The 144179-nt window shown below is 39.8% G+C and overlaps 3 protein-coding genes and 1 long non-coding RNA gene across 8 annotated transcripts; 3 read left to right on the top strand and 1 right to left on the bottom strand.

Annotated features, from left to right (window-relative positions):
- The first annotated feature begins 27204 nt into the window (after positions 1-27204).
- DAB2 (DAB adaptor protein 2) lies at positions 27205-53682 on the top strand. 3 transcript variants are annotated; one of them, XM_080372168.1, is made up of 13 exons: positions 27205-27900; positions 40490-40612; positions 41770-41909; positions 42636-42734; positions 43056-43187; positions 45420-45503; positions 46247-46309; positions 48170-48463; positions 49639-49777; positions 50376-50894; positions 51443-51534; positions 52347-52411; positions 53100-53682. In XM_080372168.1, the coding sequence occupies exons 2-12, from the start codon at positions 40519-40521 to the stop codon at positions 52404-52406; spliced, it is 1716 nt and encodes a 571-aa protein (XP_080228294.1). In that variant the 5' UTR covers positions 27205-27900; positions 40490-40518; the 3' UTR covers positions 52407-52411; positions 53100-53682. The 3 variants fall into 3 exon arrangements, with proteins under 3 accessions (XP_080228294.1, XP_080228292.1, XP_080228293.1); XM_080372166.1 differs by having other exon boundaries at positions 27206-27900; positions 48170-48805; XM_080372167.1 differs by having other exon boundaries at positions 27207-27900; positions 48170-48805; positions 52356-52411.
- Positions 53683-53820: 138 nt separating this feature from the next.
- Positions 53821-76736, top strand: C9 (complement C9). The gene is made up of 11 exons (XM_080372170.1): positions 53821-57175; positions 62276-62393; positions 63083-63230; positions 64573-64720; positions 66344-66482; positions 67681-67899; positions 70329-70569; positions 71931-72059; positions 74039-74217; positions 74420-74648; positions 75509-76736. Exons 1-11 carry the CDS (start codon positions 57090-57092, stop codon positions 75667-75669), a joined length of 1797 nt encoding a protein of 598 aa, XP_080228296.1. The 5' UTR covers positions 53821-57089; the 3' UTR covers positions 75670-76736.
- Positions 76737-91450: 14714 nt separating this feature from the next.
- LOC308056573 lies at positions 91451-94895 on the bottom strand. Of its 2 annotated transcripts, none has more exons than XR_013924879.1 (2): positions 93915-94895; positions 91451-92212 (listed from the first exon to the last, which is right to left on the bottom strand). It is a non-coding gene; the product is annotated as an uncharacterized lncRNA (long non-coding RNA). The 2 variants fall into 2 exon arrangements; XR_013924880.1 differs by lacking the exon at positions 93915-94895 and adding an exon at positions 93224-93437.
- On the top strand, positions 93624-143400 carry FYB1 (FYN binding protein 1). Of its 2 annotated transcripts, XM_080372164.1 has the most exons (19): positions 93624-93792; positions 99349-100495; positions 116263-116443; positions 118131-118183; positions 119233-119252; positions 120566-120612; positions 122070-122184; positions 124408-124564; positions 126730-126868; positions 129721-129749; positions 130903-130972; positions 131522-131662; positions 132345-132376; positions 133435-133504; positions 134907-135012; positions 135324-135486; positions 139658-139691; positions 140827-140858; positions 140974-143400. In XM_080372164.1, exons 2-19 carry the CDS (start codon positions 99376-99378, stop codon positions 140994-140996), a joined length of 2532 nt encoding a protein of 843 aa, XP_080228290.1. In that variant the 5' UTR covers positions 93624-93792; positions 99349-99375; the 3' UTR covers positions 140997-143400. The 2 variants fall into 2 exon arrangements, with proteins under 2 accessions (XP_080228290.1, XP_080228291.1); XM_080372165.1 differs by lacking the exon at positions 131522-131662 and having other exon boundaries at positions 93625-93792.
- Positions 143401-144179: the final 779 nt, after the last annotated feature.

Genomic DNA, 144179 nt, shown 5'->3' with positions numbered 1-144179 from the left:
CCTTAGCAAATGGCCCTCCAGCCACCACCTGGAGCTGTCAGACCTGGCCATCCCTACACCACAGCAGGAGTCCTCTGAACAGATCTTTACATCACACTCCACCAATTCTAGAAAAATAAAGCTGGCAGAGAATAATAATAATATTACTAATTAAGCCTACTTGTTAAGCTGTAGCACACACATGGAGCGCACTTGTAAATAAGCTCTCCAAATATTTATTAACATGGCAGAAAGACAGTTCGTCACAGCATTGCAATAAAAAGGAGATCTTATTCTTGGCAGTAATGATATGTCATATGAGATACTAAACAGACATTGACTTTAACAGAAGTGATTAAACATCAAGGTTTATTGATTTACAAAGCAAATATTGGTGCAGGATGAAGGCAAGGTTAATAATTGCCTCAAGGGACAATGAATTTTGGTGACTGACAAAACTTCAAGTCAGCCAAGGCCTCCAGCACCCTCCAGGTTACAGTGGTGTAAACCCAGAACAGGCCTATTAAAGTAAACAGCATTGCAGTTTGAAAAGAAGACTGGGCTTAGTCTTAATGTAATTCCTCTTTTTCCTCAAAGCAATAGCATGATATCACAGGCACAATTTTGAAAGAATGTTAAAAACTTTAGTTCTGTAGCAGTTACCATTAAATAGAAAGAGAAAACATGGAATTAGAACCATTATAGTGTGATATGACTGAAGAATCAATGCAAGGAAATTATTTTTAATTTCTGAGATCACAGCCAAATAATTAAATAATTTGTAACACAAATTAAATAAACAGCTAAATATTTTGAACAGGCATTAGTTGTAACAGTCACAGTTTTAGAAATCAGTAGTTAGCTCCTAAAGAGATTAAAACCAAGAAAATTTGCATTGAATTCTGAACCTCTCAGTCTGCCTTGAGAATAATCCCACCAAACTCACGTACAACACTGTTGAATTCTGATTTTAACAAGTTTCCTACCTGGCCTTTTCTGTCTCATCAACAGTGATAATTTTACTTGCATATAAATAAATCTAGACCTCTTACAATTACCCAGTCTGATTAGCTATTTTGTTAGTTCAATGTCATACGGATGATTTCAACAGAATTCAAGAGCAAAACAATGGAAAAATGCCATGACAAATGAGGCAATCTCATGCCTTTTCTGAAGCCTGCCTTTTCTGCCAGAGATGTTCCACAGGTCATATGACCTAAACTCTAATTTCACCAAAAAAACACCCCAACCCAAACACTTTAAATGTCCTTTCAAGACTTTCTCAGAAGCAAGAATTTCCCATCATCAATAATACATCAGGTTCTTGTGCAAAGGGCAGCCACGGAGGATTCTTGCAACATCAAAAACAAATCCATCCTTGGGGGATCTTTAAGGCATTTCAAAATATGTTCTAACCAAAACAAGCAGCACATACATGGCAGACACACTTTATTGTCACTTCTCAGCCATCAGTCACTTCAGTGTGTAAATGTTTTCTCATGCTGTTATTGTAGTACCTGAATGTTATGGTGTTCTCCTAAGTTCCTGAAAAGACCAAAAAAAGAGTTTATTATGTCCCTTTCTTTACATGTAAGACTGATAACTTGATAAAGGTTTTGCAATCATTTTTCCAAGGACAAACAAGGAAGAAAAAACATCCAAATTCATATCACCAACGTGTATGGAGGACTTTGATACCAAACTGATTTGCCCGATGTAACCTCAAAAAGCACAGAGTAAGAATAAGAAAAAAAAGGCTCTGAAAGTATATGATGTTGGTGTTGGCAATGAGTATTGCTGAACTGCAGAGAAATACAGGATGCTTCTGCTGTTTCCTTTTTGCAGAATAAATTTACTTTTGGAAGGGTTCTTTTAAGATATTTTCTGCAAATATAAACTGATGTAAATGGGTTGTTTGCTAGTCTGATCAATTGTTACAAATTTATTTTTGCTGAATTAGGAATAATTGTCTCTGACAAAGGCAGATTTAAAGTTGCAAGCAATAATAAAGAGGCTGTGTGTTTTTTACATTGCAAAACTCGAGGTAGTTTGGATTGTACATAGAGATTCAGGCAGTTTGGCACATGCAGCCATGAAACCCTAAATTAATGTTTATTTATGCTAACAGACAATTGAGCAGAAATATTCCAACTTGAATTCAGAATTCATGCTTTTACTTTCAGGAGGAATTTGTTTATTCCAAACCCACAGAATTGATCCCAAAGTCATTAATCATGTTTTTCTAATAACAACTCTAATTGGAAGGAAGGAGCTGCATCATACTATGTTCTAATTCTTGGGAGCTTTTAGTAGTAAAAGTCTAGTAGCCAGTCTTAAAATATCTCAGTATTCTATTTCTCCATGGAATACCTTGAATGGGAAATGGTGTGGAACTGCACTGAAGTGAACTCAAGCCTCGCCAAAGAGAAGATTATTAGTTCACGACAACTGCAAACATTTGTAGCTTTGTAGCACTTTTGTTCCAAAGTGAACTTAAATTGCCTTAATTATCTCTGCAGCTGGCGGACTGATAGGCAGAATTTGCAGATTATTTATGTTTGCCTCAGCTGTCTGACATGTAAGACCTGAACACATGCACATGGCTTGTGCAGATCAACTAGGCTGCAAACAAGCAGCACATTTGACATCTGAGCTTCCTCTCACTCATGAGCAATTTCCCTGCATACAAGCATGTCTTCCAGGAGGTACCAGACCTTCTGTGTACTCACCAGACCACTGACCCAAATGCAAGAACAGCAGTAAGAGAAGTTTGGCAGGAATCAGTCAAACCTGCCAACAACTCTAAAAAGCCACTTCCTCTTCTTTTTTCGGTGGCTTTGCAAGTGTCTTCATAAAAGGTGGGACTAGCTATGCACATTCTGCTGTGCCCATGAAGAGTGACCTGTTTGGGAAACCCCAGACAGACCATGGCTGCCCTGTATAATAAGTCTGAGGCAGCTTACAATGTGCCAGCTGTCTGGCATTAACTAATGTGCAAGAAAACTGCTTTACATTACCTCCTCTGCAGAGGGAAGCTCTAGCGCCAAAACTGGTTTCCTCAAAATCCATACTTAGTTGCTGCCAAATAAAGAACAACCTAAAGTCTAATTGATCTAGTGTTTCACACTGATGCACTCCAGGAAATTAAAGTTCTGCTTTTCAGCATGTCTATAAGCATTTATCTCAACCAGTCTGAGTCATTCAGCACTTATCTTCCCTTTGAACATAGATTTCTTTCATGCACCGACCCTAACCTAGGCACGATTTGGACACAGCAGAAGATTAAACCTGATCTCTCCCTCTCTCTCTACTAAACAACCCCTTATCCTCTACTCAAAACACGTTTCTGCAACAGTAAGAGAGATGACACTGGTGCCTGTCAATCAGAGGAGCCTGTCAATCACCTGGATGCCTAGCACCTGGGTGAAAGTCCTGTCTAGTTACAGGGGAAATGGCTGGTATTACCTCCTGTTCTGGAGGTGTTTTTCTAAGAGGGAAAAAAAAACAAAAGAAGAAAAAAAAAGAAAAGAAAAGCTATGTTCCTTTTCTGAAAAAAGACTGTAGGCATTTAATCTGGGGGATGGGAATCCCAAGGCGATTCCAAGTGAAGGGAGGCTCTTTGCTGCAACACAGCACGAGTTAACTGAACTGTTGCCCTGAACAAAAGTGGCATTCAGTTCTCCTAGAGGATTTTAGGTCCAAGTCACTTGAAAAATCACCTCACATGTTTCAACTGTATTAGAGATATTCAGGCTACTGCCAGGGGAAGAAGCAAGTTTACACAGAAGACCACTGGAGAGACAGATTCATCAGGAACAGTGAAGGAAACCAGAAGCATCAAAGCTTTCAGACCAATTCACCTTGCCTGAATGTCACCCTGGGACTGCTATTCTATCCCTGGTTGAGGACAGCTGTTTCTTAGGAACCTCTGCACTGTCCTGTATTACAGGTGTATGTGCCCTAATTCAGACAATGCATCTTTTGCACAAGATGAATCACAACCCCAAATTTTACTTCTGTTTTACCCACCACACCTGTGTCAATGGAGATATGAGACCAATTTCATTTGGTCTTTTACTTTCTAAGTCTGAAACATCTCTAGACAAAGGCATAGACTACACACAGAAATTGAACATTTCAAACAGCTTCAATTTAGTGAAATGAAAACTACAGGACAAACCAGAAGTAAATTATTTTAAACTGATTAATTGTTCTTCAGTTTATCAGCCCAGTGTTTTATCTCCACACAAAACTGTTGTAATAAACTGCTTTAGAAATTATTTTAGAAATTACTGCATGTGATGCCTGTATGTAGACTTCACATAAGACCTTTTGTGAATCATACAGTCTGTAAAATAAAAATAAGCAATTTTTCATTTTCATAACATAAATTTACTTTTTAAAGTTCTAAATCTGTATTGCTATAAAAAAGTCTGGCCAGAATCTATATCTTTTTTTTTTGTATTTAACAAAAGGAAAAGTATACATATTTTTGGAAAAAAGTAATAATTTAGAACACCTCTTATGCCAAAGCATAGTCAAAGTGAAAAAGAAAGGCTTTGACTTTGCTTTGTTCTTTGTTATAGAGTTTTCTCACAAAAGTTTGTAAAAATAATACCCATGTTCTCTGAACATGATGAATGAAAATTAAGAGACAATGTCCACAGGATTTACCACTATTTATTATAATAGACTCCTTTTGCAGTGTAAATGGGACTGGGTAAAGCTGAGGCATTTATGGAAAATAAATATTGAGACAAAGATGATGATTCTATTTCTAATGCTGGAGATGCTTTCCTTTTCTATACATTATATTATTTGTTATATAATACATGTGATATAGCTCTTTAAAATTTTATGTTATCCAGGTTGGCCCTGTAGACTAAGAACATACTATTTCCACTCCCATAAAGCCCTTTGTAAGTCAGTCTTGTATGCATAAGCAGTTCTTTTAGAAATAATAAAACATTTCTCCATATACAGACTAGCCCAGTGAGTAACAGTGTAACATCAATTTCCTGGGAGCAGGTTGTGCCTTCGAGATGCAGGTTTGCATTGCTGCAGTAAGGACATGCTTGATCCATCCCAGAGATCTCTGAAAGTGATTCTGTATCAAAGAGACCACAAACATATCCGGACAGATAGATTTATGCCATGTATTCTAACTGGAAGGAAACTGCTGTGCCGCAACCAATCAGGGACAATAGTGTCCATAAATAAACAATTATCTTAAGTGAGCTTTTTTAGCTTTTGTAATTTAAGTTATATTCAATTCTATGAGCACATTCTTGAACTCTAATTGGATACTGGAACTAAAAGCAGGAGCATAGATTTTCAGAACAATAGGAACTTGGGACAACAGTTACCACAAGCTGGTCATTTACCCACTAATTACAGAATGGTTGGGGTTGGAAGGGACCTCTGGAGATCTAGTCCAACCCTCTGCTAAAGCAGGTTCACCTAGAGCAGGTTGCACAGAACTGCATCCAGGAGGGTTTTGAATGTCTCCGGAGAAGGAGACCCCACAGCCTCTCAGGGCAGCCTGCTCCAGGGCTCTGTCACCCTCAAGGTAAAGAAGTTCCTCCTCAGATTCAGACAGAACTTCCTGTGCTGCAGTTTGTGCCCATTGCCCCTTGTCCTGTCACAGGCACCTCTGCAAAGATCCTGGTCCCCTCCTCTTGACACTCGCCCTTAAGATATTTGTATGCATTGATCAGATCCCCTCTCAGTCTTCTCCAGGTTACACAGGCCCAGCTCTCCCAGCATTTCCTTCCCCACAGAGCTGCCCCCCAGCAGGTCAGCCCCAGCCCATGCTGGTGCACAGGGCTGTTCCTCCCTAGGGGCAGGACCTCACACCTGCCTTTGTGGAACTTCATTAGGGTTCTCTCTGCCCAACTCTCCTACCCTGGAGATTAATGACATGATGGCACAAACTGCTGTTTCTTCCTTGATCTTAACCAGAGAGGAGGTTTTTGGTATCTTGGGTAACTCTGGTGGATGGTCATTATTTTCACTAGCTGAAAATAAAGAGACTATGACATAATACAGAATTAGGAATTTGATTGTCTATGAAAATATTCATATATGTTGTGTATATGACCTGTTACATCACAGAAGAACATGTAATGAAACCCTGAAGTCTCCCCCTTCTTGTCTTACCATCCTCAAGTATTTCTGCCTGTCATTAACACTGATTTTTGTAAGAAGATACAGAGGCCTACACTGTTGGTCATCATTTAATGGTGAACCCAACTCAGCTGAAGAACAAAATCCTTACTACAGACCGATGGTGCTTTATGTGACTGTGTGTTTGGTAGCTTTTATTCCCATACTTCAGTATTCATCTAGTATACTGGCCAATCGCTTTGTGTTGTATGACTAGCTGTAATGTAGAGATCTAAGCTTCATGAAAAAGATAAGGCTTTAATATATATGTCAGAGGGTTTTGTTTCTGCAGTGAAACGTAACCTAGAAGTTTTGAAAAATATCTCTGGGAGAGCTAGGAAAGAAAAGGCCTACAAGAGATCTGCACCTATAAGTTGATTGGGAACTTTTCTATCTCAGCTGTAAGGGGAGATTTGGGAGCAGGAAGAGGAATCACAAAAAGCTTCGCTTATTTCTTTATTTCTCATTTCCACCTCTATCTGCATTTTGCAATCTGCTGTCCCTAGTGGCATGGTCATTTCTGGTCTGTCAGACCCTTGTGCCTAACATGGCTTAATCAGTAGTCTAAGTTACTCTTCTACTGTAGCAATGAAAGAAAAGCAAGTAGTTAACAAGTGACTAGGAGCCTTTATAGTTGCTGACCTTCAATAGTCTATATAATGTGACTTTAGGCCACTGAGTAATAAACAGACTAGTGTAATATTTACAGACATGTCTGGAATGCAGTGAGTTCCTCTGTTCTCTTTCACGAAGCCATTAACGGCTCCGTGAGAAATCAGGCTACTGCTGTTCATGTTCCCCCAAAACACTTTTATCTCTTGACAGTTTATGCTGACCTTTCTATTTTGTTTTGATTTGTTGTTCCCTGATCTATTTCCCAAATCCTGGGTTTTACAAACTTTTCTAAGGGGTTAAACAATTTCAGCATATTGTTCTGTGAACTCAGTCCTAACCATGGATTCCCCAGCCCAGTGATCAGAAAATCTCTTAGAGACAGTGTTTCTCAATCAGTTCCTTTCAGGTAGAAAGGACCATGTTATTTGTACGAACAGACATTTTCCTACTGAAAGTACACAACTCTCCCTCTTTCCCACTCCAGCAGCCAGTTTCCACTGCTTTGAAATTCTGAACTCTGAAGCAAATGGGGAAAATAGGAAATGTGTTTTGGAGAGCAGAAATGAAAACATATGGAGGAACATTTCTTGTTTTCCCTCTTTCTTTGCCTCTAAGACAAAATATGAATGTAACAGCAGCTTCTGAAAACCCCAGCCTTGCAGAAAGAAATGGTGGTCTTTGGCTCTGAGCTGTATCAGGTACAGAGGATTTACTTAGAAGAAAAGTGAAGAGATTATTTCCAAAGAATAAAAATCAGCACTTTTGAAGAAGCAGAGCAGATTCATAACATTGTAGAGTTCCATTAAAAAGTTTAGTAATTGTTTGCAGCTGCCCATTAAAGCTATTTCCTTTAAATCCCATGGTACTGAAGGCAGAAAGAAAGAGTCTTTATGCCAATTTTTATGCATCATAGTGTTGGATATATACTCCTCTACTGTGGTCCCCAAACCGTTTCTGGTTTGTTTCTGGTTTATTCCTAATACAGACAATACACACAGCCAGTTCATGTTCCAAACCAAAAATAAGTTCACGCAGAGTTAGAGTTACAGAAAATGGGTTAAAATCCTTACAAAACAATAGAGAAGTAGTGTTGGAAGTGCTGTGCACTGGACAGTCCATTAAACACTCAGTGTGTATCTGCATCAAGTCACTCCTACTTTACAAAGGTAGAGTTAAGCTTGGGTAGACTCCTTATTATATAATACCACAGTCTGAGTCAAATCTGTGATGCAGGATCCAAAGAAACTTTCATTCCAGCATGTTTTGATTTTATGTTATGTTGCACTATGACTCAGCAAAGAATTTGTTCCATGGGTATATTAAAGAAGTGAAGAAGTGTTGCCCTCAGCTAAGCTCATTTACTTTGTAATGTTTACATTATGGAGATAAATTTGTCTTTCATTAGAATACTTCTACCTTTCACATAACTATTCCATGACCTAATTACCCACATGGACCTCACTTCCTTGGAAAACAACAGCATTAATTAAGAGAAAGCCTAAGGCATTTTGAACACAGCCCAGAGATGTTGGATCCAAACAATATCTATTTTCCAAGCACTATGTAGAATGGAGAATGAATGGAAATTTTTTTGAAGGAATTTCTCTGTGAGGTCGGCATGCAGGCGATAATCACGCGGTTATTTTTGCACAATAGCAAATAAGGAAATGTGAGAAATCTGTCTTATGTTATCATATTCCTCTGATATTGGACAAGCTATTCTTGGATTAGTTCAGCAATTTCTTTCCCTTCCATTCCCGCCCCCTCCATTTTTGCACATGTGCAATAAACATCTGTGTTAATGCAATGACACATTTCTCAGTTTGGATCCATTCCTTTCCCTTTTTAGGGAGAGCTGCTCTCTAGAGGACTCAACAAGTGGACGCATGTTAATATTTATTTGCACATATTATAGAAAAGACAGTTTTTCAGCACTGTAATGTCACTGTTTCGATGACAGTGTGAGATACAGAAAGGACTCAGACTGCAATTAAAGGTCATTTCGATCCTGCCTAAATTCAATGCACTGCCAAATGTTTCTGTCCAACTGAACCACTGCAGATGATGCACAGTAAGGAGCAAAGAGCAAACAGATAGATCATAGGCAAAGACTTCTTCAGCAAAGGAAGGGAAATAGCTGGAATCTTCTCAAAACTAATGTATCATTTGTTGAGCTAGACAATGCACTTTGAGAAGATTTATCTGATGCAGTGATTGGGATGAAAAAAAGCATCAACAGTGGATACTCAGTTAAATACATTTTTCACAGCAAAAATTTGTCATTGTGTCCCGCAGAATAGTTGCAATACATCTCGTTTGGTGACTGCTTCCATACCAGTCATGCCAGGCAAATAGTAATTCTTCCATTTCAAGTTGGTTTGCTCTGTTTTGTGTATCCTCCTTTTAGGTGTATCACCTGCAGCAGTGCAAAGGCTTCCTTCTGGAGGTGAGTCGCTGGGACCTCATTCTGTTCACTTTCAAGTCTGACGATTGTTTTTGTGTCGTGACATGGCTTTGAATATTTTTCTTAAGCCATGGCTGCCTTTTAGTCTTTCTCTTTGAACTACAGCTAAGATTTGAACGCTAATGTTTTCTAGAAAACAGAAATGGACCTGAAATCAGGTGATGACTCTGACTTTAACTAGTCCAGACCTCTCATATCCTGTCAATTCCATTTTCAAATGACAAACTGGGATCATTTGAGATAAATTTAAGAAGACTGGCTTACAGAGTTTGTATTGTTTTAATGTTCACAGTGATGGCCTAGGAGTGTGTGTTTCTTTGTGTTCTCCCTTATTTCTTGCTTATATTTTTAAAATACTTGAAAACAAAAATTGGGTCTTTAGTTGGTTCTCCTAAATTTTCTGCCAATTCTCTCTTTCTGGAAAGGGTTTTTGAACACTGTCACTAAAATTCCTTCTTCTTTCATTTCTTTGACTTAGGAGACACAAAAGCTGCGCTGGTTCTGCAGTCTGCTAGACTATACTTGCAGAGACACCACTGCATTTTTCATATGCAAAAATCAAACAGCTTTCAAAACAACAAAAAAAAGTATCCTAAAGCTCCAGACCATCTTTATAAAACATGCAAAGATGCATTTTCCATCTGCCTTCTCAAAAAAACACTAAAAAAAAAAAAAAGAAACCCCTTCTTTCCTTCCAATGGTTTCAAAAATCAGAGTGCTTTACATTTACCTACATTTTACAAGTAGAGGAAAAATAATGATTCATTATAATTTTTATTTCTATTATACCATGCTTCAAATGACTTAACATACTCCCAGAATTATTTTACCATTATATTGACCACTCCACAAACCACTTACCCCATTATTGTCATTGTCAGAAGAAGAACCACAGTTCTGAATGAGCCCAAATGTCTTGCTAACCTGTCTGCAATAGTAGCCATAAGTGGATGGCTCAGGAAAAGTATAAAGGAAAGGCAAGTATACAATATTTCCCATTACTGCTTTCCTAGCTTCCCATACTTTTCACTTCATAATCTTCCTGAGCTGGATGTGGTTTCCACGTGCTTGGTAACTCTTACTGGATTATTCCACTGTGAAGTTGTCCAGTCATCACCTGAGCCCAGGTAAGCTCCTACCCACCATACCATCCTCTGGTAAGGATCTCTGCAGTGTAAACCTTCTTTTGTCTGAGCCTACTTCCTGCCAACCTCACTTGAAATTCTCTGGTTCTTTACTAAAGAAAGAAAGAGTGGGATTTTTCCACCCTCCTCATGCCTTTCATGATTTTATAGACCACTAGCATATCTCCCCAGCCGTGGCATTTCTGGATTACTAAGAAATTATCCTATTTTTATGACAAGAAATACACACATTTCAAATATTGAGTAGCCTACATGTCTGGAATGGATTTTGTCTCTGAATGTAAATGCTTCTCAGCTATCTGTGGAAGTTCATCACTTTCGCCCTCTGACTCCACCATATTTATATTCAACTTGCTTGACCCAATGTGTGTACTTAAGAGTTGGTCTATAAGCATCTATGTTTGCTTCTAAAACCTTACTGAATAATAAATATACCTACAGCTTTCTAGGAAGCAAACAGAAGCTCTGCTGTGTGGTTTCAGTGTGAATTCACTTCATTCACAATGAAGAGTTTAAGAATTAACAGGAAACAAACCCATCAAAAATTTCCAGGATGGCAGAGTATGGTGTCTCTCATGATCCACATAAATTCACAATAAGCAGTTTCTCATATGCACAGGCAGGTTAATGTAATGCAATACAGAAAACCAACACCCAAAAAGTTACATCCTTGCAGCCTCACAAATAACATTCGGACTGAGGCCAAAATTTCTGGCCTGTACAAGTGGTGGGTGTTCTGGCTGAAGTGGAGGAGAGCTATACTCAAATGTAGAAATGCTGAATATGAGTCTTGCTGCCTGCAAGGAGCAAACTGGACTTCACGCTACTCCTTCAGCTGCACTTGCCAACACCTCCTCAGGCAAAAAGCTTTTTAGCATCAGTAAGTACTGAATTGCAAAACTGAATGGTACTGTCTTTTAGTAAGCTAAGTAGTTGCATGTAGTAGTCTAACTAACCCAGATTCATGGCAAATGCAGAATTATTTCTTACATTTGTCATTATAACCTAAATTACACATTCTATCTAGCCACAGAGACACATAGCTGAAAGCTTTGGAATAATCCCAAGTATTATCTGATCCACCCAGCTGTATCTATCAGGATTTATTTCTACACTTCTCACACTTGTTCTCACCTACTTTTGAACGGCAATCAACTGATGACTGGGACCATTCTGGCTGCATGGCACTTGCAGATAAATCTTCGATACTACTTTAGAGATGCCCACAAGAAGAATGCTATATGATACCTGTCTCCTTATACAGTAGAAATAATAACAGTCTTAAAAACACTAATTACTGTCTTTTCCAACATAGCCCTGACATCAACAGAGGCATGTAGGATGGGGTGCAGCTGCAGGTACCCACCATGCTGCTGTTACATGAGAAGTTTTCTTACGTGTCATTGCCCACAGAGGGATGCTGCATGGGCAGTGACACTTATTACTGCAGAGCAGCTGCAGAGTTCCCTGCCACAGGGAGATTAAGCCTAAATGTTGTGAATTGAAACCCACGAGGCAGCAATATCCCTACAGCTGTGCTATCCAAGGCAGAGGCCCTTTACATTGTACCCACGAAGCCCCTCCTGCAAAAGCAGGAGGATTTGCTGCCATATATAGTCTAAGCAGCTGGATTTATCATTCTATACAGAGAGAAACAAGGAAATCTCCAAAAGGTCTCCAACCCACCAAAAAAACTCAAAGATTTGCAGCCATCCTATCATAGCAACATTTATTGCAAAGCTCCACAAGCTGTGCAGAAGGCTCTAGCAGCTCCCACAGGCACAGAGCCCCCAGAACTAGCCACAGGTAAGTAGGTGTCATGCTAATGCTGCCATATTGTGTTCCTGATGGCTACACTGGTCCCCCCTTCATCCCAGGAATGCAGCTCATTTAGGCACACCCTCCAGCCGAGTCAGACCTGCCTCAGAATGCAGTAGGTCTCCCTCTTCTTCCCAGGCTGCAGATGGCTTTAACCCTTTCTTTACCAATAATGTGCCAATTTTTCTTTGATCTTTAACTGGAACGGTTTTGCAGGGAGACATGTAAACAGTTAAACCCTATCCCTGAACAACAGAAGCCGTAGACACAGGACTCTGTAACAACTTGTGCTTAAATGTTGAGGGTCACCAACATGCTGGCAAAGAAGTGGAGATTTTTTTGCCCTGACAGCTACCATGGCTGGACACAAATGGATAACCACATCTGTTCAAACCCTACTCGGTTTTAACCTGTAGGGCTTTCTTCCTTTAGTGCCATAGCAGATACTGATTCATTTTTATGAGGTCCATTTATGTAGCTTTTGTATTGTTTTCCAATTACATCAGATTATAGCAGGATTTTCTCACAGAATGTAAATTACGTTTCTGTTTGTATTATTGAATGAATGCAGATTACGTCTGCTTTGTCATACAAATAAAAGATCACCTTGACAGATAGCACATAGGATGAATAACACAGTTAACAAATTAGTATTAAGTACGAAAACAAAAGTCGTAACTGCAGCTATGGATGCAATTAAATGAAACGCACTGATTATAATTTATCTTGGTTTATTACAAGAAAAGTTACTCTGCTTCATCTCATTAGTTATTGAGTTTCAGTCACATACATATACATTAGAAGATTAGCTTTCCTATTATGATATGCAAGTTTCCATTTGAGATCATTGTTTCTTATTTATTTAAATTCTACTGACTATCAAACACATCTTTATTGTGTGTCTATACTACTGGTCTTTATTATCAGTGTAGGTGCACTACAGCTCTCTACATACACATGAACACATGCATACCTGCACTAAATCACGTCACTTCAAGCAATATGAGTTTCCAACCATACAGTTACATTGCTTGGGTCCTTTTGCCTGTTAGAAATGCACCTTTTGAAAAACAGAAAAGCAGCAGGAACAGGAGTTGCAACACATTGAGAATAGCCAGTAGTCTGCAATCAATATTGTCTAAGTCAATTCTCCTTGAAGGAAAAGAAAGAAGGAAAAAAAAAATAAAAAAAGAAGAAAAAAAAAAAAGAGCCAGATAATTCAGACATTTGGAACATTCAGTTCCCCATATGCCAGAGCTGTAACACTGAACTGTGAATGAACAAATATTCCTGTTTCATGGTTACCTTACACAGTTTTCACTTCTCCATGAGCCAACTTTAGTCTCAGTCCTGGAAGTGGTGCATGAGTCACTCTGCACTTGCCAGGGCTAGTCGAATTCATACAACTGCACCTGTAAAAGTGGGATCTAACCACTTTAGACCAAATTCTGAGGTGTGTCATCACTGGGGCATGGAAACATTCAAGAGGGACCTTGAATGTGGCTGCTCTGCTCCAGCCATTTGGTGGGAAAGGTCTAGAAGGAGGTAATGCATCTCCATTACCTTATTGGGTAGAGGTCCTGTAGCTCCCCAACAGAGAAATTCTACCACACATGTACCATCTATGGGCCCCAGAAGAAGGGGTAGGACAAGGAGCAAGGAGGTGTGTTGAGGAGGTCTGGTGACAGAAGACAGGGGGCAGGGCCAGAAACCAGAGAAAGATCGCGGTGTTCCACAGAGCAAATTTTGGTCCCACAACAAAATCGGATGATTTGAGAACATGGAAATATTGTGGAATAAGTGAAATAATGAAAAAGAAACTTCCTTGCCCCTACCCACAGCCTCCCCTCACCCCAATTATAGCTAGTTAAATGGTTTCACAATACTTTGTGGTATAGCAATACTTTTGTGGTGTTGGTTTTGAAAAGAATTCAAGTATATCACTCATCACAATTACGTACTGATTTAGCAGAAAATCAGCATACAGAGTCTTACTTAACTTCAACTTCCCCAAGCAGACAAGCCATGGGGCCCCAGAGTTTGTCTTGTACCCTTAGTGGAATTAACTATTAGAGACTTGGACAGCAGTAGAGGAATGCAAATGCTTCTTTCAAGTCAGTAGGCTGGAAAGAAAAAGGTAAAGGTAGTAAATAGAGGGCCACTTTACTCCCCATTCCTCTTTTCCCTCTTCTTCTGACATAGGCTAGAGCAGCTGCAAAATCACCTGCTTCTTGTAGTGAAGGATCCACCCTGACACCCAAGCAGAATTGGGCAGGGGTGCAAGAGACGGGGTGCTTCTGAGCCAGTTTCAATGTAAAATTGGCACCTAGATAAATAACACACTTCCTCTCTTACTCTTTATACTTGTGGACTTTGTGATATATATATAAACGGAGAAGCCCTGTAAACTTCTGTTCCCAGTTCCCCATTTCAGTTGCAAGCTCCTGTTTTCAAAGGTTGGTAATTGGGTTACTCTTTGGAAACACAATACTTTGCTTGGATTTCATGCTTCTGTAAGTGCCAAGATGATAACAGCAAAGAGTGCATTACCTACAGAGCAGTGCATTCAGCTCCTTTAGCACAACCTGCAAGTGTACATCACCCCTCACCAGGGAGAGCTATGCTGTTATCATGGTTCTCCTGTGGCGTTGTCTTTTCTGGAACTACAGCTCACTATTACTAATTCTGATAGAAGTTTGGGGAGTATCAACTAGGAATTTGACTGACCAGTCACAGTATTTGACATATGGACACCACAGCTGACAGCAGAAATGGCAGCTTTCAAGAAGGACCTTTCACCAGCTGAGTCAGTGTGCTGGCCCAGCACACCTGCAGTGTAGATCAGGTTCGGTTTTCAGATTGCCCCAGCATCCTTGGCCACCACAAGCTTTCCAGATCGAGATATGCATGTAAGCTGCAACTTTTGCTGAATCGAATGTCAGGTGAATCCCACTTCAGGTCCGATTTGAGTTCATGGAGCTATTTATAACTCTTCAGTTTGCAGGGGTACCATTAGGTTATTGTAACACTTAACAGCAGCTCTGACAGCCCATGGATTGTATTGTCCCCTCTCATTGCATTCCCATGGCTTTTCAAATCTCATCATAATTCCTGTGCATTTTAGCCTTCTCTGTGCCCCCTACTTCTAATTTTCGCTCTGCTGTTGGCCTTATACTGACTGCAAGTTTTCTTCCTGTCTGAACAACATTCATGTAGCATTTTTGTGGTACATAATTTGTACCATGTATTCTGCCCGGTAGCGTGTTACTCAGTTTTGTGTACTGAGATGCTGGCAGTGTCTACTCTCAGATTTGTTCACACATTGCCGTACTGTTAGGGACCTGCTGTCAGGATACTGAGGTATTTTGCTGGTGATGGAAGGCAGCAAATGGGGCTTTTTTAAACATTTTATCCTACCTACAACAAGAGGTCCCCTTCTTTGCTCAACTCGCTCATTCCTGCCAAAATAAAACAGTAAGTAGGTAGCTAGGCAGTTGTGATGGGAGCTGTATTTTGAATTGTTAGTGAAACTAATGCCAAAAAAAAATAATGATCCACATATGCAAACCCAAGTATCATAACACTTTTACACATCTGTCTAGTTTTATCAGGGAGATACAGTAGCAGGGCTGCTGTGCAAGGGAGGGCGAGCAGGGAGCTGAGGGGCTGGCAAGGCAGGAGCGTGGCCTCACGGCAGGGGCCATTCCACAGGGCCCAAACAAGAGCAATGAGGCAGGTCCAGTGGCAGCAGCCAGGGTCAGCCACAGCCCACTGGCTGCTGGACATGTCCATGGAGATGAGGCAGGTCTAAGGCCAAGCCAGAAAATCAGACTGGCAAGGCAAGGTGAGGATCAGAAGAGCACGAGAGCCTGCCAGCACACCTGCAGTGTAGCTCAGGCAAGGTCCAAGAGCAAAGGGCCTGATCCTGACTGAACACGGCTGCCGAGCTAAGGGCCACACCAGACAAGACTTCAGACTATCAACCCTTCACAGCAGCTCGATCCATGGTTACACAGCTGTGCTGTATCAAAGCTGACTTTGAATACAGCTTCCTAGGACGGGAGAAAAAAATTACAGTGTGAATTCAGCAGTCTGGCTGGTTTCTGGCAGGTATTGCTGACAGTTTTGTTTTTTTCAGTGTTGGTCCCCACACTCTGCAGCTGGCCTGGACCATGCAGGGTGATATCAATGGGGATACAGGACTGGACCTTAGGGTCCTGCCCGGCTGCATTAGTTTTGCATTTGTTTGATGTCACAAAAGTTTGGAATTGCAACATCACCAGCATCAGTGCCTGTTACTGGTAAATAGGTAGAAATGTGAAAAGGTACAGAGGATATTTCCATGCAATGTCCCCACTGAATCCCAAACTATATACTAAATATGCTGAAAATCTACACAAAAATGTCTAACACACCAATGCAGAACTGCACTAGAGAGACCAGGTAACTTTTCACAGGTGTCTTTCAGAGAGTACTCCATTCCTAGAAGGGAGAAGATGCACAGATTCCCTATAATTTATATGCCTAGTTTACTACTTTCTGCCTACTTCTTTCCTATAAAAGCTACATTCATTTACCAGATAACAACAGGACAAGAGCTCTCAACCAACATAAAAAAAAATTAAAACCTAGCAACATTAAAAAATCTGTTTCAAAACATCTTTTTCTACTGGTGTTTTTTGTTAAGGACGATACACAAAGCCTGTGACGTTTATGACAGGGGTATGGAAGCAGACATGGAAGGTGTTTTCTAAGCTCAAAACACTATGTGGTCAGTCCAGCCTCTAAAGATTTAAGTAGCAAGTAGCTAGATAACATCTAAGAGTTAGTGCTGTCCTGTGTCCCGATTGCTTGAATGTAGTGTGAAACATTTAAAGGTATACTTAGCAAAAGTTGGAAAAACAAGACAAAAAAATGGGAGAGATGAAGACAGGGCGTTATGGTATACGGTTGCTGCCTCCTTCGGAGTGGTACACAACAAGGTGTGTAGGGGCAATGGAGAAAAATCTCCCTCCAGCACAGGCTGTATAGGTTCAAAATGGGGACTAATGGGATCAGCTGAAGACATAACTCAAATCAGCCAGGTAACAGCTATACCTACAGCAGCTTTTCTAATAACTACTAGGAACATTAAGGTGAGTTATCACCCCTATCCCAGCCTGCATACTTAAACAAGGTTCCTTACATGAGCTATATCAGTAGACTCTAAAGTGCCTTCCTGTGAGATTTCAAATTCTGATTATCAGGTTCCTCCAAATTAGGGACAAATACTATCCTTGCAGAAGATGGACATGCTTCAAAATGTCTGTTTGTCAGTAAAACAAGGTGTGTTCTGCATGGGACACTCTTGCAGCAAACTTCATCACCTCCCATGCTCTGATTCACAAGGCTATTGGCTTTGTGAGACCTTGAGAACAGGAATTATGGGGGTTTGTACTTGACTCAGATGGCCTGATGTCAGATGACAGCTCAAAGTAAGAAACAGGTAGAAGACAAACATTTACTTGTTGTTTTCAAAAATTTTATATTTGTTTACTTTTAGAATTTGAATTTTTAAATATTATGGGTTTGTCCCTGAGAAATGGTTAAAAAGTAGTTACTTAAAATCTGAAATTGTCCAATTTTTTAGTTCATAACCAAGGCTAAACGGTTTGTACCTTCCAGATCTGGGGCTTCTCAAAGGCTTAAGTGGCACAGCCCCTATGTGGGGTCTTGTGAAAAGGCAGTGGAACACCAGAAAAAGTCAGAAAATTAATGATTGCTGCATTTACAAGAGTCCACACATAGCAGCCTCAGCAGAGGAACACAATCCACCCTTGAGATCAACTCTGTTGCAAATTAAAACAAAGTTTCCAGAATCACAGTGCTGGAGAAGACCAGAAGTCCAGGATCCCACAGTCACAGACGACAACATAAAAGAGTTTGTTAGTCCAGAAGGGTACCCACAATCCACAAAATACTTCCCAACACGCTGTAACAAGCCTATGACCTATGGTGCAAAAGACCAAAATCCACAAAGACCCCAGTGTGCCACAGGAAGAGGGCAGGAATGATCCAACTCATCACCAATATCTTTTGCTTCTGCAGAAGCCATGCTCCTGGGAGATTAATATATTGTGAAGCTGCCTGCAGTTACGCCTTTTGATTTGACAATTATTAGTCAAATAAATTTACATTTGTGCTAGATACCTAAAACAAGCTGCAAAATAAACCCAAAATATTGTATTTCATTAGGAAAAGAAAATTAAATAGCCATGAGTCGCTAAACCTATTTGTGTTTTGTTTCAGCTTTGTTAACTACTACTCTTGCTTCCCAAAGCAGCTGTGCATTAGCGACTGTTAAAAACAGATACAGGTTTCTATACTGAAGTGTCCTTCCCTGTAAGTAGCGACTGAAGACAGCATTCTTCACCCTCTGTTACAAACTGTATTTTTGAAAATCAGAAAATGTGTTTGACACAATCTCCCATATTTCAAGTGAAGTCCAGATTTGGATTTTGCCCTCTCAAAATATCCTGTGAGCATCTGGTTGGGTTGGTGGTTGCGTTGTTTCTGTGCCTCCTACATGATAAATGATATCCATGGTCACATGTAACCTAACATGTATTTTTGTTGCATTTGCAAAGAAAGGCAACAACAACAATAGCAACAAAAGTTTGATTCCAGAGAGATGTAGAGCAAATTTGGACTTGGCAGGCAAATGTTGCTTTAAAAGTGGCCTGACAGACCTCCCAAAATATAATGAATGTGATGGCATCAGAATATGCTGAAATGGGAATTTTGGTTTGTTGCAAAATTAGAGTATATTATTTTCCCCTCATTGCAGTTTTGATGTCTAGTATATAGGCTATGTTCTGAATAAACTCTGAATCCTGCTGTTCTCAGTAGGAGTTGCATATTACAGCAGTGCTGTTGGAAATCTTACTTAGAATGACTGAAATGTTTTTGAAGGGTGTCAACTTCCACGTCATCATTAATGTTTACAGTCTCAATAGCAGCTTACATTGCCATAGTAACCCTTAAAGGAACATTCCTAACAGAAAACGAAAAGAAAAGGAAGCCACATTTTTACCAAGGATTTGAAACACAGGGAATGTTCCTGGGCTATTTCAGTAATTTATGTTTTAAACAAAGGCGGCCTAAAGAAAAAGAGGGCCTCTCATATTAGCAAATCAGTCTTATACACTGCTGCATGATGGGATGTGACAGAACTTGGATAGATGCCCCCTCTTAAAAAATATAACTTCTGTCAGCTCCGATTGAAGCACGTATGGGAAGGGGTTTAAGAAAAGTGAGGCTTCTTGCCAGCAAACTTTTCTGTGAGGAATTCTATGGCTATTAGTACAGAAATAAGTCTACCATGATCTTTCTATTTACCTCTAGACCAAGTACCGAAAACAGAGCTGTCTTCTAAGAAGTCAGTGCCATGCACTGTAACAAGAACATTGATATAGTAGTTTATGGTCTATGGCGTCACTTCCTCAGCATGAGCTACAGCACATGTGGTATTTTCACAAGCAGAAGCAAATTGTGTTAAACCTCATACATTTTTATAGTCAGATTTATGTAGATGAATTTGTTCCATGTTTCTCTAATAGTTTACAATGTTTATCAAAAATCCAAATTTATTTCATAAAGCAGTAGTCTAGTAACTTGCATTTACTAGGAAAATCCTGAATCCATTTTACAAAACATTTGTCTCCTAATAACAACAGTGTGTTCTTATATTCCAGCCTGCTGGGATGTTACAGCTGGGCAGAGGCAATCAAATCTGAATATGCTCACATTTGTCAAATCATCATAATTTTCTGACATTGTAAATGTCTTTTAACACTTATGACAAAGGGAAGCACAAAGTCTAAGTTGACTTGTAAAAATATCACATTCTGAAAAGCAGCAAGAGGAAGCTTTTCATGAAAAAAACCCTTAAGCAAACAGGAAGTTTAGAGGAATGAGCAAAGTCTGAGAAGTAACAGTCATATCCTGATGCTGATCTTAAGAGTACCCTACAAACTTTATTTAGCTTAAACTCAGAAAATGGCTTTGCCCCAACTTTCCTACCAGCTTGAGAAAAGCAAAGTCAAACTGACATGGTCAAAGCCACAGAGTGTCAAAGATCCAAGACCGCAGGTGCCTAAGATGAAAACATGTTCAGATGAAACAGGAATCATCTTAGGCTCTTAAAGCTCAGTAGCCCAAAGACAAGTCATAAAGGATCTATTCTTTTCAGACTTTGAACCTACAAAATGGGCAGGTGTCCTAGCAAAACGAGGCTGTGGAGCCTGTATATTTTTCAGCAGTCATATCGATCTGTTCTATTTCTCATCTTCTGTACCCAGTATTGTCAAACCTGGATCTTCAGTACCCAGATGGGCTCCATAAAATTAATATTATAGAATCATAGCATCATAGAATGGTTTGGGTTGGAAGGTACCTTAAAGATTGTCTAGTTCCAACCCCCCTGCCATGGACAGGGACACCTTCCACCAGCCCAGGTTGCTCAAAGCCCCATCCAGCCTGGCCTTGGACACTGCCAGGGATGGGGCATCCACAGCTGCTCTGGGCAGCCTGTTCCAGTGCCTCACCACCCTCACAGCCAAGAATTTCTTCCTAACATCTAATCTACATCTACCCTTTTTCAACTTACTACACATCCTTGTAAAAAGTTTCTCTCCAGCTTTCCTGTAGGCCCCCTTTAGGTACTGGAAGTCTGCTGTCAGGTCTCTCTGGAGCCTTCTGTTCTCCAGGCAGAACAATCCCAACTCACCCAGCCTGTCCTTATAGGAGAGGTGCTCCAGCCAGACTGATAATTTTTGTGGCCCTCTTCTGGGCTTGCCTGTCCTAACTAATACCAACTAAAAGAACAGCAAAGATCAGTTTCTCCCTCATAGGCAAAGCATTACAAAGCTGAGCCTCCGTTTTCTGGTATGGGTCAGGAACATGTAACAGGAATTTGCATAATGTCAATTTCTGCAAACTAAAACCAAAGACATAACTTTGAGTGAAATATAAAAATCTTTAGATAGCAGTAAGGATGGGTCAACTTGAAAAAAATATTATTAGCCAAATTTTGTTTATATTAGAATAAACAAAATTACTCATACGTGAGAAGATATGGGTCAGTGCCGATGGTTTCCAAATACATACCTGTCAGTGATGTGGAGATGCGTCTGCTTATTAAGGCTGGTACAAAACTCATATTTGATAAGCTGATGCTAGAGACTGACAAACTGAAGAAGAATAAAAAAAAAGGAAGAAGCAACAATTTCACTGCATTCCTCATGATGTGCTGTTTACAATGCAGAAAAGGAAGATGCAAAAATAAGAGTTGTCATTTAGGCAACAAGGCTACCAAGAAGGCAAGGAACTCCTACAAGAGGAAGCTGTTCCAGAAAATCTTGACGAAGGACAATTCTAGCAGAAGGGGTAGTTCCAGAGAATTGGGGAAGAGAACCAGAAAACAAGCAAAGGTAGTACACACTGTCTCATGCGAAAAGAGCAGGAATAAATCTAAGAAATGCTGAAAAAAAAAACCCCAAAGTGAGAAGAAAAGCATAAAGGTAAAAGGCACAAAGAATCTTGGTTCTTCTCATATCACATGACCAACATCTAAATATCATAAATGTATTATTAATTTTCTACAAGTTATCACCTCTATAACCTCAAACATGTAAATGAGATTAAGAGTATGAAAGAACACAATTTATCCAGGACATTGTTGGCAAACAAATGAAAGCCTTTACTCAAGCAGATTAATTGCAGTATTTGCACAGGAGACCTGACCTCTAAGCCCACTTTGAATGTGAAGTTACCCTGTAGTGTAAAATATGCCTCTGAACCCCACTCTTAAGTTCAGGCAATAAAAGCAGTTTGTTTATGAAGGGCCCTGTAGATATAAAATACAAATTTTATGTTCTATGTTCAGATGGATTTGGAGCTACGTTAGGTGTTTCTGACTTGGAGGAACAAGGCACATGGGCTAATATAATGAAGATGTGCAGATAAACAAAACTGCTTAAATTGAAACTCTCCACAGGAATGCATTGCATATTTTCATTAAAAAAATGTTTTTTGAAAGTACTTATACCATCTTTTGAGTATTGTTACATAAATACACCAGGGCTGGTGTTTCAGAGCAGTATGCTGCCCTAGGATGCACTAACTGAATCACAATAACTTAACCTACATAGTAAACACCACCTAAGAAAGATTTCTGAACGTGCATGAACACAGAAAGGCTGTAAGCAGAGTAGCTTCTTTACAGACAGCAGAAGAAAGAACCATGTGTGTTTCTTCTTCTGGATGACTGATCCCAAAAGCGTTGTTTCCTGGCTTTGACTATTTCTGAGCTAAACTCAAACCTGATGTCACAATCTCACATAGATATAGGTGACACCTTTTGGGCACTGGTTTATACTTGTTTGGGCTCCTTAGTTATGTACTTATGTATCTGGCCAAATTCAAAGGTGAGGCTTAATCCTTAGACTTTCAGATAGTTATATTATCTCAGATTCCCTTCTGCTTGGTCTATTTGCTTTATAACTACAGACACAATTTTAAAAAATGCCATAGAACCCAAATGGGCAAGGATGTCTACACCTGATCATGTTACATCACATCAAATTCTGTGGGCTCTAATACATTCTTCCGGATTCACTTACATCTAAGTTGTGTACAATGTGTAATTTACGCAACTTCACATTACATATTGCAAGGGTTAAGGACAAGCTTTCACATTGACACATAAAGACTGGGATTTGTGCAGCACACCAAAGACAGGTTTCAATTAACTGAAAGGCATAAGACTAGGTTTTTAAAACTATTTACATGTCTAAAAATCCAAGTATTTTAGCAGCATTTGCAAAGACAACTAAGCAGGGCAGATGGCAAACTCCAGTTAACAATCTGTACAGGTTAGGAATTACGGGACAGACCCCAGAAGAGGCTCACATGTTTGGATGCTAAATATTATGAAGCCCAAAAGTCAGGCGCCAGCTGCAGAGTCAAAAACCAGAGCCAGAATATTTAACACACACAAACAGAAGGAGCTACAGCCAGCCAATGTGAAACACTGCCAAGAGGGATACATCTGAAATTTTCCCTCTTCTGGACATAATACCCCTCCAGGGAAGAAGCACACAGTGGCCAAAATCCTTTCCTGTATACAGGAATGTATGTGCACATGCACTGTCATCTGCGTCACAGGTTCTGGCCACTCTTTCTTCAAGACAGAAAGTGGTCACCTCCTGCTGCTTACAGAGCAGTCTCACAGTCAGAGAACATGGCTTAGGTGTTGGCTTTTCCTCATCTTGACAGCTGCCAAACAAAATACTGTGTTTATTTATTTAACATGGGTGTGGGTGGTATACTTTTTCAAATGAGATAATATTGCTTACCAGCATATTTTTTGATCAGACAAATTCATGGTTGACCATGCTAGGAACCAAGTCCTGGGTTTCAATAATGGAAACATCACTTCTGCTTCAACTAAAATCTGCTGGTCATTGAACCAAGCACAGCTCTGTTAGGAACAAAGGCACTATGTAAGGTGCACACCATGACCATGCTGTGTGACACAAAGGCATGCCTACCCACCATGCCAGCACACACTCACAGATGGGCCTGAGGCAAACTATGGCTGCAGATGACAGGAGATCCAAAAAACTGCTGAATGACTCCACAATGTGTCGCTTGTTTTGGAAGCCTGCATTGTGCTGGTGACGGCGTTGCATGGGTAGAATCTCAGGACTGGAGAGCTGTAGCACTGTAATGGCAAGGCATGAGCATCCAGTCTTAAAATTCACCATCTCCTCCTGAAGTATCCCTGCCTGAAGCATGTCAGAGGATGAAGTACTATGGGAAGTCATCTTTTGTCAGCCATATATTAACAGTCATCAGCTGAGAGAGAGGCTAGCTTTAACTGCTAGCAAATACCATTGAAGGCAATCTAAAATAATTGGGTTTACCTTGTGTTGCACCTGGTTAAGGCACAGACTGACAGAGCTGTTGTACCTCAGCTGAGGGGCAATAGCTCTTCCACTTCTCCTACTCAATCACTTCTAAATGACTGAACATATTACCAATTTAAATCCCTGTGGCAGAGCCTGAGATGCCCAAACTTCGGCCTCAACAAACAAGCCTTTGATTAAATAATTATTCAAGTCTGTTCTTGATTCCAGGAGAAACTATTTCCAGCACAAGTTTGAGGTTTGTTGATGATCCAGCATTTGGGCACCAAGGCTGTTAACATGTGCCCTGCATTTCCCAGAGATATGCCCAGAGCTTCACTAAACTGAACTACAAATTGTAATTAAAGATTTTAAAAAAGCAAAGGATGCTTTTGCTTCAGATATCCTGTGGACTTTATCTTTAACTGAATTTATAAAAAGAAGTGGTCAGCAAGTCCAAGTCACATGAGAAACTTGGCTGAGAAGTTCAAAGGCTGAAGTACAAATTCTTCCTTCATGTTTCCTTTGACATACTACACCTTCTCCAGTTGACAGCAGTGAAGCTTCACTGAAAATGTACTTCATAGGACAGTTTTCCATTTGATTTTTACTCTGATATATTCCAAAGTAAGAATTCTCTAGGGACAACCAGAGCATCTGAACAACTACTTCATTCCTGTCAGCCTTTTTTTAACACAAGGACACAAGCTTGGAAGTCCTCTTGCATTCAGTCACTCACTGTGCGTCTGCAACATCTGTAGCAGTGCAGGGAAGTGTACAAGAGCAGACAGTTTACCTTATGGCAAATTCCAAAGCCGTACTTAAAGTTCAAATGAAATTCCAGCATTCAAAGTGAGAGGTTTGAGGAAAAAAAAGTCTTGATTCTGTCAGTGAAAAGTTTAACTATAGAGAAGATGACACACACATAGTAAAGCCCACAAAGGCAGCAACACACTGTGGAAGCACATTCTAATAAAATCTTAAAAGATTTCTTTAATAATAAACTATGCATTCCTGAGCAGGCTATCACAAGATTAGTCACCATATTGCTTTGCTGCAAGCACACTTTTCACAAACAGTTATTGATACCACTGTCAAGGCATTCATGTGAGCTGATTTCTTCCGAAGGTCTCTGCACATTGGTGTTTTTATTTCACACTGCTTCCCCAGTTTCCACCCAGACTGGAATCCCAGTGATCCTAATAACAGACTGTGGTTTGAGCAGAGTTAACATCCAGAAAAATGATAGAAAAACTAAGGAGAAAGTTTTCAGCTGCAACTTCAAGACAATTTTAGACCTGCTGAAAAATGGCATGTGTTTGAAAAGTGCTTAGGCTGACACTGTTCTGTACAATAAGCAGTTAAAACAAAACAAACAAACAAACAAAAAACCCCACCCTAAAACCAGTGGGAAGGGCTCAAACCTACCCTGGCAATGGTAAGATCAGATACAAAAACTCTGAGAAAAATAGTCATCAGCCTGGAAACCATAACACTGCCTCTCTACTATAATATTTTAATAGTCATACTTAAAGTTGTAACAGCCATTGTGCATTTGATTCTGTTTTTACTGTAAAGAAATAAAAATCCTTTTACTTTTTACAAAGTGTAAAGCATGCCCTTTAAGTCCCACAGCACTGTAGAAGTGAAATAACTGAATTCCTGTGAGCCCTTCTGCCTGGATTCCTCCTACATTCAGAAAGCAATCCTATTACATATAACTAATGTAACGGTTATGAATTTTAGCATTTAGCTCAACAATGTGGGACATCAGGAGAGCTGTTCTAAGTTGAATTAGAAAATAGTGCAGTCCTTCAAAGCTTGAGAAATTTTTATTCTCTAAGAAATTTGTAAATTTTTCAAGCTGGTTATTAAACTTTTATCAGAAAAAAAAATTTCCCTGAGATTATTAATGATGTCCAAGTGCTGGTAGATAGTGAAGACCTTTTGCTGTCTCTGTTAGTAGATGCATTTCCTTGCACCTCAAAAAGGGTTTTTGAACTGCTCTCTTTGGCAAATGAAAAGCATATTCATATCTTCCAAATTCAACTACAAATAGTATAAATCATATTTGTAACCATTAGTGCAACTAGTCAAGGTAGTTCAGTCAAATGTGCCTGGGTTTTGGGTTGGGTAAAGCACAAATGGTAATTCTGCTTATGCCAGCACCAATATGGGCCGCTTTATAGAAGTTGCTTTGTTACTGCACCATGTTTAAACTAGGCACAATGTCATCCTTCACGTTTAGCAGACTGTAACTCCCAGAAAGCACACTGAGCAAAGTATTATTCTTTAAAATACATACTGCCCCAGGACCAAGAAGCTCCAGTCCTGCTGGTAGGTGTTTAGCACAACATGTTCAAAACAACGTACCGTGCAGCGCAAGCTGTACAAAACCAACATTGTTAAACATGAATACAAATGTCCCAAGGAATTCAGACCTAATCCTGCAAACACCATGTGCGTGGCCAGCAACTTAACTGTAGCAAATACCTCCTTACTTAAGTGGCATGCACTTCCTTCCATGAGCACTAAGCTACTGTATAAAAATACATCACTCGTGTCCTTTTTGGTTAAAATTAGAACTTCTTAAATGAAAGGCAGATACAGGCAAGTGAGATGCAATTATCAGCTTTTAGTCACCTGAGCCACAGGGCTCCTACCACTTTTGGTATTCATAAAAAAAGAAAAAGTGTACAACAGCACATAAGGGAAAGTACAGTAGCATCTGGTATCTCTGGATGTCGATGGTGACCAAACGCATCCACCAGTTCAGTTTTGAACCCTGAACTCCCCGGTGGCAAAATCATTTTGTATTAAATATTTTCTTCTTCCAGAACACTTAGAAATGTCTATGAAATCTATTAAAACTGCAGGAAAATTCTTGCTCTTTTTTTTTTTTTTTCTCTTTTTAAATTGGTTATTATTTCAGAGGGCAATATCACTGTTTTGAACAGAAAAATTTAGCACTGTTTTGAGAAAGTCAAAGCGAAGCATACAGCCTTGAGAAAAAGTTAAGTTCCGCTACGAAGGACAAAAGTGTGATTTTTATTTATCAGAGCAACTTGTAAAACAGCTGTACTGTGCTGGGAAACACAACATGGATAGGCGTTTGAAAAAAGATGAGTGGGAAGTACAAAGGTCAGATCTGGATGTGACCCAGAAACTGAACTGCACTGACACAGTATTTTGGTTCAGCTACCCACAGATTTGGGGCGAGGGGCGAGGGTAGTATTTTGGTTTTGGTCGCTTTTGGGGTGGCGGGTGGGGAGGGGAAGTGGTTGTTTTGGACTTGGATTTTTGACCAGCATCACCGCACCCACGTTTATGCAGACGGGGTGTGGGGACCCGTTTTCTAGCAGCGCGTTCCGGGCCCGTTGCTGCCTCGGGAGCTGTAATACCCGCGCCCCGCAGACCGCGGCCCCTCCCGGGGTGCCCTCCGGGGGCCCCCACCCCCTGCAGAGAGGGGCTGCCCGCGCCCCTGCCCCCCGCCCCCGCCGCGGGGGCTCAAGCGGCGGCTCGCAAGGGGTTAAAGCTTGTAAGCAACAACACGTTGAGGAGGAGTAGCCAAGGCCAAGCAGCAAAAACATCACAGCGCATTCCTGGGTAGCTCTCATCTGCCAGCATCTGATTAAAACCGTATCTCTCGCTGTGAGTGGCTAACTAATCCGAAGGCGAGAGTACAACCGAGTATTTAAGCGGGCCCCCGGCTCCAGCTAGGCCGTGGTTCCAGCAGATCATGCACAGGGCTCTACGGCTCTTGTCTGTAAGTAGCTTTGCCCGCGGGGCTCGGCCGCGGCGAAGCCCCCGGGGGGACAGCGGGCGTTACCGGGCCATGGGGGAGCTCTTCTGCCGGGGCGGCGGCAGCCGGTGCCAGTGGTGGGGGCGACAAAGGTGGGGCGCTGTGGGAGGGGTCCCCCCCGGCCGGGCCGCGGCTCGGCTGGACTCGGCCGCTGCCGTGCCCCGCGGGCGAGCGGCGCTGGCGGGGCCGCGCTTGGCCGCCGGAGGCCGGACGGGTCGCGGCGCTGCCCGGGGGCGGCTGGGGCGGCCCCGGCCCCACAGAGGGGGTCTCGGCCTTGCCGCGGGGGCGGCGGGGCGCCGTGTCCCGGCTGCGGCGGTGTGGGAGCCGCCGGCACCCAGGGGAGGCTCGAGTGCAAAGCACAATAAATGCTCGTTTTCGGGTTTGTCGTTGGGGGTAGGGATTTAAGGAAAAAAAAACATGTAATGGCCAAACTTCACCGAAATAACCGATATGAAAGAATATCTCTGGTAGCTGAGAGGACGGAAAGGCTTAGGCTCCTGTGAAGCAGGGTTGGGGGTTGTTTTGGTTTTAGATGGAGCATCCTTGCTGGGCACCCCTCTCTGCTGGTGAATGTCTCGATGCTGCTTCTCTCTGTGGGAGATGGCTGTAGTTAGAGATGTCCAGGACTAACTGGAATGAGTCTTCTACTTTGTCAGAGAAACCTGACTTCTGAGCTGGTGAGACTCAGTCTAATGATCACCATATCCTGACACTTACGACTGTGCTAGTGCCTTGCTCTGAGCAGTACGATAGGTGCAGGTGTTGCTGATACAGCTGGACTTCTCTGTTGCAGGGCTTTTGCTCCTCAGATATGCTGAGGGTGGTTTCTTGAGCACTTAGCAGGGAAGCATGCAAATCCACTGGTAAGGTAGAACTAACCTGATCTTTTAATGAAGGTAGTGTGCCTTAAAAGGCCACATTGTTGCCTAAGAAGTCTTCTGTAACTCCCATAAACAATGCTGCCCAAAATGGAGCAACTCTGAGAGCATATAGGCTTAGATTTGCCTATTGTATGCTAAGAAATGGGCATAGATATGATTAGGGATGGGAACATCTGTGCAGATTGGCAAAATAGAGATGCAGATTCAATTAAAGAAAAGTAATTATGAAACTATGTATTCTAGCTGGCTTTGAAGAAATACCAGGCACTGGTAAATTGAAAATATGTCCTTGTGTCTGATAGTGACCTGTTAGCTATAATGCTAGCAGTCTCCAGATCACCTTCCAGTAGGTGGGTGAGGCAGTAGGTGGCTAGTTGGAGAGGCAAATCAGAACCCAAAGAAAATCTTCTCAGCTGAGAAGGGGATTGCCTGAGGGAGACACCAAAGAATCACTGCAGTTGCATCCAACACAATGGTTCCCGAGGCATAATTTGGTTTCCAAAATTCCCTGAATGGTCTGAGGATGTGGTCAAGTCTAAAGTAGAAATTTCCATTAATAGTAACTCACTAGAGTTTGCATTTGGAGAGGAACCAAGTGGTAGAAATGTTTAGGAGGTGAGTGCTAAATACGTGTCAGGTGAATCCTCAGAACAGAGGCTTAACTAGCAAACCCCATAACTTGGAGTATAGGAAGGCTCAGGGTAAAGTGCCATGAATGCCAGGTTCTCCAGTTCCTAAATTAAAAGAGCTGGCTCTGCTGAGGGGAAATCTCACAGCATCCTGCATGCTTCTCACTGTAGACAAGAGACTAGGAGAATAGCAAAGCACTATGCTGATAGTCCTGAGACTTAATATTTCTCATCTCTTGTGCTCTTACTTCACAAAAAGCTATTGACTGAGCACCCTCGTGTGGAAGGATGGGCCAAATGCCAAAACTCTAGCATCAGTTTCCTTTTGTGGAGGGGTTATCCATCTTAACATGTGCCCTCTGCTACATTTAGAAGTATCTGTACGTCTGCAGCACGTAAGCCACTGTCTCACTCAGAAGGGTATTACTTGTTAAAGTACTTGCATAACCCTATTACCAGACACTGCAGACCAGTAGCTGCTGTGGACACCTTGCTTAAGGCCTTTACTTCATAAGCAGGTACAGAAAGAAGCACTCTAAAATAGATGAATATAATGTATGCAAAGGTTGGCAAAAACAGCTCGTAGATTTTTGTCTCTGTGGGAAGGCAAATGTGTTTAGTATCAAGGGCTTTTGTCTGGACAGGATGTTTAGGATAAAAAACATAGCTTGAGATATGAAGTGAATGAAAGTGTGTATTATGCAGTAATTGAGCATTGCTTCCAAGCCTGCAGGTTTTTCTTTCCTATTGATGTTCTTCTCTCCTGGTGAACTTTACAATGCTAGGACATTTGTGTGAGCTGCTAGGTTAACCCAGTTCTTGGGAATGTTTGTGGACTTCATTCAGCAAGGCTAGCAATATGTGAGCACTACAGAAACACTAATTTGCTTGGACAATGAAGCAATAAATTCCACATCCTGAGAAAGCCAGCTTATTCTGGAAACTACTGATGGTGCAGATCCTGCTTGTTGGCTGAATTCTGTCAAAACAAATATGACAACTCGTAATGGGTTTAAACTGAAAGAAGGTAAACTTAGACTGATATTAGGAAGAAATTCTTGACTGTGAGTGGTGAGGCACTGGCACAGGTTGCCCAGAGAAGCTGTGGATGCCCCATCCCTGGCAGTGTTCAAGGCCAGGTTGGATGGGGCTTTGGGCAACCTGGTCTAGTGGAAGGTGTCCCTGCCTGTGGCAGGGGAGTTGGAACTAGATGATCTTTAAGGTCTCTTCCAACCCAAACCAATCTATGAAATGATGAAGAGATAGTATGAAGGTAAACTGTAATCTGCAAGGATTTTGGAGAAAAACCTAGATCGTGCATGTAGACTAAGAGATTATCAGTAGAATTAAGACTGTACCTCCTGGGGAGGGGTAGTGCTAAGATGTCTTGACCAGCTTCTGCTGTGAAACACAACCAAGCATAAGCCACTACTCCTTTATTTCAGCATGGACTCCACAGAAATACAACTTGGGGTTGTGTTAGAAGGCTCAAATAGAATAAGTTGTCTGAGTACCATAACTGACAAAACAAACTGACTTTAAAAAACTGATTTTGAGGCTGTATCTCAGTTCAAGGGTCTTGGGTTATAAAGAAGCTGGATGAAGCGTAGTGGCAGGCTTAGTCAATAAACAAGAGGTACTAGTTTCAACAGGATTAGCTTGTTTATACAAGCTGGGCAGCTGAGTGCTGAACAAAGCCCCTTCTCCTGTTCAGTTCTTGTCAGCCCTTGTTAATGGGGGCATAGAGCATTCCAGTTTCCCCTTTTCTGAAAGGATGTGCTTTGCATATGCTTTGAGGATGAAGTATCTCAGTTGAACTGCCTCCAGATATTTTTTACTCCTAGCTCTCTGGGATTTTTTTAATAATTTTTCCTAAGAGCTTCTAATAAAGCTTCATAGCTGGTGCATGTAACCTTAAACCTCAAAGCTCAGGCTTTATGGGGCCAGTCAAGGACAGACTGTTGGCCTTGGAGCTGAATTTCCTGCTGCTTTGTCAGTTCATGTTGCATCCTTAAGCAATAAGATGAGCAGTGAAATACTTGATGGGGGTTATCACTTGAACAGAACAAGTTGGTCTGGGATAACAGACCTTTACCTTGACTGTCAGGTGGCTTCATGACAATGTCAGCTAGGAACTAGCTCCTCCAGCAAGGTGTACTCAACTCTAAATGAAGATGTGTTGCAAAACAGCAAGTCTCCTCTTATGAGAACTCTCATACACCTGCCCTGTGGCTAAAATGTATATGGACGAGACTTCCTTCCTAGGATGGGACAAGACAAATGGGGAACACAAAGTATGTAGTGTTAGTATTGTTAACGTGTGTTTCTACCTTACAGACGTTTTCAGTGTTTTCTCAGAACAGGGTTATCTTTGCTTTAAGAGAGGGCACAAAGGTCACCACATGAGTGAGAACTAGTTTTCTAGTAGCTTGAGTAGCAGATCTATCTGCAAAGAGTTGCTAGCCTGGATGATGGAAGTTAAACTCCAGAGCAGGATGGAAGGCTGTCACATGTTCATCAAAAACATGCAAGGATGGGGGCATCCCCATAATATGATAACAAGACTGTCAAAGAGATGGAAAATTGGGGAGAGTCTGGTCATGTTTACTTTAGAGTCTGGATTTAGGAGCAATAATGTAGCCTTCCTTTAATGTACATCACAAATCTGTGTAACTGCAATTACCAACAAGGCAACTGCAGAATAGTCATCTGTGAAACTTGACTAGCTGTTTAGTAGGATAGCTGCTGAAGGAGTTGCAGTGGAGCTCTGAAAATCCCGGTTAATCTTTTTTTTTTTTTTCCTCATATATAGATCTTTTTGTACCACCTCTTTAGAATTGTCTTGTTTAGTTTTCATTGCCTTTCTCACTACATATACAAGGGAGAGCTGGGGCCTTTGGTAATGACTAATAGAGTAACCCTTGTATTAGCATTGTGCTTCATAATACCTGAGGACTGAAACTGCTGTAGAAGTCTGCCCTCCTAAGGTGCAAATCAAATTTTCATCAGTCTTCTAATAGCACATGATGAACATAACTTGCATCTGTTACAAGAGTGCAGAGTGACTCTGACAATAACTGCTATAACAGTGTATGTGTTGAGAGGCACAGTGGTAGGGAGCTACGTGGAGGGTTCTTGAAATACTGATGAAATTAATGTTTAAGGGTGGGGTTTTAGCTGCCTGTGGGATCATCAGTAAGCAAACTGCAGTACTTGACACTTTGGCTCTGACTACATGGTTTTAGGTTGATGTACTTGCTGCTGCATTCACTCAGAATCCCATTGCTCATATAGATACATTGGTGAACGGGTAGAGAACACCTACAGTTCAGCACAGACTATGCAGAACATACAGTCTCTCTTAGTACAGCTTGCACACACCCAAACTGTGTAAAAAAAAAAAAGTAACTGCCAGCACTGGACATTTAACAACATGCAGCTGAAATAACCTATGGTAACAGCTTCAGTATGCCTTAAGTTCCTGCTTTGAGGCACGGGGTGAGAAGCATGGCTGTTGGCAGGAGTCCTTTGATATAGTAACTAGCAAGAAGATAAGAAATAGTCCTTCTGAGCAGGAGTTCGTTAGGGATACAATTAGAAATGAAGTGTTTGGGCTGTTGTCTAGTTCAAACTAGTTTGCATCTGAATAAACATTAGCCACCTTGATTAACAACTGCTTTGCTTCCAAGTTGTTTGGTCTATCCAGTGAGCCTCAACAAGTAGTATTGACATAACATCAAGTGGTATGCACTGTGGGCGCATGGCCTGAAATTCCTCATCCTGTGAGTAGGCAGGTGATGCTTTCCTGAGCAACAGCTAGAACAGACAACTGAACTCTGGCTCAGGAGCCACTGATTTGAGGCTTCAGCACTGGAAACTGGAGAATAGTATAGAGGAGCAGCCCCTTATCGTGCTGCAAAGCATGCTGTCTTTCTGGAAGACATCCACAAGAAGTTGCTTCATCTAATTCAAGTATATAATCTAATAATAAGCCTGTGTTACCAACTGAATAGCTCTCTATCAAGAAAGAGCATACTGGAATACCAGTCTCTTCCTAGAAGAATCTGGAGTTCAGATGCTGGTGTTGCTGGTACTAAGGGTGAAGGGGGTTTCTTAATCTACAAAATGAGCTAATAGGTTGGAATACTAAACGCTGAAGAGACATCAGAAAGGCTGCTGCCAAAACTTGTTGCAAGACGCTGTGTTATTCATGAAACAAATCATAATTTGAGATGGACTAGCTCTGTGTCTGGACACTACCTTTGGACACTGAAGTTCCTAGCTGAAGAATAACAAAACAAAACTATGACAGTGTGAGTTCCCTTCAGTTTAAGATTAAATCTTCAGGGAGCCAGATAGCACTAGGCTCATGAAAAGAATTTCACTTTCTTTCTTTAAGCAGGGGGCAATACTTGCTGATTTATATAATTCCAAGTTGTTAGTCAGGTACAGCTTGTTTAAACTGGTCATGACTTCTCCTGAGCCCTCCGTTCTAATATTCCTCCAAAAGCTGGATATATTTCCATGACAAGTGGAAGAAAAATCCAACATAGAGCTACTGTGGTAGCTGTGCTGAGAAGTAACTAATTATCTCATCAGAAATTACGTGCTCAAAAGCATAGTACAATGGCAAAACATCCTGGTCCAGCTGCACCACTTGAACTGAGCAACCTGTTCAGTTCCAGCTGCTAACTTAGTGATGTTCACTTGGCTGTGATTTCAGTGATTCAAGTGTACAGAAAACACTTTAAGGAACTTAGCAAGAACATGGAAACACAAACTAAAACCTGAACAGCTCGGAGGAGACTGATGCACTGATATGATGAGAACAGACTGTTCTGTTCAACTGATGAAACAGCAGTTGGCAAATTGACTGAAATGTTAAGATGTCTACGTAGTTTCACAGGCATGATCCTGCACCGGCAACGGTACGTGCCAATGTCAGTAGCTGAGATGACTAGGGTACTAAGATCTTTATCTACCTTGCAGATGGTGCTGAGGGAAGAACCGGCATGAAGGAGGTATTCCCTGATGGGTCCATTACCACAATTCTATCCCACTAAGCAGATGAATGTTACCCTTCCCTGTTTCTCATTACTGGTTGTGTATGGTGAAGACACCTGGACTACGTGCTGTATCCTGCGGTGTCTAAGTACAGTTGTAGCTTATTCCAAAAGGGTATTCCTGTTGGCAGTAGAAGGCTATCTTAATACCTCGGCAAAGTATTGATCCATCTCATGGGTGGGAGGACAGAACATCGAATAGGGCTTAAAGCAAGTTGCATGAAAGAAGCTCCCTAAAGTAAAATACTGTTAATCTAAAAATATTCTGTCCAACAGGCCAAGTGCCTGGTTTAGCTGAGGCCATGAAACCAAGCAAATGATCTCTTCACCATAAATCATGTTTCTAACTACAGTCTAAACGGGACAGTTAAAGAGGCTTTTTGAACTTAAGCTGAGAATGCTGGTCTTTGTTTCCCTGCGATCAAGGAGTCACAGGGGAAACTGGTAGGGGCATTGCTAGTCTAGACCTTACTGACTGCATGAATGGCAGATACCTTCACTTGCCAGGTAAGGCAGGTCAGTATCCTTTTCAGTTATTTCTCTTACAAGACTAACAGAGGTCGTAGGCCTAGCAGTATAAGAGCCTGTATTTAGTCATCTTTCTGGCAAGTGATGCTGCTCTTGCGTTCCAGACATGGCATAAACTGGGGGGGAACAGTTCCCAAGCTGTCCATGAACTCTCTTCCACCGTAGTCTTCAGGCAGGTATGTAAGTGTGAACAATTCATATCAGGTATAACTTACTTTTAGGTAAGGCTAGTATCTTTCACATGTACTAGTTACTGGCTATGCTAGTTCCTAACAGACGCATTTGATTGTTTTAATAGAGGAAACAAACTAATGGTAATGCTTGCATCAGAACAAGCAGCTGGAATTTTCCATCTAAATTATAGTAATCTTATGCCACGTTACAGAAGGTTTATTCAACTTGAACTCTTAGACACTGTCAGATGCTAGAGCAATGGGTATTCTAGTAATGAAACAAAACATTTAAGATATTTTATTTGACTCCTCAGCATGAATGACCCTGTTTAAAAGGCAAAAGTCTGAATAGCACATCTGTGTTTCTGATTTATTAATGCATGCCTAGTGCTTCTCAAGACTACTTGGGGCACTACCACTGTAGCAGGAGCTAGGCAGAAAATGTTAATAGTTATGCACACAGAGATTTGTTAGATGCAAATGTAAGTCAGTCATACAGGGGCCCACACAAATGCATTATTATTCTTCTAATATGGGTAGAATGCTGCTAGTCAGGATAGTCCATTATTAGTAAAAGTATCTGGCTTTACAACTTTGACTCTTGCTGGTCACCGTATGTATTGCAGTTTAACCTTTAGTCCATTTCCTCAGCCTGCAAAACTGAAGTCTTGAGTTCACTCAGGTGGATAGCTTGTTTACCAGCCTTCTGAAAACAGCTCTTCTGTCAGGAACCTGATGGCTAGAGATATTTCAAAGAATAAATTGTGCAGGTCCTGATACAACCTTCTAACCAGAAGAACTGGACTAACTCTTCCAGAAGGCATGGGGAAGGAACAACCTGTCTTGGAAGCACGGTCAGCATTTGAAGCATTGCTGTGTTTCCGGTTACTACCTCATCCTTGGAGGCTATATTGCACTTGGCAGTAAAAGCTTCTCTTGTCCTCTCCTGGCCTCTCAGATTCTAATTTGAGGTTAATATTTACATGCAATAACTCTTTAAGCTGAATCATGTACTTGCAGTATCAAGGGACAAAGAGGGAGCACAGGCTGTGAAAAGGACAAAGTATTAGACTGCTGAGCAGATGTTTCATTTGTCTGCTTTTCCCCTGACTTTTTTCAGTGTCCCTAACCTCTCCTCAGACAAGCCGTCATCAACATTGAGGCAACTATTTGTCTGCTAAGGGGAAAAAGCATATCTGTTTCTTTAAATCCCCTGAAATACTGCAGTCATAATGACGATTCTCAACCCTCTATGCACATGACAAAAACATGATCACTAAGGGTAGCTGCTATGTTGCCACCCCTTGCTCAAGTACAGGATAGTTGCCAAAGCATCTCTTCAGGGAAGCTGGATGTTGCTCAAAAAATTCTTTGGCATGTGCTTAACATCTTGCTAAGAAACAGGCATTTCAAGGATGACTTGTCACCACCAATAGGTCTCCTTGGTGTCTTCTCTGAAGTCTCTGCAAGAGTACAGTATGCCCAGAGACTGACTTTCCCAGGGTAGATGTGTGGCAACTGAGTGCAAGGCTTGGATGGAGAGTTGCCTGACCTGAGGCAGTAGGTAACGAGTCATACTTCGAGGCCTATGCGTTGAGAGCCTGACATGGCCTTTCTGTGAAGAGTGGTCAGTACTCGCTCTTCACAGGATTGTCCCTATAGGAAAGGAGGAAAAATCTATCGGTGGTCTCTTAACAGGCCCTTTCTGAAGTAAATTGCAAAGTGGGTGAGCAAAATGTGGTGTATATGTGCCGATACAGGCAGGAGTCTGGGGCACTTTTCCCAGGGTGGCAACATCCATAAATCTGCCTGTAAGTCTACAAATAACAGTAAGTATAAGGCTTTTTTTTTTTAAATGGTGCATTTAGCATAGTAGTTAAAATGGGCCATACCCTTGCATAGTGAGTAAGCTGTGGTGATAGCAAGATTCAGAAGGCATCACTTAACAGTCTCTTGGCATAGCTGATGTGGAAGTGATCTTGTTCTTCACTATGTCAGTATAACTGAAGGCATGACTGTCCTTGCATAAAAGCACATGCATCTCTAACACTGCCATACTGCTGGCTGGCTCTTTTCAGGTGAACTCGGAGTGCAAATGTAATAGAACAGTCTAGTCTTTTGTTGCCTTACTCCTGCAGTTTAAGTAAGGAAATATTAAGGGACTGAGTACAGTGAAAGCTAGCCTCCATGCAAGGGCAAGAACTGTGAACAGAGGATTTTAACTTTTTTTTTTTTCAGTTGCATGTAGAGCACACTAGCACTTTCCATTAGGGTAAGCCAAACTTAAGTGTGAGAAAGACCTTGCACAGCTTTAATTCAGATTTAAAGCACAGAATCCAAATATATTACTCCTAGCTCAAGCTACACAATCTGGTCCCCATCCCGGTAAAATCTTAAGGTAAAGCCTAAGGCAAACTTGTGCTAGTCTTGTGGCTTAACTATGATGTCAAGAAGTAGTTATTAACATTATGAATGTGTATTAAGGCAGCCTTTGACTATCCTTGCATTCTAGTTTAAATAATTCTCCTGCTCCAGAGATATGATTCCCAAAGACAATGAATTCTTCAAAGGTGTGATAATGTACTGTGAACTCCTGCCAAGTGAGCTGAGCTGTACCAAGCCTCAGATAGGTGAGTTTGTCCTGTAAACTGGCCAGAACACCCTCACTAACCTTCTCCCAATTGCATTGCGAACACTGAGAATGGGGTTCTTCACAGTGAGATGGGGGGCATTTGCAAGGGTTCTACCAGATTTATATGTATCTCTGCCCATCTTCCTTCATCTTGGGATTTTGTGCTGTCTGGCCCTATGCTAATAAGTGGCCTGGCTTCTATAGGATGGAGGCAGATGGCAATAATGGAGGGACAACTAGAGTTTAAAGATGGCAACTGCACATCTGGATTTCTACCACTTTACAGTTGCCTGAGTGAGGTCTTACTTGTGCATATTTGGTCCTCCCTACATTAATTGCTTGTTATTGCCTCTTAGCTTTACTTCAGAGTGAGGTACTTACTGTGGCTGTATAACACCAGAGCTGGCTGTAGCTGTACCAATTAAATTGGGAGAGCAGGATCACTGACAGGCAGGGCTTGGTGCTTCAAAGTTGTTGTTTCTTCTTTCCAGCATGGAGCTGGGCAGAATGTCCTAAAGATGTGACTTGGCTCCTAAAGAGCATGTCTTAGGTCTGGTCTTCTCCAAGTCTTTCTTCTGTTTTCCAAACAGTAACGTTCCAGATGGGAGTGGGCGGTTAACTAATGATTCAACCTTAACTCTGTCTGTCTTCTGTTTTTGAAGGACTTGATAAATCTAGGGAGATGCTCATTACGCTTAAGTCTAAAGACTATTGCCATCCAAAACTATACCATCAGGCAAGCTAGTCTAATTTTGGAGTAGAATTCAGCTGGCTTCATTGAAAGCCACATATAAAGCTGGTAAAATGGGCACACTCCTTTTTACCACTGTTATAAGCATCCTGCAAAATCCCTGTTGGCTGCTGTAGTTTTTCCTTTGCTCCTTTGTCAGAATGGGCACACAAGCTACTCTTGCAGTGATAACATTTCCTAAATAATCATGGCTTGCTATATAAACTCGTCCTCTAACATCTTTTTCTACTCAGAACCACTTGAAGTTTTCACAGCAACACCTTTATTCCCTTGCATCAAATGTTTCCTAGCTGTGGCCAAATAAGTTCCTTACGGAGGAGAATAGGTATAGCTGCCAGAGATCTGTCCCATACGAGCACTTTTATCTCTGACTTATTTGAGCAAAGCTAAATGCAGTTCACAATCTGGTAAACAGCTAGACCTAACTTTGCTATATTAACAGCTAGTTCCCTAAAGGCCTCCTTCCTGGCTAAATGGAAATGGAGGTCTTTAGGGTAAAATTCTGTCTTAAGACCTGTGTTCTTCCTAGGCTTAAGAATCAGTTAAGTATTGACATCCATTGCGCTGTTAATGGCAAGCTGGATGAGTCAGTGTGTAGCTATTAACTTGGTAATGAATTGAGGAAAGAGAGGATGCCTGGAGTAAGAGCAAAACCCTGAATGCAACTTCAGGGTAATGGATAAACATTAGCTGTAACTAAGGCAAATGAGGAACAGGCTTTTGAGAATTAAAGCCTCTAATGCTAGAGGATATGCAATGCTTCAGCGCTCCTATTTGGGTACATAGTGTGTTTTAAATGGTGTGCTGGATAAAACGGGTGTCCTGGTCTGTGCCTGCCTTCCTGGATGTAGGGGAGCTTACTAGTAGAGGATAGCCCAGCAACTTCGTCATCTAAACAACCTCTTGGCTTCTTTTGTCATCCCAAAATTCAAGGGACTGACTGAAGCCACTGCAATACCCTAGACAGCAGATTCATCAACAGTTTCTGTAGCAGATGTGAATGTTTGGTTCTTTCTGGCTGGGTATACACCAAAACCAGGACAGTACAGATCATCTTCAGAACTCCATAAAGACAATGAGTGCCTCTTCGATAAGTGTGAATGAATGCTTCGGCTGTATAGGAATAAAACGTAGTGGTTGCAGATTATTATTTTTTTTGTATCTCAGAGGCAAAAGGGTCTCATGGCATACAGTTAAGTCATACTAGTCCATAGTTTCTGTGAACTTGCAGGGTTATCTTTTTTTAAATCTAAGGTTACTTGATTACTGTTAAGAGCAGAGTGTGGAGTTCTAGTTTTGGGTTTTGTTTTGGATTTTTACTGGAACTGTCTGCAGCCTAAGGAATTTATTTGCTTTTACCTGTTGGGTGGTATAACATTCTGTTAGTTACAGAAACATGAGTTATGATCTAGTGGCTTCTTTTGGGTGTTCTGGTGTCACCTTCATAGGTATTTGGAACAGATCCTAGCAAAAGTTTCCAGTTTCCTGCAGTATCTCCTATCCTCCTACAGAAATGAAGTGCTGAAGGACAATAGAGCAAAATATTGGAGGTTCTATAAATAGCTTTACAGAGTAAAAAGCTGAAGGTTGACAGATTAAAACAGGGTGATGCAAGTACAACCTGTGGATGTAGGCCATCATGATCTACTGATTAGGTATTACTGAGATGAGGGTTTATCACCTAGTGGACATAACTTCATGCTTTCTGTAGCCTGAGATAAATAGGCAGCAAGTCAGACTTTCTATGTGGTCATTACTAAAACTTCTAGACATTAGCGGGCTTCAGTGTTCAGCAGAACAAAACTAGACTAATAGGTCTAATCAGAGGATTTCTCCTTCAGGGTAAAATGTCTGCCTACTGATTTTTTTTTTTTTTTTCTTTTTTAAAAACCACAGCAATCATAGCTGACCATCATCTGATCACCATGGCTAGTGAAGCCGAAACTACTGCTATTAACAGCGAGCCCGAGGAACCAACTTCACCAAAAGCACAACCTTTGAAGAAAGAAAAAAAGAAAGGTAAGAAATGTTTACTTCTTGTAGACCTTCTCTAGTCAGTGTTCTTAATCTTTTGCACCTGTTTAAAACTAAGATCATTCACAACTTCGTTAAAATAACTCTGTGGTGTCAAGTTGACTGGAAGAGTGAATAAATAAGCTGGTAACAAACATAACTCTAACTGGAAGGTAGGCTTTTAGCTCGAAAGGTGGTTTTGTTTTTTCTAGCTTTAAGTTCTAAAGCTCTCACTTCCACTTGTTTAATGACTAATTTGCTGAGCCTGACAAGTTGCAAAATACCAGAGAATTGAAAGCCTCTGGAGGAGGTGACCAAACCCAGGACCATCCAGATAGCTGTCAGTCTGAACCTGAACTCTCTTCCTCCATCTCTTCAGAGAGTGGCATGCTGAACACAGATACAGATTCTAGTCCAGAGAAGCTAGAAAACTAATTTCGTGAGAATTATTCTAGATCAGATAACAGATTTATATGATGTATTTCTGTATGAGGTAGTTAGATTTTTGATAGATTACATACATCTGTACACACTTGAAGTACGTTGAACATGCAGAGAGGAAAAGCAAGCAGTTCTAAGAAGTGGGAACAGCAGAAATAGAAAATTAGCTACAGTACCAAGTGACTACAGGTGTGGGGCTACCAGGATTTATTGTAGAAATGATGGTGTTGATAGAAGGTCCTGGTACAGGAACTAGGAGGCTCTTACACACCGAAAGTAGATCTGACTACACCAGAACTAGGAGCTGACATCTGAAAGGCTTATCGAATATCTTGTGTGACCATGGGGAGTACCATTTCTGCCAGGTGTCTTTGCTTGGAACTTATATCTACTTGGCTGTTGCCTATAGATATTTCTTTATGCAGCAGGCAATTGTTCTGAAGTCCCCAGATATTAAGCACTGACTGAACTCCACTCTCTGAACTGAGGCCAGACTCTGCAAGAGCACTCTGACCTTAAAGGAATAACTCTCTTGCAATGCACATACTGGAAGGGCTAAAGGTTATTAGTTAGCTACACTCAAGGGACAGGTTTCATATGTACTTATATGGTGTGTATATACATGTCATTTTTTTCAAAAAGAAAAAGGCACAACATAATTGTTTCTGTCTTTATGAAAAAAAAAAATACACACACAAACCCCACCTTTTCTTTGTTTCCAGGGCTACAAAAGACAGATGAATCTCTCTTGGCCAGATTCAAAGGTGATGGTGTAAGATACAAAGCTAAACTGATTGGCTTTGATGATGTCCCAAAAGCAAGAGGAGACAAAATGAGTCAAGAATCAATGATGAAGCTGAAGGTAAGGGCTTGAGCTGGCATGTAAGGAACAACTTCTGGGTAGCCTTCAGAAAGCAAATCAGTCAATTTGGCACAACTTCAAATACAGCTTAATGGTAATATAGTAATAACAGCACCATCCTAAACAGATGTTACTTCTAAAGCTGCAACCTCTTGCTGAAAGGACAACGTTTCTCTAATAGCTTGGGAACACTTCTTTGGTCTTATTTAGGCATCCGGTATGGCTGCTAATGGTACAAACTTGATCATAAAAAGTGAGCTTGGGTTTTGGATGGCGGGGAACTCTGACCTCGTGAATTTAATACTGACCTCAAAGCACAAGTTGGCATCCTGTGGTAATAGTGACACCAAGAGATAAAAATAAGCCAAAGAGTAAATGAGACCCTGCAGCAACAAAGATGATTGCCTCTGGAATGCAGACCACATGCATAGCTTCAATCGGGTCAGGAAAGCTGTTAAAGGTGCTGCAAGAGTCTTGTGAGCTAAGATAGGAAGTTTTAAAGCTTTAGCACATATACAGAGGAAATACAACACAGTTCTGAGGTACCACTTCAAACTTAGTGAGGTGTATATTGCAGGAAGACGCTGCTCTTAACTGTACAGTTACACAGGAGTAACCAGATCAGCACTAGTACAGTCACAGCCATGGGCTCATGAGGAATGTAAGGAAACAAGTTAAAGATCAATCTAACAGAAGTCTCAATACTTTGATATTCATCCTCTTTAGGAAATGGCAGTGGCAGCCCGTTCCCAGGGTCAACACAAACAGAAGATATGGGTGAACATCTCCCTCTGTGGTATCAAGATAATAGATGAGAAAACTGGGGTAAGATACAACTTGTCCTCTTAATGTGATTCTTAAAGCAAGTGAGGCACTTGGAAGTTTGACCAATCTGAACTAAATTTCTTAATGGCATCACGTCCCCTACCCTTCCACATATAAAAACTGCCTTGTGAAATGGGTTGTAATGCTGAAGCCTCCTGCTACAAAGGTAGCTACATACTACTGTGGTTAGTCAAAGGCTGATAAATGTGAATCTGAAACCTTCAAACTGTCCCAATCATTCTAAATCAGAGAACAGCAGCTATTATGTCTTCAGCAATGTAAACCAATAGTTTGGTTTGTTTGCTTTTCCCCCAATTCTAGGTCATAGAACATGAGCATCCGGTAAACAAAATCTCCTTTATTGCTCGGGATGTAACAGACAATCGTGCCTTTGGCTATATATGTGGAGGAGAAGGCCAACACCAATTTTTTGCCATAAAAACAGCCCAACAGGTATGGATCAGACACCCTTTTCCACTTCCTATGAGTAATGCTATTGTGTAAACACTTGACGTGTGATAAGGATGTAGTGTTTTGCCTGTAGCCCTATGAGGTATAGGGGAATACCAGCACAGATAAACAGACTTTTCTCCTGGAGGAGAGCAGTAGAAATTCACTATATCACCCAAGGCTTTTGTCTTTTTCAGCTTCTCTGTAGTTCAGAATAAAACCACTCAAGTAGCCTTGCTTACTATGATTAACCTTGTTTAACATGTCCATGCACCATGGAAATCATTAGTGAGATGAACAGAGCTACTGACATGGGCTTTCCTGTGCAGTAGCCTGTTACTGTCAGTGAGAATGCTGATTCTTGAGTCAAATAGCCAGAGCCTTACTCAGAATTAACAAGAATGGTGTTAGAACTCCACTAATCTAGTTCTTCTGATGCTTTGTGTTGTGCAGCAGTGAAAACAGACTTACTAAATTGCAGTAGTGTGTTTTGGGCCAGAGAGTGGCAGGTCTGGTCCTCCTAGAGTTACTTCTGGGAAGGTTTCTGACCCTTGTGTGACAGGTTTTTCTCCCATGCAGAAATCCTGTGTGAAGGGTTTATCTCTCTGAAGAGAATCTGTACATAAGCAGTACTGCAAACAAGCTACTTGGAATTACTACTGTTACGCAGTTTCCTAAATGACTTGAACTTAAGTTAGATATTTATCATTAAGCTTGTTGTTAATGTCTTTATAGTCACTATAATGACTTGACAAGCCAGGACTTCAAAGTTACTAATTTCTTCATGCACATCCCTGCCTGTCCTCGGGGAGAACCTGTTGGCAACTTCAGACCCGCTATAGGTGGGACTGAGCGGCTCCTTGTTGGGGTATGTTACTTCAGTAACAGCTGTAACACCCTCCCCTAAGCCTGTTTTATTAAATAACCAGAGTCCTGTGTTGTATCTGCTTCACTGGAATGGTAGATTAAGTACAAAATCCCACTGTGTACTCTGGAGTTGTCTGTTCTCTCGGAGCTTTTTACCGTGGGGTGCTTCTTGACATCCTGTAAGTTTAGCCAAGCTGTAGACGGCTCTTGACTTGCAGCTAGTTGTTTTTAACACAGGCTTGTCTAGCTGAGAAGTAAGGACTTCTGCAGCTCTAGACTCTGCAGCTGTACTGTTTGCCTCAAAGTTTAACCCTTCAAATCGCTTTTCCTGCAGTTGCATGTCTAAACTCCTTAATTAGGAGAGAGTGATGCTCAGGTGTAAACAGTGAGATCAGTTCAACAGATTCTGTGCTCGAGCCAAAGATAGTGTCTGAATGGGGCTATTTGTCCTACTCTAGACACTGACACAGGTGCTATATGCCTCAAGTAAAAGTTCCAAATCGGTGTATCTGAACCTACAACCATCTTGGCAACCACTCAAACATTCTTCTTAATGGATGTGCATGAAATGCAGTATGTTTCTAATTCAGACTAAATTTTCATTCTAATACAGGTAACACTTAAAGCTGGTGTATGCTTGATGCTTTTGAGGTGGTGATAAACTTGCTTTTTGCTTGCCTCGCTGATTTATTATTTTCATCCAAGGAAGGTTTAGGTCGGGCATGAGGAGAAACTTCTTCACTGAAAGGTTTGTCAAGCATTGAAACCAGCTGCCCAGGGAGGTGGTGGAATTCCCATCCCCGGAGGTGTTTAAAAAAAAATGCATAGATGCAGTGCTGAGCAACGTGATTTATTGATGGACGTGGCAGTCCTGGATTAATGGTTGGACTTGGAAAAGACCTTAGAGATCATATCACCTGAATGATATTTATAATCCTGTTCAAAATAAACATAGTATTAGCTGTAGAAGCTTTCTTGAGGTTCAGTGTTGGAGTTGGTAGAGAACAGACGGATGCAAAATATTTTTCCTCTCATGAGACTACCAGAAAGCTTGGATAAACTGCCTTTTTGAGGACACATGATTAGGACTTGCCACATACTTGCTAAAAATCTTGTAGCATGATTTCAAAACCACAGCAGGCTTAGCACAAATACAGCCACTTCCCCTGCGGAGTTAACAACAGTTCTAAGCTGGCTGTGGCCCATTACCATTGGATTCTACATAAGCTGTCTTGTATGGAGGCAGTTCTTTAAACTCTTGCGTTTCCTGTTAACTCAACCTTACTGTTACATCATTTAGGAAAATCTGGCTTGCTCACAGCTTGCTTCAGTAGAAGTCCATGGCCTAAAATCTACATTCTTCTGCAGGCTGAGCCTCTAGTTGCGGATCTTAAGGACCTTTTCCAACTAATATATAATATGAAGAAGAAGGAAGATGAAAACAACCAAAAGGTGAGTAAAATTATAGAAATTGCATTAGTCTGCATAGAAATAAAGCTTGCTGCAGCTATGACTTGGCTTTTAGGCTCTAAGACTTTACATCGAAGTCTAAGTCTGGGATCACTTGAAGTTATTAGTTGGTAGTTGTATCAGCAGTTTAATTACCTCCTAGGTCTGGTAAGCTCTCCAAAGTGAGAGGCTTTGGATATGCTGCATGATGTCTAGGTACTAAAACCCTTCTTACCTTTAGAGTGAAGACTGAGGTAAGTCACTCAAACTCAGCCTCACTTCATCAGGTATGCTGTTGCAAACACAACTAGCTTTGACTTTCTTTACACATTACAGAGGCAATGTCAGATGCCCAGGTTCATTGAAATGGGGGTAAAAGGGTCCTACAGAACTAATACTGAGTAGTGATCTCCTGCACACTTCCTCTTTCCATCACTTGCTCTTTGAAGCCTGCAAGACCCTTGCTTAAGACAAACCTTGATATCCTAATTATTGCTGATGCTGTTATCAATCTGTTACAGAATGGTAGTAAACCACTACCAGCTGATCAAGCTGACAAAACAGAACTGGTAGGTTTAATTTTAGAACTGTAACCGGATGCCCTTAAGGAGTTTATAACTGACTGTCTCCACATGGTGTGGGAAATGCAGCATTTACAGAAGTGTTTACAGTAGATCTGCTGCATAATGCTTGATTTTTGCTCTTGCAATAGCTCTAACAGATACCAATTCTTTCAATATTTCAAGGGAGCTGACAAGATGAACTTGTTTGAGGATACGTCAACATCTCATGATGTGAGCAGTCTCACAGTAAGTAGAGTCTGTCTTGACTATCTTGGCTCTTGCTTTGACAACAACCTTATTCCTAGTAATGAGATCTGGGGGGTTTGTTAGTTCTGGTTTCATGGAGGATTCTGTCTAGTTATCATCACTGTACTAGTGTCTTAAGGCTATAATAGTACCTACTTACTAACTAGAGTAGCTAATGTCGTTCTTATCCAGCAGAGCTCACTTGAAACTGCGTGACAGATAGACTGTACTGTTAGTCATAGAATGATTTGGATTGGAAACAACCTTAAAGACCATCTAGTTCCAACCCCCCCGCCACGGGCAGGGACACCTTCCACCAGCCCAGGTTGCTCAAAGCCCCATCCAGCCTGGCCTTGGACACTGCCAGGGATGGGGCATCCACAGCTTCTCTGGGCAGCCTGTGCCAGTGTGTCACCACCCTCGCAGCCAAGAATTTCTTCCTAACATCTAATCTAAATCTACCCTTTTTCAACTTAAAGGCACTACTCCTTGTCCTGTCACTACATGCCCTTGTGAAAAGTCCCTTTCCAGCTTTCCTGTAGGCCCCCTTTAGGTATTGGAAGGCTGCTAGAGGGTCTCCCCCAAGCCTTCTCTTGTGCTAAACAACCTCAACACTCTCAGCCTGTCCTCATAGGGGAGGTGCTTCAGGCCTTTGATAGTGTTCATGGCCCTCTTCTGGACCTGCTCAGGCAGGTCCATGACCTTATGTTTAAGGCCCCAAAGCTGAACACAGTACTCTAGGTGGGGTCTCACCAGAGTGAATTAGAGAGAGAGAATCACCTTCCTCGACCTGCTGACCATGCTGCTTTTGGCACATCCCAGGATGAGATTGGCTTTTCTGGGCTGTGAGTGTATACTGCTGGCTCATATTCAGTTTTCCACCCACCAGTTCCCCCAAGTGCTTATCTGCAGGGCTGCTTTCAATTCACTCATCACCCAGTCTGTATCTGTGTTTGGGATTGTCCTGACCTAGGTGCAGGACTTTGTATTTGGCCTTATTGAACTTAATGAGGTTTGCATGGGCCCACCTCTCTAGTCAGATCTTAGAAGTATGTACTAGCAGTACATGCATCTGCTGGTATAAGAGCTATTGGAGAAACTCTGCTAAAGAACTTTAAAGCTGAATCTCATTTTGTGGACAAGTGAATCCTTAAGTAAGTCCCTCAATGTGGACTCCTGGCCATTCTAGATGAGTAGTGTAGCTTAAGGTGTGACCTAACTCCACGAAAGTGTGCATAAACCCTGTCATAGCTTGGTGTGCCTTCAGAAATCCTACTAGTTTATTCTGGCACTGTAAGCCACCATCAGCCATGATACAATTGGTGCTGTCAATCCAGTTAGTGACCAGGTCTTACCCTTATACTGTCTGCTTGGTGGAGAGATGGCATGTTAACATCTTCCACTGGCAAATAGCTCTCCAAGCTTACTCTGAAGCTGAGACTGCAGCTTGAAGTCACACTAAGGCCGTGTGATTTCGCAACTTGTCAAAACAAAGGAGTAGAACTCAAACAGGGGTTCTTGGCTCAAGTGAAAGCCTCAGTGTAATTAGTTCCTAATGACTCTACAGTCTCTGGGCTGTAGAACAAAAGTCTGATATTCATCTAAGGGATCTTAAAACAGGTGCTTTAAACATTGAGTTTCTAAAACTAAGTAGCTGTCACTTGACCACAGCCAGAAGTGTTTGCCTTAATGACTTGTAAGATGAAGCTTTAGTGCAATTTCACTGTTAACTTTGAATACTTACTAGTGCAATGTATTGGATGCTAGGATCTCTCCTTTTGCATCTGTTTTCCTTGAGCTTGTGGATTATGCAGCAAGTCCTACATAAAACTAATTTTATTTTTCTTTCTGAACAAATAGGAAGATAAAGAGATTCTGTTAGTGGATCTGAATTCTGAAATTGAGACCAAACAGATTTTTACAAAAGAGGATTCCTTCCTGAATGCCATCACAACTTCTCCTCCACAACGAAAGCCACAGTCAGTCCTCTTCTCTGAGAGTTCTTTATCTACCAGTCTCAGCTTCTTTCCCACACCTAGTTCAGACCCTTTCAGTGATGATCCTTTTGAACAATCAGACCTGTCTGCACAGCTTTCATCTGACACTCTAAAATCTGCTGATCAGATGGAGGAATCTCCGAATACCTGGACACCGGTGGGTAATAGTGCTTCAAATGGTGATATTGATTACTTTGGTAAACAGTTTGACCAGATTTCTAGTAGAACTGGCAAACAAGAAGCACTAATAAGCCAGTGGCCACTGGAGAGTAAGTTGAATGCAGCAAGAACTCTAAATGGGGTACCAGAGAGAGAACAGAATGGCTTCCTTAAAGCCCCATCAAACCTATCTGTGGAAGGTTCTTCCAAAGGAGTATCTCTGCAGAATGGAGTGAAGCTGGATTCTGAAAACAATATCCAGCTCGTATCACATGAGTCTATTACAATTAATCCACCACCACAAAGTATCAAGCCAGGAAGAGGAAGGAGGTCTGTCAAGGTGAACAACATTCAAGTAATTAATGGTGACACGCATGCTCTTATTTGGAGAGGCTGGGTGAAGGAAGCCCTTTCTTCATCCTGTGTAACTGGCTAAATAGCTTCACAACACATCTCTTCTGCCTGCAATGCTTACTCTAACATCTCTGTGGCCGTGGTATATTCTAACATTCATGAATGATACATAGTAGTTATGGTCACTAAATTATATGCTCTCTTCCTTAATGCTGCCATACTTCTGTAAAGGTCTGGTAAGTATGCTGCTATGTATATTGACACTTGATATAATGCCAGAAGCTGTTATGATAGCTGTATGCCCATTAACCTGTGGTTTCATAACAATGAGGTACTAGTACTAGCTTACAGAAACCTGTGTAGTTTCTCAGTGCCTGCCTACTGAGGGCAATCTCAGCAATTTGCCTGATTAGACACAGGGTGGGTCTGGGTTAGCTGCATTTGTCTTGGACTCTAATGATGCAAAACTACATTGCTGACCTTGCCACAAGGGTCACTGCAGACTGAAGAGGAATGTTTAGAGGGGTGTGGGGCAGAGGGAAGCTCGTTGTGATAGTAAATAATTCAGTCACTTCAAGACATTCTTCTGCTGTTGACTTGTGACTACTAATAATATGCCTGCTTAATGCTATGCTTCTCAATAAGCATGAACAAAATGGTGAAGTTTAAAACTCTTATGCTTGGTCTCTAAAGGGTATATGAAAACCCTCTGCTCTAGCTGAAATAAAAGCTTTTAGCTCTGGACTAGGGAGTATTGGTCATGATAATGTGTTCTGCTATGCCATCTCACAAAGCTTTTTTTTTTTTTTTTTTTTTTAGGTTGCACCAAAAGACTTGTTCAGCTCAGACACCTTTGGGCAGACTACAGAGAAATTTAGCTTTGCCTCAGTGGCACAAATAGGAGCTGTGCCAACTAGTCCAGTGAACCTCTTCACAACACCTTCAATGGCTGGTTTAGGTTAGTTCACAAAGTGGAGGTCTTGCTCCAGTCTAAGCTGCTAACAGCAAAAGAGGGGTTCTGGTTTTCCTTGATGTCACATGTAGTGCTATGCCCTTTAATCCTTGTGCTGTCTGCCCTAAACTATTAAGACCTGTGAACAGAGGCCTAAACTGTGCATCCTTAACTGGAACAGGGTTTTTTACCTGAACTTTGACAGCAGATTGCTGCTTCAGGTACACAAGGTGCAAGTGAGGCAGGCACAATTGGGAGGCTACAGTAACACTGCTGCAAAGTCAAAATTATCACTTACACAGGAGTAACTACATGGCAAATGCATCTGTCACTTCTGTGCTAGGACTAAGTATGTCCCTCCTTCTGTTACATCAACCACTATTCTGTTCTTCCAGGACTGAAATGGAGCAAAGTAAAAAATGTTATCCCCCTTCTCCTGCCCCCACCCTCAACCCAAAATGACTTGATTTTTAAGTGTAATTCAACAGATTTTTTGCAAACAGTACATGAAAAATGTTTTGGTGGTACCCTCAGTGGAATTGATGCACGCCTGCTTGAGGTCCTCAGATCACTGAAGTGCTGTATAATAACAATCTCCCCCCAGGTGGCTTGCCAGTAACTCCACGATGGATTGCACCTTCCTTCACTCAGGCTGCACCGGTCTTTCCTGGGTCTATGAAGTCTGCTCAGCCTACAGGAGTTACTCAGCCGCTTGCCTTTGGCACTCAAGCAGAGCCAAGCTGGAGCCAGCCTGCATCTTTTGGTCCAGCAGTACCTCAGCTGTCCAGTCTCTGGACACAGTCAGTGCAAGTTACATCTAGTTCATGGGAGCAGCCATCCAGTGCTGCAAAGCCTTTCCAGAGTAGCGTGTTCCCATCTTCAACACTACCTACTCAGATGTCATCTGTACTGCCCTCCACGTCAACAACAGTTAGCCTACCTCAGCCACCGCCTAGAACTGCACCTCAGAAGGAGTTATCCAAGAAAGAGAGTGATGTTTTTATTCATCTGGATCCACTTGGTGATAAAGAGACAAAGGATGTCATGGAAATATTCAAAGACCTCCAGCTGACAAAGCTGCCTGCAGTACCAGCAAGGAGAGGAGAGCAGCAAAGCCTTTCAGGTGCTTCTGGAGCTTTCAGCAATTATTTTTGTAATAAACTAGGTATTCCTCAAGATAGTACAGATCATAGTGACATGGAAGCTAGGAGGCTGTCTGCCAAAATGACTGGTAAAATTCCTTTTTTTTTTTTTTTTTTTTTTTTAATTCTGCCTGGATAGCTGCTCAGGGTTCACTATCTTCTTCTTCACTATAGTTCTTCTGACAGAACTAAAAATTCATCCGATCATTACTGAAACTGAGTTGAAGGACTGTCTCCCCTAATAACGTTACAGAATTGACCAGTGTCAGTGGCCAAACACTGACACCTGGTGCCTGAACTACTCGACTAGAATAAAGTAAACTAGGTCTGTACAGTGTTAGAAGTCCCACCTAGCTTAAGTGCAGTGAGGGACAAGCAAAAGATGAAACTGTGAGGTCACTCAAAGCAACTACTGGGGGGGCGGGGGGGGTTGTGTATCTAATTAGGTGGGCTTTGGCATTGCTATACAGGCAAAGCTGAGTACTTAATAAAGCTGTTGTGATTATAGCAGTATGCTTCTTTTCCTTAGAACTGCCAATGCCTGTTCCCCGATCCAGTGTGCTGCCAGGTCATGGTCAGCTTGAAGGTCAAGCTAAAATAAAGCCTGACAGTGCCTTCTCCGTAAGTAGAAAAAAAAAAAAAAAAAAAAAAAAAAACACCCAAACCCCCAAAACAAAACACTTTCTTTCTCCTTAGCAGGTGTGCTTGTGTTTGAGCACTGGCTTAGCTCTGGCTTCAGAGGCTGTGGAACAGAACTACTTGCATGTCTGAGGCTAATGTTTAATCTAACAGAGGACACTTGTTGCAGGAAGGCTAACAAAGTATGGTTCCATTTGGCTTGGGTCTGCAACCAGTTCCCTAAGCCGCAAGCCCTAGCAAGAAGTTCTTCAGTATTGAGAGCTTCTATAAGAGACTGTAAAAATAATGTAGCTGCAGAAGTCTTCCACTTACCTTCCTGTGGAGTAGACTGAGCACGTGGACTGTGCATCTCATGCTGAACAAATGGGACACTCCCATGTTCAGTACCTGCTGGGGAAGGAAGTGGCTTAACCACGTCAGTCCCTTTGGGACACAGTATTTGAAGCCCTTGGTGGAAACTCTGGCTTACTTCCAGAATGCTGACTTAAGATATCTAGCACTTGGCTAAGACAGATCTCATCATGACAACGCTGGCTCAGCTCCAAATGAATGTCCAGTAAGCACATATTGCTTTTCTGAAAGACCCTGGTCTGAAGCAAGGTATAACTATTCACATGGCTTTAGAGCCCTTTTCTCTTGTTAAAGCAGTACAGCTATTGTGTATTTAGGAAGGACTCTGCAGCATTCTTCCCACAAGATGTTTGGAAGAGGAGCTAGCTGATACAGCCACATAGAGTAAAGTTGGTGAAACCTGGATATTTCCTAAGAGCCTATGATCTCTCTTTTCTTAAAAGAAATCTCAGAAATCATCTTCTGGACCTTTTGATGATCCTTTTGGCCACCCATTTGTATAGGTCAGGTAAGTCTAATCAGACAACCTACTTCATTCTCTGAAACTGAATCAGAAAACCTTTGGTAAAGAGCTGGCTAAAAGCTATACTAGCTTAACTCTGATGCTCCTCTGAAGTATGGCAAACAGTTCCTAGAACTCTTCTGCTGGAGTACCCCTACTGAGCCTTGTACACAGCTGCATTCTGGCTAAGCCTAGCCAGCTTCACTTCCTTAGAAATATTTTAGTCTTCTGCAGACTCAAGGTCACAATAGAACTAGATTTCCTTTCCTTGAGGAAAGTTAATGAGTAAATATGTGCTGCAAAACTCAGGGGCTTGACTAAATTCCTTCTGACATCTCTTCTAGAGAGTGGCACGCAGTGCTCCATGCAGCTTTCTGAAGTTTAGTCTTCTCAATAATTGTGGGTTTGTACTCTGGGTGAATTGGAGTAAAAACAGATTAAGTGAGCTTTTGTTACTACAAACTAATATAACTCAAACTTTCATACAATTGACTAGACAACATGAACTGCCAAAGTAACAATTTTCATTCTCTGCCACAACTCTGAAGTCTTCTGCTGAAATACTGTCTGGCTTCTAACAGAAGACAAATGTGCTATTTATTGCTTTGGTTTTGTTCTCAGTGGCTTCAAGTTAATTTAAGCAATAAAACCTAACTTACAGCCATCCTAACCCTAGTACTTTTCATCATACTAGGCATAACGAGCAAAGGACGAATGGATTAACTGGACCTCTTCTCAACGTGATTTTTCTTCATGTTTCACTCTCCTGTCTGCCACTCCTGCTGCTGTTCCATGATGATAATCTAAAACATGTCCAAGTAGACTGAAACATAAACCCTTGGAGAACATGCTGTGAAGATGATAATTCAGGGCAAAGAAAATGGACAGTTGGACTCAGACTCATGCTGGAGACCCAAATTCAAATTGGTGGATGTTAACTTTACTTTAGTTCTTTGCAGGCTTCCACAGAAGTTTTGTCGTGTCTTACAAGCACCAAGTCATGTGTCTTGTTCACACAGTCCTCACAATTCCTCTTTCTGTAGCACTTACTGTCCTAAAATACAGGAACTGAATGTACCTGGGGAAGAAGTGTTTCTGTCACATAGGGGAACTGAACTAGTAGTAAAAGCTCCACAGCTTAAACAACTTGGTCAGTTGCCTGTTATCACAACAGCAGCCAGTTGTGAAGTTAAGTGGGCACTACTCAGTTCTAAGTAGTGACTGGACCTATGACTTGGTCTGTGAGCCACAAAGACAAATTCTGTGAGAGTGAGGGGGGGAAAAAATACCTGATACCTGTCTATTTAACTAATAGTAAAGTATCATTCTGCCATAAATGTGTAATAAGGGACTAACTGTGGGGTCTATAACAGAACTGCTGGAGTCCTGAGTACTAGAAGCCTACACCGTACTGTCAGATAAGCTGAAACACTTCTTGCAGAACATTGGGGTAGTAATGGACAAGTAACTGTTGTCTCGGTGTTAATATGATTTTTTTCAGAGAGGGAAATCTGCTAGCATCGCTTTTCTATTACGGTGGCTTGGCAGACAAATGGAACAAGCAGATAGGCTTCTTGCATATACTTCAGTGAATGTCCCTGATGTTTCCTGGTTTGAGTTGTCATATGGTGTAGGTGTGGCGTGTTTCCAGTATGTTAGAAAGCAAAAAGACAATCATGGCTTCACTCTCTGCCTGGATTCCTTGTGAACAAATGTACCACCTCTGTGCCGTTAATGTGAGGTAGTCCTCCATCTCTTGAAAACAATGCCTTTCTAAAGAACCTCTTTACGAACAGATCTTTAACTGACTGTAACACTTACGTTCTTGGCCAGTGATGGTGGCTAATGTGTCAGAGGTCTTTCTGTTAATGCTAAGTATAAACTTGAAATAGTATTGTTAAATCAAAAGCCGAAGCAGCTGCTGAACTGGAGAGCTAAGAAAGTCAACTTGGATACAGCCTTAGTAAAAATTCACCCAGTCATGCAATTAGTCTTGTATATAAACCTCTCTTGCACTTTCTGTAAGGCAAAAGAAGCCATGAATTTATGTGTCTCAAACTGGAAATGCAGAAACTTATGGACATTACACTGTTATATAAAACTGTAGTATCTCAAGTGGTGTTAACTAATGACACTAAATAAAAGCAACTTTTCATGGCAAGCAAACAGTGTGACTGTTGATTCTGTTCTCCATAACTTGATCTTGTGGCCTAGTTGACACTAGGAGCTTAGTTTAGAGCCTGATCAGTCTTCCTGTAGTTTCTGGCATCAGCCCTGTTCAACAAATCCTGTCCCACAGTAAAAACTAAAATTCCCAGCTGACTTAGTAAACTGTCACGTGAAGCTTGTCCCATTAGCTGCTCAGCCTGAGCATTTAGCTTATGTTCAGAAGAAATTTTACAAGTCCTTTAATGTAGATGGCTAAAAAGAATAAATCCATGAGAAAGTTATTGTTTGACTAGGCTTTAATACTGGAGACGGAGCTGTAACTGTCAGCTTAGTGTAAATATATATAGAATGGGTGCGTGCTTGCTTACCTTTAATACAGTTTGATTTGTATGGTTAAGGCATTGAAAATAACTCATCAAAAGGAAGTCGGTATCCAGCTTGAAATAAAAGTCTTACGGTGCTTTACAGAGAATCACTGACTTCTTTTTACTTATTTTGGCTGCATGGCAACATATAATGTAGCATTTGGATAACATTAGAACTAAAATAAACACCAATTGACTGTCTCAGTGCTTGAGTGAAGAATTGTGTTTACCATCATTTGAGTTAAGCATCTAAATGACTATTTGCTGGTCAAGCTAAATTTAACAGTCCTGCTGTGCTGGAGTTTTGAAATAGCTATCTGGATCATCACTAAGAGCTAGTTAGCAAGACCTCTTACACACTGGCCAAAGACACTTGCTGGTCTGCCAGCTTAGTTTGAATAGCCGTTTACTCTGATTTAGTCTCCGTTTTAAAGAGCCATGAGCTGTACTGGTGTGTATATAACATCAATTTAAATAGGTACGATGAAACAACACAATATTACAAGTGTCCATGTCTCACATTCTTGCTCAACAAATTAGATTAGTGCAACTGAACTCATCAAGATGGACTAAGGCTGTGTCAGATTTAAATTCCTCTAAATGAAGTTATTTCAAAATAAGGACTGAATAGGGGAAAAAATAGCCTGTCCTATTGTACACACTCCCCTTTCCCTGCCACAAAAAGTGAGGAACAGAAATAAAAGTAATTTTTTTACTTGCCCATGGTAACTTGGAATATCCTTATACTAGATGATTACTTTAAGCTTGCATCCAAATACTTAATTCTTAACAGTTAAACAGCAGGTTATTTATGAGTTAGTTCTGTCTTGTGACTGTGTCCAACACATGATGCCTTAAAACTGGATTACAGCAAACTGCTGAATAGGAATGCACAAATAAAGAGGTAGCCGTGGTTTGGGTTTTGGTGACAAAAGCTAGAAGAGTTTTAGTCTCCTTCAAAACAATAAAAAATTGTGTTGTTCTTTTATATGGGCTGGGGAAGAAAGAAAAAGGAATCTTGGGGCTTTATTATTCCAGTACCTCAAATGATTCCAAAAATGTTAGAAGCTGAACTTGCTCTTGTAAACAGCTCTGCTTTAGGAACCGTTTGCTCCTTACATGAGTCACTGCTGTGGCAGTGGAAAGCTGCCTGGCAGAAAAGGACCTGGGGGGGGCTGGTTGACACCCAGCTGAAGATTAGCCAGCTGTGTGTGCCCAGGTGGCCAAGGAGGCCAGCAGCATCCTGGCTGGTGCCGGGAACAGCGTGGCCAGCAGGGCCAGGGCAGTGCTGTCCCCCTGCACTGGGCACTGGCGAGGCCGCCCCTCGACTCCTGTGTTCAGGTTGGGCCCCTCACTGCCAGGGGGACGCAGAGGGGCTGCAGCGTGTCCAGAGACGGGCAGGGGGCTGGTGCCGGGGCTGGGGCACAAGGCTGGTGGGGAGCGGCTGGGGGAACTGGGGGGGTCAGCCTGGAGAGGAGGAGGCTCGGGGGCACCTTGTGGCTCCCTGCAGCTGCCTGACAGGAGGGTGTAGGCAGGGGGGTCGGTCTCTTCTCCCAGGTGACAAGTGACAGAACAAGAGGAACGGCATCAAGCTGCACAGGGTGGGGTTAGATTGGGTATAAAGAAAAATTTCTTCACTGAAGGGCTTGTCAAGCACTGGAACAGGCTGCCCAGGGAGGCCGTGAAATCCCCATCCCTGTTTAAAAAACGCGTAGATGCAGTGCACAGGGACATGGTTTAGTGGTGGACTTGGCAGTGCTGGGTTAACAGTTGGACTTGATGATCTCAGAGGTCTTTTCCAACCTAAATGATTCTATGATTCTGTGACAGCTTTTTACAAGGCAGTTAATTGTTCTCTAATTAAATAAAATCTTTCCCCTATTTAAAAGGTATTAGTAAACAAGAATAGCTTGGTTTTAATCTTGAAGCTAATTTACACTACGTCTCAGTCTCCACACAAGAAAAAGTGGAATTTTCTGAGAAGTGGACTTTAGAGCACTTACTGTAAGGCAGTTTTGGCCATTAACTGGCATTCTTCAGTAAGCACTGCTTTGTGTTTGTTCTCTTGGTAATAAATAACAGAATGATCAAATAAAGAAATGACAAATTCAGTCATGGCAATTCTTGTCTATTGAGCTACGAGCTACAAAATGAGAAGCATGCGTGTTACCTTGCAGCTTATATCCATACTGTGCAGTTTAGAGGTGGCTGCCTCACTTTTGGGGGAAGGCAGAAGGTAAGTGTCCGTGGTCTTCTGCAGATGTCTATACTGTTTTGTTTCTCCAACACAGAGCATAAACCTCCAGTGCAGGTAACTTCTAATGGTAGCTCACTCAGATATTCAATGAAAAAAGAAACGACTTCTTGCTAGTAAAGGAGTAAAGAAACTACAAGGAGTCAAATATGAATCTTTTATTCATTTGTTTTGGGTGTATGTGGTACAATAAAGGTGCCTGATAGCAGTTAAAGCCATGTTTTTGCAGTGAGGTGTAGCTCTGGACACTGTTTTCTTCTCACAATACTTCTATTCCTATTCAAAGTCTCCGAGACTGACTATTTCTAATTGTCTGGAAATAGCCTTTGTTTTTTCACTGTAAGTATCACTAGGAGGAGAACTAAAGACATCATCCCTACAAAAGTATCGTATGAAAACAACTGAAGAGCTACACTACCAGGAATAGAGCTGTCTTCGAAACTAGAAGGATTGCTGCTTCCCTCTCTCCTTAGGTTTTGACGGTTATTATTATTTTGGCATTCAGCTCCAATTAAAGCACAGGTTTGATATATTCCGTAGAAAACAGTCAAGCCAGATATGATTATTACAGAAAGTCCATAGCAGGCAACATGGGCCAGGCCAGCAGCTTGACTTCACATCATGCCAAAGATTATGCAGCTTCCTGATGGTGCTAGCAACTAAAGGTGGCAAAATTATGCCCCCATGTGTTGCTATCATGTCTCCAAATTCAAGAGCGCCATGCCTTTTGTCTTGGTCAGTGCTAATTGTCAAACCAAGGCTTTTTCTTGAGACATCAGTTTTGTAACTGATGAAATGAACAGCTCTGTATTTTGAAGAATGGATCAACAACAAACTATCAAAGCTGTATGGCCTGAGGGTGTACAGAGTATATCGCGCAATCCAGGTCAAAGTGCGAGCAATTTTGTGTGCTGATCATGAAATGGCTTTTCCTTTCCAAAGAGCATTCTTCTGTCCCTCAGACCTCCCCAATAATGGATAGCTGAGAAGATATCTTGATTTCCACACTTGTCTCTAAAGTTCTTACTCCCAACTGCCACCTTCAGTGACATTCTTCAGTAGCTGAACTGCTTTTACCTTCTCTCCTACTTAAATTGTGTGATTTAGTATCTCCTGTTTCAGCATGATTTTTTAGTAACCGTGTCTGCCCAGGTTTAATGTGGAGGTGACAAGCTTGCAAATTTCCCATTTATCTTTGTTTTTTCTACACAATGATGTTGAATAAAACACTCTTTCCATTTCCATTTCAATTTCCAGATCAGTCTGGACAGTAGATACATTGTTGGTGTTTCAGAGTTCATGAGACTCATTTGCAATGAACTTTTTCTGATTTTTTTTTTTCTTCTCTAATCCAAAACCCTAAAGCTGGGTCTGCAGCAAATCATGTAAACCTTGCACACTAACCTGGAGGGAGCCCAGGGTGATGTACACAAACAATGAATATTCTTGCAGATGTTGCTCCATTGGGATTATGTGAAAACCTGTGCCTCCTGGAAGTCAGCTCAAAGACTACCATCAGCTCTGGTTTGCAGACAGGTGGTGGCAAGACTACCATTTGCTTTGAAAAGTTCAACTCAGCCTTTCCTGCCTGGGATTTTTATTTTAGACTCAAAATAATGACTTACAGGAACCTTAGGATCTGTGCTAGCTTGAGTCTGATCACTGCTTTAGACGCTCCACCTAGACACTGCTCTTCACGGTTCATTCTTACTGCTGCAAGGGATTTTGGCTGCATTTTAAGGTAATAATTTAAAAGTTCAGAAACCTATTTAAATGTAAACATCTAAAGTACCTAAATACCTAATTATTGCTATGAATAAGATATCTATTTGCCTTTAGAAATCCTATTAGGTGCCTCAGTATGTCTAGCGTCCAAGGGTTCCCCACTGCTACTATCTTTAAGGACAACGTTCAGTCTTCAACCCAAGATGCCAGGATAGATGTTGTTACTCAGAGGTTTACAGTCCTACATCAGTAAGGAGATAGAAAGGTCATATATGCAGCCATCTTTGCAGATACAGGAAGGAACAAGTTGAATCTCATCCATTTACCAGACCAGTAGATTTTCATTTCTCCCCTCCATTGATGTTACTGTCATGCTGAGTGGTGGAAAAATATTTAACAGAATACCGTACGGCAACTTTTCAAAGCATTGCCTGCTTATGAAGTTACAGTAAATTGTAGTGTTGCTGAAGGTTTTGTAAGATGAGCTAATTACAGGCAAAGGAAAGAGCCTGGAGGGCTACATCAACCTTCAAATACATTACAACTTCCCAGAATTCCAAAGAACTGTAGAATACATTGGAAAGTCTAGATTGGAAGGGACCTCTGGAGATCTTGTACAATGTTCTGTTCAAAGTGGGGCCTTAGGTTAGATTATCCAGGGGTCCTGTCAAAGTCTTGAATATTTCTGGTGGGGGACATTCTACCATGTCCCAGGGCAACCTCTTCTGATGTTTAATTGTTCTCACAGTAAAGGTGTTAGTTTTCTACATTCAGATGGCATTTCTCCTGAAGCAACTTCTACATGGTGCCTCCATCTTCCATACAACCACCTTCTAGGACTTAGCCTTTTCTGTAGAAGTTTCTAAGAGATACTCTATACTTCAGGGGTCCTCAAACTTTTTAAACAGGGGCCGGCACACGGATGCAGTGGCAGGCAGCCATCTGCGGCTGCTTGGTTTCCCCCCCAACCCCCGGCGGGGGGGGGGATCTGTAAATACCGGGGGCCGGATTGAGGACCCTGGGGGGCTGTATCCGGACCGTGGGCTGTAGTTTGAGGACCCCTGCTATACTTCTTTCTTATTCTTTCTTATTTTTGAATTATAAGCCTTAATATAACATGGGGTAAGTGTGGCTGCAGCACAGCTCAGGTGGAACTATAACTGCAAAAATCTGTACCAGTTCCCAAGCTGAAATATTCTTCTGATGTGTGTAAGCATGCATGCTTAGTCAATATTTAAAATACACACCTTGCAGACTATTTTGCTGTAAACTTGAATAACACTGAAGAAAGCAAGCTGGCCCCTAAGTGTGCATATGCAAGTAGAAGAAAAGGCTCAGATTAAAAGTACCGTGATGAATGTAATCACGGTCTTTCTGGGTCAGAGAAAAAGAGACAGCCAACCCATTACCCTGTTCCTGATAGTGATCATTAAAGGATGTCAGGGAGAAGTCTAAGAACAGGACAGGTATTCGATGCCATCTCCAAGTTCCCAGTGCTTTCAGCTGCCAACCAGTGGGTTACTGATTTAGGTTCTCAGAGTCCACCAGAGAATTAGTGAAAGGAAATGCTGTGTAAAACAGACTTTTCACAAGGCTGGATCAGCATCCTCTCTCAGGTACCCCAATTCCTGGTGCCAGGCACACAGCAAAGCTTCACACTTCCCTACCAGCTAAGAGTCTGGGAGGTCCCTCTTGTGTGGAGAGACTCTTAAGTCTTCATCTCGTTTCTGCTGCCCACAGATATTGGGCATATTTTTGCTTTTTGCTATTTCCTTTTTGTCAAAATCCCACCTGTTGAAAGCAACATCCTCAGCCAAGAACCTGTTTACTGCAGTCCTTAGCTTGAGGCCAGGAAACTTTTAGGAAAGGAATTATTTAGGAGCAGCAGGCAAGACAGTGGGAGCGTGTGAGACACATACTACCAGCAGCAGCTGTGGTGCATGTTTACAGCAGGTGTGTGTCACAGCAGAAAGTCTGAAGCATCAGAGCCAGTCAGAGTCAGCTGAGAGTATAAAAGGTTGCATAACAGCCCTGTGATCCCTGAGCTGTTTAAAATTCAATATCTGGAAAGAGACATAGGTCAATATAGTGTCTCAATAACACTATGTATGTAACCTGAACATACAATAAATGGCACCAAAAAGCTGAACCAAGTGGTGTCCCTTCCTTGTCCAAACTGCAGATTGCTCAATCTTATGGAATCAGGTTATATTTGTTTGGAGTCCCGATGTACTTGTATGAGGGAAGGGGGTCAAAGAGTGGAGGACAAGGCCTTGCCTGCATCGAAAGCGCATACATCACATTTCAAGAGCTGCAGATGTGCCAGCTGGATGGGCTCAGCAAAGAGGGTCCCATTGTAGGGCAGAGGCACTAGCATTAACCTTGAGAGATGCAGAGAGAGAGTTGTTTCACAGTGGATGAATATTCAGCATGTGAGGCCAAACTGGAATAAATTACAGACAGTAAACTAGGTAGGTCGGACTTCAGAGCTCTTCCATTCCTCTGCTCTCCAGCAATGTTACCTGTAAAGATGAGGTCACCAGTAAACAATTGGCCTTGGTTTTTAAAATTAACAAGTCATCCTACAGTGCACCAGTTTCTAATGTCTAACTGTGGTTTCTTTAAAAAAAAAAATGCAATTTCTATAAAGTGATAGCCTTTCACTAACTGAATACCAGGAGTTTCATGGTATTTAAAACTGGGCACCAAAATGAAGAGTCACTCTTGAAAATACAGGCGTAACTGGCGAAGTATTCAACTTGGCAAGCTGAAGAATACTTTAGATAGCTAAACACTTGTCTAGCCTCTCCAACTATATAAGTTGTCCTGTTTATTTATTTATTTATGAGCCTTTTTTTTTAATTCAGGAAAGTGTTTAAACTTTTATCTAGGTTTAAGGGCAACTCCATTAAAGTTAATAGCTAAAACTCACAATGACATGTGTTGGAAGTGCTATGTCTATTTCAGATGCGCTGCTGTGCCTATGTCTTCAGCTTTAAGTACAGGGAGCACGACCACTGTCTGAACAGGGAAACTGCAGATGTTCCCTGTGTATTATTGTTTGATTCTCTTTAGCAACATGACCCACCAGAAGAGCATGAGTACATGAGTTCTGAAAAAGGGAAAAAGAGCTGGCTTATTAAGTCTTCAAAGCTTTTTTAATGAAATTTTAAACCACCAAAGAATTTAATAATAGGCAGCTGTTTATACATCTGAGTACTGAGCACTGCTATGAAAATGAAGCAGAGAACAGTTTGAAGATGCTTCCAAAATATTGGTCTATGGTTTAAATACAAACTCACATGTGAGTTCTTCAGTGTACTGCCCAGAACTGTACTGGAATGTTTTGTTTGACAGCTCTTCAGAAAAAGCTTTCCACAGGGGAACGAGAGAACTGAATGCTCCATCTCCGATAGACTGCAAGCTTAGCAGCTGGAGCACGTGGGGGCCCTGTGACCCATGCACTTATCAAAGGGTAAGCTGTAGTCGGAAGTCTTTGTTCCAGAGCCACAACCAAAGGGACAGTATCTGTCTGCCTTTTGGTTATAGGAAAATAGCACATTGCAACTCTTATATTGTATGTTCATGATTTGATGAAACCTATGATCATTTCTGTTCTGAAGCATTAAGAGTAAAAGACGACTTTTTACAGATTTACAAAACTGGTCAAGCATTCTCCTTTAAAATGTATTGGTGATAGTAGTTATCCATTTAGGCCATGTGGATGTTTCTGTTAAGAACATTACTTTTCAATATATCTTCCTTTTTAAAATAAAAAGTAGATTTTGTCAAAAGCAGATTTTTATTTTATTTCAGGAAGTTCTTATGAAACTTTAAAAAAATTAAAGATTGAAAGCATACAAAATATATATGATGCATTTCCTCCCTGCATTGAAAGTAACGAAAATAGTGAAATAAATTAAATAGTGAAAAATAAGCATCTGTACATACCTGCTAAGACATTAATTCAATGTTCCTTTAAGACATTAATTCAATGTTCCTTTACACCTTTTTTACACCATGAGCTGTGCCTATGGATTTTCAAACAAAAATTTCACTAAAGATGCTTCATTTTGAAAAGTTTAAGTTCAGCTGGAAATCCTTCAGTTCTGGTAGTTCTCGTTTCTCTTTAATCAATGTTAATAGTGTTATTTATCTTTCAAGTTTCGGTCTAGAAATATTGAAAGATTTGGACAGTTTGGTGGAATACCATGCCTGGAGACCTTAGGAGATACCCAAAGCTGTAAGACGAGCAAAGTCTGTCCTGAAGAACCAGAACCTAACTGTGGTACTGACTTTCAATGCAGTTCTGGTAGGTTTTGCTTTCATGCCATAGCAAGTTATGAAGTAACTCAGGAAACTATGTTTTACTTAGTTCTGTGAAATCAGTTTCCATTGAAGACAGAATACATCACAAGAAGTGATACATGCTTCAGTGCTTTTCTAGTTGTGGAAGATTTCCTGAAGAGGTGCCGGATTGCTAGGTTTTAATGACAATCCCTGGTGTGTAGACAGGTGGGTTGCAAAACCACAACGCCAAAACCACAGCATGAAGAATGCTTGAGAAGGGGTACATTGCATTTCATCAAGTTTAAATTCTTCTCCTGTAATTTCTACTCCATGGTTAAAAACTGACCATACTGTATGTCCTTTGTTGTAGCACAGCTTCTCCACCTGCTTCAGAAACACCGTTTTATGAAAAATCACTAGCAAAAACCTGGACTTAAGGAATTTTAACAAAATAGGTAGGGATAACTGAAGTGGTATGATAGATGGTAGCTGGAGACCAGAATGCCTCTAGATCCAAAGTAAGATGTAACTTTGTAGTGATATATGCACGGCATATGAATGAATGTAATGTTCAATATTCATCATAAACAAAATAATAGGAAAAGTTAATAGTAATAAAACTAGTAAAAAACAGAAAAGGAAAGATGGTAAGTGAATTTTGAGTCCCAAGCCATTCCATTGTCGGTATTGTCTTCATCTCAAAAACTGTGAACTGCAAGTAGAGAAAGAAACATTAGAAAGTATGTATTTAACTACTAGTCCACAGCCATTGTGTGGCACTTACAGGACAGGCAGCTGATATCAACAAACGTTTTATTATGCTAGGGCTAAATTTGCCCCAAATCTAAATCCAGTAGGAAAAAAGTCAGTCTTTGTAAAACCTGTGATGTGCAACCTCAGGAGATTTGTTTCTTCACTGTTGCTTTAGAACAAAAATAACTATAGTTTTGGACACCATGGTGTCCATATTATTCAAATAATATATTCCAAATAGCAACAATTTAAACAACTCAGAAATAATCCTTTGTTGATATTAATATTTTCCTGTAGTCTTTTAATATAAATTGAAAATATCACTAATAATAAAAATTAATACAGATACAATTACAGAAAGTAACAACTTTATGCAAATGACAGTAGTTCCCACCACTTAGTTTTCTTAGCAATCCTAGTAAACTCATAAGTAAATACAGTAATAAGGGTGGAGTTTTTTTCATTTGAAGGAGGCAGGGTGTAGGACTTTAATTCCTTGTGACAATAATAGGTATATATGACGAGGAAGATCTCAGTAAAAAGTAGCGGTATCATTCACAGTCCATCTTGGAAAAAAAATCCATTAATTCAATGTTTTATTCTTTTATTAGGTCGATGTATAAAGCAACGACTTGTGTGTAATGTAGATAATGACTGTGGAGACTTTTCCGATGAAGATAACTGCGAATCTGACCCACGATCACCATGCCGTAACCATGACATTGATGTGTCTGAAGTTGGTAGGACCGCAGGGCAAGGGTATGTAATGAAGGAAAAAGTAGTATTTGGACTTCTTAGTCTTCAACGCCAGCTGAAAACACGGGGCACGCTGATATTCCCACAAATGGAATCTGAATCATGTTCACATTTGTATTCAGAAATTTTATGTAGCTTTTGGAAGAACACCTAACTACTGGGGTTTTTTTGTGTACTTATGGAGCATAAAATATTTATACAGACAGTGTAAATCAATCATTACACTGATACCCAGAAACATATACAGATGTTACATGAATATAATACTTACTATTTAAATCTAAATTTTATAGAAAGAGATGTGTTTCAAGAGATATTTCATAATGAATCATTCCCAATTACTTTACTAACATGCAAGTCTAAAAGAGAGAAAATGTTTCTTGATTGTTTATACAATGGGATGCCTTACTGCAACAACACTCTGCCTGCAGCTTTTTTCCAGTGTTGCGCTCTGCATTTCCCAAATCTTCATTATTTACAGGAGTTTTCATCATTAATCTAGGTCAAAAGTTAATTTTTCTATTTTCAGGCCCTGCTGAACTTCTTTTGTTTCAAACAAGAAGAAAGTGTGACAAACTGTTTATCTACAAATAGAGTTAAAAGGCAGCTATCCAAATTGGAACAGATGAAAATAAAAATATACTACAGCGCCACCTTGTGTTTAAATGAGAAGGATACAACCTTTTAATTTGATTTTGATAATAGTATTATTGCACAAGAGCGAAAATGCTGCCCTTGTAGCACAGGGAAGTAAGCCAGGTACTTAGACATTTTTTTTAAAGTAGCTTCTTTATTATTTCTATTATAATCTGTTACTAAAATTTTCCACAAGAAATGTTATATACCCGTGCAGTAGTGACACTGGAGACTTCGATGAATTGATAACCACTGAAATACTGAAAAGATTCAAATCTATGAAACAGACATAGAATGGCAAAACAATGATACAGAATCCTCCAAAGAGCAGTTATTTTTGGAAGTATCTCCTGTACATCGGTATGTAGATGCATAGAGCTATGAAACCAGTATGCCCATTTCTCTGGTTTTGTAATGGTTTAGATTTCTTCTCCTCTGCTCCAGAGAACACCATGACTCTACAAAGTCCCACCCTGTGAGAAAAGACAGGCTAGGAGTTGCTGTATATTCTTTCTACCGATTTGATGGATCTTGTACACACTTGATACCAAAGTTCCTACTAGCAAACAAACCAATATAAGTGATTAAAACAACAGGTTGAAATAGCTGTAGAGATGCTCCTTTTAAACCTATAAGGAATGCTTCCTCATGAATACATTGGTCAATGGCCAATGCATGTTTTTTCTCCCTTTATTCCTAAGGTTCCCCCAGTGTTTGATGTTTAATATCTATTTTTTATTTCTTTATTTCTCATACATAGCCCTTAAAGTTCTTTACAAAATATTTATCATTATCTCCATTACACAGATGAGAGGTCCATAAGACATGAGGCAGGCTGGTGTGGATGAAGCGAAATGCAGTTCCACAGCTATAGTCTTTCTCCATCTCTTACAGAATCTGCATTTTCCAGTCACAATACCATTGTCTACAGGCTATGGGTGCTGACACCTCCTTTTTCAAAGTGTAACCCCTCCTTTATTTCTCTTGTAGAATCAATGTCTTAGGGATGCAGCCAATGGCCAGCCCATTTGACAATGACTTTTTCAACGGTCTTTGTGAAAGGGTGCGTGATGGAAACACACGGACATATTATCGCAAACCGTGGAACGTGGGTGTTCTTACTTACGATGTAAGTCTAAGTCCTTCTGTGCAAACTAGGATGTGTTTAAGTGAATGCTGAATCCTGACATCCTCTTGGAAGACTTTGTCTATCTCTTGAGTCAGGCAGCTGCAGCTTTATAGCACCAAGCTTTTGACAAAGTCCAGAGGGAAACAGGTGATATCATTTGCTTTACCAGTTAAGCTCAGATGCCCCAGATAAAGTCCCACATGTTAATTGCAGCACTTGTGCCTAGTAAATGAAACTATCTTTTTGTAATGTTTACAGTAAGAGCCGATCAGATAAACAGGATATGCACAAAAAGCATATGATACCTAACTTATACTGGGTCAAGTAGCAATCTGCTTTTCAAGGACACACAAAAGACACTGATAAAAAGGCAGGAATAATATAATACTCTGGTCCTGCTTCCATTTTCTAATCAATGATGAATGATGACTTTCTCTGTTCCACTGGAAAAAAAAATAATAGGCTTTTGAGATTCATATTATGACTTCCAGTGAGGTTTGAACACCAAAAATATTAATGAACTTAGAAATACCAATGTCAGATGCATTTCAGAAATCAAAACAGTATCTTGCTTACCAAGTGCTTTACTTATTATTGTAAGTAGGAACTCCATAGAACAATTACAATTTAAACCAGATCCTGCACAAAATGAATAAATCTGACCCGGAGGTCATTGCTCGTATTTGATTTTGATGCATAACTATTTTCCATTCTAAAACTGTATGTTCTGTTGAAGTATAAAAAAATAAACAACACTGAAACAGGTATTCCGAAGTAGCTATTGTCTGCTATGAGAAAAGAAAGCAAAATCATAGTTCTGATTCATTTCAGATGTTGGACCTATTAGCAACTCTTGTCTGCATTCCAGGAAGGAGCTGGAGACCACTACTCCTTACACGTAAAGGAACTGTTGACAGACATAAATTACTTTGACATTGTTACACGCTGAGATTTAACACTCAGTGAATTATCCTCACTGCAGTTTTCTGTTCACTTTTGAACCACTAAGCTGATCCAGATGAGGTGGTTTGGGTACGGAGTGGTATTTCCATTTGAAAGAAAAAAGATCAGTGAGAAAATGTATTGCTAAGCTATGTTAAACATGCAACTTTAAAGTGCTATGTAAAAGTGCTATGTATTTTCTTCTGTTACTGACAGTTTTATTTTCTCATTAAATCTTTTTGTTATTATTTCTAAGACAAAAGCAGACAAAACTTTCACATCTGTGTTCTACCATGATCGGGTAAAAATGTTAAGAGAGGTTTACATAGAAAAACGAAAACAGTTTAATGCTGACCTGTCTCTGAAATACACACCTACTGAAGGAAGTAAAAAAAATAGTTCAGAAGGGAATTTCAAGTATTACTACAGCAAGAATTCAAGTTTAAGTTCTATCCTGGAAAGTTCCACAGAAAGGGTAAGTTTAATCAAGCTAAATATTTTAATGTAACTATTTTACAAACAGTAAATTTTACACAATGTTAGAATAACACAGTATTGATCTTTCTAAGTATTGTAGCTGCCTGCTACTTTTTTGTCATTTATTAAAATATATATATATATATATTAGCAATAGTGGGGTTAAAATTTCAGGCATGGCCCAAGGGTAACCAAATGTAGCTTCCACTTACCACTGTTCACCCTTGACTTGCAACCACCCTCATCTTCAACAGGGGCCTGATGTTACAAAGGGCCAAAGATCTCTGCTCTCGTCTTGGCTAGAGGGCAGCTCCACTCCAGTGTAATCTGAGTAAATTAGGTTAAGTCTTAGGGCAAAAAAATGCCACTGAGTAGGCCTACACAAGGCAAGCACAAAATAGGAATGCAGAATAATAGCTGAAAGGTCAGGTCTCAGCCATTTGGGTATCTCTGCACTAATAAACAAGCCTGTGCTGAGAGGCATGGGCATTGGCACTGGCACAGGTAATCCGCAGCTTCACTAGCACACTGCCATGATTTCGGTCGGTGCCAGCTCTGATGCTCTCACCAGCAATGCCCGTCCTGTGGTCCCCTGCAGCATGTTCAAAGGGAATGTTCTTATTAGGCAGCATGGAGAAAGCAAGCCTGTCTTGGGGCTGCACATAAGCCATACCACTCTACTTGCCCTTCGAGTCAGAGGAAAGGCACTATCCCATTTAATTTACTAGTAAAGAAGTAGCCTTAGCATATAGTGAGGTCAAAGAGAGAGAAAGTACAAAAAGTGATGCTAGACACTATGGCCTAATCCAGCGGCTGGGTGCTAAGGGAATTAACTGACTGGGTCATACGCCTTTTCCCACCATATATGCCAGAGTCTGTGATCACAACATGCCATCGTGCACAAGGTAAATCAACTTCACAGTGCTGAAATGCAGCACAGGCAAGGAAGAATAGATTTGCCTCAACTAATTCCATCTTTCAAGTTTCTTGTCAGCCTTGTCTAAGGCCCATTCAGAGCTCTGGAGACCAAATGGATAAAAGGGAAACTAAGATAAGTTTTATAAGTGACTAATTAAAATAATGCTGAAAAGAAAGGTATTTGCTATAAGGAGAAGCTGGCATATAACACTGGCTTTGTATCGGTATAAGTTTTCTTGGTAAGGAAATGGAAGTTCGAATCTCCAAGCATTCATCTCCGTGGATGCAATGCACCAAGTTCTGTAGCTCAGGGTGTATTACAGACTGCTTTTAATCTAGTGGCTTGTGATAGGAGTCCGGGCCTCAAATTCTTGCTCAGAGATCAGTTCAGAAAATGAGTTGTGTTTTGTCACTGGCCGAGTCTATCGCTGTAAAGTCACACTACTGAAGGTTAGTGGAGCGACAGTCCCTGGTGGGTCCCCTCCAGGGCCCACCCGCACATTGAAGCCAGGATTAGCCCAGGGACACCAGGAGGGTAAGGGATTGTGTACATGCTGGATGACAGGAATGCCTGCACCACAAAAATTTCCTCACAGAGATTTAGATGCCTGAAGATCTCTGCCAGTCCTAAGCAGCCTCTGAGTCAGCAGTTTAAGATCCTTTGAATGGTGCCAGCAAATGTGATGGTCAATTGCTAAATCCCTTTTAAGTACCCCCTATTAGGCGCTACTGTTCAGGGATTCACATAAGTATTGCAAATAATAATGGGGTTTGGAAGGCATGTGTTTGCTTAGAGTCTGAAGTGCAACTATTTCACAAGATGTCATGCGTTATGGGCAGCAGCTAGGTCCTAGTTTAGACTGTGATATAAAACCATCTGCAGTGTAATTTATGAAAATGTCAGTCACTAAACCTAGATTTAGAATGTATGTATAGGTCAAGTGCCTCAAAGGGATTTTTTTCCTGATTAATTTTAATTTTATGATGTTATTTGGGGTTGGGTTGGTTTTGGTTTTTTTTGTTTTTGATTGGAACCGTGCTCTTCCTTTGACAGTCTGAGAATAACAAAGTGATCCAAAACCAGAACTTAGTTCTGCTCTGACTGTGACAAACACAAAACTCCAGCTGTCCTCAGTGGGCAGCTTTTTTGTTAAGTGAGCTGTATGGAATTACTTTTTAATGTTACGAAAGTCAGAAAAGCATGTTCAGTAGATACTGTACTTAAAGACCTTGTTGTCAAATAGATCTCAAAGGGCTTGCTGAAATTGGTAAGGGGAGAGTTCTGCAAAACTGAAAGAACTAAATAATTCACATCTCTTGCTGCCTCCTCAGTTTAAATTGGAGAGCTTTTAATTTGAATTATATAAGTTTGTCCCTGTTCCAAAACACTAGTTTGAATGCCATGTTTAAAAGCACTGGCGTTTCTTGGTAAGTAAAATAGAACAGATTTTTCTGCTGTGCTGCATACCAGAATGGCACTCTCATCTGCTTTATTCTCTCTGCACTCAGAACCAAAGCTTTCTGCATGTAAAAGGAAAGATTCAGCTGGGAAGATTCCAAATGCGGAGTCGTGATGTCCGTCTCACAGATAGTTTCCTTGATGATCTAAAACATCTGCCTGCTGAATATGATAAGGGAGAGTATTTCAAATTCCTAGAAGATTATGGAACTCACTATGCGATCTCTGGAACTGTAGGAGGCAAATATGAACTTGTGTACGTGCTGGATAATTATGCTATGTCTCGAATAGGTATGCATTCTCTTGGCCTTTTATGGTATGCAGATTATCACCAAGAGTCCAGTCATGCAAAGAGATGTATGAGGATAGATTTGTGCATATGGAGCACTACTGAGAACAGCACAGTTCAGTGTGTGGCACACAGTGACATTACAGAATTACATGAGTTTGAGAGATGAGAGTCAGTCTTTGTAACTTCCAGAATTATTTGAAGTCTGTAACTAAGAAAAAAAAATCTTAAACAAACCTCTACAAAATATTAGCAATATAATTGGTGTGACATGATTCACAAGTCATCCTCAGTGTCTAGAAAATCTGCCTAAACCTTAAATCCACTTTGCTAGTTGGTACGTCCTTATGGTACAACCACTCGAAAAGTATGATGGTGGCAAAAAAATAAGGAATAAATTGAAGAGCTTCCTAGACAGCACATGGTGCACTTGTGTGTGTTGAAACTGTCTTTACAGACTTTAACATTCACACTGGAATTCTCCTTGCCCTGCTTAAGACAGGAAAACAGCAATTTAATCCTCCCTCATGTGCAGTTCAGAGATATGTGGTTTTGTGATGGATTAAAGTGACCACTCTGGAATAAAGCTGGAAAAGGCAATTTTCATGCTGATTTTGGGGATCAGAAAATAAGTACGGGATGCATGCAGCACTAAAAATAGTATTAGGATAAGATACTCAGACTATGCAAAAAGACATGGGGCAAAGATTTCTGTCACTTATGTATCCCACTATTACTCTGTTCACCTGGAGATTGTGAAGCTGGATTATATTTTTTCTTGAGCACCAATCTTAAGCAAAATTCTTTCCGAACACAAAAGTGAAGTTCCAGATTATATGTTTGAGTTTAGTAAATAGAAAGGAGGTGTTGAAGGCGTAGTGAGGAGGAGGATTAGAATTTATGGGAATAGATTACCTGTAAGAAATCAGTGGCCTTAATTAACTTTATGGGGGAAAGGAGTGGAGAAATAAGTTTGAGGTTGGGAGAGACTGGGAAGATCAAATAACTCAGCACATAAAAAGAGCAAATCATAAGCAGCTGAGAAATTTCAATAGAATATAAGCAAAAAGTGGTCCCTAGAAGAAAATCTGCTTTCAGTTAGGTCAAGGGAAATAGAAAAGAGGTTTTGGAGGGTTTTGGTATTTTCTTAATCACTGTAGGTCTCACCTGCCTCTGCACAGGCACTTCAACTAGAATCATCCTCACATTCATTTCATAAAAGAGGAAAAAGCAGAGGATCAATAGGAAGAAGAAAAGCATAAACATTTCCAATAGCCCTGAAATTAATTCTCCAAGAATAATAATATCGCATTATCAATGGTCATTCAATTCCCCCTAATCAGCTGCTTGTTTCCAATTTCAGGTGTCACTGTAGAAGATGTGAAAAGATGCCTTGGCTATCACTTGGATGCCACTATTACATATAAAGATTTACATGCAGATTTTACTATTGATAGTGATAAATGTGAAAAGATTAATATAAAGGACAAGTGTAAGTATATCCTTATTTTACATTATATCTTTTGCTTAAGGAAAGATGATACCCATCGCTTCCCTTTTTATAATCAATATAGTTATTGCTGTTAGGGACAGGAAAAATCCATTAGATCAGTAAAGATGAGGCTGCCATACTTCCATGCTCCCAGGTCAAGCCAGGCTGAGCATGTTTTCCCAGTAAGCACTCAGAAAAATGTATTTATATAACACATACATATACACACACACACATAGATGGCCACACAAATCAATACAGACAAAAGCATGGCACTCAGGCAAACACAGACAGCACCAATGGCTTCATCCTGTTCTTCTCTCCACCTGATCAGGGTCAAAGTCTGTTAGTGGGAAATATCACAGAATCACAGAATGTTTGGGGTTGGAAGTGTCCTCTGGAGGCCATCTTGTCCAACTCCGCTGCTCAAGCAGGGTCATCTAGAGCAATGTTCTCCCCAGGCAGCACAACACACAGGTATTCCAGCCCCTTCTCAAGATACATATATAGCAAATACAGAACCCTCTAGCAGCTGACCTTAAACATTCAACTGAACTGGCAACCGGATCCTTCATCTCCCCTGTTCCTGGCACCCAGATGCACAACCCACCAAGGCCTACAGCTGCACTCCTATTGCTGGTACAGACCACATGGTGCACACCAACACACATAACGGATGCCTTCAGTAGCTGGCTTCAGGTTCTCAGTCTACCCAGCAACTGCCCTTGGATCCTCTTATCTCCAGTTGCCTTACACTGACACGCTCACCTGCAAACAGGTTTCAGTCAACCCAACAACTTTGGGGTCTCTCCAGTATTTGGCTTAGAACCCCATGTCCCTCCAGTAGCCAGTTCCTCCAGCTGTGTCACTCTGGAGACATGTACATATCCAAGCCAGTTTAACAGCCACTTTGACACTTGGCTCCAAAGCCACTTACCCTATTCACCTGCTAGTCTGGCATGGTATTTGCTAGTGATCACACACTGACATAGGTACCCTCACTTCCTCCAGTTCTTGGCACCACAAACACTAGGTCCTATCAGCCATTGTCCAACTCTAGTTGCTGACACAGATCTTCATATACATGCATGCATGCAGACTAGAGTCTCCTCACCTGGGAAAATAGTTCGAAGTGGAATTTAATGGTAAACCAGGACAGACTGCAAAGATCTGTGACAGTACACGACAGACAAGCTCACTGATCAGCCACCTGTCTATATGAAATCACTCACCTTTTTTGCCTTTATCCCTCTATTTTCCCATGCCTGTTTTTCCCAAAGCCACCCTGATCCTCCCTTACCTCTTCAATGACAGTCCCCTAAATATATTCTAAGTATTTAAATTTGTACAATCCCAAAATGCCCTTCTTGCATCTTCCTGTTGACTCATCCTCAGCCCCATCCTGCTAATAGTTCTTCTGGGACAGGGCTGGGTGGAGTCAAGGCTTTCCCTTCCCCTGATTAGGCTGCTTGTATTCCCCTGCCTGTCATTGTTCCTTTCTGCCCCTTTGTGTGTCTGAGGATGAATCTTCTATCACATGATGCAAATGCTGCAGAAGGCAAGGAGATCTACTACTGAGCACAGAAGAGGCAATTATTTTCATTGCTTTGTTCTTATGTTTTAATTCTGAAACAAAAGCCCCTGCTGTTCTAATTCCTGCCCTTTTCTGGTTCATCTCAGGTGATACAGTAATTACTCATATTATCTTTGCCTTGTTATCACATGGCTATGATCACCATAATGTCTCTCATTTTGCCCTTCTTTTCCTTTCGGATATAGGGGTTTCTAATTCAATTGCAAAGTAGATGTCCTCCTACATAAGAGGTATGAGCAAAGAAATATTGAATTTCACCACAACTAGTGAGTGAAGGGTTCTCTTTACAGTCATTTTATAGAGTTGGACTGGTTGCACTAAAAGGATAACTGTTCTTTTAGATGCATGGGCATTAAACTTTCTTCATTCTTTCCTCTTTCTGTAGCAGAATTTAAGGATGATGCTGTCATTGATGATGTCATTTCCTTAGTTGATGGAGGGAAGATTGACTTTTCAGTTAAAATAAAAGAAATGTTACTGCGAGGATCCAAAATGGTTGATGTAAAGGATTACATAGAGTGGGCTAAGTCTTTGGTTGATGCTCCAGTAGTGATACAGCAACGAGTAAGTACAACTTCTTCAAAGCTTCTGTTCTTACAGTTTGAAAGCTTGTCCTAGGATGGAGGTGAGACTCCAAGTTTATCATGAACTTTCAGGTATTTTTTTCGTCTTGGTAGTTTCTTCAGATGCTTACACTAGTGATGGGTATATCAAAGGGATTCAGAACTTTGGATGTCTGTTATGCATGGGCTTCTTTCTTCTACAGCCTTCTCCAATACATACACTTGTTCCAGTTAAGATGAGAAATGCATATTTAAAGAAACAAAATTTGGAAAGAGCAATTGAAGACTACATTACTGAATACAGTGTGTGCAAATGTGAACCCTGCAAAAATGGAGGCACCCTTGTGCTGGTAGATGGAGCCTGTACATGCATGTGCTCAAGCTACTTTAAGGGAATTGCTTGCCAGATTCCCAAATCTACACTAGTCAAAGGTTAGTAAATACTCCAGACAGACTAAAATGAGCATATTTGTTATTTTGAACTATATCCTGACAAAACAAGGCAGAAAGATATCATAGTACTCCCTTATACCTGGTGCTGTCAATTCCAACAGGTATATCGTGTGGAAGTTAGTGTAAGTTACTGGGTTCTTCCCATAAAGAGAGCACTCTAAATTAGAGTACATTATTGTCCCACATATATTGTTGTGTCTTGGAATTATACCCCTGGGTCATTCAGGTAAACAGGAGCTGCTTTTTTTTTTTTTTTTTTTTTTTTGTTTTTTTACTGCACTAAAGCTTGGTGCAGTAATGGTAAACTGATCTCAGGCAAAAGCAATCTCACCACATCATGAGCTACTTTGTCTTCAGTTTCCTTCAAAATCACTGTGTTTGCTAACACATGATCTCATTTCATAATTACTGTGCTAGCTTAGTATTAGGTTGGTCCACAAAGGAGAAGAGGGTGATGAATGCAGTTCTGCAACTGACAATGTAAAAAATTTATGTGCAGTAAATTTATCCTCTGTGGCCAAGTTTTTAAAGCACAGGTGCCCAAAATGGGCCTTGGAACTTGATATTCAGTCAGTTTCCTAGGGTGACAAATACACTGAAACCTCTGGGCTCTGAAGCAGTGTCACTGACAAGGGCATTTTCAAAAGCCAAATCTGTGCAATGGATTGTACACTGGAGGCTGCAAAGATTTGCAGTCACTGTAACTGAGAACGTAAGAACTGAGTTCTACCTTGTCCAGCCTCAAAAGTGCCAAGTAAAACGCTCTAATTAATCTTTCTGTCACTGCACAGAAGACAAAGAGATGCTGGACTAATCCTAGTATGGTGTCTTAATCCCAGTTGTCACTGATGGAGGCTGGAGTTGTTGGAGTGCCTGGTCTACCTGCATCAATGGAGAAAGCACTCGAACTCGCCAATGTAATAATCCTATACCAGATCCTGATGGCAGACCATGCCAGGGAGAAAGCATTGAAAAAAGGCCCTGTGGAGAAACAAAATAGTTATGCTGCTCCAAAACAGGTAAGCAGACTCTTTGATTACTAACGTGTTACTGCTGTTTAGAATAAATGGCCAGCCAATGTTTGGGGCATTTGAGTGACACATTTGAAGAATTGATGGGTAGATCCATGTTGGAAGAAGGGTTCGCCGGAGTCAAGAAGACGCTCCATATGAGATATGCATCTTGCTCAACTTTATTAGTTTCTAACACTACTTATATAGAACCGATACACATGCATATTCATAAAGCAGAAATAAAATTGGTTAGTAGTCTCTAAACACGCGCGGTTTCACACCCCTAATTATCATGACTAAAATAAGCATTCTATCCACATAGCTAATTGAGTTGCTGTGCTTCAGCCTTGTAGTTTGTTACTCCCTATTTTCCCATATGGGTCCCTATCTTTGCTGGCCCTGCACCTGCTTTCCCAGCAGCTGTAGCTTGTTACAGCCACGGCCTGTTGGCACAACATAATTACTTGGTCTCAGGATTCAAGAATAGCTCAAGGCTACCTTCTTGTTAACTTCCGCACAGCAACTTCAGCACAGTTCTGATTACAGGCCTATTCTAATACCAGGCCTGGATTGTGCAGATCTTCAGAGATATTAAGGCCACGCTTCTGCAGCCATTCTTCTGCAGGTCCACTTACATGCATCATTTAAGTCTGTGTTTTGATAGTTTTTTAAAAACAGTCACCTTGTAGCTCAAATTTATGAATGGCTGGATTTATATTTGAATGTCTTGCAAGTAATGTTATACCACAGAACTCAAGAGTAAAATGGAGTTATGTATAAGAACAGATTAAAAATCCAGCTCTTAAAATCCAAATTTCATCTCCATTCCAACTCTCCATCAAAACACCTATGTCTTAGGAAGAGGGAAAGAGACATATTTTCCATAAACAGATATAAAGTCAATTTGGGAGTCTGAATTCTCTTACTTGATGAATAGAATGCTTAAATCCAACAAAGTTCCTGTTATAGCCATTTTGTACCTTTTAGCTTGGAAAAAAATAGTTTAAGTATATGTCTAGCTACATGGTTTTCTCGGGTTTGGTTGTTTTTCTCCCCCCCCCCCCCCCCCCCCTTATTTTTAATACAATATTGTAATGCAAACATAATCAAAGAAACAAACAAAACCCCCCCCCAAAAAAAAAAAAAAAAAAACAAAAACCAAACCACCAAAACACCCAAGCAGGATTTTGGGAACACATGCTCTGGTCCATAAAATGTCAAGGTGGTCTCAACTTTCTTCACCTGCTGAGATCAAAAAGCTTGCATGCCAATTGGATGTGACAGTAAGGTTTTCAGGTCAATGAGAAAGAGTTTGGGGTTTATGTTACCAGAAGTTCCTTTTCTGGGAGGTCAGAAAAATAAAAGAGGTGGCAAGATAGGGAAAGGACATTGAATGTTTCCCCACTGAAACACTCTAATGGTCAGTCTTGTGGTATGGCCTCTCTCTGCACCAAAAAATATGTATCAGAAGATTTTTCTATGCCTGCCCTCTCTCAGCTTCAGTAGGTCAGCTACATCTAATACTCTATTTGTGAAGCATCCTGAAGAAATCATGGTCAGTGGGACAGCACTCATGGGCCATCTAGCTCTACATCTAGGGAATTACAAACTACTTCCTACAGCACCGCATCTCCAGGCTATCAAAGATACTTATTCCATAAGTTATTCTAGAGGTAGGAGAGTGAAATTTGAGAGTAGAATATAATACAGAGCTGGAAATTGAGAGTCATATGAGGAAGACAAGTATAAGAAGTATGGGAAATTGAATAATACTAGCAAGTGGCAGATTCAAAACAGACTGAAGACTAGCCCTTCACACAGTGGGCTTGCCGAAAGTAAATATGTATCTAAAAAACCTCAACATGAACTAATGGAAGGGTCCCAAATACACAGATAATCATGCTTGCTCAGGAAGTCTCTGAAGCATCAATTTTGGCAGGATGGGAAAGTATTCTGCGGAAGTATTTCTATGTGTTTTCCTACTCCTGGGGGTTCCCTAGGTTGATGCTATGGCTTTCTTGCTAAAAGCAGGGTATCACATTAGCTTTTTCTTGATCCAGTGAAATTTGTCTTATTTTAAAAAAAATCTCAACAGCAGCTTAATATTATTCCTGCACTGTATCTTTGACATGTTTCTGTTTAGTCATGACAGTGAATACCGTGTGATTATTGATGATACATACATATTCTGATATGTTTACTATGGTACAGCATAGTAAAAGCTCTTTGAAGACAAATAACTTCACTTTGGCTCCTGATGTATCAGACATATTAAGTACTTACTCTTCCCTAGAAGTCATATACTTAAGTCTTCTGAAAATCACAGTATATGTTTTCATTCATTCTTCATGAGAATTAATTTATGCTAGAGTCATATTTGAAACACAGTGAAATCATGATCTTGCTGAGCTATGAGAGTACTATTTTGCCTACATTTTGAACGATATATATGCTGGAGCTACTGTCCTTTACTATTTCTTTATTATTTTTTCTCCTTTTTTAGAAAACAACGGTGGACTCCAAATGAATTCTACAAATCACGGTGTCTGCTGGCCAGCTAGCTACCAAAGAGCAATGGAATGCCATGATTTAAAAACACCTGCAGCTTAAATGATTGCTAATTAAAACAAAACAAAGTAATAAATGAATAAACATCTTAACAGAGATGAACCGATGCAGTGGGTGTGGTCCATCTTTTATTAGTCTGTGGCCACCATTAGAGCGTGGATTATCTGTCTTCATTAGTCAATGGTATAACAGTGCCTCCTTGTTAATGTTTTTTCCATATTTCTTTGTGGTATGTTTTCAAACTGATTTTTAAGAATTCAGATCCAGCAGGAATATCAGAATAATGTATCTAACACCAGCTGATCGACAGTTTATTGTTAGTAAATAACCTGGGAGAGTCAATAGCTTCTTCAACATGCCCTTGTGGATTTATTTCCAGCCTCTCATGTTACTTCTAATTCATGTCCTTAATCACCAGTATGTTTATGAAGATGTGCAGCTTTACTAGAGTTACTAGTCTTGCTCCTCCCGATATTTGCTGAATGGCCTTACATTGTATCTTGTTGATGTCAATGTGTTAATAAGGTTTATATGAAATCAGAGGCACATTACAAAGGGATAGAGATTTGTTATATTACCATCCATATTTTCGGCAAAACTTCCAAAGGAAACAAAGCTGAGGCAATTGTACTGTCATTGCACCTATTTGTCAGTCTTGCTCAGCAACTTTTGAACCTAGAGGACGACCACCGGAAAATTTGTTTGAGGTGGGTAAGAAGGATATTTCTCAAAGAAATTTAATGAAAAAAAGGCAGCAAAGAAAACAAAAATAAATTAGTGTTCCTGTTGAGGAAAAAGTATTAATGTTAACTTAGCTATTGTGGTAGACATCAGAAGATCTACGTGGAAGCAAGATACAAGAAAACAGACTTATTTTTAAAAGAACTAAGGTATATGAAGGCTGAATGGTTTGGAAACACAGGAATCATAAAAGCCATCAGATCAATGAGATCAGTCCTTTGCATACTTGATGTCCAGATCTGGAAGAGGCCCCTGGAACCCTCTTTACCTGCCTCCTGCCCACCACAAGTGACCCTGAAGACTTTGAGTACGAAGACCAAACATCACGAGAGAAAGCAGGAGAAAGAACTGTTTCCAGGTCACTACGGCAAGAGAGCATTCAAAAAGTGGAAGTGTACTGATGTTGACCAAAGAAAGTGAATCACATCCTGTGCTAAGACCAGAAAAGGCCTTTCACTGGTTCCTGCCACCATGAACAGTTCCTTTCACATCACAGAAGTGGAAATAGGCTTCCACTAATTGATGTTCCCAAGTTCAAACTTGGATATTCTTAATGGATAGAGCACACACACACCTAGCATCCCTGTGGCCTTCCTGGGGCATTTCAGAAAGCCTCAGACCTAACACTTACTTATATACTTTGCTGCCCTGTGCACCTGGAATAAAGCTGCTCTGGATGGAAGATCTGATGTTACTGGATCACTGTGGGAACAGCAGAAATCTTCATCAAGAACACAGCTATCAGATATCAGGAAATCCCTAGCAGACAGAGCAATTCCTCAAGGGCTGCACATGCAAAAAGTCCTGGTTGAAAAAAAAAAAAAAGGCCTAGGGATCAGACATCCTAACCAAGCATCTTTCCAGTACTGTTAGTGTTCTCCATCTGACAAATAATTTTTTTTCCCTTAGGTCAGAATCCTCCCTGTCCTGTCATTAAGTCTCTTCCATAAATTCCTCACCTAGCATATGGAAGCTTTTCTGATCCTCCTCTACCCGCCTTGGAAGATTATTATTGAATATGAATGAATATAAATGAACATAAAATTTTGTTTAATTCCCATTTTAAATGTACTCACAACCTATTTATATCTATTTCATGCTGGTCCTTTATTTTTTAGTATAAATAAGCATTCTTCCTTGATACTTACAGGCCTTGTCATAGCTTCTCCACTTTCTTAAGTTAGACAAGGCAAGCTCTTTTAGTGTCCTTCCAGAAGGCAGGAAGTTCTCCTACTCATACTAGAAGACTTCACCTGTACCTGTGTCAGTTTAAATTCATGGTTGCTTAACATAGTTGACTAGAATTGCATACAATACTCTCAATGAGCTTCCATCAGTGCTCTGTACAAATTCTTTTCCTGCATCTCCTAAAAATCGCTTGCCTACTGTGCGCTCAAATCATATGCCCTTTTCACATGTTCATGTCATGTTATTGACTCATGCTTACAGTCTCAAAGCAAAAATTCTTGTTCTTAGCCCTAAATATATGACTCTACTATTAAACCTTGCTTGATTTCTATCACTCTCAATATACAAAGTCTTCTCACTCTTCCTGTGTCATGAGCTGATTCTCCCCAGTATTAGTAGAAACACTCTTGTTCAGTAAATCTTCAGTTAACTTCAGTATAGGCCCGCTCTTGAAGCAGGCTCCTGAGGCAAGTAATGAGCAGGATCAGTCCCATGACCTGTGCCTGCAGAACACTGCTAGTAATCTCAGGTAAATCTAGTTAGACTCAAGAACTCCCTTTCCACTTCTAAACTGATGTTGCTTTAGCCAACTCCTTGCAATCTTTCTGAGATGTCACAACTTCTCCTGGTTCTCATCACAAAGGTCATTATGTGAAATACTCTGCTTAAATCTAATAGATCAAGTTAATTGTATTACCTTTGCCAGTTAAACTTTGTAAAACAGATACTAAGTTATTCAGACGTAATCCATCTTTAATGAAATCTTTAATAAAATCTACCTTAAAGTAGCTACATATAGCTGATATTTTCTCTTTCAATTTGTTTTTTTCAAATCTGTTATTAGAGTTGCATAATTTTTCTCTTGAGCAAATAGGCCTACAGCTGCCCTAGTAGCTTCCTGCTTTTTAGAAAACAGGTAATATGTTTGCTAATTGCTACTATAGGTATCTGTAGTGGTATCTGCTGTTATCTATATAACAGACAATATTGATATATTGCATTGAAAGTTTAATTGAAAACCCATGGTTTGGGACTTACAACAGTGTAGCAATCCTATCAGTGTTTTAGTACTGAGATTACAGGCAAATCCTGATTCCATCACAGAATGCAGTTTAAATCTTGCTTGTGACACAGACATGGTATTTTCTCTTACTTTGCTGTAATTTTTTGTGTGTTCCCTACTACTTTGTACAGAGAAGTTTGTTTATTGAAAACTTAACTGATTTTTTATTCAGTAGTTGGACATCACTCAAAATATACCAGTGCTGCCCCTCCCCGCCCCCCCAAAATTTCTCATGTACTTCACTCCTTCCTTCCTTTCTTCATCTCTTTTCATTAAGCCCCCTGTTTTAGTGGGGTTTTTTTATAGATTCAGTAAGCAAGGTTTATGGCCACATGCCCTGTTTCCCTTCAATTTTTGTGCATAGGAAGTCTGCAGCAAGTGCAGAATTTCAATATCCTGTCGAACCAGGACAACCCTGTATTTCAGATAATATCATCTATGAAGAGTTGAATAGCCAAATGTTAATTGACTGAAATATATTTCAGCTTATTTGTGGAAGAAAATGATATCGGATTTTAAACATGGATAAAAATACGAGCCAGAAGCAGACATGCACAAGGTTGGTAGTGAATTCCCTGCAAGAATTCAAGAACCCTGAGTATGAAAGACAAAACCAAAATATGTTTGATTTTTTAGTTCAGCCAAAGATTAGTGAAAACAAAACTTCATCGTTTTCTCATCAACATAGACTTGTTTTTCATTATAATCTTGAGGGTGATAAAAAGAATGAATGCTCATTCACTGTTATTTGCCTTTCACAGTGGTGCAGCGTATCCCAAAAAAATGCTGTTAAAAATTCTGTTGTCTCTTATAATATGCAAAGCAAGGATTTTGCTGATATCTTTTCCTGGGAAGGCTAGATAGATAGACTGCACAAACTTTTATAAAAGGAAGTGCACAGTGAAGCACAAAGAACTTTTTTGACTCTCTCTAGTATAGCACGTCATCTTCAGCAGACTTGTGCAGACAGACAGCCCAAAACTATGGTAAGTACAGAGCTCTATTCTTTTACTTTTTATTACATGGAAGCATAAGATTTAGTACTAAAACTGCAGTGAATGTGACTGTTAAACTTAAATCATATTTCTAATAGCTTTCAATTCAGTTCCTTGCAGTTGACTTCCTGCTTTTGAGGGCATGAAGAAACATTTTAGCTTTTTTAGCTCCTTCATCATGTGAACTGATTTCTATGTGCTTTACTGATCCTGGCATTCAAAATTAAGGAAGAGAAAACAGCTTCTTTCAAGGCTAAACCGACAAATGAATTTGTGTATCATCTAATGGAATTCCACAGTAAAGTGTCAAGGTGACACAAAGCAAGAAATTGGAACTGGTCAAGATTTTTAATTAGATTTCCAGAAAGTGATTGCACTATTTTATTTTGATTCAGAAATAATTTGTAACTAAAAAAAAAAAATAAAAAAAAGATTTGTGCATTTATGTGTAAATCTCTAGTATAGTTGTTGGGTTTTTTTAACTAATCTGTAGAATCTGTTTCCTTAAAGACAGTTTCTTTAAAATTTCATACTGTATATATGCATCTGGTTTTAGAGATATTTTATGAATAATCCAAATCAATAATTTCAAGATAAGTGATTTTACAGATGAATGTTGAAAAGTATGACACCTGAATATCTTTTCAGGCCACCTTTGCTCTGGGAAATAGTTTAGAACTCCTGGAGCAGCTTGTATACTTTTCATTATGTGTTCAACATACTTGCATATTTACATGCTGTTCCTAGACAAACGCTTTTGTGAACGCAGCTAGACATTTGAATCATGCCAGAAGGGTAATTGTGTTTGCCTTGAAAATTTTAATGTAAGGTAACATATTTTTATATTTAAAATATAAACCTCATAGTTCTTATTCTATTTATATTTGTAATAATGAATCCCACTGTGTAGAAGCAAGTATTAAAGGGAAAATTGCTATGTTTGTTTACAACAATAATTCTCTTCAAGTCACTTGACCTACTCTAGATTTACATATGGATATATGGGATCTGAATAGGGCAAACAGTTCTACCAAACTACCACTCACTGTGCTGTTCATTTCTGTTTGCCACAGTGATTCTTGAACTTGAGCTAGTCATTCAGGAACCCAAATATATATCTGGAGACTTTGTATTTACAAAACCCTACATTAAAATTTTCAAGGCACACATACAATTACCCTTCTGGCATGATTCAAATGTCCAGCTGCTTTCACGAAAAGATTTGTCTAGAAACAGTATGAAAATATGCAAGTATGTTAAACACAGAGCTTTTGCTGTTGCCAAATGCAGTTTGAAAAGAAGCAACAATTAACAGTTTCACTTTTTTGTTTAAATCTTTTCAAAACTCCGAGTTGTTCTCTTTGAATGACTGAAGTCACTGGACTTCAGATAGCCATAGAAGACTAGCAGGTCCAGGTGTCTTGCATAACTGGGAACACAGCAGATTTTTGAATTGATTTGTGCAAAATGCAACTCACAAGGCTAAGGATAATAAAATGTTCAGGATACTATTTTCTTTGTGACCCAGGCACAATTTTCTGTCAAAGCCAAGTGGAGCATAAGAAGTAGAGAAACACTGAGAGACAGAAAATTTTTTCCTGATCTTTAGGCTGCTTTAAAAAATATTATAAATATCTGTCCCAATGAAATAAAAAAAATGCTTTTCTGCTCACTGTATGAGACACCAGGGAAAATATTGTAAAACTAGTCAAGCAGTGGAACAGTAGTGGATTGTCTACAGTACTCACTGACAGCTGTGCTCTGTGCATACACAATATCCAGTGATGCTTCTAGATTGACACAGAGGACCAAACTGCACTCAGAACATCCCAGACTCTGGCCTCCTAGTTATCCTATAGCATCTTGCTGTCAACTTGAGAGGTCCATGTTATTGCAATGTGTTAATGAGACCCCAATGACATTAAGGAGGATGTTGTACTCCCCTCAGTAATGCACAGGGATAGAATGACAGTCACTGGAAACAAAAGACATTGAAAAGAAGATGCAAAAAAAAGGAAAATCCCAATTAGATGGGGGTTTTTCCCCTAATTTTTAACAGTGAGGGAAATCAAACACTGGGACAGCCCAGAGGGGCTGAAGATTCTCTATCCTTGCATGTAGTCAAAACCCAGCTGAAGAATGCTCTGAGCAATGTGGGGACGCTGGCCCTGCTCTAAGCAAACAGCTGGACAAGATGACTTCCAGAGGTCAGTCCCTGCCTAGATAGATCATGCTGTGAGGCTAAGTTGTGTAACAAGGGGTGGCTGCTCCATCAGAGGTCACTGTTGTGCAAGCACCCAGCAGTGACACCACAGAAAAGGCACACACACCATAATTGTGCAAAGCCCCACATGAGGTAGGGTTCCCGTCTGCCCAGCAGCTGAAGGGTGAGACCCATCTGGCTGCAGGGCAGGTGCATGATAGAAGAGGGACCACTTCTCTCTCCTTTCCCAGGTAGCACATTCCAAGTATGGAATCAAAAGAGGAAATTATGGTTAACTGAAGAGAGGGGAGTCTCAGAAAAAAAACGGAATAGAGGGCTTGAAGGAAGAAGTATTCTTTTTGAAAGAAGAAACTCTGAGTGTACCAGCAAGGTTTCAGAGCACGGGATTTGTGAACATTCTCTGCCTAAGCTGACTTTACCAACAGGACTACCATCAGGTGGAAGATTGATCCTGGTTTTCTGCTGTGGTTGTCAGAGACAGGAAGGAATGCATTCTTACTTAACCTAACTTTCCACTTCTTTTGTTTATGGGTTTATATCACAGGTTAACCCGTCACTTCAAAGCCAGCAGGCTTTGTGACCAACCTGCTAAGGATCAGGGATCAGAATTCATTGACAGTCAAAGTTTTTTAAAAGCCCAAAAGACCGGGTCATAGGAAGGCTGTTAGGCATTACACAAATCCTGTGCTTGAAGGGCTTAGGAAATTTTTTTGTTGAAACATTCTTTTTAAAGATGTTTGAATTAAACTGGGTTTTCATTTTTAAACTTCATTGTCTCTGATTAAAAGTTCCATGGGAACATTTCTGAAGTTATTTTGTGCTTTGTACTCTTTACTCTGTGAGAGCATGTTCTTTGTTGTTGTTATTTAGGCCACATCATTGTCTTTGTTACTGATGTCAGGAATTGTACTAAATTCAGAAATCATATAAAGGGCTGCACTTATTTTTAGTTAAACTTTAACATTCTATATTGAACATTTTTCTAGGTGCCTGATTTCATGTCTGACAAACATTGAAAATGTGTTGCTCACACAAGAAAATTCACACTAGAGAATGTGAGATTGCTTACATGAAAGCAATTCTGAGGGCTGACCAGTTCTGTGATGGGTCAGATGGTCGAGGAGGAAAAGTATAAAAAGGAACAAAAGGCTGGTATGGGAGACCTTGCAGTACAGCACTGGCTGGGAGATGGGAACAAGAAGGATTCTGCCCATGTGCAGCACAGAAATTGTCCCATTTGTGTTTCACTTGTTCCTGTCCAACCAACCAAGCTGTCCTACAACTACGTTTGAAGAATGTGTTCCTACCTTCCTTCTCCACTGCAAGAGTAGTTTAGATACTCCTCACCCAAACACACATCTCATGCAATTGCTCTAATCCTGTGTTTCTTTGTACTGCTGGTACAAATGCTCTGCCTCGTAACCTCAAGCAATCAAATGATCTGGACTGACAAACACCTCTCCTCCCATGCCCTAGTCCCTTTCCTTTTCTCTCATTTTCTTTCCTTTCCTTGTATGTTTTTAATCTGTATTTTCTGTGACACATGTTACAGAACAGTCTGCAACTTCCATAGCAGCAAGCTTGAGGGGAAGTGCATGAGGCACCTTTACAAACTGCAGTGAAAAATAGCAGAGGTCATGCATAGTCCTCTAGGCTCTTGGGGAAACAGATTAACAGTGTAATTATTAGGTGTCCCATGCCCCACATAAACACTTAGAACATATTACTTCCTCAGATAGTACAACTAGTCGAGGCAACTGAACACCATGACAGCACAGGTTAATTTTTTTTCTATTGTGAATTTTCCACTCATGTGGTTAAACTGTTGACTTACAGGAGGAGTTGCAGAAACAGTGCATAGGATGTGTGGCAAACGGATGAGTGATGATTTATAAATAAGTAGAACGGGTCTGCAGCAAGAAAGAATGCATGCCAGGCCTACACAGTGGATTCCTAAACTATTTACACAGTGGCAGTTACGTGGACATGAAATGTGTTCTTGTCTTCCTTTCCACTCTTCCACAATACAGACCCATCCTCATCCTCCTACCTGATAGTACACACAAACTGGCATCCCAGTATGTTCCCTGCCCCCTTACAATACAGCTTTAGCTCTATCGAAAAGAACCCTTATCACATGCTGTCACAGATCCTGCTTCACTCTGCTTTGACCTTAACCCTGCACTCTCGGCCACTGCTTGGGGTCTCTGCAGTGACTGAACTCATGAAACAGACTGGGAAACAGGGAGCTGGTGGTCCAGCTGTAGAATCTGGCAAGTTATAGTGTATCAGCTGATCCACAGTAACTGCCTGTGTGAAGGCTCTCTTCAGCCACATGGTAAGGACACTAATTATTTGCACAGAAGCACTTTATCCTGCAGTTCAGGTGCAGAGGAGGTAGTGTTTCAATGCTGCAGAACCAACTGCAAGCAAAATTGAGAGTTTTGCTACCACTGCTATCACAGAATCATAGAACAGCCTAGGTTGGAAGGGGCCTTGAAAGATCACCTGGTCCAATCCTTAGCACTACGTCTCTTTTTTAAGTAGTTCACAAACTGCTAATAGTATGTATCACTTTTCACCAACTGCTGGGTATGGGTCTGCATTGCTCATGAACTTCCAGAGCGCAGAATCTATACAGGAGGGCATTAAGTACTACTAAAGGACAAAATCCATGAAAGCGCTTAGCACCTCTCCATTTCTGGCCTTTGTAAATCAGCTGGATCTACTAGAATCAGTATTAAAAAAAATAAACAAACAAAACAAAACAAAACAAAAAAAAAAACACAAAAAAATGCAAACCAACAAAAACCTCAATGAAAACGACAAGAAACTGAAAAACTTCATGCGAGACAGAGAAAAATATCCAATGCTGGATTAACTGTTCTTGAAATTGTGAAGCCTTGTAAAGATTGGTTTCTGTTGTGTGCATTTCAGATCTCTTGAGAAGTTTGCCATTAAAAGATCCAGGAGGTAATAGAGATTTTTTGTAAATACTTCCCAATGCAAAGTAGTGTAATAGCTACAATAAAAAGAAACATTACAGGATGATATCAGAAATCAGTGTTACATGGTGTCTCACCCACATAAACATGGCATTTGGTGAGCTCTACAGTGTAGTTCGTGTTGGGTGCTTGTGTTATTCCTGGCACAAGAGCAGAAGAAAAGGAGCTCCAGCCTAGAAATAAGAGAGTTTTTCTTTTTTACTCAGCTCTTCAGTGAGTCAATGGGACTTGCATGAGAAAGGAACCATCTCTTTTCTGCAAGCTGTTAATGATACACAGACAAAAACACACACTCTTTAGCTGTGTGACTCCCTGGGAAAACTAACTTGACAAAGTAAGTCAAGGTTTCATTGCAATATAGATAAAATTTCTACCATGTAAATCAAGTTAAACTGTAAAGCACTGACTTTATTTAACTTGGCCTTTCTACCTGAATATTTTAGATTATAAAAATATTTGTAATACCGCATGTATGGTAACTAAAATGTTTAAATCCAAGACAATGAGAAGAGACTCTAAAATTATTAGCTACAGTTATTATCACAGAAGCAACATGAAAGGATGCAGAAGCATAATGGTGAAAGGTTCATGGCAAGTAAGAATTCAACTTGAACCTTCATTTTCTCTGTTTCAGATGTTTCCAGATTTGGCCCTACTTGGGACAGGTACTTACCTGAGAGCACATAAAGTACTGAAAGACATCAATCACACTACATTAAAACTCATTTTTGTCTTAACTTTATCAGGGATTGCTTGACTTATCAAAATTGATCATAAAAAGCTGGTTTTTAATTTTATTTTATTTTTTTTAGCAAGCATATTTTTAAAGCAAAAGCAGCCTGGCCACCTGTATTATGGTTTGGCTGATAGCTACAAACTTCAGTCTGATCTCCCACTGCCTGGATCTGGGATGCTTTTCAGGAAACATGTTTCTGTTTGCTTTTCTGCACTAAAAGCAGATGAGATTTGAAGAGCTGATGGGGTTTTAACGTATGAGAGAGCAGGAAAGGAGGTTGTTAAGTTTGAGTGCAGAAGCGTGGGATGTCCAGAGATCCCTCTTTCCCTCCCACAGAGTTTGCACAAACCCTGGTGAGGAGTGTAGATGTTCTCACACATTTTTTTTTGCCTCCCAGGCAGAGGCTGGGAAGGGCCTGTTGAGGAGAAAGGGAAGTCGGGGTGTTTTGCTAAAGCTGTCTGTTCCTCTTGCTTTTCCACTTCCTCTTCCTCCTGGTATCGGCAGCTGGGGGGCATGCCAAAGGGGAAGCCAGGCCGGTGGATAATCCCCGGCCCAACCATTTACATGAGGGCATGTGGGGAGGAAACCAAAGTGACTTCTTCCTCGAGGAAACGGTTTCCTCCCTCCCTTCCCACCCCACCTCCCCTTCCCCCAGTGCAGGCTCCCTCCCTTCTCTCCCTGGGTGTGCAGATACTGCTGAGGGCAGCTGCTGAAACGGCCACTTCCAAACTCTCCGGCTGGTGCTGGCTCCCTCCATGGCAGGCTGAGGCCCAGCCCCAAGGCCCAGAGCTGCCCGGGGCCCCTGGAGCTGGCGGTGGGGGAGGGCAGGGCACAGGCACAGCCACTGCCAGGGGCACAGGGGAGGGGGCTGAGGGGGCACAGGATCAGGAGGGCAGGCGAAAGGCTGGCCACGATCCCCGGCTGCCAGAGCTCCTTTCCCCACTCGCACTGCTTGTGCCCTGCCTTGCTCCTCCGTCCTCCCTCTCACCCCAGCCTCTACTGATTTCCTCTCATTACACAGCTTCTAGCAACTTCACAGCCAGAAAGACAGCTTGCTTGTCAGCCTGCCTGCTTGCTCACTTGCCTTACCAAGATGGCCATCATGTCCTCTCCACATCCCACTTTCCTCAGGCTAGGAGTTGGTTGCTCCAAACTCAGCCATCACAGCTACATGCACATCACCTGCAATTTATCTCATTAAATCACCTAATAAGTAACAGCTGGTGATCAGCTGTGGACCTCGGTGAGGTATAAGCTGTGGGATGTGGTGGGTGATAGTGCTGTGGCAAGCTCCAGGAGTCCTCCCACGGTGTGATTCATGAAGCAGTGCCTGTATGCATCAGGCTCTTGATCACCGTGGTGAACTCTGTGCTTTCAAGTGGATTTTCTGGTGCCTGTAGAGGGTTTAGCAAAGGCCTGGTGTTCCCATTTAGTGTCTCTGGAGCATTTTGCTCTGTGGCACTTCTTTGAATTCCCACCAAATTCCTGCCACTGAACCCAGACAGACACAGGAACACCAACATCAGCAAAAACTGTGCACCTTGCAGGGCAAAACAAGCCTAATCCAAAAACTGCTTAATCTGAGCCACCTGTGTGAGTGAGCTTTGCATCAAAAGGGGCAGGGAAGCGCCTGTGACATGGCAGGGGGCACTAAGGGACAGCCCAGGGGCAGAACACAGAGCAGGTAATGCAGGGCAGTGAAGATGAATAATTTGGTGGACTGTGACTGTTGATACCTGAATACAAGGTTTGTATTCAAAGAATTACTTGAGATTTGAGTCAACAGAGCATTTCTAAGGTCAGATGGCAAAAGAAAGACGTTTGGCTTTTTGCATGCAAGATTTTTTTAATGGTAAGATTGGGGGGTTTTATGGCAGATACTTTCTGTCAGCTTTAGATGTCCGTGGGAAGGACTGTGCTCTGGAAGGAGTGGTTTGTTACAGTGCATACACCCAAGCAGAAAACGAGGAGTGTAACATGCATGTGACCGTGATGCTCTGGAGCATGCTGGGCTTTCCTCTATGACAGAAATAAACCCTTCACAAAGCAGTCAGGTTAAGGAGACTCTGCCAGTGTCATCTGATTTCTTTCTGGATTTTGCCAATTCTACCTTTCTCTAGTATAGAAAAATATAAATAATGGAAACATATTTCTGCATTCCTTGTTCAGACAAATATGAATATGGTAATAACCATCAGCAGTTATAGGTTTATAGGGAATGAATTATGACAATTCAAAACAGACACAGCATTGACTTGAGGAGGTTCCAGGGAATCCTACATGTCAGCTGTTCACAAACAGTATCTGGAAAGTCCAGTCATTCCCATAAACACGACAGTGCCTGTAGACATGACAGGATACTGCTAATACGCTCATGATCACATCAGACTTGTCAGAAATACTAAAACCACCTTCAAATGGCAACCCAATGGAAATGCACAGCACATTTTTCAGGAAGTCCAGCCCCATCTGCAGACACAAAGATAATGCAGACTGATGCTACAAGAAGTGTTCGTTCTCAGAGCATGCTGTAGAAAATGCAGGCAGAAGCTCCCGGTGATGTTCAGAAATATAAAAGGTTTTACTGAAAAACAGTATTTTCCAAAGTGATGATGTGATAGGATCACTGCCATGATCCTGTCATGGCAGGGTGGTGCTTTTCCACAGAATTCCTGGCTCTGGGGAGTGCCACAGCATTGCTAAGCGGGACTGTTAACTTGCCTTGCCCTCTTATGAGGCTCACGTACTTGAAATGTTAGCCCCCTGGAGCATCGTGAAACCAGACAGACTGTGTCTCTCTCAGTAGAAGTATGTACAGAGAGATTATCAACAGAGAAAGATGTCATATCTGCTGCTGCCTCTGGTCTGCTACTACAAGGCAAAAGCCCCATCAGAATGAGGAGGAGGCAGGAAGAGAAGTTTTAGTGAAAAACTGTGCTAACATTGGCTTTCTCTGGCTAAGCACATATTTGCATGGGTTGTGTATTACAGATATACAGGGGAACACTATTCTGAATTAGGAAGGAGATTGTCAAACATGCTTTAGTGATATTAATGCACCTGTCGAAAGGTGCTCTTCTGTGTACTTTTTTTCCCCTATATATACATGGTTTAAGGATTACCTGCCCTAACCAAGCATTTCTGTCTTTTTCTTCTCTGACCCTTACCACTAACTCTGTTAAGATCTCTCACCTGTTTTGGGATCATAGACTAAGATCAGAGAAATGAAGAAGGTTAAAAACAACATGGAAAGAAAATAAGATATTTTTATTTTTTATCATGTCACTTCAGTTTACCACCTCCAACAGTGGTACTGACACAGCTGTAGAGGTAAAAAGATCCTGACTGTGATATTCTTTGTGAGCATTGAATTGGAAAGCCAAAGGTGTGAGGTGGGAGTGCTTGACCTATCAAACCATTTCAGACGACAGGACAACATCAGTATATGAAAGATGCCTTAAAAACGTGGACTAGCACTTACAGCACAGAAACTCGGTGAGGCTCTTTTTCTCCCCCTTTTTCTTTACTCTGTTTCTGACAAATTTAATTCCTAAGCAGCCACTTTTCCCAAAGGTACATGGAACAGAATGTTGAATAAATGCCCTGTTAAAAAAAAAATACTTATGGCTGCAGTCAAAAAAGTTGCACATGGGAACAGTAACACACCATTGCTATGCTGCAATTTAGATGCTAGGTTTGGTCAACACAGAGTCTAGCATGTCACACTTACACATGAGAAGGCATTATCATTACTGACATTCTTATCTTGCTTGAATATAATATTGTGATTTTGTGGCTGCTGCTGCTGTTGGTTCTTTGTGAAAAATAATAAAAAAAAAAAGGCAAAAAATCTATAAGCTGATTACAGGCTCGTAGATCTTGTTCCTTAAAGTATTAATTCCTTCAGATTCTTTCTTCAACTTAAAATAGCTAATTGCCTCAAATCATTCACAAACATCCTTCACAGAAATAAGTGGGAAAAACAGAGAGGATCTGGGAAGCTCTTGCACCTGCAAGTGTAAAATGAAGCACGTGGTAGACATTGCAGATGCATAACTTTCACAGCAATTTCACAGCATAAACAGTTGTTTTCATTGTGTTTGTTGCAACTTATATTCTCAGCAGCATTCTGTCAGTTAGGGATGTATTTATTCTGTGTTTTGGTTGAAAAAGAAGATGACAGGAACAGTCTAGCATTCAGAGTTGCAACAATGAGTTTTTTCTTTGATCATTGCTTGATTTTTCTAGCACTGATACTGTGCTCAAACTCTTGCAGTGGTGTTTACCCATGCAAAATGACTACACTGCTGCAGTTAGTATCTTAAAACCATCATGAAGACCACCAGATAGAATAGCAAGAGCCACAGTCTAATCTGCATTAATATTAAAAAAATGCTTCCTCATTGATGATGATTGTTTATTTTCACAAATAAAAACGATTTTACAAATAAAATACAGTTTAGCAGAATCAATAGCATGAAGAACTGCTTTTTTCCCACTAAGAAAAAAAACATTGTGTTATGTAACAAAAAAGTTACCATTGGCAAGTGGCAAATGTCAAGCATGTGGCAGTGTTTTTAACTCAAATAAGCTCCATCCAGAACTCTGATAGGCTTCTAAACTAGTTAAGATAGAAGGTTTTGTCAAATTAAGCTCTAAATATCAAGCACTTCCAATACCTTAGTTTGACACCCAAAAATGTTTTAAAAATACTAAGAAAGTTGTGCAGAAGTGACACACAATGAAGAAAAGTCAAATAACTTTTCATGAAGCTCCAAGACACACAATTTTTCTTCTGCAATCTCACCCCCATGCACAGCTGAAGGTTTACCTTCAGCACAAACACAGGTTTAGAATTTCTTGTGGGTCTTATTTCATCAATATTGTTTTTCCTATCCCATATCATCTTTGAAGCCTTTAATTTGTGTAATGAACTCACAGGTAGAAGGGCAGAAGAAATGGATGATCATAGGTTTTTTTAAAAAGCATCTCCACATAGCAAAAGCTTTAAAAAAACTGACCAGTGGAATCTCTTGAGATCCTACTGGCAAAGGCAGGACCAAGCAAACGTGTTAGCTGGCAACTGGTGAGTGAGAATGTATGCAGTGATTCCCAATGGTAGCAGGGGACTAGACCAGATGACCCAAGAGGTCAGTTCACTCTTGTATTTATGCTTGTAATTACCACACATGTTTCATTATCTATTATTCTGTAGACTCAAGTTTGTATGCACCAATATAGCTTCACAGGACTCTGCAATATGGGGTAAAAGCAATACTTTTAGATATCACATGGCTAATACTGCTGATGGCAGCAGTCAAACAGTCTGAACACATTTTAGTTCCCTTTTCCCCTACCACTTCTTGCCTAATATCCTGAGGAGGGCAGTTTTCTCTACTGATCATGATAAAGAAACCCACAAGCGACATTCTTACGCAAACCCTCCCTGAGAAGCAGAACTCGTCTTAGCAAACCAGGCTGTTTAGGCTCTTAGACCAGGCTGTTAAGGTGATACACACGTGGATTGTCACATTGAAGGAGCCAGTTTTTCTGCCTATATCAAAATATTGGGGAGCTTTGCGGAATCCAGGTAAGCTGTTGTACATGTTTGTCTTAGAAATAAATGTGCAAAGTTCCAGAGGAGTAGAATCAGTACAAGGTATTACATATAACCTCATATAACTGGAAATTTTAACTTTAGATTTTACTTACAGTTTGTTGTGGAGTTGAAAAGATGCCAAGCTGACAAAATGGAGTTTTCTCTCTCTAAGTTTCACATTTCGTTCCCTGAAATTTTACTAAGAACATTCCTAATCTAAGTGATCTTTGTATTTTGAATAGCAACAGATATAGTATCATTTACAGGCAATTATTTTTCTAGTAATTCCTTTTGCATTGTTTGTGGCTGGTTGAGTTGTGGGTGGGGTATCTTGAAATTTTAGAAACAGACGCAGGAACTTTTCAGTGGCAGGAACTCATTTTTCTTCCTTGAGATTTGGAGATGTTACATTAATTTCACTGGAATAGCCAGAGTCAAATCAAAGATGTTCAGAAGGCAGTCACTGTATACACTATATATAAACATCGTTCTGACTAAAGAGGGATCTGCCTGCTGCATTTCCTGGGCAGGCTCACTAGAAAATTTAAGTTATCCTGAAAGCTGTTGATTAGCATATGGGAAAAACAATTTAAAAAACCCAAATTATTAAGTATCATGAAACTCTGTGCTTATATAAAGCCATGTTAAAAAAAAAATCATAATTCTATTTCAGAAAGTTATATAAGTCTGTTTTTATTGAATAGAAGTTCTTGGTGGAAAGTTGAAGCTGCCAGGCTTCTGCTGTTGAAGACTGAGTTGCCAATTGTTGGTAGGGTGGGTTTTTTTTTTAATTTTTACATAGACAGGTACCAAAAAGAAACAAGAAAATAAGACTGAAACTGTGTGAAACTTATCAGGACATAGGATGAAGAGATGGCCATGTATGGATAGATACTTTGGCTTCATGCATAGGCTGTGACAGCAATACTTTGGGACCAAGCTGGAATGTCATCTGGCTGTTCCGGACAAGCCCTACACCTTCACTAGTTCTTATCTCAAACTGACCTGGAGTGGATGAACTGTATTATCTTCTCATGTCCCTGCAATATGATGTAGTTAGTCTTATGATTAGGTAAAAGATGAGAAAACATGACAGGAGAGGGACAACAAAAGTGCAGAGGAATGCACAAAGGAAAAGGTAAAGAATACAGTGTGATCAAGCTGGAACACCATCTTGTCTAATTTTGACAACAACGTGTCCTCGTAAGTGTGCTGGTTTTGTCTTGCTGGTGTTAGAGGGATATGTGAAACGATGTTCTCAGGACAATGTAGAGGCTGTCAGCCTCTCAACAGGGAATCCTTTAGATTTGTAATTATCCTTTCCATCCTACAGACTGCCTTTCAAAAAAACCCTCAGACAGCAGAATAGCCTGGCTCTTCATTATTTAGTATCTTATTAAAGCTTGTTTCTCTTGTATACCAACCATTATATTAACAAGTTTGGACGGATGCTGTCTTTCTGCCTTCTTTTCGTACTTCCCTTTCTTACACTCATAGGTACAGAGTATTGCGACATCTTAACTCCACTTTCCAAATGCTGCACTCACTATTACAGGGAGTCTTTTTGAGTCATTATAACTAGACACAACGGGAAGAAAAGCAATGTGGAAATGATCTATCTGTTCTGGAAACAACAAAGTTGTATAACAATAATTCTGAAGTCTCTGTCTGGAAAAGGAAAGAGCCATGCAATAATTTATGACAAATTCAGAATGGCACTAGCATCTAAACAAGCAGCTAAACTCCCTCAAATCCACCAGTTTCAGAAGAACATGAATCAGGCCTGCATAAAGTTGCCAAATAATTTTCAGATCTACATTCTTCTGTAACTTTCATACTCCATATTCCTAGCCTTTTCTGTCCAGTCCCTTATTCCTTATACCCTGTCCATGGGTCAGAGCTCAGTTCCCTTAGTGGTAATCAGCTTCTCTGGTTATTTCACTGTCACAAGTATTCATGAGTATACACACTTTTCATCTTAAATGGATAGTTTTACAATCTTTATTTCATTACTTTCTCTCAAACTTATCAAGATCTGATCCTGATAAAAGATCATATGTTTCTAAAAGGCCTGTTTAGACCCTATCATATAGGAATAGAAAAGAAAATATTACAAGTGAGAAGTGAAAAGATGGGTTGGTTTTTTTCCCTTACAACTCAGATCTGCATGTATTTTAAAGAACTGTACAACTCCTTGTACAGTCAACAGTTACATATACTTCATTTGCTTAATTCAAGATCATATGCACACTCATCTCCTATCCCTTTCACTGATCCAGCGTTGCTGTTTGAAGAAAGAGCAACCACAGGGGAAACTGAAGTGAAATGGCTTCACAGAGACTGGAAAGTAAATAATGACAACATATTTATGCCAAAACAAAACAAACATTTTTTGATTAGGCTGCCAGTTGAGACAGGAATGGTCACAGTAAATTCAGCAAGAATACAGATGGAACCTTTGTTTTTCTTGTGTTCTCATTACACTGTACTTCTATACAGAAATGTGCAGTTATATTATAAATAATGGAGAATTTCACTTGTTTGCACTGAGGTAATGAAGATCTAGTTGCAGAAGAATTGTGTACAAGTGTATCTCGGTATGTATGTGAGTCTCTGTTGAAGGCAGTGGGAAGCCGGGAAAGCACTTTGTATGCAAGTCTCCTTGACGAATCTATGGCATGGGAACTAAAACTTGGGTATTGTTCTAGATTTGAGCAAACACATTTGAATAATGCAACCATCTCCTATCAAATTAAATGTTACTGAGTGCCTTATGTGCTGCTTCCAGTTTAGATCAGAAGCTGAAAAGCAAAAAATGTTTTGTATTGAGTTTCCCAATAGATCACAAAGAGAAAGTTCATAAAATACCCCAAGTACTTCTTGCATGAGACTCCTCTGTCCCACAGACACTCTGCATTTTAGAAGGGAAGGGTAGACTAAACTTAACCTCACCTCAGAATCTTTTCAAGTTCCTGTTCAATGATTTTCAGCCTAATGCTAATCTGTGTGCTAACAAAATAGGTAATGGCCACAATGATTCTCTCTTTCTCCCAGTTCCCCATCTGTCTACCTGGCCAGTCAGGCTGTGCATTAGAATCCACAATATGGCTTCTAGTATAACGTAGGTTATAAAAACAGGAACTGGTGACGTACGCTATAAAGAAGCAGAAAGATTTCATAGGGTTTCTTACTCTCTTCTGATTCCTAGTGTTACATTTACCACATACTACTCACTGTAAGTAAATGAGAGAGGCTACAATGCTAGTCACAAACCCTTCCACGTGCCTAGCACCTTTTCACTCTTGAAAAGTCTGTAAATCTGCATGACTAGGGCAGGATTTGTTCACAGTACTGGGAAGAAATTTGTTAAAAGTAATCCATTCACAGTCCTAATGTGGCAGTAGTGAATGGTTCAGTCCGTATGAAAGCATGTATGAATGTAATTGATATTGCTATTACGAAGATGTAGAAAACTTCTCAGAAACCAGTTATTGTTACAAGAACAGTTTCTTCAAGGCCACCATTTCCAGCTTCCTACATGCTGAACGTCTCTTGTCCAGAATGTTCACATTTCTGTAGCTTGACACTGCACATTTTCTTACATTTCAAATGTAAGAGGTAGCAGAAGAATCAATTCATTACTATAACTTTCAGAAGACACGAGCTGCTGTGTTAGCCAAGCAGCTGATCAGATTGTAATTGATAAGTTCTGAAGACTTTAGACACTGAGGTAGAGTTCTAGTATCTCTGATGTTTTAGATTTTATTACAGAAGTTAAAAAAAAAAAAATCATTCATTAGTACAAAGTCAAAAGGCATCAGAGACAAAAGGGCTTGTTATTCTCTCTGGCATTGCAATTAGCTTAACTTTCTATGTAAGTGGGTAAAATCAGTGCTTTGTGAGGTATTGTGGGAAAAATCTTGAATCGCTAGTGATACATATATGTATCTCTGCAGCGTAATTTTGTGTGTGTGTGTGAGTGCATATGCGTCAACTAGCAGTAGATGGTTTGAACCTGATAATCTCTATAGTAAATGTGTACTTCCTCCCTTCCCTGTATGTGCAAAATATGGTGTTCTGGGGATAAGTTTCGTATACGATCTATCTTGTTTTGCCTGTATTTATTTTAAGTAACTTTGTAGTATAATACAAACAGTTTGGAAGGACTTTCTTGGTGACCCTGAAAGACTGGGAAAGCTAACTTGAAGTTGCAGAGGTCACTGTTAAAACTGTTCCAACATAACAGGTAATTCACGTAATGGCATACAATCAAACAGAAGGCAAAAGGAGCAAAACCCCAATCTAGAAGCTTTTGTTAATGAAGTAGAAACAATTACTGAGCATCTGCTGAACTGTACTGGGTGAAGATACAATTAATTCTTCAACTTTCCAATTATTTTTTTTTTTTCATATCCCTATTTATTGTGCATTGTAGTGATACTCCTTTGTTTCCAAACGAATCATCCAGAGCCCTTCATAGTTACAACATCCCTGATTTATACCATTAGTCTTACATTTTAGTTTTCACAAACAAAACAGATCTCACTGAAGTTGTGAATGAGATATGCCAATGCATCTGCCATAGCTGCACCCCTGCTGCTACTGCCGGCTGGGAAAGGACTCCCCCCGGCAGAGGGCTCCTGGACTCAAAGGTGGCTCCAGCCCAACACAGCGGGACTAGCTCGCTCCCCTTCGCCCCCATTCTTCACCGCACTGAGTTTTAATTGTACTGCATTCCAATGTATTGAGGTTTTGCCCTTCAAATTAAAGACTGGTTCTGAAAGGTATTGAATAGGGCTGACCAATTAAAACATTCTTGAATGAAGCTGCGTTTTATCCACTTGGAATTGTTCAACATTTTTTTTCCCCCCCAAGAAGTAACTTTGACTGTATCTGGGTGTATTTTTTGTCATTTCTTCCTATTTTATTCCACATATTTTAATTTTCCTTCCACAAACGCAGTTTTCTGAGATACAAAATGGAGAAGAGACACAAGGACAAAATGTGGGCAAGGGGGTAGCAGCAGGGAAGAAAATTGCTGAGAAGGGAAAGAAAACCTGACACACACCCCAAACCAAAATTCTGTCTTCACAAAGGAACTTGTAGTGCTCCAAAGAGTTGGCAGCAATAACATTAGCTTGGATCCAGGTTCTAGTACAATCTATGCTTCTCACTGTATGACATTCACATTTTTAGCAATGCATTAATTTTAAAGTAGTGTGTATTTTCTTATATTTATTAAGTGCTCAGTTCCCAATTCCAGAAATAAACAGAAATTATAATATGCCCAAAAGGAGTTGCATGACCGCTCTCTAAAGACAGTACTCCCACTGAAAATTTTTTAAAGATTGTATAACCAAAGCAAGAATATAACAAAATGCTCAGCTTCTCTAACCCTACAGGAAGATGTGCTACAATATCTCCACAGCCAATCAGCAGTACTACAAGCCTCAGACCAGGAAACTCTTTAAAGTACAGTATGTGTGAACATTGCAACGGGGACTTTCTCATTGCTGCTCTTTCTTTTTCTCTTCTTTATGCTCATAGGATGTCAAGGCAGATGTGAAATCACTCATGGCGAAATTTAACAAAGGTAGCAACCCCACAGAGGATACATCTGGTAACAGTCGACCTTTCAAAGTCCCAGGACAATTTATCCATACAGGATTACAGGCAAAGAAAGCAGCACTTGAGAAATTTGCAAGTGAAGGAACTATATCTCCTCTTTCAGGACCCAGTACCCTCCACAAACCTGCTCATCCTAAGCCTCCTCTGGCAGCCAAGCCTTCAAATGACGATAAAACAGAGAAGGATCTAAAGTCCCCATGTTTGAAACCAGTGGCACAAAGGTTTGGGGTTCAGCTTCAGCCAACTAACAGAGAAAATGATGGAAAAGCTGGATGCACTAAACCCCCCACCAAAACCAGTGACCTGGCAAAAGAAGAACCAAAGCCTCTGTATCCTAAAATTGCAGGGAACAAGTTTCTTAACTCTGGTCCTCATGAGAAAGAAAAAAATCCTCTGGGGAAAAAAACAAATTCAAATTTTGTACCACAGGAAAGTGAGGCAAAACCAGCATTTTCAAAAGTAACTGCAGTTAAGGAAAAGTTCATGTCTGCAACACAAGAAAATGAGCCCAAGCCTTCTTTCTCTAAACCACGACTTGCACAGAAACCTTCTCTCAACCATGAGGTTACCCCCAATGAAGACACTTCTAATAAAAATGTGTTTCTGCAAAAAGGACTATCAAGCTCTAGACCAAATATACACTCATTTAAAGCAGCAAAGGAAATGGATGAAAATAGTAACCGTGCTGCAGAAGCTGCAGGCAGTAATTTTTTTAATATGGCTCTGAAACCTACTGGCCACTGGTCCAGCTTATCTCAAGGCAATCATGAAAACGTGGAGAAAAAGACTGAAGAAAAGGAAATGAATGCTGCCAAGAACATCCTTCTCAACAAAACCGTCCAGGAAGAATCAGGTTCTTCTTCTAAGTTCCGTAAAATGAACACAGAGCTTGCTGCAGGAAGGTCATCAGGTGGATCTCAAGAGAAAAAGGATGGGAACAGGAGCTCAGGACCCCCTATGCAAAAATCCTTGCCCCCACTGTTCAGCCTGGGCCAACCCCCACAGAAGCCCAGCAGACCCCCCAGTGTGGACCTGGAAAAGTTCCGCAAGAGGATACCAAAAGACAGTGAGTCCTCTCGGTTCTTGCTTTCTTGGGTAATGGCCTTTTTATGCATTTAGTATCTAGTTCATTCCAGGTGGAACCCCCTCTTCTGTTCAGAAGTAACAAGACATGCATTAGAGAAGCCCTTAAAGCTTTAACTTATGTTTGTGTCTTTTCCGTAAAGGACAGAAATCAAAATTATATTCTCCCTACCCCAGTGACAAAGTGTAGGATGAATGCTTTCTGTACTGGCTTTATTTGTTTTTCAAAACTACTGAGATGTAGCTATAATTTGTGTCAGGGAGTTTAAGTATTTTTCTCAACAGACAGTTAAGTCCTGACTTCCTATAAATGAGATGCTGATGTTGTGTCCCCTGTTCTCAACAGCAACTTCCTGGGTGCAGCTTGAGGGCCACCAAAATGATACGCTACAGCCTGTAGTAAACACACTTTTTTCTTTCTTTTTTGCCTTTCACAATGACTAATCACAGTGTGACCCTATAAGTTGCTGTATTTTAAAGTTTAGAAAGTTGCAAAATTACAGAATCAATTATTCCCACATGGAACTCCATCAGTTTTACACCCATATCTGAATCCAGACTCAAAAAAGCATATCCAGGACTTGGCATTTTCTGTTGAGTTTGCAGGACTTCAGTAGTGTGGCAATCAGTAGCATCTGAGGTTCTGCCTCACTATTTTTGCAAAGAACCAAGCCTCTGAACTTTCTGATGGTCATAATCCAGGCATGAACATGAAAGCCTATCACTAGGTATTTGTAAAATCTGAGGCGGTCATGTGTGTGATGAGACCTTCTGTAAATACATTTGAAATACCTGGGAAGACACAAATCCCTGTGAAGAGCAGAAATTCCTGTGGCTCCACTCCCGCAGAGTTCTGCTTCAGCAATTTCGTTTCACTACATATGAAAAGTTGCAACAACAATATAAGCTGTTTCTAAGGCACTCAAAATATGGCCTTGAAGATCTCATGTAAAAATGTAGTTTCCTGAAGTCTGATTCACATATACACTGTCACCTCCTTAAAGAAAAGATCAGCCTTGCAGAGGTTCTGCATCTCCTTAATTGTCCCTTAAATCACCTGTATTTCAAACTTTAGGCTTAAGGTTTTTTCTCCAAAGGTTTTAGGCACTCAGACAACTCTAAAAACTTAAAATCAGCCACTGCAGTTGGAATGGGTGATGCCAATTGACATATTTGTATTACAAGTTTTATAAGAGCTGAAGGAGGCTTTCTCTTTTTTCTTATAGCACCAGGGGCTAGGAACTATGATTGCATAAGAAATTCTGATCACATTTTAAAATCAAAGTTTTAAGTTGTATGGGTCCAGAGGAAACCTGTTCTTGATCTTGGTGCCTGAGAGAAAGGAGGACAGAAATGAAAATTTCTTATTGTATTAAATTTTTATGGGATTTTCTTCTTCTTTTTCTTTTCTTTTTTTTTTTTTTTTTTTTTTTTTCTTTCCTTAATGCACTGCTGTCTGCACTGAGCTCAGGAACCAAAGAATATATTCAGTCCTCACATGTAAATTGTTAGCTCAAGTGAAATTAACTGTTTGTGTCCTGTAAGTAATTGTCAGGTGATACACACAGCTAAGTGATTTCTGATAATGAGGTGCATTTCACCTACATTAGTCAGCCTTAACCATCTCTCTTAGATTAAGCAGATCAAACTGAAGGCTTAAATTTGCAGTGTAGTCAGAGGGAAAGGGAGATGCCCAATGCCATTTAGATGCCTAATGCAGCTGACAACAGATGCCCTGAATAGCTCCACACTGTGCATGTACAGTAATACACCAGGTACATTCATGTAATTTAATTGATACAGAATTTGCCCTTGTGCCTTCCGTAATTAGAATACAGTACGACTTGTGTTTCAGCAGCTTTGAATACACATAAGACTGGTCTTCCTGAGACCTAAGACATTCAAAGGGGTTATGATTGGATGAAAAAACTGAGAGATTACTTTCTTTAAAGACAAAAAGCCATACTAAAAACACAGTGTGCATGCAACTATATGTTCTGTTATTATTAATTCCACTCAAAATAGAAGTGTATCAGTAATATAAAATGTATTTTCCTGTCAGCTGCTACATTCTGGTTTTCCTGTGTCACACTACAGTTATGGTAATTTTCTCAAAAATCCATGATCAGGGCCAGATCCTTAAATGGTGTAAATTTGTGTACCTCTTTAAAAGAAGTATGCCAATATACGACAGTCTGAGCAGTTGACCCTTCTCCACAGAACACTGTTCAGCATGGCCAGCTTTACTTGAGTGCCCAGAGCAGTCTCAAAATGGAAAGGCAGCATTTTCAGCAAATGCTCTGATTAAATAAAAACAGTAAGAGCTTTGCTAGCTAAAACTTCAAGAAATCATAGCAAAAGCTGGAAACACCCAAAACTGCAATTTATTTTTTTAAAATATATTTTTAGTTTATTTTTAAGTAATTAATGGAGGAATTATTTTATTTGTTTGTTTGTTGTTTATTCCATTATTTAATATTTTTTCATTTCTGTGCAGTTACAGACATAGAGCATTTTCTTACCCTCTTTTTGTGTTCCTAACCTGAAGTTTAGATATATTTCTCCTACATGTTTAAAATTAATACCATGAACACAGCTGTAAGGATAATACCAGAACTTTTGCTAGAAGGAGGATCTCCAGTTGTCACTAACCAGCACTACGGTAGCCACTGGCCTAGATGAGTTGCACTGGGAGCATGAGCTAAGGATGGAGCTGCAGAGTGTAGTGGCATAGGCTGTTCTCCAAACATGTTGCAAAATACACACCCAGCTCAGCAGAACGGAAGGATCAGATATCGTCTTCTCTCCTTCACAGTCTTTGGGTCAGGGCAAGAAAGATTTAGAAACCACGTCAATATGAAGGTGTTTATAGTGGCCCTGAATTTCAGCCTTCCTCTCTAGAGCTGGCATGTAGACCTTGATGTTCTGTTTGGCTTTAATTAACAGGCCTGATTTCTTTGTGACTAGAACTCTCCTTAGAACCATTCTGGTGGAGAGACCACATGTTCTAGAGTGAATCCTGAACAAACTCATTTTCAGCTCAAGTTATTCAGTGCTGTTGGGTTTCTTGGAACGTTATATTTGAATAACAAAACCTACCTGCTTTGAAGGGTAGTTAAACTGAACTTTTTTTTTTTCTTTTTTAACTGTCATTTCAAGAATCGAAGTCATGTCAGGAAGATGCCACCCCCACAGCAGAAATTCTTCCTGCTCATTAGTTTGTCCTGATAAACAGCAGCTTGCCATAGTTGCTTAATTTGCCACTGTGATTCGGGTGCTGAGTAAAAGAAGAACAAGCACATGGAAATGGTTTTCCCACCCGACAAAGCTTTCTGAGATCTAGTCTTTCAGGGGTTTTGATCTGCACTAGAGAAAAAGTTGGGCCTTGTGCTGTCTTTGAGAAAAGCTCCACAAGTGGCGATTGTTACACTCGTGTTAGGGGCATGTGCCTGGGCTGCAGAAAACCTTGTATTGCCTGATTTAAACCAGCAGTTTGCACTCTGCTTTCCCAGAAGTATCAATCCATCCCTTTTTGTTTGGTGGTTATCCTTTCTTATGAAAGCTACTTTACTGTTTTTTTGTAATCAGGTAGTCACTGTGCATGAAATAACTTTAAACATTAGAGGCTGAAGGACTTGCCTTAGTGCAGCACCCTTAGTCACGTGTGGGAGAAAGGTTTAAACTGTCATCCATGCCAGCATGGATACTAAGGGATGCTGGTTTTGTGTTGGCCTTGCTGTGATTTAGAAATTTTCACCTAGTCCTGAAAAACTTTTCTTGATAAAACTTCTGCAGATACAATTGTCTTGCTGAGGAGATTTGACTATTGATGCATTAACATTCTCCACTGAGGGCAGGCTTTAAGAAATTCCTGTCTGGACCTGTGAATGCATGGCACTCCAGTAGAGTCCTGTGTTATGTCCCATTACAGCAATTTTCCCAGAGAGTAGATCATACTTGTGTCAGCTCAGAATCAAGGAGATGCATGTGCTTTCTAGATTCAGAAAATAATACTAGTGGTACTGTAACGTAATAAACACCTGAAGTTCAAACAGGGTTTTGTGAGAGAAAAGAAGGGAAGCAAAGTCATTTTGCTGACGGTTTTCCCATGTGAGGCCACAACCGTGCTGTTGCTTTCAGAGGATAACTGCACCTGGGCTGACCTCGGGGGAATCGTGCATGTGCAGCCAGCCACCCACAAGCCAGCTGAAGGCTCAGGGTCCCTAGCGCTCTAAACACCTCTGAACGCCTCATGAACAATCAGCGCTGGGGCTTCAGCTAGGGAGACTATTTTGAGCTGTACTGGGAAAAACGAAAGGAAAGTGGTACTGAATCTAGGAGAAAAGAAGGCAAGTAAGAAAATTCTTGCAATTTGTAATTTGGGTTATGGTTGTGTCTGCAGTCCTCGCTGAGGTTCTATTCTGTGATGAATTGCATAGCCACACAGTGACATGGCTATTTGTGTTGGGTAAGACAACCTGAGGGAATGGAGGAATTAGAATTAGAGGTGCATTGTCAAAATTATCACAACAATCTGTTGGCAAAGGACACTCCCAAAGGACAGCAAATGTCTTAACTGTCTTTGCAATGCCCCATAGAGCCAGTCAGTTGTGCTCTTACTTGCTGGCGAGATGAAACAGTGGTTTCCAAAGTTATAAACAGGGGACTTGTCTTAATCACAGCTGTTTAGTGCAGATTCTGGACTTAAAAGCTCAGTGTAGGTTTTCTTTTTATACCTCGGTGCTAAATTGGATTAAGTTATGCAACAGCTCAGTATTAAGGCATAAGGGGATAAAAAGAATTGTAAATTGAGCTAAACACTCAGTTTCTAAGACAGATTAATCTAAAATTAGGTGATGATATCCAAACAACATTGTTCAGGCTGGGATGAGGGTAGCTGTGTGTGATGATGTGATGCCTCAATTTGCACAGGTGAACTATAGTGTACCATAAAACTCTGTACAGGTCAAGAAAGTGCCAAAATGGTGATTTCAGAATAGCATGATAATTATGGGCAATTATGTGCCTGGACTTTGCTACATTGCATTTTAAGTAATACCAAAAATGCACTGAGGTGAGATTATTTGTGGGAATTTGAAGACTTCAAGGCTTTCTACCTAGTCTTTTATGAGATTTCTTGATATTGATGTCTATTATTATTGGTCCCTCATACATTCACCAGAAAACTATGGAAGCAAGGTTGAAATTACAATCACATATATCTGTCAAAAACTTAACTTCGCTGGATCTGCTTAACTTTGTTGGATCTGCTTGAAAGCAACTACAAAGTCTGGATGAGAAGCTGTAGGTAGTTTTTAGTGGAAATGACTGCAAAACTTCTTAGCTTTCCTCTCCAGACATTCCTTGCTCTCCTCCTCTGAAAGTGAGAGAACCCAAATGATTTGTCTTTCAGCATCATTATACTGAAATATTTTACTCTTCTGAGAAACAGGAGAATCAATTTTTTAAGTTCCTAGAACTGAAGAACCATGCTCAGCTGAAATACAGTCAAATTGTGTATTTATCATGAAAGTCAGACCACAGCATGTGAAATGTCACACAACATACATAGTTTGGTACAAGTGCAATGAAATCCCCTGTGTGGGTCTGACCCCAAAGATGTCTTGTTCATGGGACTGGTATAAAGTCAGCTTCAAATTTTCTAATTTCAGTATTATTTCTTTGGTCATCTTTCAGTAGTTCAACCTGTAAGTTCCAAAAGACCAGCTGAATTAGATTTCACTCAGTCTTTTTGTTCACATCTTCATTCTCCAGTTATAATTAGACACACCATAACTATAGAATATGCATGCAAGACTAGATTTTTCAATAAGCAAAGAGTGGACACATGCTTTTAGTCTGCTTCAGTCAGAAAGAAATTTTTTCAGATTTTTTAAGAGCCTCCCCAGCAATGAATATTAATGCTATGGAGAAAACCCTGCCACACTGAAGTTTTCGGAGCATTGTGTTTAATTTGTCAAGGATTTGCCATATAGTTATGCTAAAATATGTGGACAAGACTAAAAACTAAACTGCTGCTATGGTTTACAGCACCGAAGAAGATGAATCACTGCAATTTAAACATTCTGATAGAAATATGAATGAGACAAGTTCTTTATCTGACTAAGGAAACAGATAAATCTAATCCAAGTTAACAGATAAAATAATCTTGAGGGAAATCAACATTCAGTATTTCCCTGCAGAAGATTGTTCTGGGTACAACTTGCTGTTGTGCATTAGGAAGCAAAAGTACACATGAAAACATTGCAAATTAGTATTTAAACTCATTGCCCTTGATTATTTCCTTAGCTAAAACAGTCTGCAATATCTTCCAAGTAACGTAATGTATGGGTTTTATTCTAAAATAAATTAAATGTATCCATCAACAAAATATCAGAGGACAGTTCTCAGTTGTGAATTTTCATAGATTCTGTCATTGGCACATTCATGGATCTTCCTCTAAATATCTCCATTTTTGTTTGTTGGGCCTTATGTGGCACACTTGTTCCCTTCCAGATGATATGATTCTATTAAAATTAGCAGTAAGGTATGGATTGTTTATATCATAGTATGGAAGCACAGAAATATGTTTTTCTCATGTATACACTTGTTATAGTCTACGTATGAATTCTAGAGTCATCTTTGCACTTGACTCCACTAAGTCCCATTGAGTTAGCTATAATCATTGCTGAGTGGATACTTCAGAATCTAGGATGCAAAATTTAGGACTCTGAAGATAAACCATGCAAATGCACTGCTAATTTTGTTGAGTAAGCCTAACCAATCACTAGCAAATCCAAACTGCAAACCCACTGATACACAGTTTGAATTCTTCTGAGCCCACTTCTGGTTAGAATCAAAGTATATGCCTAATGTATTGTCTCAAAAGGTCTGGACTTCTGCAAAGGAGTGAATGAAAAACATGATGTGTTATGCTGTATTATAAATGTGTCCACTGTCCAGCAGTAGATGGGTTTGACACAACACCTTTGGAATTACACCACATACAAAAGGAGTCTTTGTGAAGGAGTGTTGAGAATACTAGTTAGAAAGGAGAATTTAATAGGAGGGGAAAAATACTCCTATGTCTTTATCATGGAAAGTGACAGAAAGGAAACTGCTGGAGAGAAAAACAGTAAAACTGATGGAATTGAGTTTTTAATTATGTTTCCCTGTTTTAGTTTTTGAAATCTTGTTATTTCCTACACCTATTTTGATTCACATGAAGAAATACTTCTGATGAATCTTCATCATTTGGTTGCATTACATGGATCACAGTACACAAGTAGCTTTACTGTACCAAAGCTGAAACTATTCTGAAACCTATCCATATCCAAATGTCAATATAAAGTATATCAATAATTTTAATTTATAGGTCAGTAAGAATGATATGAACTGGCTGAAACTTTCCCATTCTTTAAGTTGATATAAATTTTGCTGAAAATCTACTTTGCAAATAATTGTAGCAATGAATTGTAGACAGCATATCACATTATTTTATAGATAGCTTTATGGTAAAGGTGAAAAAAAAATATTTCCCATATATGCAAAAATATTGTGGTGATGAAGTTCTGGACACATTGCTGGTACCATTGTCGGAGAACGCATTTTAAACCCTAAAGGTTTCGTGTTTCACTAGCTCAAAAAAAAATGCTTTGTAGTCTGTTTACTGATAATTACAAGAAAGTCTGGCCTATGCTTCTCATATATATGAAGTTTGACACATACTGAAATTTCTATTTTAGCTGGGAAGTCTTAATTTCTCTGTATGATATAAGTAATATTTTCTTAGTGGCTCACAGATTTAAAACCTACCTATGCAGCATGGATAATGTTTCAATTTGAGACAATATATACAACACTGGAGCAAGTATTTCCATCTTTTCATTTCCTAGACATATTTTGGTTCACAGGAAGGAACACTTTTAATGCATCTTCATCATTTGGTTGCATTACATGGGTAACAATGCACAAGTTAATAAGTTAATTAAGTTAGTCATCCAAATAGTTCATCACAGGAAACAGCCAGTCATTCCTGAAAGCTTTGATTTTAACTATTAAATACTAAAGTAAAAATTCAACATTAATAGAGAAAACCAAAATATTAAGCATTTCTTAGTAAAGATGTCAGGAAGCTTTTGAAAATGTATACTAAAAAGTAATTTTATCCTAAAAGGTTAATTTTATTAACGAACATTTCTGTGTTCATCAGACGACCCTCCTAAAATGTGTGCATTTGGAACAATGATGTTCCTTGTTTGCAGATCCTGAAGAAAAAATGTGCAAACCTCCACTATTTCAATGCAAGACTTAGTCACATGGGAATTTTTTATGCAACTGATGTTTTATATATCAGCGTTTATACTCCTATGATTAATTTTTAACTAGAATTTCATGCTATGTATGACATAATTATTTTTCATCATGGGTTTATGAAATTATCAAACCCTTCAGTAATTTGTTGGTTTGGGAAATAAATAGTCGCATTTTAAGTACATTTCTTTCAGTACATATTTTTTTGCTTGCCTTCGCATCATGGTATGCATTTTCATTTGCCTTTCCTTTCAAATATAAATGATTTATCAAAGATTTATTTTAAATTATTGCTATCTTACATGTCCTCCATCTCTGAATACTTCAGATTGCTGTTCTTTTTTCTTGCCTATGAAATGATACCATGCAATATAAAATTAACTGGCTCAGGTTTATAAATACTTCTAATTAAGAAAAAAAGCAATCATTAAAGCTTTCTATCAGATAATGAGAAGTTTCACCTATAGTTCAATTTGGAATTAATTTTTGTATTCCCCTGTAGATAAGGATAGGCTTCTGCAAATAATTATACATCTGTAGTTTGAAATCACTTTCCTTATGCCAGTCAGCGCTGCCCAGATGAAGTGTTCTGAAGTCTAACTTTAGATTTAGTCATCATGAAGCTCAAACCTGCAAGCTTCTACATACTGAAGTACTTTGGATGAAACCTGTGGGTTTTCTTTTGGGAATAAGATTATGTGCATGCTTAGTATTTTTCAGCTGTTAACCTTAAATGTAGATTTAGATGCTCACTTTCAGGTGTTGCTCATACTTCATCTGCTTGTCCCTACATTCTCACATAGAATGGTGAAAACCCACTACCAAGTATGTGGTCTAGGACTTACTATTTTTCTCTATGTCATTTTAAGAATACAAGGCATTGAATAGGTGTTAAATGTGATGTGAAATACCCTTGAGGCAGTCTGTGCCTCTGCTCTAGAAACAAGATTTCCCAGTTGAGATCAATGATAAGTTCTGCTTAAAAAAAGACAAATTCTCCATCTGCTTCAATCATGTTTTTCATGATGTATGAGCAACAATCAGCAAAGTAGTCTTAAAAAGTTCCCCTTTCCCTTCCTCAAAAATTACTCCTGGTTTTGGAGGTGATTTCATTTGTACAAAGCTCAAAAAGCAGCTTTACCATCTAACTGGGAGTAGAATCAGGAGAGATAAGGACAATAAAAAAAAAAGAAAATTAAGAGAAGATTGTACCCAGGGATTTCTTAAAGTGCTGGACTCAGGGAGGGCAATAATCAAAAACTTTCAGTGGCCTTCGTTTTCAAGGTGTGAGCAGTGTCCCCAGCAATCTCCGTGCCTCTGTTGGTATGGTATGTCTGTCAACAGCATCACCAAAAGCACTGAGCTTCGGTGATGTAGGTTTACCTGCTTGCTTTGGGCAGCTCCAGAGCAGCATAATTGCGAAACCTGAAACTATGGCTTGTATCTGAACGAGTGTGTGGGTTAGGGAGCAGAGCACAGCTCTCTGCACATTATGAATAAAGTAGGAAGTGGGTGATCAGCTCCTGCAGGTGTTGTTGCACATTCTTAGCAAACCCTCTGTAAAACCCAGAAAGCTCCCAGATCTCGCATGCAGAAATGGTGAAGTGTTCCACAATAAAACTGAAAGCCAATGTTGCATTTGCAGGGTAGCTCAGAAGTATTTTGTTTTATGAAAGGATGCCACTTTAAAATACAAAACTTTTGACTGTGTAACTGCTTGAAAAATCCTGAAGTCTTTTTTTGTAAAAACTAAATAAATTCATTAGCAAATTTAAAGTTCCAGGCATTTTTTGCCTGCAAAATGTTTCCTTGCAGTACCTGATCATTGCCAGGTTTTCTTTACATTCATAAAAACAGGAGTCAACAGCTCCCTGCACCAGGGGTCAAAGGGAATAAGGTCTTGCCAAAGACCATACACTAGGCCAGAGAAAGAGAGGGGTTGTCTGCTTTTTAGGATATGCAGTGAAGAAACACTTTTCCCTTTGTGTGCGAGAGACTCCCTTGTTATGGAAGGGATTTTCTCACATATGTCTACTGCTGTATGTTTATGGTCAAGTAGGTACAATCAGACCAGTCTTGAAATGGAAGGTAGTGTGATATGCCTTGCTATTCAGTTCCAGTTTTGTTTAGTATGCAGTCTTGGACTAGAAATTTCTGGGTTGAGGCAATAGATAGCTTAGATGCTACAGTCTGATACCTTGAACATAATCAAGAGTTAAGCTTTTTCAGCTAAGTCTGGACTGTGTAGAAACTAGAGGCCAGACTGATGGACTTGCAAGAGAGTCTGTTGCTCATAAGATGTAATATAGCTGTTCTGAGCTAATTTGGATTTTTTTGAGCACTATTACTGGCTTTGAGAACAGATATACATTATTGCTGCAATCCAGCCAAAGAGTGAGAAAAATATGAACAGCTGAAGCCAGACCACCCTCTGCCAGGATGGGATAGTTCCTTACTTCAAGGGAGATCTGTCATTGTTTCCAGTTAAAATCTTTGTGCCAAGTAATCCCATTCTATTGCATTCTAGTGGTGAATTGATCACCAGTGTTAGTGTCTTCAGCCAATGGATGTTGAACTGCAGGTGTGAGTGTTAAAAATGTTTTTTCTTTCTTTGACTGCTCCTGTTCTGCTGAGGTTGCTAATTAGATACTGTGCTTCATCTTTGTGCCAGTCTCTCATCCAAGCAGTGGAACATCCTGGTATTTAGGGAGGGAATAAATGGAGACATGTCATTTAAGCTTTGTCAGTACTGGGGCCCATATCACCCTTGCACATGAGTCCAATCTATTTTATGATTTTGAAAAGGACTGGGGAGAACTGGCCATGGCCAAAATATTGGTTTGCCTAAGACTCCTATGCCACCAACTACTGTTTGTTGCATATGTTACTCCAGCAAGGACTCTAGGCACTGCTGAGATTTCCCTTTGATTTGCCACATATTTTGGTATTAGCAGCTCAGGACAGAGTAATTTAGTATCTCAGGACAGCACTGAAGATTTTAACAAAGTGAGAATTGGATGTCTTTTCCTTATCCTGCCCTGAAACTTGCTTTTGACTACAGAGAGTACATGGGTTCCAAAAAGGGGAACTTATTTTCAGGTTTTTAGTAGTTTCTTTTTGAGTGCACACAGGAGAGGCATGGAAATTATAGAGTACTTTTATATGCAGGTTGATTTCTCCAGAGGTTGTTGAACACAGAATACCTGGACATGAAGGGAAGATGGAATCTTTCTCTTTATGTTATGTTAGCTACCAAAGAGGTATCAGTATTTCCCTTTCACAAGACAGGAATGGCAAGGGTCAGAGTCACAAGTTTTACATCAAGACAACTTCAGTGTGTTGAACTTCCTGATAAATTAATATTCTCCAAGAAGGTAGGTCACTGCCTGTATGGAAGTTGTTTGAGAAGGTTTCCCAAGAACACAAACAAAGTGTTTTCACTGTTCCATGCACAGTTCTGCTGCAAGTGCTGAAGCTCTGGGCATGATTAAAGAAGTTGGATACCACAAGCAACAGTGTAATGGGATATTTGGTACCTTCTATGGCAAGATTCTCTTGGCCGCTATACAGCTGCAGAGGTTTTGAGGAACTCATTCCTTTTTATTTGTTCTTTCATTTCTCTGTGAAGAGCTTCAGTTTCTGCATCTGTTTCTTCAGTGTAGCACAGCATGTAACAAAGCTGAGAATCCCAAGAAGAAAGAGGAGGCTATTGGAAACAGAGGTGTTAGAGGTCAAAGTTACCACACAGTGATGGTCCTTAACACTGTTTCCTGTGATGAGAGTGCTTTGGGCTCATGTGCAAGCCACAATGTAGTTTCAATTTGATTTCTTGTTCTGAGTGTCCAGAGGTGACTTCAGTTCCACTAGCTGCACAAACCCTTTCCATGTCCTCAGAGTACCAACAGTCTCAGAGACACAAAAAGATGAAATTAGAATCAAAATTAAATGCTCCATTAAAATAGGAAACAAAACACTGCTGAGACATTGTGACAGCTTTGGCTCCACTGGCCTGGTGATAACAGCTTCTTCATACTGTATACCCACTTCCTACCTAACTCATACCATCATTTTCAGTATTTGAATCAAAGCATTTTACACTCACATCAGTCTCAGTCATAAGTGTAGGTAATTACAACTAAAAGCAAGGAAAAGTCAGTTCTAGTAGTCAGAAAAAAAATTTAAAAACACTGTTTCCATTAATATGATGATCATTTAGTTATTGTTAGATTCCAGCAATGTACATAGATTTAGAGGGACATGTTGTTTAGGCCTTATATTTTAAAATAAGCACTTAAGCTAAAATGCACATGGTATCCTTTCCTGGCTCTCTTTCCTGTTGCCTGGATTTGGCTTTCAAGAGGCATCAGATGAAAGAAGTATTACGCACAGAGACTTGGGCAGAATTTTTACTTTAGTCCTACAAACTAATCACAATGAAGTAATTCTGTATGATGATATAATGCATGTATGCACATTGTGAATGTATACAACACTATTAGGACAACATAAACATAACCACGGGAAAAAACAATATAGGATTCCTTGCTAAAGCACAAAAATTTGAGGGTATAATAAATAACATGAAAAAAATCTTTCTGGCTTCTTTCTTTGGTTAGATTCTGCTTAGAAGAATTCAGCTGCAGAGACATGCTTAGATTGTCGGTGCTACTCGTCTTTGTAGGGGATTTAGAGTAGCAAGAGATTATAATTGATGAAGTCTGTGGATGAATAAAGACTGTGAAGAGTTAAATGCAAACACACAGTCCTCAGAGACTCAGATACAACAAGAGCACTACCATGTATAGTCTTGGCTCATTTAAACAAAGTTTGTCTTTACTCAAAATGCAAATATACATGCAGAATTAAAAAATAGTAAACCATACTTGGAGAAGGTGGTGGTGTAACGCCTTGGGGGAAAATCTAGATAACAAAAAACTTTACAATTCAGTAAGGACAATGATGTGACAGAGAAGTCTAATGCATAATGATTGTCATCTTGTAACTCTAACTTCTTGAGGTTTTACCCTTAAGGAATCTTCATATAGATACAAAGCTTTTGATTAGAAGCTTTTTACTAATGGTCCTTAGTTTGATAATCAAATGTCTGCACTTTGAAAATAGGAGGAGGGATGACAATTGGAGAAAATACTGAAAATCCCTGAAAGCAATCATTAGAGATATGGCCAAATGAAGAATGACTTGTAATTGCATGTGGCAGACAAGCGCATGCTCTGGGGAATTCCAGTAACAGATTTTTTACAATCCTGGAAAAGCTGGAGAGATAACAGAAATAGCTACAAAATAATTGCTGGATGGAAAAATAATGCCTTGAGATGAGCCAAAATTAAAAAGGTTGGGTCTTTAAATTAATCAAAAAGAAATCTGAGATACTGGTTAAGTCAGTGATATCAGTGCCTTATGGGTAGAAAACTGTTTATAAAAAGGTTTTTGGTCTAGTAAACAAAGGTAGAAATAAAAGTAATGGAACCTCAAGACTGATGAACTTAGAAAACAGTAAGATGCAGATTTTAACAATGAGTGAACTTAACCAAACAAACTCTGTAGTGATACTTTCCTTCTCTTATCTTCAAACAGGTAGGACACCTTTCAAGTTTTAGCCAAAATGATATTTTAGTAGACCTCTAGCTGTTGGGCTCAATATAGGGACAAGTATTTTAAATGGGATGTCTTGCAAAATGTAGGACAACAAACAGGATGTAATCACTGAATTGAAAGGGACATAAAGAAGTTGGTGGGTCCATCCCTATGTGTAGGGTAAGAACTAGAACGTACTTGTGCCATAAGTTTATCCTATTTCTTCAACAAGGACATCAAGCCATGAAATTTCCAAGTTCACTATTAGAAAGTGCCTCCTAAAAAAAGCTGCTGGCCTTTAAACACATTACTTCTTGCTTAATTCCACTATGGAATTGAAGGGGAAAAAAATAGGAAAAATAATTTATCCTTTTCTTCTTTGCAAAAGACTTCAGTATTAATTTTGTTCTCACTCAGTTTTACCATATTTCACTAAACAACCACCATTTTTTAAATAAACCCAGGAATTCATGTTTTCTAGACCTCTAATCATTCTCACTCTTCCCCTTTGGGCTCTCTCCAGGCGGCACACTTTAATACTGCAGTAGCCTCCTCAGTACTAAGTGAAAGGATTATTAGCAAAACACCAAAGAATTCACTTGTGTAATTAGCAGTGTCAGGACTTTAGTACTTTGCTGCTTAAGTAATGAAAAAACTCAACAGGTTTCAAATGCACTATTATTGTTGACAAATATGTTGACATGGTGCTTAAAGAAGCCAGGAACCCAAATTTATCCATAAATTTTTGAGTTCTTTGTTAGTAAGCAAAACAACTGCTAAGATTTGGTAATTTTGCTTTGATTTCCAAGTGACAGGAGATGTCAATCTCCACTATACAAATGCGAACTTGAAGAAAATCTCCAGAAGGCAAGGGGTTTCTTTTCAATTGTAATTTGTTTTTACTGAACTGTGGATTTGCTTTTTTTCCTTCTGCTCTCCTCTTCCTTAGATTTTGTTGGACATATACCTTGGGGCAACTCCTTCTGGGTAGCTTTTAACCCACTCATGATACTTGAAACAAAATTCTAGGTTTAACATGAAGGCATCAAAGCAGTGATTTCATTTGGTAGTGTTGAGTAGCTTCTCTCAATGTGAGTGCTCAAAGAAATGGTTACTATGGTTTGGTTGTGGTTTGTACATGAAGCGTGCATTCAGTGCAGCACAGATGTATACCAGCTCACTCATGTAATTATGTCTTCTACCTCTGGAGCACTGCATCATCTTTTTTTTTTTTTTTTCTTTTTTTTTTTTTTGAGGCTGCACCTGTTTGCTGAAGGTGTAGCTTCTGTGCATCTTCTCAAACTGCCACTTTTCTAGTATGGGCTTGATAGAAATTTAAGTCGAGCCTTTTACAACTTACATTACAAATGTATTTGAAGGTGTAGAGAGACCTGCACACCACTGAATGCCAAAATACCTTTCTGTCTTTCATGTCTTCACTTGAAACTCTGTCTCTGAGCAAGGAAAACTCCAGCAAGACTGTATCAGTGTTTATGTGAAATTCTGCTGCTGGTCTTTTCAAGAAAATTGTAGAATTAAATGATAATTTAGTTTTAAAGCACAGGAGCTTATATACTTTGTGAGCTGTTGGGTTTGTGTCTTGTTCATGTCTTGGCAAAGACATATTCAGGGCCTTCTATAGACAGTACATTCTTCTAGGCAGAGCCCTCTCTACTCTGTTAAGGTGAGGCACCAAATATATCTAAGAAGCAGGTTCAACAAAATGTATTTGCTTTGGGGTATGTGCAGTACTGATGTTCTATCCTAATGCTTCATGTATACAGTGAGATTTCTTCCTCCGCTGTTTGTTTGATAAATTTGGTCTGCTCTGCTTTTTTTCAGGCCCTAAAAATGAAGGTTTGAAACAGATAGCACCTTCCTCAGCAGCACTCTCCCTACCTGTACCTCCACCACACACAGCTATGCAGTCGTTATTTCCTCCACCAGCCTCCCACCCATCCCTGCAGGCCCCAGCAGCTCCCAGCCTGCCTCCCAGAAACATCAAGACCGGCTCTGAAACAAAGTAAGCAGTCATAACCCCCAAAGTCTTCATTTTCTCACCTCTTCCTGCTTATCACTTTGCTCATGCAGCAACAGTTGATGGCTGCAGGTGTCCCATGTTTCTGGGGGACTGGGGTCCCATACCACTTCCCTTATCCTACGCTGTCCCTGGCTTGTTTGGAATTAGGTTTTGTTAGCTTGAACCCTACATCTGTTCAGTTGTTTCCCTAAATTGTCTTATCTATAGCAACACTCTTCTCTGCCCTGTTGGTAAGGGGAGGGAGGAGGGAGCAAGCACCCCGCTGCTTTGTTTTTTTGGGGTTTCGTTGGGGGTGTTTTGTTTTATTTTTGACTCCAGAATGGTGCAAAGACTTCATACACTATTGGCCAGGAGGGCCAGGTCCATGGGCCGGTACCCCGGGAAGCAGCTTGGCGGTTGCGGAGCAGCCGCGGGCGCTGCGGCGCGGTGCGGTGACGCCGCGAAGCCTGCGCCGCACACGGGGCTGCTCTCCGCAGTTCGCAATTCCGCACGGCGCTGCGGGCGGCAGGGGAACGGAGCGGAGAGGCGTCCCCAGCGCTTCGGTCCGGCGACAAAACCCACCGGGAAACGGCCGAGGCCGATCAGCGGGCTGCTCTCCGGCCAGCAAGCGGCGGGCAGGGAGACTACACCGGGCACGGCGCGGGGAGTCAGCGCTCACGCTGCGCCGCAGTGCGGTGGCGCCGCCGCAGCCTGGCCCCGCCGCTGCGCTGGGGCTGCGGGAGCGGCGCGGGGGGTGCGGGGGCCGCTGCCCCTCGGCGGCCGCAGCGCCGGCACAAGCTGTGCTGGGCGCCCTCCTGCCGGCGCTGGGGGAGCCGGGCGTGTCCCCCGCCTTCAGGGGCCTGCGAGATGCACCCCGGGCTGTCCCTCGGTGTCCTGCCCCTGCGTGCCCCCGGCACCCCCCGCTCTGCTGCAAATGTGTCACCTGGGTGCTGACGCCTTTTCTTTCACCCCGTCCCGGTGCTTTCTCTATCAAGCCAACTTTAAAACATGACATTCTGCTTTCAAGTCCTTCCTTTGGTTACACTTCTTTGGCAATGGCTGTCAGCCCTAGTTTTCCTTCAGGCGGAAGTTATTACAAAGTTAAAAGTCCCTGGTGTTATTATTACATTCTCAAATTCTTGCTTCTCTCAGTTCGACTGCACTTTTAAATCTGACAACAATAGAGACCTTTTACCTGGCCTAACCTTGTACCACTGTTTCTGTCATCCCTTGTTTAGACTTCAAGCCCTACAAGTTGAGGAGCAAGTCTAAGAGCTGTATTAACATTGAGCAAGAGTCTGGCATTCTGCTTGTGCATTGTGCCAGAAGCCTGCACCTGCAGTGATGGTTAAACAGCCCAACAAACTCTTTTCATTCAGTCAACCCATCTGCCTGTTATATTTTTCATACCACACTCATATCCATGGTATCTGAGCTCCTTTGGCTCATTTTCTCCTTTTACACTCACAATCAAGGTGTCCCTATCTGAAAAACTGAGTTGCAGTCAAGAAGAACATTTTAGGGAATCTCGTGGGTATTTAAGTAGGCTCAGCCTACTTATACTGACCCACTAATACTGTCCAGCCATTGTGTAAGATAGCTGAAAAGAGCACCAGAACAATTGTGAATGAAAATACAATCACACAACCACCTTCACAGGTTTCACATGTCTTCTTTTTCATATTTACAGAAGTATTCCAGACAATGAGGAAAATTACGATGATGTTGAATTTGTTTCACAGGGTAAGAGGCATACATTTTAATTAATGGCAGCTGTAAGAAGCTGTAAGCATATTGTATTTGTAAGATAAGCAAAAGCATATTGTATTCATGAGTGACCTGTATAAATAATTGTGCTGGTTCTGCAGTTTTATGGGTGAAGATGGTAGTCTCATAACACTAACTATTCTATAATCAATATGACAGACTCTCTGGAACTGCTTTAAGTTATGTCCCCTCTCCCCACCTTTTTTTGTTACAAATATGCTGGAACTGTACATTACCAGATTTTCAAATCCAAACCAAAATGAATGCTGCTGTTTCAGAGTTGAAGCTGTGTGCTCTGCTGAAGGAAGTGTTGTTTTATACTTGGTAAAAAAAAATAATTTGTTGACTGTGCTTCTAATGTCGCTTTGTGGTCTGCCTTCCGTAAGAGGCAGTGAGCCGCTATGTTGTACCAGGAGCAGACAGCGAAGCAGATTGTGACACAAAGAATTTCAGTCTGCCTTCTGATCTCTCCTCCAGAGGACCTGGCCTGTGCCAGGCACAGTGTGCATCATTTAGTGTGCTAGCCATTCCTGCCATACAGCAATGTGAGCTGTCGAGCTGAAATGAGCCCAAGCTCTTTTCTTACGCAACTACCTGCAGAGTAAGGATGAAACAGAAGATTCAGGGGTTTTCTTCTCCTGCAGTCCAGGGTAGAAGCTGGCTTAGCAAAGAGTCTTTGGCCTCCTTATTCAGCTGTTGGGCTGGGGCAAGCAAGTTCTCTGAGGTCTGTTTGGATTTATTAGGTTGTTAACAATTTTTTTCATACATGAATATGCATTTTTGTAAACAAATAGCATAAGTGAGTTTGCATGGTGAAATATGCTATTATTTAGATATTTCTAGTTTACAGTGTACTACAAAAGCAACCTGGAAAAACTCTGATTTTCATTAAAAGACAGGAACCTGCACATATTTCTATTTAATATCACTGGTATTAGTGCCAGTTTTTATATAGTTAATGCTAGAATGAACTGTTTTCTGTACAGCAAAAAATAAATACCTTGTTTTTATTTTTTGTCAAATAGGTCACAGAAACACAGAGGGGGTAAGTGTTATCCTCCATGATAAACCTAGCCTTACTAGACTTACACAATTAGTAAAATCCTTTCAATGCATTAGAAAATTAATTTCAGAATTAATGCCATATATTGGCAGTAAATTGTAGAAGCATGTACTGTGAAGGACAGAAATAAATACGGGTAAGCAGAGCAAACTGGAACTAACGATAAAAGCTGGCTAGACACCAAAAATTGATTTTACAAAAAGGAAAGCCACCCCTTCTATTTCCACTGTTATTTCATTTCACTGAAATTTTCCAGAAACAAAGGCCCTGTTCTCTTCTGCTAATAAACCACTTGTTCCGGTTAAGCACAGCGTTGTATTGGTGTCTTTAAGTACCTGGCTGTACTAGAACCAAAAATAGTCTCTGGGACCCTAATCTGAGTCCCATTTAGATCCCTAGTGATACAAGAAATATGCAAAAATCTATAATGAAAAACAAGAAAGAATTTGGAAAACAGAGGATGTTACAAACAATTAACAAAACGTCGCTTTGGGAGAAGGAACAGACACCATAAATATGCCAAGCTGGGACATGACAAGACAAGCTCAAGGAGACTCAAATGGTTAATGAGACCAAACAGAAAATTACTTGAACTACGCATGCACTGTCCTAAGTAGCATACTAAAAGATCCACCCTCGAGCAAAGAAAGACCCTTGCTAATAGAGCCCTCTCCCCACAGAACACGCACAGTGAAAAACAAGAATGCTGTACCTTTAAATGGAGTCGAGGCTCATGAAAAACAATTAAAATTATGTGTGACTAAACATAATCATAAACATTTGTTCAAAGTGTGTAAAACATTTTACCATGTGTTAAGAGGTGTGCTAGCTCTGTGGATTTATCACCTAGCACCCATTTCTGCAGGCTTACAATGAACAAGTATCTCTACTCTGCGTGTGCCTGGTCCACTCTTGCACACCTCAAAGAACCCAGCTTTGGGATAACACTAACATTCCAGTTTAACTAATGCTAACTATGGCAGTGCAATCATCAACACAGATAAAGGCTTTCCAGGACTAATATTGCAATTAAAACCTCCACTTTTGATAAAGCAATGAGCTAGTGTAGTAATAATCCAGGACTTTATAGTTGTGGTATCATAAAAACAGTCAGAAAAAAAGACTAGTGGATTTGAATAATTTAGTAACTTGGTTTGAGAAGATGAAATTAATTTGTATTTACATGTTGCTGTAAATATTTTTTGATAGTTTTTGTAAAGCTTACATAGCAGGTTCAGTTTCTCCATGTCTTTCCAAATACATCTAGGCCATTGAAAATTGACTTTTTCTTACAGGGCCAAGAAAGTGGTGGAGAGATGTATGAAGACATAAATGATATCAGGTAATAATTTTAAGCTCTATAAGCTATTGTATCTTAACTACGACAAGCTTGATAACCATGATACTTCATCTGGCACAAAAGCATGATTTCACTGCAGTCCCTGCCAGGCATTACCGTGTTCATTAATTTCACCTAAAGAAAGTTTCATTGCTCACAGGTTCTTTCCTACATAGACCTGCTATGCCCTGGGCTGGAAGAACTCCTGCAATAAAATCATGTGGTTACTATGACTGAGATAACCGAAGTCTGATTTCTGATCTAAGGACCATGCCTGAATCACTGAATTATAGCCTAAGGAGGTTTTTCCTTAGATTAGGAACTAGGTACTGTATGGTCCCAGACAGATCCTTTGTTGTAGCTGTTTTTCTTGCTTTCTAGATAAATGAGGCTGAATTTACAGTTCTCATGGCTGGAATCCCCAAGTTAAGCTACAGAGTCAGAATATGAGCTTATTCTTCTGCCATTTAGCCCTTTGTGTTGAGGAGTCTTTTGCTCGCTAACATCTAAATGTATGGGATTCACTGTATGACGTTAGCCAAAGAAAACTCTAATTCTCTTGGAATAACACTCTAAAGTTCCTACACAAAAACACTTTTTTTTCAGATGTAGAATGACTTTCAGCAAAAAGTTATTGTTTAATTCCCTTTGAAAACAGATAATTTTATAAATACATAACCAGAACAAGTGATCCACATTCAGTCTTTCTTTAATATAATTAGAGCATATCAGTTTTGGAAAAGTACCCAAAAAAGGAAGAGGAGGCAGCACCACTCAATCAGTTCCGTAGGGTTTGTAAAGTATAGTTCTTCCAGCCAAACCACTGGCAGCAAACGGCAGAGCTGTAGCTATAGCCCTAATTACGTGCCACGGCCCAGGTCTTAGCACCATCCAGTAATGAAACACAGCAGGCAGTGTGCCCTGGTGTGATAGCCACATTTATGATGCAGTGCAAAAGATTTGTGTCATTTGTGTAGACTGCTGGAATAGGTTGCAATTAGGTTTAAAAGCACAGTCCAGTAGTAGCTCAGGCTTCAGTTCTGGCTGCATCAACCACCGATGGCTGGGACAAATACTCAACAGCTGCAACCAGTGCCACAACACCTAGACTACTACTGGTTTCCAAGCTTGCTTGCTAAACTAAGCTCAGAGATGTCTAGACACACATGTGTAGAGCCAGTCTCTTACCTCCAGATAACCTTTTCTGTCATACTGTCTGCTTGAGGACAGACACTTTAAATTATGCATTTTAAGGCTTTTTTACATAGAACGTCAGGAGGGGATGTTGCATATAATATAAAGGAAATGGCTGCCTACTCTATCTGTTTTAGAATCTGTAGCTGTGCTTTCACTGGCAGAAGTCCTTTTCCATCACATGCAGTTTTTTATTAACCTTGGGTAAGAAAGCTTTAGTGAGATTTGCTTCACTGTTATATTCAAGCCTGGCAATTTACTTTCAGATCAATGGGAAAAAAGAAGAAGTTGGAGAAGGAAGAAAAGAGAAGAATGAACCAAGAGAAGAAAGAACAAAAGGAAAAAGAAAAGAAAGAGCAAGAAATGAGAAAGAAGTTCAAAGTAAGCTTTTTGTTTTGTAGTCTGGACAAAACATGTAAGAAGCATTATTTAGCATTATTGAGTTCAAAATACACTTTTCAGATGGATACAAAGGTATTTGTTGTGGTAGGTAGTTCAAGTACCTGGTTAAATTCTGAATAAAGGTTTAAGACACCCTTTTATGTTTGGCATACCCTTGGCTTCAGGCTTTGTACTGAGGGCAAAGGTGGTTTTTCAGTGCTTATATAGTTTTTGTTAAATACCCTTCTGATGTTCTATGTAAAAAAGCCTTAAAAACATTTGCTTTCACTTTGCTGTTTAAAAAGCATTTATGTCACCAGAATAGCATCAGAAGTCATTAATAAAAGTGGAAATTGGATCCCATATACTTAGCATCTTTTTCTTCACTGGAGTCAGACATAACAGTATCCAGCCCTTAACGCATTGCCCTTGCGCTGGTCTAAAGGAACCTAAAGGAACTTAGAGCCTGAATGGGAAGGAGGGGAACAGGGCACGTGCAGGCAAGCTACAGTCATTGTCAGAGTCTAGGGGCTAAATAATGAGACAGTTCTTCCTGGTTTATATCATTTTTGTATAGCTGGCTGTCAGCATGTTACCACAGTTTACAAATCTGCCAGTCATTTTCTGTTAACTAATGCCTGTTCACAAAGCTCCACTGTGCTCCTCTCAGTGTCATTGCACATAGCTGGCTGCTTTCCTTTTCTTCGCTCTGTACACAGTAAAGCCATGGTGATTCTCTCACATCATGGCCTTGGTCTGCTGTGGGGAGACTGGCACGAGCTGAGGAGCAAACATTAAAGGAAAATACTAACAGTTGATAATAGTGGATCAGCAGGCATTTGTCAGGCCCCATCTGTTTTTCAGACCATGCCTGTGAAGTGTAGTCAGTGCACAGAATGCTTTCAGACTGCTGCCTTACAGCCGTTACAGTATGTTATCATTCTTAAATGCAAACAAATACATTTTGGTGCATATTTTCTTTCCCATTTCTTCACCATCTATACAGGATAGATATTCCTGAGCTGGTCTATAACTGCCAGCAGCCACATGCCTCTGCAAGATGATTTATATCTTAAAGCCACAGGCACTAAATTCCAAAGTCGTTTCTTCGTAACATATACTAAAGATCTCACAAAGAGAATCCTGAATTCCAGTAAACAATGTGATCATCTGTTGTGAGTACTTGTAGGATCATGTATAGAGTAGGATTATAAACACAGAACACTATGTGGTAGACATTTATGTTAATGAACTTTTGCTAATATGATTTGTATCAGAAACAGCGTGGCCAGCAGGACCAGGGAAGTCATTGTCCCCCTGCACTGGGCACTGGTGAGGCCGCACCTCAAATCCTGTGTTTGGGTTTGGGCCCCCCACTGCAACAGGGGTGTAGAGGTGCTGGAGTGTGTCCAGAGATGGGCAACGGGGCTGGTGATGGGTCTAGAAGCCAAGTCTGTTGAGAAGCCACTGAGGGAACTGGGGTTGTTCTGTCTGGAGAAAAGGAGGCTCAGAGAGACCTTATCGCTCTCTACAACTACCTGAAAGGAGGCTGTAACAAGGTGTGGATCGGTCTCTTCTCCCAAGTAACAAGCAACGGGACAAGGAAACAGCCTCAAGTTGTGCCAGGGGAGGTTTAGCTTGGATATGAGGAAAAATTTCTTCCCTGAAAGGGTTGTGAAGCACTGGAACAGGCTGCCCAGGGAAGTGGTTGAGTCACCAACCCTGGAGGTATTTAAAAGACACGTAGCTGTGGCACTTAGGGACATGGTTTAGTGGTGGACTTGCCAGGTTTAATGGTTGGACCTGATGATCTTAAAGGTCTTTTCCAACCTAAACAATTCTATGATTCCATTATTCCAGTAGGTATGCTGCTGGAACTACATGAAGCTGCCCAGTGGAATTAAATACGTGTGTGTTTTGTGAACCTGTGAAAGGCTTCATAGGCTAGCCTCTTGGTTTTAGTCTTTGTATTTCTGTGATTTTGCCAGTCACTTCTTCAACTGGTCTACTTCTGTGCTGATTATTGTTTTCATTCCTGATTATTAATCTCAGTTGGGCAATTCAAGACAGTAGTTACATCTTTCTGTTTATTTGCCTAGAGTATTTTAAATGTTAATGAAACAAATAATTATCTTTACAGTTACTTTCCCTTTCATTTTAATATTTGGGAAAGAATTCAATTTTTCCACATCTGTGATTTCTTTTGTTGTTTCTTTTCTACAGTTAACAGGACCCATCAACGTCCTTCATCAGGCACGAGCCTGTGTTGACCACAAGGGAGGGAAGAATGAGCTGACTGTCAAACAGGGGGATGAGATTGAAGTCATTCGCCTCACAGACAACCCAGAAGGAAAGTGGCTGGGCAGGATAAAAGGCTGTTGTGAGTTCTCTTTCTTTGCTGTGCTCCTGAATGTTTTCACTGTGTGACAGCAAACACGTGAGCATTACACCGAGGAGTAGCCTTACCAAGCTGGAGTCACGGGCCACCAAAGTAAATAATTACCACAACTCACCCTCCTGTCCTTAGCTGACATGCAAGGCTTAATTCATAGTAGGAACTTAATGTAATGTCTACAACTTAATGTAACGTCTACAGGCACTAAAATGAGTTAAGGAACAATATGCTGGGATCTTCATGGGCCTATTCAGAGGTAATTCCATGTCAGCCTTTAAACAGCATCAGAACTTGGCTCTATGCAAGTAACAAGGGTCACGTTTTTTAATGTCTTTGTATTAAAAATAATATGGATGTTCCTAAAAAAAGAAGCAGAAAATATAAGGTCCTGTTTTAAGTGTTTGTCTTGTTCCTATTCCTGTGGAAAGTTTCTAGCTAATTTCTAGATTTTATTTTGTCTAAAATCTAAAATGTTTCTCTAATTGTATAAGTATTATCAGTGGATTTCTGAGTATGATAAGGTCTTGGTAATCTGGCTCCTGGGTTATAGCAAAGACATTAAAAGACTGATCCCTAAAATCAATGAAAATTATTAAAAGCACTTGCTTGATTTTTAAGGAGACTAAAAATGACAATAAGTTCGGTAAGAGAGTTCATACATGCAGAACAGGAAAATGCCAGCTGAGCACTTTGTAGTACTGGATGTAAAAAGATACTAAGGAACTCAAGTGTGTGTGTCACATCAAAAGAGATGCTGAGAGGGCTGGGACTGTGCAGCCTGGTGAAGGGAAGGCTTAGGGGATCTTGTAATTGTTCATAAATATCTGATGGAAGGGTGCAAAGAAGAGGGCGCCAGGCTCTTTCCAGTGGTGCCCAGTGACAGTGCAACAGGCAACAGACACAGACTAAACACATGAAGTTCTTTCTGAACATCAGGAAACACTTTGTTCTGTAAGGGTGACCAAGAAAGGGAACAGGTTGCCCAAAGGGTGGTGGAGTCCCCATCTATGGAGATATTCAAAACCTGATGGGACCTAGGCAGCCTGCTTTAGCAGATCCTGCTTGGGCAGGGAGATTGGCCAAGATGATCTCAAGAGGTAAGTTCCAGTATCAGTTTTTCTGTGACACTTAAGTTTTGTAAGTAAGTTTTTTGCATGGATCAATTTGTACATAGGAAAACAAATCTTGTGAGAGCTGGGAGAAGGGTATTTTCTTGAGCATGTGTGGTTAATTAATTAATTTACCTTTAGTTAATTTACTTTTCATAAACCAATTCTTGCCTTAGCAAAACTGCAAGCTGTACAAGACTTCTTACTGACAAGTGTCAACAGTACCGCACAATTTGTTTCATCAGTGCTGCAGCCTTCAATGTTCACAAAGGAAAATCAGTTCTGATCATTTAAATAAAAGAAAAAAGTCAATGAGTTACAGATTTGAGGGGAAGCACATGAAAAACTGGGTTTACACAGAAGCAGCAGAGTGAGGGATTTTCTATTTTTCAAGAAATGCACAGGCATTTTTCACCTTTGATAAAATCCATTTGTGCTCTCTTCCATACAGGCAGTACACCTGTCTAAAATTCCCCTCAGCAGAGGCAGAATTCCCAGTCCTAGGCCAGCTGCTCTGCTGCAGGTTTCTCCTGAGCCATTGGACCCTGGGGTATAGCCAGATCTTTTTAGTGAAGATCCAGGGACAAGAGGATAAAAATGCAGCTGCAGCATGTCTACCAACCTGAAGTGAAAGCAACACAAAGTGTTCCTCTTAACGACCCGTCAGAAACTTTGTGTCTTGAGCAGCCCTAAAATATGTCACAACACTGCAGTGGTCCCATGGTTAGCTGAGAAAGGGAGCTTGCCCCATGATTCCTGGAGTCTACACAGAAAATTCTGCTGTAGCTGAGAAGCAAGTAAAGGTGAAGTTAACATGACAGCAGCTGAAGAGTTTGGGGCAAGATCGCAGACAGATCTGAGATTTGTATTCATGCAGACAGATGGAAACTTGGGCTGAGGCAGCTTGCCGTGAGACTCTGAACGTTTTCAAAGATCATACAAAACAATCTGATTATTGATTCTGAACTTCTGTTAAACTCATCCCTTCACCATGTGCTTTAGAAACCATCTATGCCTAATTACACGGTTTCATTCATTTAGATGGATACATTAAAACAACCATGGTGGAGATTGACTACGACTCTTTAAAAAGAAAGCAACCAGAGATCAGACCTGCTGTGAAACATCCAGAGAATGACCAAGTGTATGATGATGTTGGAGAGCAGGACAGTATTAGCAGGTATGTACCAGGAACACAAGAAAAGAAACCAATGTTTCACCCCAGCCAACCTAGACAGGGGAAGTTTTACAGCCATAAAGCAGACCCTTCTCACAAAAGAACAGCCATGTATATATATGTGTATATATATACATACAAGAAATATAACTGAGCTATTTGAACTGAAGTAGTCAGAGGAACAAGAATGGATTCTGGAATTCAGCATCCATAAGCACTCATGGTCAGGAGGAATCCATACTATTGGAAGTATTGCAGTCCAAAAGAGAACCAAATGCAAAACATGCAGGATTACAATTCACCTGCAGGAAGTGCAGTTCTCTTCTCTCCCTCTCTTTTCTTGTTTTGACTTTTGAAGTCATATACTCCCTTCTCTAACAAGCAAGAACAAAAGACTCTAAAAGCAACAGGAACACTCACTGTACTGGGAAACTCCTGACCACCCTCATTGCTCTCATGAGTCTTACTACCTCATGCATTTTAAGCACGAGGGACTTGTGGAAGCATGACTCTGATGGCCCTTCAGAAGAGAGCATGCCTAATGTGTTTAGTCCTGAAAATAAGGTCTCTAAAATGCCATGAGATCGGTATGAGCTATACTTTTTTGACTTTATCAGAAGTTTCTCCTCTATGGCACAATCCCACATGTATTTGCGGTGCAGTGCTACATTTCAGACTCTCTGTTTCAATGTGCCATATTTTTCACACCAAATAGATCTTCCAGCAGCGTATCAAACTTGCTGGCATGGAAATATCCTAGTGACCTTGTGACAAGAATCAAGGCTATCACATGACCTAAAATGACGGTGGTACCTCTGTTACCTGCCCTCACATAAAAGTCTGTATGTAATGCAACAAACCAGTGCTCATTATATGTCCTGATGTGCAGAAACACCTAGCCCAGGGTTCAAATAAGAGCTCTGCATATGGGTGCAGAGGATTTCAATGTGTGGGACAACCATCTTGAGACACTCAACCATTACACTTGCTTTTACTGCTTCCTAGCACCTTAACTTGAATGTCTGGCTGGCATAAAGGCAATGCAGCTGGCTGGCTGCTGGGTACAGCTGATCCTCAGCTGCTAGAACACCCCAGTGAGTCCAGAAACAGCGCTTGGAAAGATCTGCCTTCAGGGTAGCATTCTTTAAGCAACCAATATAGTTTTGCACCTCATATTTTTCCAGGTTGCTTAATACCAGTTTCCCTCCCTGCACACTGGTCTTACAGCATCGTAAGCTAGCCAGGAGAGTCGCTTTAGTTGTTCTAGGGTTTAGGTCATCTAAGCATTAGTAATTTGTTGCGGAAGTATCTTTGGCCAATCATTTTCATTATGGCAAACATTACAACTACCCATCATAATGCAAGGAATTTAAAAAAATTATTGAATTCAAAAGCAAACAAGAATGTTCACACTGTTGCATACTAAAATAACAGTGCAAGGCACTTTGAGGGATGAATGGCTCAGATTCATTAAACCCTTTAGGCATTTTGACATTTTTACCTTCTCTAGTGATTAATAGCATTCTGTTCAGTACATGAGCATGAATTGTTGGCAGGTCTGACATACAACAACATGTTTTGAAACTACTTTAAGAACGCCATACTAAAAAAAGCCTCTTGACCAAATAGTATTATCTCATTATCAGTAGTATTTTAAATATTCCAAAATTAATGAGTGACTAGGACTGTTGTATTTCAGGATTTCGTGGCACAAGAGTTCAACAAATACCTTGTTTTGATGTGTGAGTTTAAGTAAGGCTCTGACCTGGAAATAATCTCAGTTACTGTGAACCTGGCAGGCTTTTTTCAATTACTGTTAGAATGCTGGACTAATACGTAATCCTTGAAATGTTAGAAACATGCTGTTAGAGGTTTAAATCATCACTCAACAAAAGCTAGTTGAGCAATAAATTCATTTTTTTACCATTTCATCTCAGGAAAATCCCTTCATAAGGGATGGATCTAAAGGGTGTGGATGCACTCTCTAGTGTTCAGTCAAATTATGTTTTTATTCCTATGAAGTCTGACTACATGACCTCCTGAGATCCCTTCCAACATGAATTATCCTAAGATCCTGAATCATATTTTGTACTTTAGCTTAAAGATATCAACAGGAATATAAAATATATTTTAAATATAGTAAATCATTGTCACTGTAGACATCAATTTGCATGTCTTTGAAAATGACACTTTATTGGAAATTGCTAACAGTCGCTAACAATTACTGTTAGGACTGAATGTTCTGCTCATATGAAAATATGCGCCTTCATTGGCTTGAAATATCTGCACTGATTGATGCAAACAGAGACTTCGTTTCACAGCTCTACTTATAAAATATTGTCTTTTTTTTACATTAACTGAAGATGGTATTGATAAATTTCTCTCTTATTCCCTTTTGAGTTGCTATGAATCATATTTTAAAATACTGTTTTCTGATTTGGAATTAATTATTTCCAAGGAAAAATAAAAAGAGTGTTTTTTCTTGCCTCACCTGAATCTTCTAAAAGTTAATCTCTCCTCATCAAAGAGCTAGTTCACTTAGGAATTAGATGACACATTTTCATTAGCATTAGGAGAATGCAACTACTATTTGACTGTATGAAAATTGCTGTGAATGTGATGAAAACAGAGAGAAAAAAAAGAACTGGCACATTTAGCTGTTGCCCATATGGAACACACAAGCACGTGCCTGAGCTTCCAGTGCAGAATTTGTAGTGCTCAGCTGACAATACAGACAAGTGTCAAAGTCAAAAGGTTGAGAACTAATAACTACAGAAGTGATGGGTAATCATGGTGTTTTCTTTTTCCAAAGGATGACTGTTTTTCTCTAAAATGTCTCTTATTTTTTTTTCCAGTCAGAGTGGTGGCCAAAGTGGAGCTGGAAGTAAGTTCTACATATACATTTTGGGGGGAGTTCTGTGTAATGCTTACCTTCAAATCCAGACCGCTGCAGCTTCCACCTAATGCAGTAATTATCCATAATCATGCTAAATATTAGCTAACAGGTAACAAACAAAGAAGTATAGTGGCCAAATTAACTTTCTTTCCACCTGTGGGAACGTGGGTGAGGTAGAAGTTTTGTCTTCAGATACTGTGAATCAGAAGCATGTCAGAAGATGACAAAACTTTAAATTTTTTTGTGTGAAGGTAAATCATCCCACAAACAGCACAGATATAATTGGCAAATATTAACATCAGCAAGAGGTTTTATGCAGGAGAAATCCTGAAACAGCCTGAAACACTACCAATTAAAGCTGCATTTTGCTGACAGGGTTAAGGGGAACTTCAGTTCCAGTGATACTCTGGAGTCATCACCAGTATGACTGCAGCAATTTCATACTGTCAAGAGCACGTATTCAAACTCAGTTTCCCCTTTGGTAGCACATATATTTATGTAGCATTCTCTGTTGATCACAAGAGCACAGCTCATCTTCTCATCTTAGAGTTTAGATACTAGTCATGGCAGAAGCATCCCCTGGCAGTGCTGAATGAAGCTGCTGCCAGCTAAGTACAGATTTCAATGATTACACTGACCAGTGGCTAGAATTGGACATGGAAATTGAGCTAACCCTGCACTGATGGAGGTGGGGCTCAAAGGTCAGAACTGACACCAAAATGAGAAGCTTACATTGCACTTGACTCTGGCTTCTGTGGATGAACACCAGATGTCACTTTCTGAGAGTGAGAGATCTTCAATCATTACTTGAGCCACACACAAAGTCATCAGTCACCATAATGACTGGGCCAAACGGCTATTTAGAATTTCATTGAATACAGTGTAAATGCATTTGGGTTTAGTATTTGTGCTCTTGTGATTGGCAGTGATACATTTAAATGTTGTGGATGGCATTACCAACCGGGATAAGTCTAAATCACTGTTTTAATAAATAGGCAGTGTTGGTTTACAGAAAGATTCTATTTGCAAGAATATTGCACAAACTGCACACACATCTGACATACTTTAGAGGCCAGTAATGAATACCCCATTCAGCAGAATTAAATATAAATGCATTAATTCAATATTTGATCTGTTAAAGACATGTTCCCACCTCCTCCTTCTGATCAAGAAATTTATGATGGGATTGATGATGAAGATGCTGTAACTAGGTATGCTTTTATATCCATTACATAATTTGCTTCTTTGAGTGTTTCCATTTCAGGTTTTAGTATTTTTGAATTAAGCTTAATAATTAGCAGGTATTAGGATGATCAGCAAGTGGGTATACGTCAAGATGGGTTGATGAAGTTAAAAAAAAAAAAAAAAAGGGTTTGGTCTTCTGTGGAAGTTTTGTTCTGTAATTAATTTTGGTATGTCAGCAAAAGGAGCTGCAACCATGAAAATCCCCAAATCTCCAGCTAGACTGAATAGCTCTGAAAGCAGATAGCAAATGCTAGCTTTGAGCAACAACATAAAAACAGTAAGTCACTAGGTTAATATCTATACCTATAAATATATCTCAGTATCTACAAATAATCTAACATACGTATTTGTAGTTCAGCATTTTAGTGTTTAGCATTTATGTAAGTGTCCTCACCTTGTGGTATATACATTGTTGGCATTAATGACAATTATGTGCATCATTGGAGAATTTAAACTGGACCTTTTAGAATGAATGTTACATTTTACCTTGTGATAATTACATGCATACTCCAAAGGTCTGTATCGCAGGATGAAGACAAGAATGGTATCTGGTCCTGGGGAATCTTGAAGAAACTAAAGGTCAAAGATGACAAAAAGAAAAGTGTGCGAGAAAAAACAACCAAAGGCAATGGGGCAGAAGATAATGGAAATTTGTTGTAAGAGTCTGCTAGGAAATCACAGTGCACATTAACGAATTCTAATAAAGCATTGATCTCACGCTACTAACGTGTTCTCACAGCAGCCTAATGAATCATGCATCAAATTGCAGCTCAGGATGATACTTCTCTGCAAAAACACTGACCTCCTTTCCTTTCACCTGCATAATATAATTGTTTTCTTAACAAACTGTGTTTGTTATGTAAGTCTGGTAATTAAAATATACTACAATTTTTTTTATGCTGAAGAGCACCAAAATAATCCATCATCTTTGTGCCACTCTGATGATGTCATTGGTGATGTCACAGTGATGATCCTCAGTTAAAACATACTTTGTTCACCAGTACAATGTAGCTGAGATAAACTGGTAAGTCTAGACCCATTAATCCAAATTTTAGGAATAATATGCCAAACCAAAAGATGCAAAGATTGTCTTCTACCCATCTTGCCTAGAGGTTACATCAGCAACTGGTGTTCTACAATCATCCTCTGCCATTCAGCTCTGAAACAGTTTACTTTGATTCAGTTTTAAAAACACATTTAGTCCATGAGTAGTGCTGGTGTTACTGGAGCTTCAGAATGTCTGGAGATTACTTGGAGCCTTTGTGTTGCAAGTTTTTTAAATGATGCAAAAGCCTATTAATGTGATATAAATACTTAATGAGCATCTTTTTTTTCCAGCATGTCTCCTTCAGCAAAGCAGCTTGGAAAAGGTAATTAATAGCCTATTGTTCAGTATCCATATTGATTTCTGATCCTTTTTTCTATAGACATTAAGTGCTAGTCACAAAAGTACATCCAAGGAAGGAAGCAGGATTTCCCATTGCTTACCCAGTTCCAGTAAACAAATTTCAAATATTGTGACTGATTTGGCTACAGACAAGGAGATACATATACATTGCAATCTCTCTAGAAAACAATTTAATGTATTTTTTAAGAAGTCATGATTTTTCTATGTGAGATTTTCACTAGTTCATTTTATTTGACATTAAGTATGAAGAGGTACACTTGGAAAGAAGCACTTAATGCAAGGCTTCAAAAGTAAAAAGAGATGCTTGTTATTTTTATCACTTGCAGTGTCTTTGTAAGATAACATGTATTCATAAATTTCAGCTTAGCCATGGAATAAAAAATCAGTTCTTCCAATTTTTGAGGCTGTTGCCACAACTGAGTTCTAAACCTTTTATCTCCTGCTGTGATTTTTCTAGCCATTGATTTGATGACTTGAAAAAATTGCTTCCTCTCTTCAAATAAGCTGAATGTGATTCAAAGTATATTCTTGGGGTAAGAATTCTTTGCACTGCTTTGGCATTGCGAGATGGCCTAAAAACTAACATACATGTGATTCATATCCACTTCTAAGCCATTGACCAGATTGCTATAGAAGTGCCTGAGTGTACATTAAAATCAAACTCCAAAAATATATTTTGATGCAACACAGTGGGAAACGGACTAATTAAAATGAAAATTAAAGGCTATTGCATTAGCCAACACGTGCTAAAACTTGCTTCAGTTTAAGAAGATTAAAATATCAGTGAATACCTATTATTATTAATAAAGAGTCTTATTCTGAAAAAGATTGGCTGGTGTTTGTTTTGCACAGTAGACTGTGCAAAACAGAGAACCCACAGTTACTACAGACAGTACGTGGCTACAGTACTTGCCGTAATTTCTTGTCAACTTAGCTATACTACCGTAGATTTAACACAATGTGTTCACTACTCAAGGGTCGCATAACAATTTTCCATTCTTTTAAACAATATTATTTCAGATTGTGGAGACAATTATGTTTATGATGACGTAGATTCTTCAGACTTCCCTCCTCCACCGTCTGAACTCTGGCAAGTTAAAATGGGAATTACTCCACTAATTAGAAATCTGTAATACACTGTAAAGCATTTTCAAAGTATTTACCAGACGCAGATTGCTATTAATGTTATGGTTTATTTGATGTTGTCAGGTTTTGTAGTTCTTGTAACTGTATTGTTGGAAATGGCTATTGAATGCTCCATGCCTCTATTTCAAATTGGAATAATAGGCTATAGAACAAATAAGCATGCTTTGAATTTCAACAAATTCAGTCCCCGATGGACAAGACATAGAAATGAATGCATGGCCTAAAGGTACGTCATGGTATATTCTCTGTGTGCAGTCCTCTTCCTATCAAAATTTGGGGACTGTTAGGATAAGTACTAGATCTCAGCTGCAGCAGTGTTTTTAGAGAAAAGGAGATAATGCCCTGTGTTGTAAGAATGAAACACATCTGGATGCGTAAATTTCTACCTGGAAAACTTTTATCCCTGGACCAGGAAGTTATGGGTATATCTGGAGCACGGATGTGTTATGAACATAGATGCATCTCTGAAGATGACTTCAATATGTCACATTCTGTTGTCACTAACTCCACTTAAGGGAGGCTGCAGAGTGCACTACAATAATCTAGCCTGAAGCCATTAAAACAGAGAGAACTCTTTGAACTGTGTATCCAAAGGGAAAGACATAGCCCTCCTAACCTAAATCTATGCCAGTTCACACACACTCCCTTACACTCATCATCAGTGAAACTGCCATCCACAACTCCTGCAGAGATCAGGAAGGATCAAAAGGTAGAGGCAGACTTTAAATTCCCAAGTACAGGAAGGGCAGTTTGGGCATGAAACACTTCAGTATTTGTTGCCACGGGTCAAATCTATCAGGAATGTGCAAAAAACAACAGACTTTGAAATGGGTCATGTAATGCAGATTCCTTGGTGTAGCAAGGTTATCTATGGGCACACAGGACTAACAGTTACTGTCCGAAAGGCTAAGTAAGATGTTCCAGCTGCCTCCACAATGGGATGTGTGGTTTTCAGCCTATTGCCCAAAGATACATAAACTTCACTAGAATTGCTCCTTGTCTACAGATTCTAAAATGATGGGTATCGTTTACCTAAACTATTTTTGGTAGAAGTAAAGTTCTCATTGCTGTAGCAGCTAGATACTTTGAGTAATTTTCCATGTTCACTTATGTAATAGACATATTATCATCAGAACTCATTGAAAGAGACAAGTAGGGAAGTGAATCCCAACATTTTATTTCTTCTGAAATCAAATCTTTATTGTGTTATCAGGATTAGTTTTGTAGAGCAACAAAAACATATTAAAGACACATGAATGCAAATGCATTTTCACTAAAATTATCACAAACATTGTCAATACCTCAGATCTGTTAATTTTGTTTTTATCTGTAACCTCTTGTTTTAGTTCATCAAAATCTGAAAACCTTGGAAAACATAAATCAGATGGAAAAGATGCAGAAAAGCTTAAAAAGATGGAAAAAGAAGAGAAAGAGTTCAGAAAAAAGTTCAAAGTAAGTTTTGTTCACATAAAATATAAAGAGTGGAGTATCTGTATGGTGTCCTCTAATTTGTATCTCCTAATTTGTAAATGATCCATTATTTTGCCTTTGAAAGGTGAGGTATCACTACTTGTAAAAATAGTGATCTGAGCCTTTGTAAGTCCAAATGGCAAGCATGGGCACATATTACATAACATAAACAAATATTTGCCTAATCTTCAAAATTTAGTAATAAATGGGAATATAGTGGTCTAAAAAAATGCATGATCATAAGTTTGACACTGACCTTTTTTAACCAGCATCTCTTTGTTTTATTTTTGCAGTTTGAAGGTGAAATTAAAGTCCTTTATTCTACTACCACAGTCCAGGATTTGCCCCAGAGAAAATGGGGATTTAAAGACTTGCAAATAAAACCAGGGGAGTCTCTTGAAATTATAGAAAGTACAGATGATACCAAAGTCCTGTGTAGGAATGAAGAAGGAAAATGTAAGTTTTATTATAAAGCTGTAGTACAAATCAAATTTTCAGAGAGTGATTGAGTCAGGATGTGTGAAAACCCCTCTTCCCTGTCATATTAAAGCAGAGGCTAGTACTTATCTTTTGTCTTGCCTGGTGGCTCACAAGAGATAGGCTGTTGTTGTTTTATTATTGTGGTTTAAGAATGGCTTGCCTTAAAAAAAGTTAAAATCCAATAGACATATATTGAACGTGGAAAAAAAGGACAGCTTAGTTATGTAAAACTTGCTTTGCTGCAACTAGTAGAAGGTTTTGTAGCTTATGTCTCCCTGTATTTGCCAAAAAGAGTATAGGTATGATACTCCACAGAATCTAGTAAAAGTAAAATCCTTGCTGCACCTCTGTGAAGCACTTGCCCATTGATTGCAGTCAAAGGAAAACCTATAACAATATTCTTATTCTGGATTGCCAGAGATGGAGTTTAATCTTTTCAACAGACTGAGGGGGAAACTGTTGAAGGAGCCTTTCCCCCACAGCCTCCAGCTAATCCAGGGCGTATATCCTTGTTGGCATGCCTGCTTGTTTTGGGAGCTGCATGAGGCCTTTCAGTGTTTCTTTTAAATCCCTGGCAAGGGTGTGCATTGGCATAATTTTTTGCATTTTTGGAGAAGTCTGGACTATCTACTGTTGGTTTCAATTTCTTCATGTGCTTCTGTTACAATACTTTTCAAATCTAATGAAACCTCATTTTGTGCAGGAACAGACTACATTCAATGCAGCAGCATCCTTACACTTAACTTTATCTTTTACCTCTGACCTATGTAGAAAACAGTCCAATGCCATAAACTTCTGAAGAGGATTCAGTCACACTCGTTTTTTTCCCTTCTGTACTCAACTGCTACAGTCTGGAGTATAGCTTTCTTCCTGGCAGGACTGTAGGGTGAGGGAAGAATGTCTTGCATAACAACACATACATTTTTCAAAATACGGATTGCACTAGTGTAGCCACTTCCCAACGACCAGCTTTCAATGCTGCATTTTTTTGAATCAAGCTAGTAACAAGGTAGAAAGCAGTTCACATTGGCTGTTTTCCTCACATAGTTTTCAAAGCCTTTCAAATAGTGACAGTAGCTACTGCTTTGCTATGCATAAAAGAGCAAAACACACATAAATATCCTCCTTGAAAACCTCTGAATAGATCTCTGTCAATTTTCTCATTAATTAGTGAAGTTTGAATCCTACTTAAGTGCATGACAGTTTTTGTTGTTTGCTCTACTTGCTCTAGTTCCTCATATCTTAAAGCTATGATTTTACCTTTTGAAGACCAGCTAGACTGAAAATAAACAATTAAAGATTTTTTTGTTACTTCCTTGCACATGAAGCCTTCCACTTGATTGTTTACTTAGGAAGCACTTCCATAGCTTCATGCCTCTACTGGAAGTTAAACAAAATTGCAAATTACATTTCAATGTCTTCCCACCTTTTTAAGCAAGGGCTGATGATCTTAGGAACGTATTCTGCTATCACTTATTTTAATTGTTATGAAAATACATGAAATTTCAGAATTGAAACAAGGAACTCATTCTCATTTACCTTCTCAAATTTCTTCTGACTGTTGCCTTGATCTGACCCATGTACATTTTGAAATACACAAAACCTTCAATGTAGTTTCATAGATTTTAATTAAACATTAGGATATAAATGGACTTCAGTGCCTGAAAATATAAGTTGTGTCCTCTCCAAGCTTTCTTTACACTGTCAGAGAGCAGCTGGTTTGATACACCACACCTTTGAGTGGTGCTAAGTAATCAAGATGGAGTGTGCTGACCTGCTGCCTTGTCCCGTATTATGGAATCCACATATATATAAATAAATTAATTAGAAACCAAAAGTTTGGACATGTAATTTTGGATTAGTAAATTCAAAATTGTGTGAGATCAGCAGAGGCTGTGTCCCACAAATTTAGGGGCTTTAGGATCAGAAGAACTAGATTGCGTGTTGCAGCAGTAGAAGGACTATCACGTGCACATTTGGCTTGCAAGCAAGCTGTGTTTGTGTGCCATGACCAAAAGTGAAGAAATTTTGCTTTCATGTATTTCACATGAGAAAACTAAATGAAGAAACAGAGAAGATTAGATTAGCTAAATGATTTTAAGTAATTTCCAGGAGGCTTCAAAAGCCCTAGAAATTATTGTCTGCTTAAAGAGGATTTTTAAAAGGTGAGATCTTTAGCGAAAAATCAGTTTCCATGCCTTTATCCCTGATAATAAAGTCTGAGGGAAGAGAACCAGGCTAAGAATATCCTGAATAGACAGAGCTTTCCCTATGCATACTGACTTGCATTCAGCCTGAGGGAATATGCTGATGACTAAAAATCTGCAGCACTAGTTTCTCTGACTATTGAAGTTTGCCTGCAGTTTAACATTTTTACTATGCAAAAGTTATAGCAGAATTTATGTAAGTACCAAATCTTCACAACCTTGAAGAGTTAAATACAGGCAAATTAAGCAAATTTTATCTTACATAGCTGCAATCAAATATTGAATACATAGAACTATTTTTTGATTCATGTAATACTAAGTCTTAAATAGAAGCTAAAGCAGTTTAGCGTCAAATAAAATATTGCATGAAATTAATGTTTTTTTAGGCAAGCTTCTGCTCTAGCACAAGACAGAAGTTTTCTTTCAAAGTCTTCCCAGAGCAAATGGCTAATATGCTTTATATATAGCATGTTCTGGAAAAAAGTTATTTACATTTGCAGTTTATAGCGATATCTGATATCTACCTATTTCAGGATGGAAATATACCAAGTTAGAATGAATTACACAAATGTTTCTTTATGAAGAAAATCTACATATAAGAATTAGTTATTTATTACTATTTGCAGGACTATTTGGGATATTAGCCTTGTCAGATAACATTTCCAAAACTCCATGTAAGAATCAGAGGGCATTTTTGTAATTAAAAGCATTGGCCAGTCAAAGGTTGTGATAATTCAGCAGGTTTTGCAAACAGTACTAGCTCATTGTGTCTAATGTCAGTTTGCAAGGGAAGGCTTCACCTACTAGTAAAGTTAATATCTTGGAAAGGGCAATTTCAATTAGAATAAAAGTAGGGTTTGGATGTAAAAGAGCTTAACACAAAAGATTAGCTTCTTTAGATGGACATTACTGTACATTTAGAAAAAGAAAATATACTTTAATGCCTTGTGTGTCAGAACACTTATATAGTAATTTCAAATATATCATGAGATCACCTTTCTGGTTTAGAACTATCCTAATTTTGTACCAGCATACTAATGTTTACCTACAAACGCAATTATTTTTATGTATTTCTCTCTGCCTCTATATGTTATACCAATTGGCAAATATTTCAGTAAATATATTTTACCAAAGACAGCAAGTACTTCTTCCAAGAGATTAAATATATTAAAGAAATATATGTGTAGTTTTATCTGATTTCATTAGTAGTGTAACAGAGTAATATAATATTTCACTAGTGAGTAGCTTTTCTAAGGTATTTCTATTCTCTATATAAACAGTTTTATCAATATGATACAGATAATTTTTTTATAACAAATACAGTTAATGATAATTAATTGGTACATACAACTTGAAAGGCATTTTTGTCCCTGTAGGAAACTATACATATTTCTGTTATTTATTATTATAAATACTACTATGTGGTTATTATTATAACACATTATTGTAGTACAGTTCATGAACTGTACTATATTTTGTGTTAATAGCTGTGGTTTCACACCCCTCTCATGCAACCAGGAAACTCAAATATAAGATGAAAACTTTATCTTGCATGACCTGTGTTACTATTTTCTCCTTTCAGCACTAGTTTTGTACACAACAAAAACTACTGCAACAAAACAACAGAAATGACATTATGTGAATATGTAAAGTATATGGCACAGTAGATACATAACTGGTCTTGGAGCTGCTATAGAATTCTGATTCACTATCTAAGGCACCACATTATACTAAACAAGCAAATAAGAACAATTTAAACTCTAATTGGACAGAGCAAAATTTTCCTTGGGTACATATCCATCGTACATTGTTACCCATCTACTATATCTTTCAGTCTGAAATACCTAAAAGAGAAAGACTGTTTCACTACTGCTAGCAACAGAAGAAATAATGTGAATATTTAAATTTAACTTAAGTACATATATATTTCAATTTTACAGATGGCTACGTTCTGAGAAGCAATTTAGTTCAGAAGTAAGTACAAAGTAATGCTTTTGAAAAATTCATTGTAGCACTCAGTTTTGTTCCAAACCCTTTGTTAAATAGAAGTGAAATGTCATTTTTTTTGGTATGTTGTTCTAGACCTGCAAATTGAGTTATTTTATGGAGTTTAGATTTCTCAAGAATTAGGCATGTACATCCATGATGAAAATTTTCCAGGGCCCCATTCCTCATTGTTTAACCATAAACTCTGGTTTAAACCATGAAAAATTACATAAATTAAGCATTATTGGTACTAGAATCTATTGCTGAACTGCATATTAATGTGATTATGTGTACTGATGCCATTTTCAAATGTCTAACAGAAACAGACCATTTTTTCTTTAGGTTTGTTTTTATTTCAGTGTTATTGGGATTGAGCAGATTTGGCTCAGTGTTGCTCCAAATAATTGCACGGAGTTCAGCATTTCGGTTTTATTCCAAAACTTGTTAAAAAAAGCTTTTTCATTTCCTTCAAGGGGCTTTAAGTTACAGCCTTAAATATCAAATCAGATGTCACTTTTAGAATGGAGGCCTGCAATTGTATGATTTATATACTTACATATATAAATAGCCTTACTGGCTTCCACGGGCCTGTTCATGTATCTAAGTAACATATTTTGAAAATTCCTATTCATGAAGCATGCATCATTTATAAACATTACCTAAACTCATTATCTAAAAAGCTGCTCCTCCAAAACCATTACAGCATTGCCAAGTACAGAAACAAATAACAATTTTAAGGGCATAGTAATCTTTTTTACTTATCTTTTCTGGTTTTCATTTAAAAAAAAACAGTATATAGTTTTTCATGGTAATATCTCTATGAGTTTGTTAGAACAGCTACTTAAAAACTGAATTTAAAAATCCAACCTTTTAATAAAGCAAGCCTTTCACATTAGAAAGAAGTGCATCCAGCTCTACCCTTCACTGAAAATTGTTTGATCTGACCATCTTGCTCGATGCTGTTCTGTTATCACAAAGGTTGCACTTTCCTAATTAGCAAATTAATTACTTGGTAGCATGTCTGCACCACACTGCTATATTATTTTGTATCTGCATGCAAATAGTAATATATATCTGATGTGTCAATTTTTAAATACATTATTTTTATTTTTTTAACTTACAGTGATGGAGAGATTTACGATGATATTGGTGATGGTATGTTGAACATTTCAAACAGTACAATAACTATATTCAACTACATCAAATAACTTTGACCCTGAGTTGAGGTACTATACAATACTAATACTTTTGTATTTTATTTCCATTTCAGATTGCATCTATGATAATGAGTGATGCAGAATTCTATGCAAGAGCCTCATTGAAGATCCAAATCTATTTCAGACTTTCTAATGGTGAAAGCAAGAGAAGTCACTAAAGCTGATCCCGAGTTAATTGGTTACTCTCTTCTAAATGTACAGTTAACCTGTTTTAGGATTTCAGGGTTCTTTCATGCCTTGCTTTCTATGACATTCATATTGCAATTTATCTGAGCAATTAAAATCCTGAAAACATGAGCTAAAGTTAAGGTTATAATTTTACACTTTCTTTCCACATTTGTGACAGTCCATGTAAAAAACAGTTCTTCGATTAGCTATACCCAAAGAGGTCAGTTCAGGGCTATGAAAGATACTGAGGTCAACAAACCCAGGGAACAGGTTTTACTCTGGTTCTGGTCTATTAGGCACCAGAGACTGCCACTCCAGGGAGGACAGTATCCTGAAAAGAAATGCTTCCTTTGGTGATAACATCCTGTTGTGAAAACAGGAAATCAAAAGTGAGCATCACAGAAGGCAGTATATAGCTGACCTGCCATTCTAACTGCAATAGCGTTAGCTACACTGACATGTACCATTACTGCTGAAGTTTCTTTTCCTGTGTTAAACTGATGGTAGAATATCATTCTCTAAAATTTATTTGACCATTTTGTAAAGTACTTTTTGAACAGTATTAATAGTATGATAGTAATAGTGTTATGTTACATACAGCACTCTCAGATATAAACCGCAGAACAGTCTATAGTATAGTGTTGTTCAGAACATTTACGTTAAGATTTAGTTTTCATTTAGTTTGAAGATTTCTCATTTTTGTCACTAGTAATTTAGGCATTAAAATGAACCCACAAACTAATGATAAACTGGTTGGAAAAGACTTCTAGACTAAACATATATGAATATTTATCAGACCATTTTGAGAATATCTTTTTCTTCTAAGTAATATATTTTACACTAGACTTGGCTAAATGGGAGTATAGAAATCAAACATTTCTGTGCTTATCCATTGTAGAAACAACTTTCATTCCTAAAGATAAGTGGTGATGCTCTTCTCTGAGTGAGCAAGTAGCAAATCGAAGTACAATGAATGGATGAATCAAAATAATAAAAATATCACTTTGAACTTACATAGTAGGACTCACTGGAAATCAAAAGATATTTACAGTGAACTCCTAATAAAGAGGGTGAACATGTGCAGAAAATGGAACATGTATTTGTAATGCTTTTGCTGTACTGCAAGATAATCAAAAACCTGTAACAACCAACGTGGTTGGATCAGTGCAAGTAACTCTTCTTGATAATCAAGTCTTCTATAATCCTCAAGGTATAAGTAAGGTACACCATGCAAGCCAGTGCAGTGCAGCAAGCTAACAAGTTTAACTTACAAACAAAAAATATTTGACTCTCTTGAAGTCAGTGAGTTTTGGTCTTACCTTCAGCGGAGCTAATATTTCACCTTAGACAAGCTCCTTCTATTGGTGGTTCAAAATACAGTAAAACTGCAAGGAGTGGTGCATTGCTATGGGGATATCAAATATAAAATTAACTGTAGAACTAATGGCCTATAAGCTATTTTATACTGTATTTAAAATCACCAATAATACACTGAAAAGCTATACGCAGACCTGAGTTTTCTGTTCTATATTTGCTATTCAACCAGCATCCAGGCATACAAATACCAATTTTATGTGTAAGCATCAGCACCGAACTTTAAAATATGGTCTTGTATATTAAGTATAATGAATGTGGCTTGACTATTTGGCTGTGTTGCTGCTGGTGGTTTACTCATTTTTCAGGAGCATTCGAAGAGGGTATCTGCATCAAATTAGTGATATGCCAAAGAAGTGGGAGGGAACACAGGCATTTAGAAATATACAACCATTTGTCATTAAACAAAAAGACAAATAGTTTTACACAGTTAAATCTCAAAAAAAGTCTGTGTTAAATTCTAACCTATATGCCCAGTCTTGTTTTAGTTTCAACCGATAGCAGAACTTCATGTGTTATAGTAAGGCAAAGGAACTTTCCTTTTGAATGTAGTTTATCTCGTATTAAAGGACTGCAGTAGAAAACACAAACCTCTTTTGTCTCCCTGAAAAAGATGTTAATTTTATTCTTTATGAGATATTTCAGTTATACATTCTTAATAGCTTTTCCATATTCTTAGCCTTAATGTGTTGTAGGTACTGTATTTCCTTACTGATTATGCTGACTGAATTGGTTGTATGATGCATATAAATCAACAAAAGAAATAATCATAAGATACTTTAAGCTAAAAATCAAATATAATGTGATTGTTACTGTAAGGTACTGCACACTGAAAAATTACTGGTATCGTATATTCTTTCTTTTCATTATTTTACCAGTGCTGTTCACTGCCTCCATTTATTTCTTCTAAATAAAAGTGTGCTTTCTGACAAGAAATATGAGTGAACTATTTTCCGCTAAAGTAGAAAAAATGTAGCTGAAAAATAACTTCCCAAAATTATCACTGAGCAGCTGACAGAGTGAAAATCAACTTTATTATTGCTGCAAAGGCAGGAGAAATACAGTGTGGCATTTTTTTGTTGGTAATTACTATCCAGAAAAAAAAAATGTAAGCAGAAAATCTTCCAGGCAGGAAAATCTATTCTTAGGAAATTTAATAAAGTTAGTATTTTTGAGGGTTTCTTGCCTCTAATTTATTCTATTATCTTTTAAAAGTCATAAAAAAAGAAAAGGAAAGCTGTTCTCTCTCTTGATATTTTTCCCATTCCAAACTCGGTCTATAATCCTAGTGTATTTAGCTGTGCCTGCTAAAACATTCAGCAGTGAAAATACAAAATATTGACATAAAGATTACAGTTCAGCATCAACACCCCCATTAAGGTAAACAGAGCTGGTTTCCATCTGTGTTGTACTTCTATGCTGTCCCAGTACACAGGCTAAGCAAAACCAAAGCTGTGAGAACAAAAATTGACTTCTCTAATTCAGGAGCTTTAGAGCATTTCGCTGCTGTTACTGCAGGCTCCGGACTGCAGGAATGCAGCTGATCTCCCAGGCATTCCTGTGTAAGAGGTTTATATTCTCAATCCACATAATTTCAGATCCTTTGGCTACGCCTCCTATGGTGGTAACAAAACCCTCCTCTATTTGGGATCTTATTGCATAATCCACTTCAACTGTGAAGATCAGTGCTTTAGTAAGGGGAAGCAAATTCAGTGGA

The sequence above is a fragment of the Falco punctatus genome (genome assembly GCF_963210335.1).
Source record: "Falco punctatus genome assembly, chromosome: Z".
NCBI lineage: Eukaryota > Metazoa > Chordata > Aves > Falconiformes > Falconidae > Falco > Falco punctatus.
Note: the sequence above shows the minus strand (reverse complement) of the source record. Positions and strands in the feature narration are given on the sequence as shown.

What these genes read in the sequence shown, in the direction of transcription:
- FYB1 (XM_080372164.1), top strand. Translation starts at nt 99,376, where the DNA reads ATGGCGAAATTTAACAAAGGTAGCAACCCCACAGAGGATACATCTGGT. An exon ending in GATGAAGATGCTGTAACTAG is followed by an intron (nt 130,973 to 131,521) that starts GTATGCTTTTAT and finishes CATACTCCAAAG; the next exon opens with GTCTGTATCGCAGGATGAAG. An exon ending in TAGGAATGAAGAAGGAAAAT is followed by an intron (nt 135,487 to 139,657) that starts GTAAGTTTTATT and finishes TCAATTTTACAG; the next exon opens with ATGGCTACGTTCTGAGAAGC.
- C9 (XM_080372170.1), top strand. Translation starts at nt 57,090, where the DNA reads ATGAGAAGCATGCGTGTTACCTTGCAGCTTATATCCATACTGTGCAGT. An exon ending in CTTTTGGGGGAAGGCAGAAG is followed by an intron (nt 57,176 to 62,275) that starts GTAAGTGTCCGT and finishes TTTGTTTGACAG; the next exon opens with CTCTTCAGAAAAAGCTTTCC. An exon ending in GATTAATATAAAGGACAAGT is followed by an intron (nt 72,060 to 74,038) that starts GTAAGTATATCC and finishes CTCTTTCTGTAG; the next exon opens with CAGAATTTAAGGATGATGCT.
- DAB2 (XM_080372166.1), top strand. Translation starts at nt 40,519, where the DNA reads ATGGCTAGTGAAGCCGAAACTACTGCTATTAACAGCGAGCCCGAGGAA. An exon ending in GAAGAAAGAAAAAAAGAAAG is followed by an intron (nt 40,613 to 41,769) that starts GTAAGAAATGTT and finishes CTTTGTTTCCAG; the next exon opens with GGCTACAAAAGACAGATGAA. An exon ending in AAGATGAAAACAACCAAAAG is followed by an intron (nt 45,504 to 46,246) that starts GTGAGTAAAATT and finishes CAATATTTCAAG; the next exon opens with GGAGCTGACAAGATGAACTT.